Source organism: Macrotis lagotis, chromosome 2, assembly GCF_037893015.1.
Source record: "Macrotis lagotis isolate mMagLag1 chromosome 2, bilby.v1.9.chrom.fasta, whole genome shotgun sequence".
Lineage (NCBI taxonomy): Eukaryota > Metazoa > Chordata > Mammalia > Peramelemorphia > Peramelidae > Macrotis > Macrotis lagotis.
The window spans coordinates 329863014-330007192 of record NC_133659.1 but is presented as its reverse complement, the minus strand read 5'-3'; the positions used below and the strand labels follow the sequence as shown (position 1 = coordinate 330007192).

At 44.5% G+C, this 144179-nt stretch overlaps 1 protein-coding gene across 5 annotated transcripts; it reads left to right on the top strand.

The window, feature by feature from the left end:
• Positions 1 to 42709: 42709 nt before the first annotated feature.
• ELFN2 (extracellular leucine rich repeat and fibronectin type III domain containing 2) lies at positions 42710 to 116334 on the top strand. Of its 5 annotated transcripts, none has more exons than XM_074226869.1 (8): positions 42710 to 43052; positions 52489 to 52604; positions 70835 to 70919; positions 105746 to 105879; positions 109505 to 112484; positions 113345 to 113449; positions 113878 to 113960; positions 115152 to 116334. In XM_074226869.1, the coding sequence occupies exon 5, from the start codon at positions 110040 to 110042 to the stop codon at positions 112458 to 112460; it is 2421 nt and encodes an 806-aa protein (XP_074082970.1). In that variant the 5' UTR covers positions 42710 to 43052; positions 52489 to 52604; positions 70835 to 70919; positions 105746 to 105879; positions 109505 to 110039; the 3' UTR covers positions 112461 to 112484; positions 113345 to 113449; positions 113878 to 113960; positions 115152 to 116334. The 5 variants fall into 5 exon arrangements, with proteins under 5 accessions (XP_074082970.1, XP_074082968.1, XP_074082967.1 ...); XM_074226867.1 differs by lacking the exon at positions 42710 to 43052 and adding an exon at positions 48838 to 49074 and having other exon boundaries at positions 113362 to 113449; XM_074226866.1 differs by lacking the exon at positions 42710 to 43052 and adding an exon at positions 48838 to 49074.
• Positions 116335 to 144179: the final 27845 nt, after the last annotated feature.

Genomic DNA, 144179 nt, shown 5'->3' with positions numbered 1-144179 from the left:
TCATATCGTTCAGCACAGCCATCCATCTCTAGCCCCCAGCCTCCTCCTGGCCTAGGCACTCCCTGGGGAAGTGGGCTTAGCCAAGGTTTTGATCTTTCCCAGGATCAGGGAGCTGTATACAAAAAGGACTCATTAAAAACTTGCTGAATTGTCTTCTTAGTCCATTCCTCCTGGACTGTCAAGCTCTTTTCTCTAATTCTGCACCCCCCCCATTTTATTGCATTTCTCCAGGGAGGTGAGCTCCCTCTCTCCACACCCCACTTCCACGGTGTAAGCAGGAGGGAGGAATACTTGTGAGACATCAGTTTCAGACAAGATGGGGTCCATTTCTGTTGGAAGGTGCCAAAACGTCAGAAAACATCTGTGGTCCAGCTGGCATGTGGGTGTGTGGACAGTGGGGGGGGGGGCATGGATTCATTCTTCTTTAGGCTTTCAGTGAGTCAGTGGGGCATGAGATATTTCCTGTTTCTTTGGGGAGTGATCACAGGTATATAGCCTGGAGCGTTAGATGTCAGAAGGCTTGGTTCAAGACCCTGAGCAGCTCACTTCTGGTGTCTGGCCCTCAGCACCTTCATCTCCAAAATGGAAATAGAAGACTAAGGGCAGCTAGGTGGTGCACTGGATAGAACACTGACCTTGGAATCAGGAGAACAGGAGTTGAATCAGGACTCAGTTACTTGACACTAGCCTTGTGACCTTAGGCAAGTCACTTAACCCTGATTGTCTCGAATCCTGGGTCATCTCCAGTCATCTTGATTCACGTTTGGTCAATGGACTCTGATGACTCTGGAGGAGAAAGTGAGGGTGGTGATTTAGCACAGCCCCCCCCCCCAAATCCAATTCATGCACCTGTCTTGGCATCATTTCAAAAATGAAAAACAAACATCAGGAGGGAGTAGACTGAACCTCCCCTTATAGGAGTGAATTTCAGGAATTAGGTGAGGGGGGAAATCAAGTGATGGGAAGAGTGGTGTGAATGCAGCTGTGAAACCTGAACCTTGGTGGTTCCTGTGTAATTTGAGAGAGGATAATATACCTTTTTTTAGAATCAGGAAGACCTGAGTTCAAATCCAACATCTGACACTTATTACTATGTGACCCTGGACAAATTACTTAACCAATTTGCCTCAGTTTCCCTATTTGTATAATGGAGATAATAATAACCTCTATTACTTCCCAGAGTTGTCAAGAGAATATAATATAATATAATATAATATAATATAATATAATATAATATAATATAATATAATATAATATAATATAATATAATATGATATAAGAAAGATGCTTTGACAAGGCCTATAATGCTTGCTACTATTATTTCCCAGAAACACTGAGTTGTACACAGGGAGGATTGTATTTGTTGTGTTCCTGTGTGAGTATCAGCCTCTATGTATATCTATTAGTGTTTCCTGCTTTGTTATTCATATCAGAACAATATACATATAGAATGCATTGTGGGGACAAAGAGACTCAGTTTAGATCAGCGTCATTCCCCATAAGACATCATAGTCCAGTGGTCATCAGTCATTTATTAAGTACCTACTAGTGTCAGACACTATAGTAAATGCTGAAATCATTATGATGCACAGTATTATTACAGGATCAGTGCATTGAGAGGGGCAGATTGAAGTTTGATGCTTGTTCTGACTCACTAGTCCTCTTAATAGATTGAATGCTTTTCTACTCCCTCCTCTCTCCATTCTCTTCTTTTTTTTTTTTAATATAGTATATTGATGGCTTTCATCTTTAGAGCACAATCACTTTTCAAGCCCCCTTCTCACCCTCCCTCACTTCTCCACTTCCAGATTGAATCTTCTCAAGAAAAACAATGAGCCTAAAGTAACTACTCAAGAGACACAGTACACAGCAATCTGCCCTAATATCCCTCTAACCATTTGCCATAAGGATGGGGGTAGGTTTTCATATCTGTAATCTGGGTTCCTCATTACTTTTTAAAAAAAAATTCTCTTTGAAAATCTCCCTCTCTTCCCAGTGACTTCTCTAGCTCCCTAGTAACATGATCTCTTGTTACAAGGATAGCAAACCCAGCCCTTCAACGTATCTGATCATGTCATGGCCTCATTCTTTCCCTAGAGTTACCCTAATCTACAGGTTTGGTTTGTCACATCCTTAATCAGAGTTCTGAAGCCTTTCAGAAGTTTTTCCCTTTACATTGTTTAGTTATTATGCCGATGGTCCTTCCTATTACACTTACTTCACTTTGCATCAGTTCATACAAATTTTATCAAGTTATTTTTGAATCCTTTGTATTTGTTTTTACGATGGTGAATATTCCATCACATTTCTAGATCACAATTTGTTTAGCTATACTTCCAATCAGTAGAAACTTACTTTCCCTTACTGCTACAGAAAGGTATTTGATCTCCATGCCTAATAAGGGTATTGGTGACTAGTGAATAGACACATTAATTTTGTGACCCTGAGCAAGTCACTTAATTTCTTGTTAAATGGAGATAGCACTTACTTCACAGGGTTGGTATGAGGATTAAATAAGAATATTTGTAGTTCTTTTTTTTTTTTTTGCCATGCAATTGGGGTTAAGTGACTTGCCCAGGATCATATAGCTAGTGTCAGATGTCTGAGATCGAATTGGAACTTAGGTCTCCTGACTCCAGGACCAGGGCTATATCCACTGCACCACCTAGTGCCCCTTTCTTTGCAAACAGGAAAACACTCTTGTTAGGGAGTGTGGACATTTTAGTCACTCCCTCCACCCCCCAATTTCATTTTGTTTTCCAGAAGTGTTGAAACAATTCACAGCTCCACCAACAGTTTATTGATGCTCTGTCTTCCCACAGCCCTGCCAACACTTGCCATTTTTGTCTTTCATCATCTTTGCAAATCTGATGGGCTTGCACACCCTTTTTCATGCTGTTCTCTGCCAGAAATGCCTCAGGGACCCTCTGCATGAGCTGATCTTCTGCTTCTGAGACTCTGACCTTCCCCCAAAATTCCAATCTTTCCCTTCCTCCAAGAGCACTCCAATCCTACCAGCTCCAGGAAGCCTTCCTTCACTCTCCAGGGCTGAGCAATTGGTGTCCTCCTTTCTTCCCTTTGTTTCTTCTTCCTCACCTTCTTCATTCTTTCTCTCCCTCCCTCATCTCTTCCCCCCCTTATCCACTTTTCTTCTTCTGCTCCCATTACTTTCTACTTTCTCTTCTGCCATTCTTCCCTCTCCTTTTTTATCTCTTATCAATCTTTCCAGTCCCTTCTCCCCTTCTCCCTCTCTTTTTCTCATCACCCTCTCTCTTTTCATTTCACTCTTCTTTCCCTTTGTTCCTCTCTTTTTCTCTGTTATCCTCCCTCTCTCTTTCTCCCCTTCTCCCCTATCTTTTTCCCTTCTTTTTTGCTCTCTTCTCCTTTTCTCCTTTCCCACCTTCTCTCCCTCTTGCTTTCCTTTCTTTCCCTTCCCCCCCCTTTCCCTCTTTTTCTCACCTCTGAGTTCTGAGAGTTCTCACAGCCTGGACTATATATTTGTAGATTAATCACATATGTCCCTGTGGATCTTTCATTCTGTGATCATGTTAATGTTGTCCCTCCTTCCGTTCAGAGCAGGTCAGGACTCCTCTGTGACTTAGTAGTTACTCTTCCTGAGTCTGCGTCTTAATCTGTCTGTACAGTCTGGTTCTTAATAAATGCTTATCCCTTGAGCAGAACCAGAAGAACATTGTACACCCTAACAGCGACATGGGGATGATGATCAACCTTGATGGACTTGCTCATTCTATCCATGCAACAATCAGGGACAATTTTGGACTATCTGTAATGGAGAATATCATCTGTATCCAGAGAAAGAATTGTGGAGTTTGAACAAAGACCAAAGACTATTTCCTTTAATTTAAAAAAAAATCCCATTATCTTATTATGTAATTTTGCTATCTCTTATACTTTATTTTTTTTTCTTAAGGATATGATTTCTCTCTCATCACATTCAACTTAGATCAATGTATACCATGGAAACATTGCAAAGACTAACAGAATGCCTTCTGGGGGGAGTAGGGGGGGAGGGAAGCGAGATTAGGGGAAAAATTGTAAAATTCAAAATAAATAAATAAATTAAATTAAATAAATGCTCATCCTTGACTGGTACCCATGTTCACCTCCAAGCTATGATGAAGATGGTAGTGAAAATTTTCAATTACTTTTTTCAAACAAAAACCTGCCTTTTCTTCCTCCTACCTCACTCTTTCCCACCCCATTTTGAGAGAGTAAGAAAAACAAAACTTTTTGTTACAAACAGGGGATCATTTCAGAGGAGTCTGGGAAGATTGGTACAAACTTATGAAGTGACCAGATCAGGAGAACAATTTTTACAATGACAACAAAAAAATTGTAAAGACAAATAACTTTGAAAGACTTAGACTGATCAACACAATGTCCAACTACCATCCCAGAGGACTCATGTTGAAACAGGCTTCTCATCTTCTAACAGAAAACTGAAGGAATCAGGCAGAATTCATATGGAAATATAGATTTTTCTAGACTAATTCCAGAATTTGTATTTTTTAAAAATTAAAAAGAAATTTTTTTTGTAAAGCAGTGGGGTTAAGTGACTTGTGAGGTCAAATTTGAACTCAGCTCCATCCTTACCCCAGGGCTGGTGCTCTATCTACTGTACCACCTAGCTGCCCCTTGTTTTGTTTTTATTATATCTGTTGTAACAGAGGGTTTTGTCTTTTTTGCTTTCTATGCCATCCTCATGTGATGAGACAAGAAATAAGTGAAGGTTCAGTATAATATAGGAAAACTTAAAATGCCCTCCACCAATAGTTTTGGTAAGTAATAATTGATGACTGGTCGCTCTTCACAGAATCCCAGAATCTGACAGTGAGAGGGCCTTTCAGATTATCTATAGTTGAACTTGCACCTGAGGCATATTGGAACTTGGTTGAAAATTTTATGGTTAGGTAGTTAGGTGGTGCAGTGGATAGAGCACTGGCCTTGGAGTCAGGAGGACCTGAGTTCAAATCTGGCCTCAGACATTACCTAGCTGTGTGACCTTGGGCGAATCACCTGACCCCCATTGCCTTGTTAAAAAAAGACCCCAAAGATTTATGGTTTGGGTGTGCGCATGTGTCTGTGTGTGTGTGGGGGAGGGATTCTCCAGCCATTGGAATTTATAGAGTTGGATACTTTTTGGTTTTTAGAGAATGAGAGGTAGTAGGGAAGAACTGGACAAATAAAGATGAAAGATTAGGAAGAGAGGGTAGAGTAATGGAGTTGGAGTCAGAAAATTCAGATACCAACTCTGGCTTCAGATACCAGCTATGTGATACTCAGCAAGTCACTTAATTTCTTTCTGGCTCAAAGATGGGGATAGCTTATCTTCTTAGGGTTATTGTGAGGATCAAATGAGATAATATTTGTAAAATACTTTGCAAACTTAAAGTGCTATATGTTTATCATTATTATTGTTAGTTATAATACTTTGATTGAAGAGGCCATCTCCTGGATGAGATGGGATGAAGAGGAATGGGATTAAGGAGTCATCTAGAAGTTCTGGCTTTGCCTTTGTTTGTTTGAAATTTGTTTTTGTTTCTGACAGTCTTTGATTGGAGAATTGTGTGATTAGTTAGAGTCAGCTTCCTAGAGTGGGAGGTTTTCAGAACCTCAGCTCTTTCCTCCTGAAGGACTCTGAGGAGAACCAGACCGTTGGCACTGATGATGCCATCAAAATCATACTGCTACTGAAGGCAGGAAAGTTGAGGAAGAGACTCCACCGAGTCAGGTTTGGGACTGGGGCCTGTGACTGTGGGGTTGAAGAAGAGGGGGAAAGATCGGTGAGGAAGACAGCTGACTTCATTGACAGGTTGATCCTGGAAATAGCAGAGAAAACAATCAAAGTGATCTGACTCCAAGGAAATGAAGTGGGGACTTGATAGCAGTGGTTTGATGAAAGAAGGGCAGAAAATGGAGAGAAGGGGAATGGAAGAGGAAGATTTTGTGTTAGAGGGAGCTGGACTATACAGTAGAAAGAACATCAAGGTCCCTCCTCTTGGCCTCAGTCTTCTCTTGTGTAAATGAATAGGGAGGACTAAAATAATTAACTTAGAGAACAATTAACTGGTGCACCAGACCTTGATCTGAGTTCAAATTCAACCTCAGATATTTACTAGCTCTATGACTCTGGGCAAGTCCCTTAACCTCTGTCTGCCTCAGTTTCCTCATCTAATAATAACTTCTATGTCCCAGAGTTGTGAAGATCAATGAGATAATAATTATAAGGTGCTTAGCATAGTACCTAGTAGATGCTATGTAGGTTTTTTTTTCTTAGGTTTCTATGAACTCCAGCATCAGGAATCTCTGTTGTTCTGAACTCATTAAAATAGGAAGCTTTGAGCTTTCCAGAGGGGAGCCATTGTCAAAAATTAAAATACAGAGAATGCCACAGCTTGTACGCTACTCAACAGGCCAAGCAGGGTCACCTCATGCCATCCAGGAACTTTGGTGAAACCTTTGGGTATGGACCTACTGGGGGATTCCTGGCTGTGGGGGTGGGGAGGTTCCTGCCCCCAAGTTCTTTACTAGGGGCTGACTTTTGGGGTGAACATCATAGCAATGGTCGAGCATGATGAAAGGAGCGCTCAGTTGGGAATCAAAGGAGATCTGAGTCCAAATCCTAGTTTTAACATTCCGTATCTGTGTGACATCACTTCATCTCATTATGTCATGGCTTCTTCCTCTGTGAAATGGGAATAATGATATTAACCATACCTCTCCCATAGAGTTTGCTGGGAATAAAAGCATTTTGTAAACCTTAAAGTATTAGAGAAATGTGAACTGAAGCTCCCATTACTAAAATGATGGGAAATAAAATTTCATGTTACTAATTAATACTCATTTAATGATATAATTTATCAATAACCTATTATTTAATAAATTAGAATGCAAGCTTTGGTAGATTTTTTGGAGTCAAATAATGTCTTATGATCCTTTCTGAATGTAGTTAATAAGATAAGAAGAATGCTTTCCCATAATTTTACTAATAGTTATAAAGCCATAATCATATTAATTATGCTGATATTACACAATAATATTTGCAATGGTTGAAGGAGTAATAGCATAAGAGAGCCAGGGACCTTTGGAAGTGCTGAAGCAAAACCTCACAATTATTAGAATGCCGCAGGCAAGTGTGACTTCTCAGTTTCTTGTTGACATAATCACCCCTCTGTTGACACTGACTTTGGCTTATAGCCTTCATCCCAACCTGGATGCGAAGCCTGTCAAACGAAAACACTTGGTGACCTCCACAGTCCCCAGGGAAGGTGTGAGTCATAAAATAGCAAGCTGAGGGAGGGAGGGAGACAGAGAGAGAGACACACACACACACATACACAGAGACAGAGAGACAGACAGACAGACAGACGGAAAAAGACAGCCATAGGGAGAAACAAAGAGATAGAGACAGAGATAGAGATGGGGTGAGGGAGAGAGAAAGAGGGGGAGAGAGAGACAGAGAGACAGAGACAGAGACATAGAGAGACAGAGAGAGAGAGAAGGGCAGGAGTCATCTTGTTCAGGACTGCTCCTTCTATGGCTGAAGGAGGATGAGGATCAGAGCTTGACTCATGTTAGGGTACCCTGCCCTCTTCAAGGCTTCTCTCCATCCTCCTGGCTCCACAGCATGACCATACTGAGACTGGTTTGTAATTCCTTACTTTCCAGTCTCCCATAGCCCAAGCCAAGCATCTACCTCTCATTCTGTTCCTCAAACCCAAGTCATTCTGCACCTTCAGCAAGAATATTCATAAAATAGGAAAAGGATAACACTGGAACTCTGGAAGGCTGTGTACTATATTATAAAGGGGTTGCAACCTGGAGTAATTAGCCACACTAAGGAAATCTCAGCATCATTGAAGTGCTGAGTAGGTCTATGTATTTTCAGGGAGAATGATATTTGAATAAAGTACAGAGAGGAGATGAGAGAGCCATGGAGGATTCATTAAACTATCCTGGGTCTGATTGAATCAATTCACAATTATTTATTAAATGGTAGGCATCCTATTGGGATGATGAGAATACAAAGAAACAGTCACTGCTCTTAGAGTTCAGTTGGAGTAGATAATATTGACATGTATATAAATACTAACAAAATAGCTCTAGAAAAACTCTTGCAGGTCAAATCTTTCATTTTTTTTGTTTGTAATTTTTTTTGCAAGGCAATGGGGTTAAGTGACTTGCCCAAGGTCACACAACTAGGCAATTATTAAGTATCTGAGGATGGATTTGAACTCAGGTCCTCCTGACTTCAGGGCCAGGGCTCTATCCACTGTGGCTTCTAGCTGCCCCTTGTTTATAATTTTTAAAATTTTAAAATTGAGTACAAAATGAGGAAGGAAGAAATTTGCCTTGTACACAACAAATCATGAGAGGATAAAGCAATAAATCTTCATGTCAGGAAAAGCCCACGTAATAAATACTACATTTTGAAAGCTGTACAACTTTATTTTTTGCTTCCTTGTATGTTTTCTTTGGTTCTCTGCTGTGTATTTTTTACTTCATTTTCCCCCTCCCTACCCCAAGAAGGCTACAATAAAATGTGGATATTTGTGTATGTGTGTGTCTGTGTGAATGTGTGTGTATAGAGAGATTATCTATAAACATAGACATATATTCAGATATTCATTTGCACACATATATGTAAGACCTATTTCCTAATATCACCTGTTTCTCTGAAAGTGGATAGCATGTTCCTTCATAAGTCTAATTCTTCTTGTTGTTAGTAGGGTTTTTTTTTTTGGTGAGGCAATAGGTTAAGTGACTTGCCCAAGACCACACAACCAGTAACTATCAAGTATCTGAGGCCAAATTTGAACTCAGGTTCTATTGACTCCAGGGCTGGTGCTCTATACACTGTGTCACCTAGCTGCTTCCCCATGTTCTTCCAAATTAACCATCATCATTTCCTATATCACAGCAAGACTCCAGCATAATAATTACATCTTATCTGAGAGGCTGTCTAGAAAGATTCCCCCCCCCCAAAAAAAGAAATTTCTGCACTCCTTCTGTTCTTGACTATTTATTTATACTTGACTTACTTATACAAAAAATTATTTTAAAAAAATCAAAATTATTTTCACATGTTAACAAACTCTTATCTTATACTATGGTTTAAGGTCTTATTCTGTTTGAATCTACTTACTTGATGTCATTCCCCACGCCCCTCCCCTTCCACCCTGGTTTCATTGGAGTTCCTGACCTTTTGTTTTTCCAAATGAGCTTTGTTATTTTTTCTAACTTAGTGAAATAAATTTTTTAAGTAATTTAATTGGGATGACATTGAATAAATAGATTAGTTGGGTAAAATTGTCGTTTTAAAATTTTTATTAACTTTGCCTCCCCATAAACAATCAATTTAGCTCTTGGTTTATTTCTATGAAAAAATGTCTTATGTTTATGTTCATATAGTTTCTGTGTCTGATTTGGCAACTATACTCTTAGGTAATTTATTTTGTGTAGGTATTTTAAATGGTCTAAAATGATATTGAATAATATTGCTGACCATAGTACCAATTCTCTCATTTTACAGATGAAGAAACATAGGTCCAGAAAGTGCAAGTGAGGGTCTCCTGATCATACGGATAGTAAATGGATCCAGAGTTGAACCCTCATCCTTTCCCTCCAAATGTCATGGTTCTCTCCACTGGACTATGTGTCTTGGGCACTTTGGCAGAGTCACAGCGTCATTCCCAGGGGTTCTCCATTGACTGTTGCATGTCCTTTTATCCTGTGATATTCTCATTCCCTTCCCCCCATAAAACCTTCATTCATCAGTGATTCCCCACCATACACGACCTTGTGGTACAGCACTAAACCTGAAGTCATGGACTTCGTCAAGTGACATTTGAATTCTGTTTCTGTCACTTACCCCCTGTATGACTTAGACCAAATCACTTGCCCTCCCTGGACCTCAGTTTCCTCGCTCTGAGTTCTCTTCCATCTCTATGTCTATAGCCCTTTTTAAATATAAGGATGCTATTTATATTAAAAAAAATTTTGAGGCAATTGGGGTTAAGTGACTTGCCCAGGCTCACATAACTAGTAAGCATCTGAGATCACATTTAAACTCAGATTTTCCTGACTCTAGGCTCTATCCAAGAGCCCTTTATGATAACAGAAGTTTGGGGACTCTCAGCATGATATAGCTAATATTTGCATCTGTTTATTAAACAAAGGCATGCTTGGACATGGACCTGCTTTGTTGGAGGAAGCTTTCTCAGCCAGTACTTGCCTATACCAAGGAAATCACAAGCCTAGTCCCCTCCCTTAGCCTTTGTTTTTATAGCACATCATGTTCCCAGAGAGGCAGTATGAAACAATGCATAGAGAGTTAGCTGCAAAACTGAGGGAGACTTGAGTTCAAATCCTGTCTGCCAAACACAGACTGTGTGATTCTTGGCATTGCTGAAGCTTCCATTGCTCCAGACAGCTCTCTAAGACTCAATTGCAGAGGAGGGGCTGATCTGCTTTGGAAGAGGGAGTTCTTTTCATCTAGAGAATTCTCTACCAATGAGATCACAAGGCCCCATCCCTATTAATTTCCAACTCTGTGCCTTCCCCGCCCCCTACTTTGTAAGACAAATCACACATCCTTGAGCTGTTGAAGTATGTGGTCAGCACTTCTGGGTAAGCCTTCCCTTGTAATAAAATTGTAAATGAAAAAAGAAAAACACCTCAACCCAACTAACCAATCCATCGACAGGGACTAAATGTTTTCCTTTTTTAATTTTTTTTGTATTCCAAGGACCTGGGAGGATGCCTGGTATATGGTGGACACTTAATAATTGCTTGCTGATTGATTGACTTCATCTGGCAGTCTGTGCAGCATTCCTGCTTCTGCATTCAAGGAGGGCAGTCCTTTTTGGAAGTTTACTTTCTCCTGAAAGGAAGCATGTACAACACAGGCAAATTGATGCAAATGCATACAGATTTTACAGGCAGAAATACAAAGTACACGTAAAATAAAGATTTTTGGCAAGCTTGGGGCAAGGAAGCATGAACATCTAGGAGGAGGAGGAGAGGGAGGAGATGGTGAAGCTTGAGTTAACTTTTAAAGGGAGTTAGATGTTACAGGAGACCAAGATTAGGAGGGAGAACAATCTAGGAATGGGAGACAATTTGGGCAAGGGCATAGGGTTGGATACTGAGAAGAACAAATAGGTCAGCTTGGCTAAGTGCAGAGAAACTAATCAATATAGGGATGACCTCTAAGGATAGATTATTTTGGCCAGAATAACTGGTGAAGATTTGCTTTCTATCATTGTAGGATTTGTGTTCAAGGACAGGAAAACCTCGGATGGTACCTTTAGTTTTATGCAGTTGGGGAAACCAAGGACACTAGACAGGACATGGATTATGATTTCACAGCTCCTTGATGTATATACCAAGACTTCTGGGTTACAAAAATACATTGATACATTAATTACTCTCAAGAATTCTTATTGTCTAATGAATGGTACACAGCTAAGTGTAATTAAGGCATGGGTGGAAGTGAAGGGGGAACACACCTCCTGGAAGCGTATCATGATCTCCTCCAAAGTGACTATAGATTTTGTAATTAATTTTCTGTGCAGGTTTTCCCCTTTGGGCAGGCGACCTTTTCTGTTTTTGTCTTTGCTTGTCCAAGATCTAGCAAGTACCTGACATGTACAGTTTCCTCATCTGTAAATGGAGGTAATAACAGCACCTACCTCCCAAGATTGTTGTGAGGATCAAATGAGATAATTGGCAAGAGTTTAAGCACAGTGCTTGAGATACATAGTAGGTGCTCTTTAAATGTTATCATCTTGCACATGTATGACTTATATCAGATTGCTTAACATTTCAGGGGAAGGGAAAAGGGAAAGAAGGAAGGAGGAATAGAATATGAAACTCAAAACTCAAATTTTTTTTTAAAAATTCTTTTATCATGTAAATGTAGAAAAATAAAAATTATTAAAACAATATAATGTTATAATCATAATTTTCAGTAATACTAGCAGCTTCCATTAGAATGGAAATTCCTAGAGAGCAGGAATTCTTTTTTTTCCCACTTGTTTTCTCTATTTGTGTCCTTAGTTCTTAGCATAAGGCCCCTACATAGTAGGTGATTAATAAATGTTTGCTGCCCTCCTAGAGAGAAGCTTCCTTTACCACTGTAGCTTTGGCCTCTGCTCTACAACTTACAACCTTTGAGAGTGACTTGGAGCCCTGGGAAATTAAGAGTAGTCCCTTGTCCAGGGTCACACAGTCAATGTTTGTCAGAGGTGGGACTGGAACTCAGGTCTTCCCGGCTCAGAAGCTATCTCTATCCCATGCTGATTGGAACTTAGTAGGTTCTTAGTTGTTGAGGTTTGTCTTTCATTTTTGAAGAGGACCAATGATGTGGGACTTCAGTGAGGCAGACTTATGTAAAGTCATCATCCTCACTCTCTCTTCCTGAGTCATCAAGGTCCAGTGGCAGGACAAAATATCCTCAGTATGAGGATATTTTCTTTAACTCAGGACTTTTAAAAATTTCTCTTTAAAAAACATTTTTACTGATCTCTTTTGTTTTTACATCACCTTCAATTATATGTATGTGCACATGTCTATATGCATATATATGGATGGATGTATATGTGTGTATATATGGATGTACTTCTACTCCATGGATCCTCTCTCACTGGTGATGTCTCCATAATAGTCATAATATAACAATTTAAATTTCTCAAATAATTTTACCAAAATGACCTTATTTTATCATCACAACAATCCTGGAAGGTATCATCATCATCATCATCATCATCATCATCATCATCATCATCATCATTTCCATTTTCAGATGAAGAAATCAAATCATAGAGTGGTGAAGTGACTTGTTTAGGGTCATAGAGCTAGGAAATGTCTGAGGCTGAATTTGAACTCTGGGGTCTTTATCTCCAGGCCAAGTGCTCTATCCATTCTCTGTCATCTGTCTCCATTTTCACAAGTTGCTCTGCTCATTAGTGAATTCTTCCCTGGGAATTCCATTTGAGGAACATCCCCACAAACGAAGCTCACTTCATGCTGGCTGGCTCAGGTCATGATTCCCAAGAACTACTTTTCCATTTCAGACCACTCTCTTGTGGAAATTTTTTTATGTGTTGTCTTAAATGGAAGAGCTCTTAAGGACAGGACCTTTCTGTTAGAACACAAATAAATGCTTGGAACACAACATATGCTTTATAAATATTTTATCTATTTATCTTTACCTCTCCCTTCCCCTATCCATCCCTATGAACCAAACTTTTTATCAAAGAATGAATGAAAAGAATGAAAACAAAAATCAGTTCTCCAAAGTTAGCCAACCCATCAAACAAATCTATCCAAATCTATCCAATCTATTCCAAATCTATCATTCCCCACCTCAGAAAAGAAAAGGAGGCGGGGAATTTTCTTATTTCTTTTCAGCACCAAATTTGTTGATTTTACTTAAAAAAAACCCCACAGACTGCAAAATACCATATGGAGCCAGGGAGAATAGAAGAGGGGGAAAAACCCCCTAAGTACAAAGAGTGAACTTTATCACCATTGAAAAAGAGACAAAGTACAATTTGTATTTGTTTATGTTGTTCCCATCTACAGGTTCCCCCAGATCATTATCATTGATCTGTCCTTGTATCTTCTAGCTTCTTTGGGCTGATAGTAAAGTACAGATGTTAAATACCACATTAACACGTCCTCCTCTACCAAGGAAGGAGCATCTGTTAGTCTCAATTAGCCCTCTTGCATTTTCCTGGCCTTAGTGATCTCTTTGAGTTTTTCAAACAACAACCATTAAAATATTTTCTTCTTTTGCTCCCCCCCCCAATGTTATTATCTAAGTTATTTCCAGTTTCTGAGTTGTTTCATATTGAATTATCAAATCTTAGAACTGGAAGGGTCTTGAGAAGTCATGTAGGCCTAATTTTTCTCTGAAGTATGAATTCTGTCTATGATTCTGTTCTCAATAAACAATTAACCATTCTCTGCTTGAACACTTTCTGACACTACCTAACAAAAGTGTTCAACAATGTTGGATTTTGTCATTAGAAAGCTATTTCTTATAAATAAATAAGTAAAATCTGCTTCCCTGTAACTTTTAGTCATTATATTTTAATTTTATATTTTGGATTTCTGTAAGGCAAGAATAACTTATCTTTCTCATGAAAGACAATTAAACAATTGGAAGCCCTTTTCATCAGAGAATGCTCATGTATGTCCTACCCAGTCCAAGGTTGAACATCTCTAGGTCCTTCCAACTGATCTTTACTTGACCGGGTCTCCAGACCCCTTCTCATCCTAGTCCTGCTTCTCTAACCATGGTCTGGTTTGTCAGTAAGCACAATATTCTGGATGCTGTCTAGATTCACTGTAGCCTAAGATTATGTATTTGGGCTACTAGATCCCAAGGCTGACATATAGAATTTGGAGTTCATTAAGACCTTCAGATATTCTTCATAGGAATGTGGGTCTTACCCCCAATCTGAACATGTGTCATTGATTGCTTGCTCCTAAATATAGAAGTTTACATTTCTCCATATTACATTTTATTTTATTATTTAACATCCATTATTTTAGCCCATCAAGAACTTTTAGACTTCTGATTCTATCATATGGGGTATTTGATATTTTTCCTAGTTTTATGTCATTTGTGTATTTAATAAATGGACCACCCATGCCTTTATATAAGTCACTGATAGAAATATGAAACCAGAACAATATAGATCTTAGGACAATTCTCTGGAGTCCTTTTGACACAGAACAACTGATAACTACTGGAATCAATCAATCAATCAATCATTCAGTTGACAATCATTTATTAATCTCTTACGACTTATCAGGCAATGTGCTAAACACTGAGAAACTGCAAACTTCCAGAGATGTTATGAGATCTCAGAAGTTATGAAACAAAATATTCCCTGTAGTATATCAGCAGATGGTCATCTAATCAGACCTCTCATGAAAGGAACTGGCTACATTCTGAGGCATCTCATTGCACTGTTTGATACCTCTATTAGGAAGTTTTTCTAAAAACAGACCAAAATTTGTGTCTTTGCTAGTAACACCCATTTCTTCTGGTTCTGTCCTATGAGAACAAACAAAGCAACCTTAATGTCTCTTCCACACAAGGCCTTTTGAATAGCTGAAGAAAACAATCTCATTTCTCCTGAATTTTCTTTTATCTAGGTTAAACATGGATGTTCTCTTCAACTGTTCCTCTCATGGCAGGAACTCAAGGTCCTTCACTGTCTCCTCTGGACCCTCTTCAACTTACCCATGCTCTTCCTCAAATGTTGTGTCCAGACACAATTTGGCTTGTTGTTCTGACACTTTTAAGTCCTGCCTGACTCTAGGTGACCCCATTTGAACTTTTTTTTTTTTTTGGCTAAGATATTGGTGGGGTCCACCATTTCCTTCTCCAGTCCATTTTACAAATGAGGAGACTGATCAGCACTGGAGAAGAGTAAATCAGATCCAGCCTCCTTTTTCTTAAACATTGTCTCCTCCACTCTTTGGTCTTTATTGTCAACACCTTCCAAATTCAATTCACTTGTCTAGCAGAGATTTTTCCATCTTGAGCACAAGACTGACTATCAATGGTTTTGTGGGAATCTCAGGACATCCAAACACTGGGGGTTTCCCTCTTTCTTCCAAATACAATTCTAAGACCCTCTGTTCCATTCTCTTTGGGAGTCTGATACACAAGTGATCCCATATTTGAAACTGAGATGTCAGTCATGCTTCCTGAGAATCTACTCCTGAGTGAGGTTTCAAGATTAAAATATAATTGGGTAATATTTTAAAAAAAATAAATAAAATACAAAAGAACATAGATAATTTAAATATGTGGTTTCCTCAGTCAATTAGTGGTCTATGAGCATCTTTGTGGATGGTTTAGTGATCTCCATTTGTATTTGAATTTGACATCACTATTTTACCACATAACCTTTTATTAAAAAAAATTCTAAACTTAAACACTGAAGGATTCCTTTATTACCATAACTTCTTAAAGGATTCAAACATCAAGTCCTATTCTGACCATTAGACAGGGATAGATTGGACTGGGCAGCTAGGTGGCACCTTAGAGCATTGACCCTGGAGTCAGGAAGACTCATCTTTTTTAGAGTTCAAATCTAAGCTCAGATACTTACTAGCTGGGTGACCCTAAACAAGCAACTTACTCCTGTTTGCCACAGTTTCTCGTTTGTCAAATGAACTAGAGAGGGATATGTCAAGCCAGTCCAGTATCTTTGCCAAGAAAACCCCAAATAGGGTCATTAAGAATCAATAGATACAAGTGAACAACAAAAGGTTTCAATGATTCAATGAGATAGAGAACTCCCAGGTTAAGAAGTTCCCTCTAGCAGTACAAGAAGGCATCTTTGCAACTTATGGAAACTTGCATGGATCCATTAGAGGTTAAATGATTCGTTCAAAGTCACACAGCCAGAAGAACTCAGATCTTTCTGACTTTAAGGTCAGCTTTTGCTACCAGAATTCACTGCCTTTCAAATATAGCACTTGGGGCAGTTAGGTGGTGCAGTGAATAGAGCACTGACCCTGGAATCACGAATACCTGAGTTCAAATCTGACCTCAGACACTTTAATAATTACCTAACTGTGTGGCTTTGGGCAAGTCACTTAACCCCATTGCCTTGCCAAAAAACCAAAAACAACCCCCCCAAATATTAGCACGTAAGTCAATAATCATATCTGAGTAAAGTGTTATGAAAAATATTCTTTACACAGCTATGGAGGAGGCTGCAAGAGGGTTGCCTAGGGCAAAGCTCACCTGGGTGGTACAGTGGCCACATGCCATCTGTCAGCATCTTATTTTAACTAATTATTATTGCTATCTAAGTGCTCGGCCCAGTTGTTTCTAGCTGCTGGAAGATCATGAGGGCTGTCAGGGTTCTCTAAATTTTAGTGCCCTGGGATGATGTCCTGATTGCCATGCCCTAGTTATGACTCTGTTGAATCCCACAATAGTTTTTAAGAAAGTCCAACACTATTAATCACCCAACTCTACTAAATTCAATTTAGTCTACTAATTCCACAAATACTTACTTAGTAGGACCGTGATGCAGACAATTTTTGATCAAACTGGTCTAGGTTCAAATCATATTTTTTTTAAACAATTATTGTCTATATGACATTGGGTAAGTTACTGAACCCACTTATTCACCAGTTTCCTGATCTGTAATATGAAGGAGTTGAGTTGGACTTTTAAGGTTTCTTCCAGTTTTAAATCTTATGATTTTGTCACATTTGCTAAATGAAAGAAAGTCCTTGTACTCAGAATAGACATGGGAAATGGCAAGATGAGGCATCCAATCTAATTAGGGATAAAATATATACACAAATTAGAGTGCTGTATGTGAAAGATTTCTTTACATGGTGATCTTCATTTGACTCATTCAAATTAGAATGCCTTAGTCCTAGTTAAAAGCACAGAGGATATGAAGTCAGTAACTCTGGATGTTGTTCCTAGTCCCACTTTCTAGCTGCGTGACCTTGGGAATGCACTTTCCCTGTCTAGGGCACCATTTCCTCTTAAGTAAAATGAGGTGGTTTGATTAGATGGTTTTTTCATGGTCCTTTCCAGCTCTGACATTCCTTATTCTAATGTCCCTTCTAGCTCTGACATTTATAATCATAGGCCTGTCTGTTGTTGGTATGTATTGAAAGTATCTATTTGACACGATCAAACTCGGATCAATTCGTCTGCTTGGGGAATGGAGAATTGGGATCTATTTAATTCAATCAGCTAACCAACAGTATGTGTAGAGAACCTGTGTGTAGTAGAGCTAGAAATACTGGACTTGAATCAATTAAACAATTAATTATCTATTTGCGAAGTGCTAGGCATTATGCGAAGTATTAAGGATCTGCAGCTATCCTGCCCTCAAGGAACTCATAGTCTCAAGGGAGAAAACAGCATGCCAACAGCAATGTACAAATAAACTATAAATGGTATAAAGGGAATATCATTTCAGAGAAGGCACCGAAAACTGGGGGTGGGGGGTGGGGAGGAAGCAGAGAAAGTTTTGTGAAGAAGGCAAGATTGGAACTTAGTACTGAAGGAAACTAGCTAAGTTATGAAAGGAAGTAGAGAGGGAGGACAATCCTGAAATGAGACAGTCAGTGAAAAAGCATGGAGATCAAACACAGGCGTGACATCAGGGAAGAACACCAAAGTAACCGTTATCGTTGGATCTTAGAATGCATGTAAAGGTGAGAAGACTGGAAAGGGAAGAAGGCACCAGATTGTGAAGAGCTTCAGGTGCCAGATGGAGGCATTGGGAGCCTTTGGAGATTAGTGAGTAGAGGGGGAACAAGGTCAGATCTACATTTTAGAAAAAACTCTTTGGTGACTGTGTGGAACATGGATTGAAATGAAGCAAGATGGTTTGAATCAGGGAGAGCAACTAGGCGATTACTGCAATAGATCGAGTGAGAGATGATGGGGGCTTCAACTAGAGTGGCTATTGGGTGAGTGGAGAGAAGGGAACATATATGGGCCATGTTGTGAAGGAAGAGAGGCCAAGATGTGCCAATGAATTAAATACCCATTTGTGGATATTTCGCGTGGAGGTTAGGATGATTGAGGCTTCAAGCTTGAGGGACTGTGAGAATGGGACTGTCCTTCACTGTAATGAAGATATTGGGGAGAAGTGAGGTTCGGGGGAAGAGCAGAGATGGATTCTGTTTTGGACTTGTTTAGTTTGAGAAGCCTATGGGGAATTGTGTTAACGATGTCCAATAGACAACTGATGATTTGAGACTGGAGCTAAAGGGGGAACCTAGAGAGGGGTATAGAGATCTAGGAATCATCTGCATCGAGATGGTAGTTGAACCCATGGGAACTGATGAGATCACCAACTGAAATAATTGAGAGGGGAAAGAGAAGAGGACTAGGAAAGAGACTTGAAGAACATCCATGATTAGTGGATATGATCTGGATAAAGATTCAGCAGAAAAGACTGAGGAAAGGACAGAAAGGTGAGAGAAGAATCAGGAGAAAACTCATGAAAAACTGGAGAGGACATGAGATTGTGATCAGGAGTGTCAAAGGCTTCAGAGAGCTTAAGCAGTATACACATTGAGAAAAGACCATCAGATTCGGCAAGTAAAGACTCACTAGTAACTGTGGAGAGAGCGATTTTAGTTGCATCATGAGGTCAGAAGCCATATTACAAAGAGTTTAGAAAAGAGTGAACAAAGAGGAAATGGTGACATTGGTTATATTCAGCTTAAGGAGTTCAGTTGAGAATGGGGAGGAGGAGAGAGAAGATGAAAAGAGGTGAGCTGGAAAAATCAGGAGGGCACCTGTTATGGATGAGAGTTAAACACCAGCATGTTTGTTGGCAACAGCCAGGAGATAATGGGAAAAGATTGAAGCTTCTTGAGTGAAAAAGATAACCAGGGCAGTTTACTGGAGAAGACATGCAAAAAGGGGCTCAAGAGTGTTTGTAGAGGAGTTGGCTTTGGTAAGGAGGCTCACCTTTTCTTGGGAGGAATGGTTGAGGGAGATAGTGTGGAGGGAGATGTATGAGTGATGTGAGTTGAGGGGGAGAGTTGATGAATAGCCTCTATTTTTTGCATGAAGTATGAGATGAGGTCCTTGCTGAGAAAGCAGGAGGAGGAGGTGTCATTGGAGGCTTGAGAAGAGCTTGGAATGCTTGGAACAGCTGTTGGGTAGAGTGGGAGAGCTGATCTATTAGGGAATAACTGAGGTCGAACCTGGTTCTGATTCTTATTTACTTACTAAGTTATGTGATTCCTAGCACATTAATTCCAGTCTCTGAATTTCATTTCCCTCATGCTGTAGGTACTACAAGCATTATTGTACTCATTTTACAGATGAGAAAACTGAGGATAAGAAAAATCAAATGTCTAAGATCAAACAGGTAGGAAGGCAAGATTAGAACCCAGGTCTCCATAACTTCCAAACTTTTTTATGGGGAGTCAAAATTAGACCGTCAGAGATTCCTGACTAGTCAAACCTCAAACCAGGAGAAGCCCAGCTCTAAGTCTTGCCTCCTTTAAAATCTAGTCTCTTTGCACAAATTGGTTCCTAGTGCAAATTTCATGGAATTCTTTTTTGTTTTGAAGAAAGAAATCTTGAATTCCAATCCCAACTCTGTCATTTTCTATTTCTGTGACTCTGGGTAAGCCAGTTATCCACTGCGAGCTCCAGGTAGTAAAATCAGTTTAAACCAAATGATCCCCAGGGACTCTTTCATCTCTGAAGCTATGATTGGATGTAATAAAAATAGTCCTCACATTTTTGGAGGACTTTAGAGCTTCCAGAGAACTTTCTTGGAAACAGCCCTGAGAGGTAGGGAGTCTAGATGCTATTGTCTCTGATGATGTCTAGAGAGACTCTTTTCTCTTCACTTCCTTTCATTCTGATTCCACAAGGTATTTATTAAGCATTTGCTAGATACAAGATGCAAGTCTCTGTCCTCAAGGACCAAAAGATTTAGAGTGGTAAAAAAACCTTGAAGATGATTTAATACAATATCTTAATTTTTCACAATTGGGAACTGAAGCTCAGAGAGGTAATGCTTACCCAGGATCGCACGACCAGTAAATGCAGGTTTGTTTAAGTATAGAATTTAGGCCCATGCCTTTTGATTCTGTTTTCCCTGATCTTTTCACCGTACCACAATTGTCTTTCTAGAGAGAGAGACAGAAAAAAGGTTTCTGATAGCCATCTTACATATCCATGATCAAAGAGAGGTAGGGATTGGCAAAGATACATGAGGAAGTTCAGCTTCTTTGTGCCTGAGTGGGAGAACACAGAGGCCAGAGTTGAAAGGAGAGAAGGTTCTAGATTGACTTTGAAACAGATTGTTGTTACTCAGTAATATCTTTCTTTTTTCTTATTTTGGCTAATCTAATAGGTATTGTTTTAATTTGCATTTCTTTAATTAATAATTTGGAGCATTTTTTTTGCAAGGCAATGGGGTCAAGTGGCTTGCCCAAGGCCACACAGCTAGGTAATTATTAAGTGTCTGAGGCTGGATTTGAACTCAAGTACTCCTGACTCCAGGGCCAGTGCTCTATCGACTGCACCACCTAGCTGCCTCTACTCAGTAATAGCTAATTCTTTATGTCTCTATTCAGGTTTTTCTTTGCAAAGATAATGGAGTGATTTGCCATTTGCTTCTCCAGTTATTTGACAGATGAGAAATTGAGGCAAACAGGGTGAAGTGACTTGCCCAGGGTCACACAGCTACTAAGTGTCTGAAGCTGGATTTGAACTCAGGTCTGGCACTCTATCCACTTCACCACCTAGCTGCTCTCGAAACAGATTGGGAAGTAACAAACAGGTGTCGTTGTTCCCAAAGATGATCTGTCTCAACATCTGTGCTTTCCCCAAGCCAACCCCTAGGGTGTTTTTCTGAAGCTTGGCGGACAGGAGTGATGCCCATATCTGCGAACCTAGAGTACCACAGCTGAATAGCATGTTGTTTTTGGAATGTAGAAAAAAAGAGGAAGTTTTTTTTTTTAATTGGATGTGTTTGAGGTTGGGTTATAGTACCATGGCATCCTAGAAAGAGTAGACTGGGAGGTGGGAGAACTGGGTCCTTTTCTTAGTCTGGGTGATGCCACTTTCTTCTTTGGGCTTGTTTGTGTGCTGCAACTCTGCCAATTTAGTTATTGTATGTTATAAAGTTCTATGTTTGAAGGTCTTCCAATCTCTGACCTCTCTTTGACACGCTCTGTTCTACTCCTTCCCAGCTTGGGTTCTCTGGTCTTAGGGACTGACACTTCATGTTCTAACATTTTTGTTCTAATTTTTCATATCTCAAACAGCCCATGTTCTAACACCCTATGCTCTAATGTTCTAGGCTCTTAAGGCCCTTTGGTTCTGATATTCTCTGGGCTAGGGGATTTGATTAGATGACTTTAGGTCCAAGCTGCCTCTAAAGTAGAAAGGATCTTGGGGCCATGAAGTCTGCCTCAGTTTCTTCAATTATAAAATGGGGATTGTTTTGAGGAATAAATGAGATATTTGTAAACCACAGTCAATTTCCTTCTTCCTAAAGGCCCTTCCAGATCTGATAGTGTCTGTTCAGACAGTCTATGCTTGAACTGTCTAGGTTTTAAGATCCCTATTGGCATTAGCATTCTAGGATCTAACATCTCACATTCCAAAGTCCCTCCGGCGTGTCATTGTGCGTTGCGGCCCTTTCAGGGCTAGTAGCCTCTGTTTTCCTCCCTCTCTGTTCTACATCTCCGACTCTCAGCCCTCGGCCGTTGCAGTTCTGAGTCTGTGCTCGGGAGTCTCTTCCAGCACCCACTGGATGGAGGCACAGTCTCTGTTCTAAGGTCCTCTCGGCTCTGACATTCCCTGGCTCTGTGATTCTATGAATAGTTTGTCTCTCCATCTGTTGCATCTGGGAGAGACAGCTGCTGCCTCCCCAGCAGAGCGGCCTTTCCCCTTCAGGTATTCAGGTATCAGGGGAGGGGGGGGTGCGCGTGTGTGCGGGCACTTGGGGCTGTGGGGGGCTCGGGCAGGTGGGGAGGCTCTGGGGAGACAGCTGGGTCACAGGGCCCAAGAATTCTTCACATCCTCCGCCTCTGCTGGGGGGGGGGTCTCTAGATTGGGGAGGGGGAGAGAATGTCCCGGCCGAGGCGGGGGGGCTCCCAGCTGCGGCTGGCTCCGGTGGGCTACAGCCGGGGATGGGGGAGGGGTCCAGCTGTCAGGGGCTGCCGGGGAGCTGTCCAGCTGGAGAGGCGAGGGGGCGGGGAGCGGGTGGGCAGGCTCTCTGGTGGGGCGCGGAGCGGGCGCGCGCGCGTGGGCACGCTGGAGCTCGCGCGCGGGGGGTGGGCGGGGGGCGCTGCGCTACCTCGGGCCGGCCTGCGGGGCGCTAAGTTCCCCGCCAGCTGTTGCATGCACCGGCCCCGGGAGCCGGAGCCGGAGCCTGGGCCCTCCCGGGTCCCCCGCGGGCTGGGGAGACCACCCCCACCCCCAGGTGAGCCGGCGTAGGGGAGGAGAGCCGGGGCTGGCCGCGGGGGGCAGGGGTGGACGGTGCCCCGGGCCCCATCGGGAGGGCGCCGATTCCGTGCCCGCCTGGCCCCTGGGACCGGGCCTCCCTCCGGGCTCTGCGGCTGCGGCGGGAGCCCTGCTCCCCCCTTCCCCCCTTCCAGAGCCGGGGGGATCGGGGGGGTCCCTGGAGGAGGGGGGGGCAGGTGCCAGCCGTGTGGGTGGGCGCCTCCTGCCGCTGGGCCCGGGCTCGCACACCCGGGGAGAGGGGTTGGGGGGGGGCTCCGAGAGAAGGGAGAAGGGCCGCCCGCCTGGCCGCCAGGCAGACGGACAGACACCCCGAGAACCTGCAGCCGCTGCCAGCCAGACGGCCAGACTGCCGGCCCCGCGCCGGTCAGCACCGCGGCCAGCACCCGGCCCAGCGCCGCCGAGCTCCGGGAGGAGGAGGAGGAGGAGGAGGAAGAGGAAGAGGAGGGGAGGAGGAGGAGGGGAGGAGGAGGAAGGAGAGGAGGAGGAGGGAGGAGAGGTGGCGGCGGGGTGGTGTCTGCACGCGCTCTCACACACACATGCACATTCACTGGTTCACACACACACACACTAGCGCACACTCACGCCTCACACCAACGTACACACTCACAGACCCAGACCCAAAGACTGGCAAGCACAGTCTCCTCTCCTCTCTCTCTCCCCTCTCCTCCCTCTCCTCTCTCTCCTCTCTCTCTCTCTCCTCTCTCTCTCTCTCTCCTCTCTCTCTCTCTCTCTCTCTCTCTCTCTCTCTCTCTCTCTCTCTCTCTCTCTCTCCTCTCTCCTCTCCTCTCTCTCTCCTCTCTCCCCTCTCTCTCTCACCCTCGGAGGCGGGCAGCCAGCAGCCCTCTCCCCTCCCCCCTTTCCTCTGCCGGAATTCCATCCGGATCAGCAGGTAAGTGGATCCCTCCAGATTCCAGATCGCCTCTGGGATGCTGGCTCTAACAGCAGCCCAAATTGGGCAGAGATAGGGAGCCCCTGAGAGACTGTGACTGAAGCTGAAGGTTCTTATTCTAGGACCCTCACCCGTGTGTGTGTGTGTGTGTGTGTGTGTGCCTGTGCCTGTGTGTCGGGAGGGAGTTGGAAGAGCGAGCTAGCAAAGGGGGAGTCAGTAGCATGGGGGACCTGCTTCTCCTTAGCATTGGGAGTCTGGAAATTCCCAAGGGGTAAAGAACCTGCCTTGGATTATGGACGGATGAGAACAAACTGGGAATAGCCGAGATGAATGGTTTTTATGAATTTATACATTTCTGGGGCTGAGGGCAAGAAAGCAGCAGTATGCGATTGTCCAGGGGATATTACCCCACGCCCCCAAACAAGCTGCCTTCCTGTCTCTTCCACTAACTCCCAGATCTTCGCAAACTTTGGGGGATCCTGAGAATTGGGGGGGTGCCTGAGAGGAGGAAAGGAGGTTCAGATAACCATTCTTCCCAGAGGAGGGAAACAAGTATGGAAAGAGGGAAGATGATGCTCTTGAAGATATACCCAAAAGCCCTTTGGGACCCTCAGGGGAACTTGAGTGGAGGTGGGATCAAGATAGGGGAAGGGGATGGGGGACTCGAGGGGTTGGCCATATTGGGGGTGGGGCCTGGCGTTGGAGGAGGGTACCAGACTGGGGATTTGCAATACTCCCCTCTTATGTGGGAAGTCAGGGGCCAAAGAGATGATCCATGGGCTGCCGCAGCCAGAAGGGACCCTAGATTCTTCCTTGTCTTCCAGTGGGGTTGGGGGTGGCCATGTGGTATGCGCATGCCTGGGCCCATGGGCCCTGTTGGAGGTGTCTCTCTGTTGGGGGGGTATTCTTTCTCTGTGGGCAGGGTGCATGCCTGCCGTGTGTTTGCCAGGCATGTGGGCCGGCTCCTCCAAGAGAGGGTGAAGGGCCCTGTTTTGTGCTATGGAGCCTGTGGTTGTGTGTGTGTGGGGGGGGGAGGGGGCGAATACCTTGGAATGTGTTATGTTCTGGGTCCGAGGAGCAGGTGAGAGTAGCTCTGGGCAGGAGAGGGGAGCCACCCCAGGGTGTGGGACTGAACAGGCTGCTCTGCAGTAAAGGCTCTCCCTGCCATCTTTCCTCTCACCCTTTCCTCTTCTTTCTGCCAGCAGACACAGCCCTCTCTGCACTTGCCTGCTCCCTCTCCTGTCTTATCCCTCACATCGCTTACCCTCTCCCCTTCTATTCCTTTTTCCTTTTCTCCTCTCCCTCCCCTTTTACCTTTCTTTACTTTCTCTTTCCTCTTCTCCTGTTTTACTTCCTCTCTTTTTAATCTCTTCCCCTTTCCTAACCTGCTTTCTTCTCCTTTCCCCACTCCCTTTTCCTCTCCCATCTCTTTGCCCTCCCTTTCCTTCACCTCCTTCTTTCTTCCTGTCTTCCCTCTCTCCTTCTCTTACCTTACCTCTTCTTCTACTTCCTCTTTTTTCTCTTCTTTCCCCTCTTTCTCCTTGTCTCCTTTCTTTCCAAGCCATCCTCCTCCTCCTTCATCATTCTCCCTCTCCTATCTTTTCCAATATCTTCCCCTCCTATTCTCTTCCCCTCCTCTTCTCTGCTCCCCTCATCCCCTCCCTCTTTTTTCTCTTTTTGTCTCTTTCCTACTCCTTTGCTTGTCTCTCCTCCTCTTCTCTCTTCCCTCCTATGCCACCTCCCTTTCTTTTCCCCTCTTTCCTGTTCCTTCTCTTCCTTTACTCTCTTCTCTTATCCTCTTTCTAGTTCTCTCTGCTCTCCATTCTCTCTGTCCTCTCATCTGCTCCCCCCCAATTTTCTCCAGACTGCTATCCCATAAAGAGCCAGTCTCCAGCTCCCTGCCCCCCATCTCTCTTCCAATCACTGGGATCTGTGAATCTCCAAAGAGCCATAGGTATCAGACATGTGTGGGCCAACCATAGCTGATGGAGGGAAGGTGGGCGGGTGTGGCTGTCTGTCTCTATAACATGTTCATGTTTTAGTAAGCTTAGTTCCCCTTATCAGGGGTTTCTGTTTTTTTTTTTTTTTTTGCCCACAGGGGTGTGTATGTGTATGATTGTATATTTCTGTGCTCCTAAATGTGGGTATGAGGGGACAGGGTTGGAGGGGTGTCTGTGTTGTACATAGGAAGCTTTTCTTGTTTGTGAATGCCATGGGTCAGGCTGGCACTGGTGTGCAGACTCGTGCTCACAGAACCTGGATCATTTCTGCATCTTGCCACCCTGGAGGAAAGTCCTCATGTCAGAGACTCAGCTATCAGGAAAGTATCAGCATCCAGCCCAATCTCTTTATTGGACAGTTTAGGAAACTGAGATCTTAAAAGCAGAGGTGATTTGCCTAAGATCGTATAGATGGGCAAGGAGAGTTGAGACACCCAACCAAGTCTCCTGGCTCTAAATCCTGTCCTTTCTCAGTATAACCATACATCTCCTAGCTAAGCATACATGACACACCTCCTCTTGTGTGCACACGTTTGTTTACGTTACTTGAATGTGACTGTGCTGTTTGTATGTGAGGAGGCCTGCCTCGGCTCTCCTGTGTCTCAACAGTGTCAAGGATTCGTACGTTATGGGTGGGGAGGCTGGTGACTGATTCTGGGTTCACTGAATGAGAGCTGCATGTCATCTCTGAAGCTATCTAGTCCTTCATTTTGCAAATGAGAAAACTGAGGCCAACAAAATGAAGTGACTTACCCAAGGTCATACAGATAATAAAGATCTTAGCCAGAATTTGAACGCAGAAGCTTTCACTTTAAATCCAGCACCCCCTTACGGTGAACTGCCCCCTGACTGCTGTTGGTTTTTGTCTTCCAATTCTTTGCTTCAAGGGATTGGACTAGGGCAGAAGAGCAGAGAAGGAGCAGGAGGGTGCTGGCCGTCTCCCCAACCTCCATAGTTCAAACAAGGGGCAAGAGGGAACCATAGTTCTGGTACATGAGAAGAAAGTAAGCCCTCTGCTGCCCCCTCCTCCCAAGCCCATCCCCCCACTGGAATAGAGCAGACCATCTTTTCTTTCTTCATTCACCCATTCATTCATAAATACATACATTCATTCATTCAAGAAGTATTTTTCAAAGGTCTTACCATGTGCCAGATGAGAAAGACAAGACAAGAATTTTTGGTAGCTAGACAAATGGATTTGAGTCAGGAAATTTGGGTTCAAATTCCCCAGCTGTTAACACAGGCTGTGTGATCCCAAGAAAGTCATTTAATCTCTAGTACCTTAGCCAGATTCCTAAGACTCTAAGTTTCAGAATAGCTACTTGCATATATGGATAGAGGGAGATTTCTTGTCAATGGTTCCTTAAACCAATGAAGTCCTAGCTCTGAACTCCTTTCCCCACAAAAAAGATGCCAGACCTCAAACTGATATTGGAATCTGTGGGACATCCTTGAGCTAGACTAAATCCTGGACAGAATGCATCTATGCAAAGATAAATCTTATTTAACCCATGATTTTTTGTGGTTGAGACCATAGCTAGCTGTGGAGGTGAGGGCGACAATTTCACTTTCATACTCCATATGGGTCCTCTGTGTATGACTTCTCTAGTGGCCACTCGAGAGATGGAGTGTAGGGGCTATTAGCATCTGGCTCTCAGAATTGCCACAACTCAGGACTGGAAAGGGACTTCAGCCTCCATATCATCCAGAGAATCTCCACTGCCTCTCACTTGATGGTGTCCATTTAGCTTCTGCTTAAGGATCCCTCAGTTAGGGGAACCTGTGCCAAGGCAGCCTATTTTGCTTTGGGCCAGCTTTCATTGTCAGAATGTTTTTTTTCCTTATGCCAATCAGAATGATGCCTCTTTGTAATTCCTTCTCTATTCTTCCACCCTTATATCAGTCCCAGATCTACCTTTTGGGACTTTTCACAGGATATCTTGAGCTCCTCCTTTGCCCTGTTGGGTTTTCCCAGTGATTACCCAGGTAAAGATGTTTGTTTGCTCTCTCCCTACCTCTCCACTCCTTTCCCCTAGACAGACCAGGTCAAGGAAGTTGACACAGGCATCTCCCACCCTTTGGTCCCTGAGCCTGATGACCTACCTGAGGCAGAAACTCCCTTGAGATTAGACACAGGGTTCCATCCATACATGGGGGCTTGGAAGTAGATAGGACCTAGATTTCCTGACCCCAGATTATCAGAGATTGTGGGAATAGAGCTGGACTCGACTCTTTAGATCTCAGGAACTGTTTAAGAGAAGGTTCTCATTCTGCTCTGTGGGAGGAGATGAGGATTGTGGAGAGAAATAACTCTATGTGGGTGGGTCTGCTTAGGAGGTTGAGGTTTCTTCCTTTTACCTTTTCTTTGAATCTTCTGTTGGATCCTGGAAGTTTGTTTGAACTGGAAGGTACCGAAAGCTCCCTTATTTTATTGAGTGAGTTGCTTGGCGTTTCACAGGAACGAATGGAAGGGGTGAAATTCAAACCCATGTCTTCCTGAACTCTAATCAGCATTGTTTCTACTGAACCTCTTTGGTCCACAAGGGGGAACTACAGGTCCCTCCTGAGGTACCAGACACGTCGTCAAAGACCTAGGTCTGGAGTATAGGAATCATTACATCATCTCATCTGCTTCTTTTTTCCTCATACAATATCTCCCATCCTATACCTTCTAGTTTGAGGCGATATGGAGTACAATGGAGAGAATGCTGCCCTTGAAGTCAGAAAACCCTGAGTTCAAATCTGACACTATTACGAGTTCTGGACCACGAGGAAGACCTTGATAAGCTTCTCAGTCTTGGCTTCCTCCTCTGTAAATTGAACCTGAGAACCTCTAAGGCAGAATGCATTCCAAATCAGATTAAAATGTAATTGGGAAATGTTTAACAAGATAAATGAAAATAAAATGCAACATAGATAATGTTGATCAGTGGTATTCTAAGTCAATATGAAGTCTAAAGGAATCTGGTTCTATTTGAGTTGGACAGCTGCTCTAACATCCTTTCAATTTCACACAGATCATCCTGTGGTCCTCTGCATTTGAACTTGTCCCCCATGCTGGGAAGGTTGTTCCTTCCTATTTCTGCCTCTAAGACTTCCTTCAAGACTCAGTCCATGCACCTCACCTTCTATGGGTGGCCTTTCCTCAAATACTCATGCCGTCCTCTTTGAGATGACCTTGTATCTACTCTGTATGTATCTTGTAGTTATTTTTCTAATGTTGTCTTTCCTTTTCTTTGAAGACTGAGGTTGGCTGTCACTCTTTTTTCCCTATGTATTTCTAGCACTTAACATGTGGTGATTGATTAAGAAATGTTTGTTGGTTGACTAACTGAGCCTCAAAATAGTTGAGAATCTGCCTGGGCAAGGATTATCAATCCCATTGTTTAGACAAGGAGATTGAGGGTTACAAAGGCATTGTCCAGAGCTGTATGATTGGTAAAAGGAAGAGTCTGGACTGGAACTCACATCTTCTCCTTTGAGGGTTTTTCTGCTATGTTGTGTAGGGGGAGAAGTGTGGTGGTGGGGGAGGGGGTAAGAGAAGTCTCCTCTCTGACTTCTAGTGACACTTTCTAGAGAAAGGAAGGAAGACAGGAAGGAAGGAAGGAAGGAAGGAAGGAAGGAAGGAAGGAAGGAAGGAAGGAAGACAGGAAGGAAGGAAGAAAGGAAGGAAGGAAGGAATGAAGGAAGGAAGGAAGGAAGACAGGAAGGAAAAAAAGCAAGGAAAGATAGATAACATGTTCAAAGTCAGCAGGGGCCAAGACCTAGCATTAATGGAGGAGACCTTGTCCTTGAGGGTCTGGCTCAGTCACCTTTACTCTGAAGCCCAAGAACTGAGTCCGGGTGGTGGTGGTAGGGGCAGTAAAGATGCTCTGGTGCAGCAGAACAGTGGAGGAGGCAGTGTGGTATGTTGTAAAGAGCTCTGTCTCTTGAATTCCAGAGGACCCTGGTTCAAATTCCATACTGCCAACCTAGATAAATCACCTAACCCATTTAAGCTTGGGTTCTCTATCTGTAAAATGGAGTTAAGAATTGCTACCCATCTCATTTACATATTCACTCTGTTCATTCACTAATTTATTATTCTCCCCAAAACTCTTCCCGAGCACTTACTATCAATCAGTCTATCAGTAAACATTTACTAATGTGCTATACTTACTTCGTGACTAGCATAGATAGGGTTAGCTGCTGGGCAAATCTGGAGATGAAAAGAAGGGTTCCTGTCCTCTTGGGAGTTTATATTCGAGTAGGGAGACTGATGTTAATATAAAGTTTCACAGGAGGGAGAATAAAGTTAGGGCCTTAAGAAAGGGATAGATAGAAAAGCAAAGGAACTCTGAAAATGGAAAGGTGACTTGCTATTGGGGGGATGATCAAAGAAAAAGTGTCAACCTTGCTGGGCCTTGAAGGATGAGGAGAATGTCTTTGAAAAAAGATGCATTTGAGTCTTCAAAGCAAAACAAAACAAAACAATGATTTTGCGTTACACAAAATAAAACCATTAAGTCAAGTTGACTCACTAAGTGAATGTATCTGATCACATGAACAACATTCTGCAAATAGGTGCTATTTAACAGATCGAGATGAGAGCAGGGCATTCTATGTGGAGGAGACAGTGTGAGCAAAGGTACAGAGATGGGGAAATGACAACTGGTCCAGTTTGTTTAAAATGTAAGGGTTGTGAAAGGGAGAAGCATAAGAAAGTGGGATGATATTAGGTTGTGTGTACTAGGCTCAGGAATTTTTATTTGATCTCATATTTTATTTGATCTCATTTTATTTTATCTCATATCCCACAAGCATCAGGAAGTAATAGAAGGTCTTTGATCAGAGGAGTTGCACATCCTCCAATGTACATGTAGAAGATTACTCAAGATGGATTAGGAAGGGAGTGAGGGAGAGGTAGGAGTTGGGGTAACTATATGGGAGACTACTTGGTCTTATGGGTTAGGGCATGGGGATTAAAAGATGGGCCAGGAGGGACAGAAGAGAGATTTGGGGGGGAAATAGGATCCTGGGAAGGAAAGAGAACTGGCCAAGTCTTCCTTGGGTCCTCTTTCCTCTTCTGCATCATCTGTTCTACATACCTTGGACTGGCTGGCCCTTTCAGGTAGTGGGGGGGGCTTCCTTTTTCCATCTCCCTGGCACTGCCACCAGCCCATGACCCCCTTTGGTCATTGAGATGAAACTTGGGTCTAAAAAGACTTTCCTGAGATAGTGTGCACTGGCTTCTGATCCAGGAAGTCCTGATTTCCACAAAGTGGCTATGTTACCTAAGACAAACCATATAATCTATCAATGTTCCAGAGAATCCTCTATGATGCCAAATTTCAGAGAAGGCACTGAGCAACATTGGTTGAAGGAGATTCCCTCGACCAGGGCAAATTCATGTCCAGTCTCAAGCCCTTCCCAGAGCTTAACGGAGGCAAGTAACATCAGAATCCACATAGATAACCCGGCCAGATCCTCACAACCCTCATTCGTGTTTTTTTCCTTGTTGAAGAAGACCATGACCTAGGGAGGTGATGCCACAAAACGCATGTGAATTGGGTTTGAGTGAGGGGGTGCTATGCTAAGTCACCAGCCTCACTTTCTCCTCCAGAGCCATCTGGGTCCAGTGGGCAGATATGAATCAGGACCCTGGGTCCTGACAGTGGACTTAGTTTGTGCCAGTCATAAGAGCCGACACTGCATTGACTCTGTGGGCTAGACAACACTTTTCAGACACCCCACCCTATGAATTGAATTGAATTGAAATGATGTAGCCTTAAACTTAAATTGGCAAGACTGAGGTTTGATTTGGAGCACATATATACAAGGTCCCGAGCTTAACACAGGGATAAACAAGATGACAACTCCTGCCCTCAGGGGGTTTCCAATCTAGTAGGAGAAGGATGGAAAAACACTGGCTTTGGAAGCACGAGCTGCATCTAAAACCTGACCCTGCTACCTATTAACGGGGTGAGTTGGGAGGAATCCCTTAACCAACGTAGGTTTTTATTTCCTCACCTATAAAATAAAGGAACTATTTTAGATGACCTTTGAGGTCCCTCCCAGTTCTGTTATTTGCAATTCTAAGTTCCCTTCCAGCTTCGACATTCCATGTTCTTGAGATTCTTCCAGTTCTGACATTTGTAATTCCAAGTTCCCTTTCAGATCTAATGTTTCATGTTCCTGAGATCCCTCCTGGCTTTGGCATTCTATTTTCTAAGTTCTGTCCTAGTTCTGATGTTCCGTGCTCTAGGTTCCCTTCCAATCTGACATCCCACATTCTAAAGCAGGGTTTTTCACCTTTGTGCATGTGTGCCATGGGTCCCTTTGACAGTCTGGTAAAACCTAATACATGTATGCTTTTTTGTTTATATTAATAATGGAAGGAAATGCTAAATTCTAAAGACTAGTGAAAATAAAGATGTAATTTTTCCCATTTAAGTTCATGTACCCCCTGAAAACCTGGGATGTGTGTGTGTGTGTGTGTGTGTGTTTATCTCAGTTTAAAACCTTCTCTTCTAAAAGTCTCTTCAGGCTCTAAGATTTCCCTAGTACTAATCTCCCTCCAACCCCTATTAAGTAATGCCAAAAATATTTATCAGTAAAAACACCCATTAAGTGACAGACATTGGGCTGATCTTTGCCTCAGAAATATAGATGATTGGGTCCTTCTGGGCTGGCCTTGGTTTTAGTCTTATTATTGGCTAGATGGTGCAGTGGATAGAGCACTGGCTTGGGAGTCAAGAGGACAAGAGTTTGAATCCAGCCTCAGACACTTGACTCTTACTATGTGACCTGGGGCAAGTCACTTCACCCTGATCGCCTCGCATCCAGGGCCATCTCCAGTCTTCCTGATTCCTATCTGGCCACTGGACACAGATGGCTCTGGAGGAGAAAGTGAAGCTCGTGACTTAGCACAGCACCCCACTCAAATCCATTTCATGTGCTTGTCATGGCACAACCTGATGTTGTAGTCTTCTTTGAAAATGAAGTACAAACATTATGTATTATTTTAATATTATTATTATTATTATTATTATTATTATTATTATTATCATCGGGTGGTGGGGAGAACAGGAACTGTCCACTCTGAGCCTCTCCCTCTCTTGAGTTCCCTTTACGTTAAGCTGTGTGACTCAGGTTCCTTCTCTGTAAAATGAAGGGACTGTGTTTGGTGTTCTAAATCCGTACTCCTCTGATCTTATGATCCATCCTTCCTTCCTCGAAGAGGATGGAGGAAAGCTGCAGTAGGGCCCAAGGGCATGGGTTTCAGGCCTTCCAGAACCTCCAAGAGGGAAGTTCTCTCTTAGCCTCAGTTTCCTTCTCTGTAAAACAGCAGGTTGCAATGAGCCCTTCCTACACAAGCAGCCTGTGCTTCTCCGAAGGGTGGTTGAGCAGTGGGGGAGGCAGGACAGAGAGCTATATTTCCCTGGCACCCGCAGAGGTGTGAGGCGACATCCTAGGGCTGCCAGAGACATGAGCTCTTGTTGCCATATGCCACCTGCCCTCCTCCTTCACTGCATGTTGAGGCTTAGTGAGGGTTTAGGGACATATTTTCTCTCTATCACGTCCCCACCCTTGAGAGGTCAGATTCTTTTATTCTCTTCCTGCTTTTTTTTCTGTTCCTTAATGTCTCATGGAGTAGGACCAGATAAGTGATGGTCTTCCTATTTAACATGCTTAGAGAGACGATGGAACTTGCTTCAGATGACAAAGGTAGCAAGCAGTACCCAGGTCAGCCCCAACTTTCACTTTCAACCTGTGTGACCTTGGGAGATTCACTTAACCTCTCTGGGCATCAGTTTCCTTATCTGTAAAATGGTTGTGGGGGCTGGACCCGATGACTTCTAGGATCACTTCTAGTTCTAAATCTGGACTCTGTGATGCCCCATGTCCGGGACTTTGACCTCCTGTCCCTTGAAGGGCGGGGGGGTTCCTGTTCTCTTACCACCAATGGCTTCCCAGGCATCCTCTCTCTAACCATTATCCCATGGCCAAGACTGGTGAGGGTGGGTCTGAAGCTGGGAATCCATGCTTGGGACCTGATTCTCCTTGATAGGTGGGGGCCCCTTTAGGAACTGTATTAATAGTCCATAAGGTTAACTTAATCTGCAGCTCTCCCACTGTCTCTGCCTGAATTCCCGATTAAATTAACATTCTCCATGGCTCAATTAGCCCCAGAGCAGAGGTGGAGTTATTAATGGGGATATTATCCAGGGCAGCAGAAGTAGTTCCCTCCTCCTTCCCCACGCATGCGCCAAGGAGCAGCTTCCCACTTAACCTGAAGGCCTTGGAGATTGTGGCCTCTCACCCCACTTCTGTAGAATGGGAGGGGAAGCTAAGATAGAGCAGGACAGTGTTTGGAGGGAACACAAGGGTCCCTCCTGCCCTGAGACTGCAGGTTGGACCAAATGGCCCTGGAAGGAGAGAGTGTTTCTGATGTTGAGATTACTGGGGTAAATTGGAGTCTTGGGGGAAGCATCTCTTAGATGCTATCTTGTGTTTTATGTGATAACCAGTTTGTATCTTACTCTCATGCTAGATTGCAAGCTTCATGAAGACAGGGACCATGCCTTACCTCAGCTTTGAGCCCAGTGCTTCACATGTGGTGAACTGAATAGAATTGCTTTCCATCCATCTTGTAAGGTTTAGTTAGCTCCGTTATCTCCTTTTCCCAGAAACTTTCTGGGATCCTTGTTAGTTATTAATGACTTCCCTTTCTCTGACTCAAGAAAGCACTTTTGGGGGATTAATTATCCATTGCTACCCCCTCTCCTTTCCCTTTTGGGTTTTGGGAAACTTCCAGTGTGGAAATTTTCTCCACTCTTTCAGAACAGCCAGAAAATTGCCAATTTATGAGCTTAGAGTTGTGCCTTGACCACTGGGAGTGAAATGATGTGCCCAGGGTCACAAAGGTGGTAGGTGTCCAAAGTGGGCTTCTTGACTTCCAGCCTGGCCTTCTCTGAACTCTGCCAGCCAGCTCCTCTACTGAGTATGAGAGAGAGATCTAGAAATTCATTGCTACTGGGGACTCCTGGAGGGAAAACACTTGGAACCATTGGAAAGCAGCACCTTGAAGAATCCTTAGCAAACAGTAGGCGCCAAATAAATGTTTGGTGATTAGTGGATTGCATGGTTGATTGCATAATATTATTTATACAATTGTCTGTGTTGGTAGACTGTGTTGGTGGACCTGAGGAGAGGGTCTCTCTTAAGTGTGGAAACCTACTCCCTGGACTGACATAATCCTTTATATACAAGGGACGTGTGTGTGTGTGTGTGTGTGTGTGTGTGTGTGTGTGTGTGTGTACACATAAGGAAATGGAAGAGCGTGTTTATGAGGGAATGTGTGGATAGGAATGGAGACTGTCTGTGAGGGTTATCATAGGAGGAAATTCTGGGAAAGTCAGGAAGAGAAATTTGAACTTGGATAGGATACCATTGAAGACTTCTGAAACAGGTGTGCCAAAATATTGTTTAAGAACAATGATTCTGGTCCCTTGGATGAAGGATGAACTAGGAAAAAAGAGAAAGGAGATTAGAATAAATGAATAAGAAATCATGTGTACCAGACACTGTGTTAAGCCCTGGAGATAAAAATATAAAAGTAAGAGAGGACCTATCTTCCAGGAGTTTTCATTTGAATGAGAGAGGCAATTTATATAGGGAGTGGTGGTCTGGGGAGGGGGTTTTGGTCTGGTAAGTCATAGGGATGGAGCAATGGCTCAGTCCTGGCAGTTCTCTTTTCCCTTTATACTAGCTCACCTTTTCCCATGGGATCTATGAACATCTCCATGAAATTAAATCCCAAATCTATAGAACCAATTCCAGTCTCTCTCCTGAGCTCCAGTCCCATGTCACCACCTGCCTATTGGACATCTCAAAATGAATGTCTTCAACTCATTGTCCAAAGGGGAACTCATTGCCTTTCCCCAAACCCTTTCTTCTTTTCCATGACAGCTGATGGTGCCGCTGTTTTCCCAGCAAGCCTGCAGTGATCTCAACTTCTTCTCACTCCTCATATATAACCAGTTGCTAACATTGGTCATTTCCATTCCTGTAGAATCTCTATTGTGTCCCTTTCTCTCACTTCACTCAGCCACCACCTTAGTGCAAGCCTCTGTCACCTGTCAGCTGGATAATTAGAAACAATAGACTTTTACTGGTTTCTGCCTCAAGTCTCTCCTTATTCCTACCTGTTCTCCTTTCAGCTGCCAAAGGAATTTCTCACATCCTGCCCCATCTCCAACACAATAAAGACTAGTAGTTCATTATTATCTCTATAATAAAATATCAAGTCTTTGGTTTGACATTTAAAGCTTCTCTACCTGACCCATTTCTCTCTTCATTTCTACACTCCACTCCCTTCCATGTAATCTCTAATCTAGTTACAATGGTTTCCTCACTATTTCCTCAAATAGGGCACTCTCTTTACCATCTTCAAGACTTGGCATCAGTTGTTCCCTATACCCGTTCATGTTCCCTGCCACCTTTGACTCTTAGAAGAGCTGACTTCCTTCAAGACTCCTTTCTCCCTCCTCTACCCAGCCAGTCAAGGTCTCCCACTGCATCCAGGGCCACCTCCAGTCATCCTGATGTTTATCTTGCCACTGGACCCAGATGACTCTGAAAGAGAAGACGAGGCTGGTGACTTAGCACAGCCCCCATTCACTCAAATCGGATTTACTTGTATATGATGGCATTACTTTCCTGATGTCATGGTTTTCTTCAGGAACAAAGGACGAACAATATGCCAACCAACTCAAACTTTATCTTCTGCATGAAGCTCGTCCTCTCCCTCCTCCCCCAGCCCCATACCTTCCCTCTGAGATCACTTTTTAACCTACTCCATATCTTCTACATGTGGCAGAAGACTTTTTTCTTTTTTGACAAGTTATCTTCCTCAAGAGAATGCAAGCAGTTGGAGGGCAGGGATGGCCTTTTCTTGTGTCCCCAGACCTTGGATGGATCGCAGTGTGTAGTATACTCCAGATCCCTCTGGATAGTAAACTATAAGCCTTAGGTGATGCAAAGGACTCACCAGGCACTGTGTGCCTCAAACTGAGAGAATTAAGTCGTCCTTGCATGTGGGGTGTTTGAGTGTATGCCCAGATCTGCCCGTGTTTGTGGATATGTTTATAAACAAGTACAGAAATGGCCACATCTGCTCAGCAGGTCTGAAATACTTTGGGGTAGGGGAACCCTGAAGAATATGCTACACTTTTAAAGCTTGTCCAGGGAGGGAAGGCTTGTGCATTCATGAAGAAGCCAGAAGAAGCTAAAGTCATCAGGTGTGTTCCAAGCGGGGCAAGTCAGGTCTGGGAAGGCTTGGTGGAGGAGGTGGGATTGAAGTTAGGCCTTGAAGGCCAAGAAGGCTGGCAGATAGGCAGAGGAGAGTTGTTAAGGCTTCCGGCAAGTGACCTTGAAAAGATGGTAACCAACTTGGTTAAGCAGTTGGGCTAGAACAGAGACTTCCTGGTGGGGATCAGGAGAACAGCAGGCTGGAGCAATCTTTGGTTGTCTGGCTGGGGGAGGGCACCAGCTGAATGCTCTCTCTTCCCCCATACTGAATTCTTCCAAGGTGTGAGGTTGTTCCAGTCTCAGTTCATCTGTCTGTCCTTCTCTGGCCCTTTCTGCCTCCCTGGCTCTCTGCCTCTCCATATGTCCATTCCTCCTTGGTGCCTGTCTTAGTGTCTGGGGTGGTGGTTGTATATGTGAGTTTTTTTTCTGCCTTCCAATCTTTATGTCCACCTTCCCTCTTATTCTTCCTCTCTCTCCTTTTTTCTTTTCCTTCAATCTCCTATGCCCCAAACATCCTCATCTGTCTTTCTTCACTTTATCTTCCTTTAGCATCCTTCCATCTCTTCTCTCTTGTCCTTTCTCTTTCTCCTTCCTCTCTTCTCTTTCTTCTCCCACTCTCCTTATCCTCCTATCTCCACCCCCTCTTTCCCCTTCTCTTCTTTCTTTTATTTTCTTTCATCTTCCTCTTTCCCCTTTTATCCTCCTCTTTACTGCCTTCATTCTCCTCTTCCCTTGTCTTCCCCCCATGCCTCTCCTCTCTTTTTCTCATCCTCCTTTATCTCCTATTCTTCTTAATCTCATTTCTGTCTTCTCGTCTTTTCTCTTCCTCCACCTTCAGCTTCATTTCCTCCTCTCTCCTGTCTCTTGTCTCCATTTTCTTCCCCATTGACACTCTCCTCTTCTCCCTCTCCTTCCCTTCTCTTTCTTTCATTATTAATGAATCCTCTGTAATGTAAAAAAGATGTTTCATAGAACTCTGAGTGAGGAGAAATTTACCCAGTCTTTCAGCAAAAATAAAACAAACCACAACAATACTATGGGGCAGTGGGAGTAGGTGGGGGTATAGGTGGGGAGTCCAGTTATGAAGCCACAGGACCATACGTGGATGTCTGTATGTTTGTGAACTTCTGAGGGTGCTATGTGCTGGTCATAGGTAAGAATTTGTCCACCCAGATCATGTCAATAGATCTGTTTACATTTGAACCTATGACTTGAGAACTAGCCTTTACCCCATTCTTTATCACAGAATGCTATAGTTAGAAGGGATCTTTCTGTGTCCTCTGATCCAGTGCCTTCATGTGGCATTAGAGACTAGGGTATAGAAAAGGGAGTGACTTGACTAAGGTCACACAACCTTGACAGTCAAGAACAAAATGGGTTGTGGGGTATTACATTCATTAATTACCCAAGTCTCTCATGTATCCATTCCTATACTTGGCTCTGTTGAGGTAACAAAGAAGGCCTGCTTTAGTGGTAGATCTCCAGGGGCTCCCTGTCGAGCATATGTATAGAGATAGAGATAGAGATATAGAAATATATAAATAGATAGATAGACATAGATAGATATAGATATCTAAATATGTGTGTGTATGTGTGTGTATGTGTGTGTGTATACGTGTGTGTGTATGAACAGTGGGTTGATGGGAGAAATGGACAATTTCAATTCAAGAGTTCCAGGCCCATTAGAATGTGAGTTAGGCATTGTTTCATTTTTTTGTGTGCTTGCATCTCCAAGGTCCCACACAGTATTTGAAACACAGTAGGTTTTTAATCTGGGATAGAGGAAGAGAATCAGGGACAGCTTCTGGGAGAAAGTGACCTTTTAAATGGGTCTTTTGAAAGTCTAAGACTTCATATAGATGAGAACCAGCACAACTTGGCAAGGTGAAAAGGGGTGAGAATTGATTCAGGAAGGTAAAGGTCCTGGGTTAAGTTATATGGAGGCTGCATGTGGGAGGAAGGGCAGTAAATGGGGATCTCTGTGTCCATACCAGGATCATACAGGGATGCACCCAGATGGGAGAAGACATGTGGGAGGGAAGGTATAGTAGAGGGTTGGCATTCATTCATTCATTCATTCATTCATTCATTCATCTATTTAATAAACCCAAATGAGTTGCTCACTTTGTGCAGAGGTATACTTCACTTAAAAAGATGCAAGGGCTAACAAAGTAACCCCATGTCTCCTATGCTAACACCCACTTGTATGATGCCACTAGGTCTACAAAACTCTGGGCTGGACAGCATGCCCTAATATCCCTAGTCTAAAGAATAGAGGATAAGAAAGGGGGAGTATCTGCCCTTTGTTCACACAGTTTATGTAGACAAGATGAGACTTGAACCCAGATTTGCTGATTCTTTTCATTACCTTGGGCTGTTTGCAGCTGTGGCCTTATGTGTGTGAGCATACATGTGTGTGTATGTTTGTGAACATGGTATGTGGATACATGTGAGTATTCGGATATGACTTCTGAGTTAACATGTACATGAGGATTACAAGGCCATAGATTTAGAACTAGAAGACACTTTTTGAGGCTATTGAGAGTGATCCTTCATTTTTTCTGAAGAGAAAATTGAGGCACAGAGAGAGGAAAAGGTTGCCCCAGGTCATCCAGCTGGTTGGTGTTGGAAGCCAGTGTTCCTCCTCCTCTTTCCTCCAACCTCCTCAGGTTCATGTTTAGAGGTACCCACAGAGCTGAATGAGGCCACGAGTCTGTTGGCCCTGGTTGGGGGGGGAGGGGTGGGGATCAGCTCGGGAACAACAAGTCAGTTCTTTCAGAAGGCTTTCATGCACTGAGGGCGCCACAGGAATGCTCCATTACTGTTATTACTGTAATCATCATGTTCTCTCAAACAAAGACCCCCACCCACAGGCCCAGCACCATTCCCGCCCCAGCCCTGCACCCAGCCCCTGAGTCACTCACTTCCAGACCAGTGCTCAGGGCCTGGGGGCCCACCTCCCTCCTACATGGGAGGCACATGCCTGGATCATGGCAAGAGCCTCTCCACACATGCCTTCCTCCAGTCTCTGCCATGTCTTCTCCTGGCCTGAATGAGCCTTCCTTTGCCCCTTTGATTCCCACATTTCCCTAGTTCTTTGGATTCCATGAATTGATATTCCTTCCATTCCCCAGGAATTTATTGGCAACCCTTCTTTCTTGCTCTCCCAAACTCATCTTCTCTGACTCCTGTGTCACTGTCAGTGTAGGGGGAATTCAGCCTGGCAGCTTCCTTTGGTCCCTTACTCCCTGCATCCCCCCCTTTCCTCATCTACCCCAAAGGCTGCTTTCAGCCAATGTCATGGCCTTCTGGGACAGTGAGGGCTATTCCCTGATTTCCAGGCTCCTTTGCAAGTAAATGGAGATGCAAAGCATCTCCCTGTCTCCTGGCCCATAAGGGAGAAGGGAAGTGGTAGTGGAAATCAGGATCAGGGCGTTGGTTGGTATGTTCCCCTGTTGTGTGTGTGTGTGTGTGTGTGTGAGAGAGAGAGAGAGAGAGAGAGAGAGAGAGAGAGAGAGGTTGGAGGGCAGAGTGGGGTGGGGAGGATGTATTTGGGGTCAGACTTGGACTTGTGCGTTACCAAGGGTGTGTGTGTGTGTGTGTGTGTGTGTGTGTGTGCACCTGTATGAAGGTATGCAACCTGCTGAAGTATGTATGGAGTATATGTGTGTAAACATACACGTGCATGTTAAATGGGGTGTATGTGTATCTAGGATCATGTGTCTGGGGGTTGGTGCTTGAATAGAAATGTGTTTTGATTATGTGTATTAGACTGTGACAATGTGGTGAGGTATGTGAGAGAGTGGAATGTGGTGAGTCTGTCCTGACTTGGGCCTGTCTGTGTATCTGGATTTAGGTCTGTGTGGGGGTTGTTGGTTTGTGTGGATGTAGTGTGTGTGTGTGTCTGTATGTGTCATGTGTAAATTGATGTGTGTTGATGTGTGTCATGTGTGTTGGTATTTGTCATGGTATGTGTTGTGTGGTGCTGTATGTCGGCACGTGTATGTTGTGTTTTGGGGTGTGTGTGGTGTGTGGTGGTGCTCTGAGGCACACTCCTCTCCAGTCATGGTGTTGGTCAGTAGGCTAGTGTGTAGGCGTGCTGTGTCTCCAGGCTCCCAAGCTCTCTTCTCCATTGGGGAGCTCACTCACTGTGAGGGAGGAGGAAAAGGGGATGTTGAGGTTCTGCCAGAGTGTTGCTGGGGGGTGGGGTGCACATGCTTGTGAATGATGGAGAAGGATCTGAGGTGGGACAGCTTGTGCCCGGATCCCTTGGAGTTGGGGGGATGGTAGAGCGCGAAGCTTTGTGGGCTCCATCTGGGACTCTGATGGAGCCTAGGGACTAGGCTGGCATCTGGGGGGGTGGCAGAGAGGAAAGGGGTGTGTATGTATTTGTGTTTGAGAGACGCACATGCAGAGAGAGCATGTATGTATATATGTTTGTATTTGTATTTATTTGTATATATCTGTGTTCCTATCTTTCTTCCTCTCTGCCCACAGTTGGGCATTCCCTGGGGCTCTGTTGCTTCTATCCTCCTCAGCAATGAGATGTTAGTTTGGCTTTCTGGCACCAGGGCATTATGCCAGCTTAGACTGGAATTGTGTCTTGGCCTTGGTGCTGGGGAGAAGAGGGGAAGGTTGTTTATGCTTCTTTTATTCTGGAGATAAATTTCCCAAGGTCCATCCATCTCTTTCTCCTCCATTCGGTCTCTTGGTAAATGTGGGCATCTCCAAAGGGTACTCCCAGGGACTTAGCTGGCCTGAGGCTAGGCTTTGCTTCCTTCCCCTGCTCTACCAGCCGAGGCCCAGTTTTCTCTCTGCTTCTCATTCCCCTTCCCCCTCCCTTTCTGTCACTCTGGCCTCTTCTCTTCCTCAACTCTCTCTGCCCCCTTCTCTCTCCCCATATCACTCTCCCTTTCTTTCCTTCCATTTCTCTCTCCTCTTCCCTAACCCCCATCTTCCCCCCATCTCTGCCTCTCTTCCTTTCTATTTTTCCTAATCTCTACATTTCTTTGGACTTCCCTTCATCTCTCTTTTCTGTTTCTTTCTTCTATCTCTTCCCTTTTCTCTCTTGCTCTCCTTTCCTTTCCATCTCTTTCTTTCCCTCTTTCCCATCTCTCTCCTTTTATCTTCATCTCTTTCTCTTCTTTGCTCTTTCAGTCTTTCTCCCATGTCTGCCTCTTTTCCCTTTCACCTCTCTCCTTTCCCTTCTCTCTCCCTCTCCCTCCATCTCTTTCCCTGTCTTTCTCCTCCCCCTACTCTTCCTTCCCTCTACTGTTTTATCTTTTCCTCCTTTCATCTCTCCTGATTTGTCCTTCCCCCTCCCCTCCAATCCTCTTGTCTCTTCACTCTCTCCCTCCCTCCATCTCTCCATCTCCTCCCCCCTTGCCAGCCCCCCCCCCCCAACATGGATATTCATTTGTGGTATATTCCGTTGCCATTGGAAACCTAAGAAAGAAGTGAGTGTACCCTTCAAGACTCCGGCATCTCCCTCCTCCCTCCCTTTTCCTCTCCCTCTCCCCCACCTCCCCCACCCCTTCTCTCACAGAAGGAGAAGACTTGGGTGAGGGAGCCCTTGGCTCTCTGTTGGAACAAGGCCGGGACATTGGCCGGGGACGCTGCTGCCGCCTAGCCGTGGAGGCCCCAAGCAGAGACGAGAAATTCCTTCCTTCCTTCCTTCCTTCCTTCCTTCCTTCCTTCCTTCCTTCCTTCCTTCCTTCCTTCCTTCCTTCCTTCCTTCCTTCCTTCCTTCCTTCCTTCCTTCCTTCTTTCCCTCCATCCTTTCCTCCCTTGCAGGCTGTCCTGCTCACTCTGAAATCGGGGCTCCCTGTGCCTGGGGGTAAGGAGCTTGGGGGAGGGAGTTGCCTTTCTTGAGAGGTTTGTGGGTGACTCTGTGAGTGTGTGCATCTGTTTGTCTTTGGTGTCTCTGCATGTGTTGTATCCATGTGCCTCTGAGTGTTTGTGTGTGGGTTGTCTTCTCATGTGTACAGGTATGTGTCTGTTGTGCCTATGCGTGGCCATGTCATGTGTGTGCACTTGTCTTTGGTGACTATGGTTTTGTCCATGTGCCTCTGTATGTGTGAGTGTCTGTTCATGTATATAGGTATGTGGCTGTCTGAATGTATGTGCACATCTATTTTTTCTGTCTGTGTCCAGTTTGCATATCTTCATGGGCATCTTTACCCCTAGGACTGTGTAGGTCTGTGTCTTTGTATATCTGTGTGGGTGAGTACAGGAATAGGGGGCTAGCTCACCCATATCTCAGACCCCTGCTTGCCAGGAGAAATCTGTCGCCAAGACAAAACCTTATTCCCCAGCCTCCCCTGGGTGCTGGTCTTGAGCCCGGGGTCAGAAAGGCTCCCTCCACTCCCATCTGTAGTTTGCTCTGCATGAGAGTTGGGGATGCATGAAATCGTCTCTCAGGTCTTGGATAATGAAAGGGGAATCCCACACTCCTTCCTTCTGGCCATGAGGGTGAGGAGAGGCCAGCCCCATCCCCTTGCTTCTTCAGTCTTCCCTGGGGCCTGCCACAGAGTGCTTCTGGGTAATATCTGGGTCAAGCTGGGAGAGGAGATGATGAAAGAAGCTAGAGCAGCCAGGGTGAGGAAAGTCTGTGTTTACAACTGGTGGGGAGCTGGGTCTTAGGGCTCTGGAGCAGGGGGAGGAGGAGAAGCCGGGTGGGCCCCTCCAGTCACCATACTGATAGGCACTTCCCTCTCATCTGAATTCCTTGGGGGATTCCCTTCTTCCCCTCCCCAGGAAGAACTGGAGCAATGTGGATGGAGCAAGCTCACTGGGGAAGACCCTGGATGGGAGATGGTTAAGATCTCCTCCCCTCACCCCGACTCCAAGCAGGGAAGTTTAGACACTTCCAGGGAGATGCTTTCTCTCATTATAGAGTTGTTGCTGGTCTCCACGTGGCGAGATGAGGTCTCGCTGGTGGTTCCCATGGGGAAGGAGATGTCATTCTTGAGGAGGGGTTTCAGACCAGCAGAGAGATACTGTGTTGGCAGCTACTTACGTGGTAGAGAGTAGTCTTCCGGTACAATGTTTGTGGTCGTTGGCAGACAGGAATGTGGTCTCTGTGGTGGTGTTTACCATGCAGAGGGAGATGACTGTCCTTAGTGGTGTTGGTGGCTACCGGAAGGAAAGAGATTCTGTTCCTAGCAGAATATGTGTGGTCAAGATGGGGCTAGAGTGTGGGAGCTGCTGCTTTCCCTTCTTCATTCCTAATACTGCTTGTCCTGGGGGGTCCAGTCCCCCTCACTCTTCATTCCACTTCTTTCTAGAAACACTATCTTCCCCATTTCTAACAAACCAGCTCCCCACCCCCTCCAGTATAACCTCTCTATTGGGGAAATTCTCCCTACACCAGATTTGTAGAATCTTAGATTTAGGCTAGGAGAGTCCATAGAGGTCACTGAGTCCCACCTTCTCATTTTAGAGATGAGAAAACAGACTCAGAACAAAAGTTTAAGTAAAAACAAGTTTTCCCTCATTTCCTATTTCTATTGGGTGACCTTCTCCTCAAGGACCTGGGGAGGGAGGGAGATACCACCTTAACAAACACCTGCCTCTGCCCATTCTTCATTAAAACCAGACCAGTCTCCTCACTGCCACCCCTCCCTCTATCTCTGCCCATTACACCCCCATCTCTTCCTCCCCCAGTATTAACAATAATTTCTTGCTTTTGAATTGTTCTCTAAGGTTTGCGAAGCCCTTTACAAACTGCATTTCAAAAGTCTCTTGAGCATGTCTCTGAGGTGGGTGTGTTATTCCATTTCATAGCTGAGAAAACTGAGACCCAGAGAAATTGAGTCACACAACTAAGTGTAAACAGTAAGAAGAGAATTGATTTTTTTTTTGTTACTTAACAGTTGTTACCTCCCTCCATCTGGACCTCAGTTTCCCATCAACTCTCCCTCCCTTCTTTTGTAAAACATAATGGATGGGGGTGGCTAGGTGGTGCAGTGGATAGAGCACTGGCCCTGGAGTCAGGAGGACCTGAGTTCAAATCCGGTCTTAGACACTTCATAATGATCTAAGCTGTGTGGCCTTGGGCAAGTCACTTAACCCCATTGCCTTGCAAAAACCTAAAAAACCCCATAATGGATGATAACTTCTGAAGTACAAAGTTTACCCAATTATCATCCCTCTGCCTATCAGCCAACACTTATAATTGTCCCTTTGTGTCTCATTCTTTCGGGTCTGCTAGCAGAATTTAAGTTCTTTGAGGGTGGGGGAGGGGCTGTTTTCCTGTGGACTCCATCTCCCTAATGCCTCACACAGTATTCTATATACAGTAGGCACTTAATAAGTGCTTGTTGGGTGATTATGAGATTAGGGAGTAGGTTATAAATAAACTTGATTTTTTTCTGGTATCTAGCATAGGGTTCTGAAGTAAATCAACCAACCAGTGAAGAAGCATTGATTAGGCACCTTCTCTGGGCCACATGGACCACAAAGACAAACACAGAAGTTCTTGCTCTCGGGGAGTTTTCCTTTCCGAGGCACCTCATCCACAGAGGCAGCTTGCAACCCATCTATCTGTTCCTGCTTATCCTGGGCAGCTTGTAGCAATCCAGCAGCAAGCATTTATTAAGCACCTACTACATACACAAAACCACATTTTTTATTAAGCACCTACTATGTATTGGTCACTAGACTAGAAGCTGAGGAGGGAAAGACAAAAATGAATGGTCTTTGCCCTCAAGAAATTTCTATTGTATCTCACCGATTCTGGGTGATGGCCCAAGCTGGGCAGAGATTATGGTTCCCATTTGACAGGTTGGAAAACTGAGGTTCATTGATGCTATAGTAAATTGCTTTGGGGATAGTTTTACCAGGTTTTTGAGGGTGGAGTTGGTTGACTAAAATGACCTCTGAAGTCTTTTCTCATGACAAAATTCTATGATTCTGTAACTTGGCCCAGGTCATGTGGCCAGTGAAGTGCCAAGCTGGGACTGGAACCCAGACCTCAATTCTTTGCCTGAGATTTGTTCCACTATATGGCACTAGACCTTGCTTATCTTGTTATGTGGATGGTGCTGGCATCCTCTTATGAGATACAAGTAGTTCTTAGGATAAGGTTTTGACTTGGAAGGCAGAGAACCTGGGTTTCAATCCTGCACCTGGGTGAGTCGTCTCCCTTCTGTTTCCCCATCTGCAAAATGAAAGGGTTGATGAGAAGGTCTATAGATTTCTTCCAAAGCTAGATCCAAGATCCTCTAAGATTCTGTGACCTTATGACTTCATTCTCTGGGTCTCAGTTTCCTCATCTGAAAAATGAGAGGATGGGTTGATGGTTTCTAAGATCCCACTGGAATGTAAAACTATAGTTCTGGGTAGCCTGGGTCTTTACCTTCCCTTGTCTTCCCCATGGGGCTGGGCTCTTCCAAAGGGATTCAGCAGATACTTAAACTGAAGGAGTGGTATTGGATTGTATCTGAGGGCTGGCTTTTGGAGGAAAAGTCTTCTCCCCCTCCTTGGGCAACTATTTTAATGTAGTTTAAGAATGAGTAGGTCAGCATAGTGGAAGGGTCTTTCCATTTGGAGTTTGAAGATCTGGGTCTGCCAATCACTAACTGTGTGATTTCAGTCAAGCCACTGCCTTTCTCCGTGTCTCAGTTTACCTGTCTGTGAAATGACCAAAAGAAGTTGTTGAACAAGATGCTCTCTCAGGTCCTTTCCAACCCTGACATTTTCTGAAATTTTGATGATGGGAATATTTCATGAGCACCTACAGCAGGTGCAGAGTCAAGTAGAGAGAACTGTGTTCAGTTGTTTCAGCCATGGCTAACTCTCTGTAATCCCATTTGGGGTTTTCTTGATAAGAATTGGAGTGCTTTGCTATTTCCTTCTTTAGCCATTTGACAAATGAAGAAACTGAAGCAAACAGGGTGAAAGGACTTACCCAGGGCGTCACACAGCTAGTAAGTGTCTGAATCTGGATTTGAACTCAGGTCTTCCTGAATCCAGGTCTGGCATTGTATCCATTGTGCACACCTCTATTTTTACTCTTCAGGGGCTTCTTGCTTAACATGCAAAAGTGGAGAACCAATGCAAAGAGACTTTTGGAAACATCAAAATTCCACAATTGGGGAAGGAGAGGACTGGAGACAGTGTGGTGGACAGGTTATTGTTGGTGGTCTTCCTGGAGGAGGTGGGCCTTAATCAAAAAGCCTATGAAGAAGAGGATGAAGACCCCTTTCCCTAGAATGGGAAAGCAACAGTGGGAGGTCACCCCACTGAGAGAATGGTGCAAATCTTTTGGATCTCATCCCTTTGACTTTCAACTCTTCTCTCTTGGGGTCCCAGGTGCTGGAGATGAAAAGGGAGAGTCAGGATCAATGTGCAAAATAGGGAGAGGAAGGAAAGAGATCGAACAGAAGGGAAGAGGAAGTGGTGGGGAGAACCAGGCAAACAGCAGGAATTTATTAATAGTTTACTCTGTCAGACCCTGGATATACAGTAACTGGGTGATCCAGTCCCTAGAGGAGCTTACATTCAAATAGGGGAGACAATGCAGTTCCTTAGAAATATTACATAGTGTAGAGAAAATGATTACAAAATGATTATGGGAGGGAGAGCCCGGCCTGCGGGGGGTGGGTGAGTGAACCAGGAGGGGGCTCATGCAGAAAGTGAATTAAATGGAACCAGATTCCTAGAGGCAGAGGGATGGAGGGAGGAGGGTATTTTTTAGTCATGGAAAAGACTGGAGATAGAATGATGTGTGTCCCTCCAGGTCCATAGGGATGAATCCCCGAGGCAGAGTGAGTGTATGGGGCCCAGAAATGTAAGAAGGGACCGGCCAGATTGTGATGGGCTAGAAATGCCAATCAGGTGAATGGATAGTTGATCCTCAAGGCAGTAGGAAGCTGTTGGAGTGTGCTGAGGGAGGGAAGGTGAGTTAAAAGAAAATGGAAGGAAGAAAGGAGAAGTAAGAGATAAAGAAGAAGAGTGAGGAAAGGAAGTGATTGGAAATATGTGTAGAGCAAAGGGGGAAGGATAATAAAGAGAAATAGAGAAAAGAGGGCAGAAGAAGAAGAGAGAGTATTAAAAAGTTTTGGAAATGAAAGATCAAGGAGGAGAGGAGGAGGTTGAGTGGGGCCTGCTCTGAGGCATAGTAAGCTGAAAGCCTTCTAGTTCCCCTCTCCCCCCCTACTTCTATAGCCCCCAGGGCTGAGGATTTGGCAGTACCACTCCCTCTTGGCCATGCCTCATCTTGTTTGGGTACTAGCCTCCCCTAGCTCTGGCAAGGGGAGGGGGCAGAGGGTACCTCCATGAACTTTAGCCAAGGGGGAAGTGCCAATGCCTGGGTTGGGGAGGGGTGCTGGGGGCCATGAGGAATAGATCTTGTGTTGTGTTTGGGACCAAGGAAAGTGCTCATTCAACACCCTGTTTGTTTGTTGATGAAAAAAGGGGGTCTGTGGTTGCTAACAGAGCACGGATTCATGGGACTGGGGGTGGAGTGGACGTCTGGCTACAGGGCACAACCACAGGACTGATGGGACTTGGGAGCTAAGGAAAGCCTGGTACAGACCAGGCTTGGAGATCTTCCAGGAGTCATCCATCCCTACTGAGCTAGTGGGTGGAGTGGGGTGTGTGTGTGTGTGTGTGTGTGTGTGTGTGTGTGTGTGCGTGTGTGTGTGTAGAAAGAACTTCAAAAGCGGAGGTTAGCTCTGATGTCTGTTTGTAGTAGGAGGGATCATAGCTCTAAAGTACCATGAATTTCAAGTTTTACAGAAGAAGAAACTGAGGCCCAGGGAAGTGAAGATTCATAGGCTTAGAGCTGGAAGAGACTTCTGAAGTCATCCAGTCCACCCTTCATTTTACAGATGAGGAAACTGAGGCCCAGGAAGGTGAAATGGACATCTATTTGTCAGTCTCTCACAACCATGAGTCTATCTATAGACTAAGTTTTGGGTGGGAAAGAGAACAATGGGGAACCTGTCCAGGGAGAAAGGCTGGGATGGTGTAGGGTAAACTCTTGTGGCCCTAGGGTGAGGTCGGGAAAGGAGCCAGAGGGAGAATTTGAATAGTTTAGACAGTGGGCTTAATCTCAGTGGGCTTCCTGGTATAGCTGAGCCCCAACCTATGATTTGAATGAGGGGAATCTTGGCTCTTTACCTTGGCATGGAAGGAGGATGGGAGTGGGCCTAATCACAACCCTACCTTCATAGATCATCCAGGCTGATGGTGGGAAGATGGGTATCTTCCTAGTCTTTTGGGGGAGAAGAGGTTGGGGTTAGGAGACTGGCTTACTCAGGAGGGAGACAAGGACCTCATGCTCTGCTCAATGAGAGCAGATTAGAGGAGCCCAGTGTCCCTTCTAGAAGTCACTTCCACTTATTAAATATTTATTAAACACTGTATATGGAGCATTTGGGGGAGATGTTTAGTTTAGTTAATTATTCCTGCCCTCATTGTGTGTTTTTAAAAATAAAACTATTTTTCCACAAATACATGGTAAAATAATTTTTATTATGCATTTATTAAGTGGCAAGCACCGTCCTAGGTCTAAGCCCTACAAAGACAAGGAATGAAACAATGCTTGCTCTCAAGAAGCTTCCATTCCATTGCTTTCCATCTGGGGTGGGGGCAGGGAATGGCACACCACTAAAGAATATACACAATGTTATGGGGGAAAGTACAATGGGAGGTCAGGGAAAGGGTTAAATGGGATCAGGGATGACTTTCTCCAGGATATGACCTTAGAGAATTAGACTTGAAAAGATGGCTCCGGAGAGGCTGCGTGCTACACTTGAGATCCAAATAGTGGACATTTCCCAGCCTGCTTTTCTTGTTTGTCGTTCAGTCATGTCTGAGTCGTCTTGATCCCATCTGGGGTATTATTCTTGGTGGAAATCCCAGTGTGGTTTGCTATTTTCTTCTCCAGCTCACTTTATAGCCGAGGAAACCGAGTCAAAGTAAAGTGACTTGCTCAGGGTCACACATAGCAAGTATCTTAAGGTCAGATTTATACTGCACCACCTAGCTGTCTCTATGGCTAGCCTGAGCTATCCCATGGGGGAGGGAGTCTCTTCAAGCTGTTCCAAAGATTCCAAGGATAGTTTCTATTCCTTTAAAGAATGCTTAGAGGGGCAGCCAGGTGGTGCAGTGGATAGAACTGCAATCCTGGAGTGCTCTATCCACCAGCCCTGGAGTCAGGAGAATCTGAGTTCCAATGCTACCTCAGACACTTAATGATTGCTTGGCTGTGTGACCTTGGGCAAGTCACTTAACCTCATTGCCTTAAATTTAAAAAGATGGGTAAGAGTTCAATAAGCAGAGATAGGATTGGGGTGAGCAAGGAGGGCATTGTTGGCAAGGGGAATGGGTGAACTGGGGTAGGAAACCTAGTGTAGGTACAACAAATCTTATTGAGCTGGAACTGAGAGAAAGACAATAAGGGTGAAAAGGGAGAGAACCTGAATATGACTGGTCAAGGGGACTATAACTTTTGAATGTATTGCCTGGGAAGTCAGGGATTTAGCTGCTTGTAGGCAGGAGGGAACCATTGTAGGCTTCTGAGTGGAGGAAAAGAGCAGCCTGGCCAGGTCTAGTTGATGACAAAGAAACCCATAGCCCTGGCAGTGGCAGGGGGGTGTACACAGCTACTGCTTAAGTGTTGGGGAAGGGTGGCAGTAGGCATTGAGTGGAGGGTCATCCTCCTGCCTTGTGATTGACAAAGATCAGACCTGATTGAGCAGAAGGAAGGCTGCTCCATTTATAAAGAACAGGCAGAATCCAAATGGACCTCCAAAACTACTGAGGTTCAGTTTATCCCCCCTTTGCCCCTCTTAAGAGTGTTTAGAGAAATAATGAGTAAATGTGCAGAGCACCAAGGCACCAAATAGTAGAGAAGGTGGTCGGCACTGGCATAAGCTTTTGAATTTGTCAACCTTGTGCTGAGTGATCACTTTAGGGTAGGAGGGAGTTGGGTGATTGGATGGATGGGTATATCATTGTTTTTGAATTGCCTATGCTTTAGGTATCATCTTGTACGGGCGCTCTCTTTAGTCCTGTAGGCATGGCTTTTTTGGAAACTTAGGACAGGTATATGGCCCATTTCCTTCTTAATCATGCCAACTTTCATCATAGATGACCAGAGAGGGAATATCTGTTCTGTTCTATCCATCTGAAGGGACCATATGGATTGAGAATCAGGAATACCTGAAGTTTAATCCCAACCTCAAAGAAATCTTTACAATTCAGCAGCTAGTCACTTGATTTCCCTGGTCTCAATTTCCTCATTTATAGAAAGGGAGAGGGGGACTAAATGACCTCAGATCTTAACAGTTCTAGACATATGAGCCAGCAATTCCATAAGTAATATCCTTCCTACCCAAGGTCAAGTGATATAATTTCTCAGGTTTAGTTTCTTCCTTTGTCCAATGAAGGGGTTAAACTAGATGGCTTCTAAGGTCCCTTCCGGTCTGAAATATGTGCCTGCCACATAATAAATGTCTATTAAAAATTATTATAACATAATTGTGGAAAAGTTTTATTTTTTAAAAATGCACAACTTCTCTTTCCACACCTTTCCATTTTCTTCTCTTCACTCCATTTATCTTCTCTTCTCTTCTATCTCCTTTTGTCTCATCTTTTTAATCCCCAAGACTGGGAAGTGGACCTTTCTTCGGGTCTTCTTTTAACCCCTCTCCATGCTCCTCTCTGCATCCTCTCCACATCCTCTCACCTCTCCACTCCATTTTTTCTCCTCTCCTCACCACTCCTCAATCTGCTCCTCTTCTCTTCACATCTTTTATTCTCTCCTTTTATCATCTCTTATGGCTTTTCCCTCTCCATCCCCACTCCCCTTATGGTTTCTAAGGGGATGATAGGAAGCCAGTAGTAGTGAAGAGAACACTGGACTTGGGTTGGGAAGACCGGGGTTAGAATTCTGTGTGACTTTAGGCAAATCCCTTAACTCCAGAGAGACTGGGGGTGGAATGGGATTTGGCCTCCATAGAGGTCCCTGCCAGCCTTCCCTCTAAACTCCTATATCCAAACCCTAGCTCTGCCTCTATGACCTCAGGATCCTTTCCAACATCCTTATATGTAGAATGAGGAGACTGGATTAGATAACCCCGAAGGCATTTCTCCTAAAATCCTCTGATTACATTAAGCTGCTTTGACCCTTGCTTCTCCTAACATGCCTCCCCAGTTCCCCATCAGATCTGGACCTGGGTTAGAGCCACCTACCCAGGTTTGGGGGGGGGTGTCTCAAAGCCCTAGGGGAAGTAACTGATGTCCTTTCATTTCCCTGCCAGGGCCAAGGAGAAAGAACAGAATCAAGACTTGGTGCATCTCTGGAGGAGGCAGTGGTCACCAGTGACAGCTCAGGGGCATTAACATTCTGAGGATCTCCTTGACCAGATGTGAGCAGGTACTGGAGCCAGATGGCTACCTGGGGAATAGGGCTTCTGATGACAAGTTCAGGAATGAGAAGGGGCTTCAGCTTAGTCCTTTGGAGACCATGCTTCCAGTGGGACTGAGATGTCAGGGACCTCTAGGAAATGCTATCAGTGACTTAGTGGCAGTGTCTGTTCCATCTTTTTCTCCCTTATAGATATCAATCTAGGATGACAATTCTTGATCATTCTCTCCACTGTTCACTGTGGCTGTTGCGGGATAGTATACTTTGAATCAATGATGTAGATCTTAGTAGCTAGAGTATCCTAGAGATAAGAGACTCAGTTGCTTTAGGCCTGGGGGAGTCTCTTGTTGGGAGGGCGCAATATGTCAGAAACAGGAGAAATCTAAGCCAGGACTGGAAAAGATCTTAGAAAAATAAAAGTTGGTGGTTGTGTGTGAGTGTGTGTGTGTGTGTGTGTGTGTGTGTGTACTTAGAACATGGAATAACAGATCTTGGGAGAGGGCACTGTTAGAACAATACAATGTCAGAGTTGGGAGGGGCCTTATGGGACATGAATAATTTTTTTTTTATAGATGGAGAAACAGACTGAGCTGGGTCTTTGGGAAGGTGGCAGTTAGAACTTAGGGCATGGGGTGGTGATTTGGGTTTGGCCAGGAGATGGTAGCTGCTCAGAAAGGTTGTTTCTATAGCTGCCCCCCCAGGAAGCCCAGAAATACTGGATGTTGAAGGCATATCATCTCTCCACAAATATGGTAAACTAGATTGGCCAAGTATGTGCTAGGAGTCATGAGTCTGCAGTGGCCTCACGAAGCTGAAGGGACATTCTCTCCGAAAGCAGAGCTGCTCCTTTCCTTCCTCTGCCAATCTCTCAGGTCTCCCGATTGCTTAACCCTGGGACACCTAGAGCACCTCTTCTCTACTGAAATGTAGCCTTAGGGATGCCAGCCCATTCTGCAGAAACACTGTTGGGGCTGGGGGACTGGGAGTCTTAAGGAAGAGAAGACAGGTAAAGAGGCCCTTCTAGAACTGGAAGGAATGACATTTTAAGAGCCCATTTATTTGGCAGCTTGGATGTCTGAATACAGGAGGAAACTAAGGTCCAGATTTGCTTAAGGTGCACCATACTTAGATGGTTCTCTGATGGTCTTTTTCACCTGTAAAGCCCTTTACTAATAATGTATGTATAATATGTGTAATAAATAAGGCGTTTATTGCCTGGTGCCAATGGAGCACCATTTAGAGAAATCCCAGTTCAGTCTGTAGTCTTCATGGAGGTGCTGCTGTCCTTAAGAGCTGAGCCTTGAAGGTTGGTCTGGGTAGAAGACTTAGGGGAAGACTTGGATTCACCTGAGAAGTTGATGGCTTTCTCCCCAGAAGAAACTCTTCTCTTTCCACATCCTCTCCACACCTCTCCATTTTCTTCTTTTCACTCCATTTATCTTCTCTTCTCTTTTATCTCCTTTTGTCTCTTATCTTTTTAATCCCCAAGACTGGGGACTGGATCTTTTTCAGATCTTTTGACTCTCTAGGCTGCTCTTCTCCACATCCTCTCCTCACCTCTCCACTCAATTTTTTCTCCTCTGCTCACCACTCCTCAATCTGCTCCTTTCCACTCCATGTCTTTTATTCTCTCCTTTTCTCATCTCTTTTGGCTTTTCTCTATCTCTTATCTCTTATGGCTTTTCCCTTCAACTCTGTTGTCTCTCATAGCTTTGCTTTTCCTTATCTCTTGTGGCTTTTCTCAACTTTCCATGGCTTTCTCTGGGTTTTTATCTCTCCTAATCTTGACTTTCATGGCTTTCTCTCATCTCCTATCTTGTGGCTTTTCTCTCTTGTTTTTTATCTCTCTTCATCTCTAAACTTTTATCTCTTATCTCTTATAGCTTTTATCTTTTTTATTGCATGGCTTTACTCTTCTCTTTCCTCTCCATCTCCTCTTATGGCTTTTATCTCTTCTCATCTCTTATAAAAGAGATAAGCTTTTATCTATGCTCTATTATGGCTTTGTCTCCTTTTTATCTTATGGCTTTATCTCTTATGGCTTTTTTTTATCTCTTATGGCTTTTATCTCTCTTCATGTCTTATCTGTCTCATGGCTTTCATCTTTTCTCATATCTCTCTTTTGTATCTCCCTTCTGTCCTCTTCTGTCCTCTTCTGTCCTCTTCTGTCCTTTTCTGTCCTCTTCTGTCCTCTTCTGTCCTCTTCTGTCCTCTTCTGTCCTCTTCTGTCCTCTTCTGTCCCCTTCTGTCCTCTTCTGTCCCCTTCTGTCCCCTTCTGTCCTCTTCTGTCCCCTTCTGTCCTCTTCTGTCCCCTTCTGTCCTCTTCTGTCCTCTTCTGTCCTCTTCTGTCCCCTTCTGTCCTCTTCTGTCCCCTTCTGTCCTCTGTCCTCTTCTGTCCCCTTCCTCTCTCCCCTCTCCTCTTCTCCTCACCTCTGTCTATCTCTCACCTCTGTCTGTCTCTCACCTCTGTCTGTCTCTCACCTCTGTCTGTCTGCCACCTCTGTCTGTCTCCCACCTCTGTCTGTCTCCCACCTCTGTCTGTCTCTCACCTCTGTCTGTCTCTCACCTCTGTCTGTCTCTCACCTCTGTCTGTCTCTCACCTCTGTCTGTCTCTCACCTCTGTCTGTCTCTCACCTCTGTCTGTCTGCCACCTCTGTCTGTCTCCCACCTCTGTCTGTCTCCCACCTCTGTCTGTCTCCCACCTCTGTCTGTCTCACCTCTGTCTGTCTCCCACCTCTGTCTGTCTCTCACCTCTGTCTGTCTCCCACCTCTGTCTGTCTCCCACCTCTGTCTGTCTCTCACCTCTGTCTGTCTCTCACCTCTGTCTGTCTCCCACCTCTGTCTGTCTCCCACCTCTGTCTGTCTCACCTCTGTCTGTCTCCCACCTCTGTCTGTCTCCCACCTCTGTCTGTCTCTCACCTCTGTCTGTCTCTCACCTCTGTCTGTCTCCCACCTCTGTCTGTCTCTCACCTCTGTCTGTCTCTCACCTCTGTCTGTCTCTCACCTCTGTCTGTCTCCCACCTCTGTCTGTCCCACCTCTGTCTGTCTCACCTCTGTCTGTCTCTCTCCTCTGTCTGTCTATCTCTCCCCCAACTTTTACCTCTCAGTTCCTGCCATGAGCAGAGGTCACAGGATTGGTGTGCCAATCGTTCATCCCTGTGTTCTTTATACACCTTAGGGTCTTGCTGTTTCCATTTTGATGTCCCTGGTTGCCCCTATGATCCTGCCATTATTTGCTAAGCAGAGAAGATGAGGTCACAATGATTGTGGTTGTGCTATGTATACACACTTCCTTATGCAACTGGATGAATGTCAAGCTATATTTTTGATAACGTGTTTATATGTAATGTATGACTTTGATTTCTGTAAGAGTATATGTATTTTTCTGTGTTCATGTGAGTGTGGTGAGTGTGGGCCTTAATGCTAGTGTGGACTTTTCATATGAGTCTGTGATGGTGTGTCTGTGTCTGTGTGTGTATGTGTGTGTGTGGGGGGGGTGATCTCTCTGAGAATGTGGTTTATTTTCCTTATATGAGTGTTTTGTGGCACCTCTGGGCATTTCTGAGCATTTGTGTTTGGGCCGTGGATGTGCTCAAGCCCTCTGCCACTTGAGTATAGATAGTTGAGCTGGCACTGGGGCTGAAGGCTGGGTGGGGGATGCCCCCTCTGCTTTCTGGGGCTGCTCCCCTGAGGGGTGGGGGACCAACACTCCAGCAATGCTGGACTTCAGGTTTTGGGGACCTGGGGGACAGGAGAGTCCCAGGGATCAGGAAAGAATATGGTGTTTTAGTGATTCCAGATTTTTAGCCAGAATGTTAAATTATGTGTGTGGGGGGTTAAGGTTGTAGGATGTGCACATGAACAATGACTTAGAGTCAGAGAGGACTTCAGAGGTCATGTGGCCCAACTTCTTCCTTTTTACAGCTGAAGAAACTGAGGTCCAGAGAAGCTTAGTAATTTCCTCAAATTCATAGTTTAGATATTGCAGAGTCAGACTTTGAACTGGGTTCTCAGTCTCCAAATCAAGTGCTCTTTCCAGCATCAGGGTTCCAGGCTTGGGCATTCTAGAAACCCATCAGGCTCTAAGAAGTCCCTTCATCTAGATGTCTCAGAGACTTGCTATAGAGAGGATTGGAGACTGGGGGCTAAGGACAAAATGAACGTCAAAGCCATGGTCTCAGTGGTAACCAGGCTAAGGATTCACACATCTCATCCATGTGTGATTCTTCTTGGCTTTGATCTTGGGGGCCAAAGCCCTTGGCACTATTGGATTCCTCCTCATCACTGGCAGCAGTAGCCTCTCCATCTCTCTCTCTGTCTCCGTCTTTGTCTCCCTCCTTTTCTCTCTTCCCCTTTCCTTCCTCTCTCTCTCTCTCTCTCTCTCTCTCTCTCTCTCTCTCTCTTTCCTTTCTTGCTCTCTCTCTTTCCCCCTTTTCTTCCCTCCTCTCTCTTTCCTTCTGTCTCTCTCTTCCCTTTCTCATCTTACCTCCCTCCCCTGTCTTGTCTCTTTCCCTTCTCTCCTCTTTCTATCTCCCCCCTCCCATCTATTTGTCTATCTGGCTCACTCCCTCCTCTCTCTCCCCACCCCTTTCCTTCTCTCTCCCTCCCCCACTTTTTTTTCTCTGCTGTGTCATCTCCAGTCTAACGCATCCTTGGGGATTCCCTTTCTCCTGGGCTCTTGAGTCTCCAGTAAGGGGCATGTTCAGGAGCTCTCTCTGCTTGGAGCCATGGAACTCAGCCTCACGTGACTGGGCCTGGGATCCCCCACTGTCTGGGCTGATTCATGTTGCCCAGTGAAAGCAGGACTGGGAAGCCAAGGTCACAGAATCATGTGATCACAGGGCTTGAGGCTGGAAGGGCCCTTAGAGGAGAAAGCCCAGATTCTGAGCCAGAGGATCTGGGTTCAAATCCTCCCCCTTTCCTCTGTCTAGAATGAGTGACTTCCTTTCAGTATGAAAGTGGAGGATGATGACTGGAATCCTGCTTTCTAGGCTCTAAATCAATTTTCCTCAGAATAGCTTTCATTTTCATAGAGATTTTAATCTCATCTGATCCTCATAACACAATCAGGTGAATGTTTTTGTTTCCCTCATTCTACAGATGGGGAAACTGAGACTGAAAAGGTTATGTCTTGCCTAGGGTCATATAACTATTAATTGTACTAGGCAGCATTCAAACCCATAATTTCCTGACTTGGAATCCAGTTCACTATCCACTAAGCTGACCTTCTCCTTTCTTGTTTAGTAAATTTTCCTTTATGATGATTTAGGAAGAAACTGGGCTCCAGAGGGATGGGGATTTAGCAGTGTCAGTCAGCTAGACCTTAAGTGGCAGGAACAGTCTTTACCCTCAGTTTAAAAGGATCTTAGAGACAATCTAATCTAATCCCCTTATTTTACTGGGGAAACTCAGGCCCAGAGAGTAACTTAAATGAGATCCAGGCAATAATCATCAGATTCAGGATTTGAATTCAGCTCCTTAAACTCTAGAGTCAGTGCTCTTTCCCACATATCACACACCTCCTTTGGTGTTCTTATCACAGCCCAACATCAGAGATTTAGTGGCTAGACCACCTAAAGTCTTGACTTATCCCCCACATCTTTGTCTTTCTTACGTGAGTTCTGAATGGGAAGACTCAGGGCCCAGGGAATTGGATTGTAAACTAGTGCAAACCCTTTTTGTATGACTGTGGGTAAGTCATTTCCCCTCCTCTGAGACATAGTTTCCACAACTTTACAATGAGGTTGTTGATGCTCATCCTGCCTCCTTTAGAGGTTTGTGACCAGGAAGCTCTTTACAAGTCCTAAGACATCTGGGAGATGGAGTGGGTCTCTGGGATTTCTGGACACCCACCCCTTTTAGTCCAGTATCTTCCTTCTACGGGTTAGTGAGCAGCCGGAGTCTCACCACAGCTGGATACCAGGTCAAGCTGAGTACCTGATGACAATGGGCAGTGCCCATAGATTCTCCTGCCCTCATCACAAATTCTTAGCTCTGATGATTTTTATCTGGGAGCCTCTATCATGTCACTGCTCTGAACTTTGGCTTCTTTGTAAGATGGGGACAAGGAGACTTAAAACTGCATTCCTTATGGGGGTTTTGGCAGAGAAGCATTTTGGAAAACATCAATGTCTGCAGTCAGTAGGTCCTTTCTCTAGAAGTGGGTGAGACCTCCTTTATTTTAACTGAGAGGAAACCAAAGCCCCAGGAGTTGGTCACTTGCCTAAGTTCACATGAGTGATGGGCATCATAAGTCAGATCTGAATTTTTGACTACTCTCTATAGGACCTGAGCTTGGACCCCTACTACTGACGTGACCATGGCTAGTCACTTCCCTTAGGTCACAGTATGAAAATATCTGTAAGATGAGTGAGGTTGTTCATAATTCAGTTTCAAACTTTAATAGAAACAAATTCCTTCTGGTTGACTTAGAAAACCACAAATTTGTATCATCTTTGTTATATTTTGTTATTAAACATTTCCCAATTACATTTTAATTGGATTCACTTTAGAGGGTCCCCAGGCCCTGAGTTTGATACCTCAAAGCCCTGTCTAGCTATAAATCTCATGTTCCAGTAGTTGCCAAGGGTCATATAACTATTAATTGTATGAAGCAAGATTCAACCTTAAACCCTGAACTAAGTCTGAGGTCACCTGAATCAGTTGGGACCCAGACTGGTAGGTTGGGAGGAATGCTTTTTTGTGATTAAGCATCTCTGGTCCTGAGCCAGGATGGATTTACTTCATGGGGATTAGGAGTGGAGAGGTCTGATTGGCCTGTGGGAAAATCCTGGGACCCCTGGGTGTCCTCTAATCCAAGCCTGGCTGAGAATCTTTGAGACTGCTGGTACCTGGGCACTCAATGCCACAGAGGGTTAGGGGGCATCTTTGGACTTGGGTATACACACAACTCATAGGATTTAAGAGTTTAAAAGACTTCAGAGACCACCTATTTCAACCTCCTCATTTTTATAGATGAGAAAACTAAGCCTTAAGAAATTCTAGGAACTGAGGGTGAGAGTTCTAGAGTGGAAGGGACCTCAGTGACCATCAAGTTCACCTTTTTTACAGGTGGGGAAATTGAGGCCCAGGGAAGGAAGTGATTTGCCCAAGGTCATGCAAAGAATAAGGAACAGGAAGGATTTGAACCCAGACCTCTCACTCTAAAGCTATATGTGTACAAAATTGCAGACATACAATCATTGCTATAAATGAGGGCTCAAAAGTGTCATTCACTGATATTTGTGTATTAGGATAGTCAGGGAAGTGTGCACACACAGTCAAAGACTAAGGTATAGACATAGCTAGAAAATATACGGGCAGCTAAGGTAGGTGCAGTGGATAGAGCACCGAAACTAGAGTCAGGAGGATCTGAGTTCAAATATGACTTCAGACACTTAATAATTACCTTGCTGAGTGACCTTGGGCAAGTCACTTAACCTTACTGCCCTGAAAAAAACAAAAAAGAAAGAAACAAGAAACAAGAAACAAGAAAGAGAGAGAGAGAGAGAGAGAGAGAGAGAGAGAGAGAGAGAGAGAGAGAGAGAAAGGAAGGAAGGAAGGAAGGAAGGAAGGAAGGAAGGAAGAAAGAAAGAAAGAAAGAAAGAAAGAAAGAAAGAAAGAAAGAAAGAAAGAAAGAAAGAAAGAAAGAAAGAAAGAAAGAAAATACAAATGTCCATGTATACAAGCACTGGTATAAGTGCATGCAAAGTTCCTCAAAGGTTTGTTCTCAGTGAGATGCAGGTATAAACCCACACGTGTAATACAGGTATTTTAAGCATCTAGGTATAGAAACATGGCCACATATCCATGTGCAGGTGCATCTTTGCAGCCCAAAGGAGCTGAATTTGAATATTGCTGCCCATAGTTAAAGGGTCATAGCTCTAGGCCTGAACTTAGACCCCAAGGGGCTCACTAGTTCCAAACTGTGGTCACACAAAAGGGGAAACTGAATCACAGGTAATGTGATTTACCACCCAATAGGTAATGAATGACAGCATTCTAACTTTCAGCCCATGCCTCTAAGATACGTATTCCTTCAAACTTTTGAAAATTAAACATGTTTCTCAATTAGTAAATATTTAGCTTTTTTTTTCCTCCTTTCTCTATGATGGGTATTCTTTCAGTCTTTTGAAAATTAAACATGTTTCTTAATTAGCAAATATTTAACATTTATTTTTTCTCCTTTCTATCTTCCCCCTCCCAGGAGGCAGACTTCTAAACAAATAATTATAGTCAGCCAAACCAACAAAAATTCCCACATTGGCTATGTCCAACTATGTGGACCACATTGTGAATCTGGAGTAGCTCATTTCTCTGTTGGGATGTAGGAATCATACTTCTTCGTGAGTGCTTTGGAGAGAGGACTGTTATGACTGTGATCAAAGTTCTGAAGACTTTGCAAGTTGTTTCTTTTACAATACTGTTATTGTAGAACTGGTTCTCCTGGCTCTGTTCATTTCCTTCTGCATCAGTTCAAATGACTCTTCCCAGGTTTCTCTGATGCCTTTCATCTTTTTTGGAAGCAGAATCCTCTTCCATCATATTCCTACGCTGACATTTGAGCAGCAATTTTTTTACTGGACCCATTAGGTAAATCATCCCCTTCTCTGTTTACTTAGCTATAAAATAGGGATAATTTTATCTGTTATATGAAAAACAGGCAAACTTCAGTTAGCTCTGCATAGAGACTATGTATATACAACAGAGTCTCTTAAATCCCACTCCTTGTGACTCACTTTGCCTTTCTCTCTCTTCTTTTGGGGCTCTTGTCCAGCTCCCCTAATCCTGCTGGACTCTTATCAGAGAAATCTGAATTCTAATCCCATTTCAGATCCCATCTCAGATTTACTTTTGTAATACCAGGAATGTTCCAACTTTTATGGACCTTAGTCTACTCATCTGCAAGACAAAAGAGTTGAACTTGACCTCAAAGGTTTCTCCTAACTCAAACTCTGACCCTCTCCTGAAGTCTGTCCTTTTCTCTCTCCCAGTGGTTGTCATTGTTTCTTTCTGTCCAGTTGCCCTCATCTGTCTCTCAGGTTCCAGGACTCTTGAGTTTTTCTGCCTCCCCAACAGAAGGTTCTCTTACTGCCTGTGATCTCTCTCTCTTTTTTTTTTTAGATTTTTCAAGGCAATGGGGTTAAGTGGCTTGCCCAAGGCCACACAGCTAGGTAATTGTTAAGTGTCTGAGGCTGGATTTGAACTCAGGTATTCCTGACTCCAAGGCCAGTGCTCTATCCACTGCACCACCTAGCCGCCCCTTTGTCTATGATCTCTTTAGCTACTCTTTAGCTGTCTCTTTTCCATCTCCCTCTCTTCTCAGCTCTTGGAGTCTGTTAGTTGATCACAAGCATGACATGTCCTCCAACACATTCAAGTTTACCATGCTCTTTCTGGACACCTGTTTCAGGAATTAATTGGTACAAGAATTGTTATGATCCCCATTTTGCAGATGAGGGAACAAAGGTGACACGGCCATAGTTATACAGCTAGTTAGTATCAGAAGCTGGACTGCAACTCAAATCTCGCTAGGTAATTATTAAGTGTCTGAGGTCAAATCTGAACTCAGGTCCTCCTGACTCTGGAACTGGTGCTCTATTCACTGTGCCATCTAGCTGCCCCTCTTTCTCATTTGTTCTTTTTAGGTTTTGCAAGGCAATGGGGTTAGGTGGCTTGCCCAAGGCCACACAGCTAGGTAATTATTATGTGTCTGAGGTCTCATTTGAACTCAGGTCCTTTTGACTCCAGGGCCAGTGCTCTATCCACTGCACCACCTAGCCTCCCCTTCTTTCTCATTTTTAAAAAAATATTTTAATTTTTTTATCCCAGCAATATCAGAGAAATTAATTTTTTCCCTTCAGCTGCTATTGCTAGCTGTATTTCCCTCCCTCCTATTCCCCCACTTCCATTTATTCTATTCTTTCCTTTCACCCAGTTCTTCCTCAAAAGTGTGTTGTATCTGACTCCCCTCTTGTATGCTCTTCCCTCACTTCTATCACCTACAGCCCCCCTCCCTTCCCCCTGTCCCTTTTCTCCCATTCTTTCCCCATTTTCCTCTAGGGTAAGATAGATTTCCATGCCCAATTGTCCTCCCTCTCTCCTATTAAAGAAGAGATAGAGAGGGCTGATGGGTGAGCACTAGCATTTGGAGTGATTTGCTCAGGATTCCACAGATACAGGGACAGGGTCAGCGTTTAAACCTATGGCCCTCCAGAACCAGCTTCCACTGTATGGCCAAGATCCAATCACCAAAACCCGTGTGCAGTTGATTGGAATTTGATCCCAGGTCCAAGGAGGAAAATGCTTAACCCTAAGGAGTCAATCTCTAATGGTGAAGTTTCAGGTAGTATAAGAGAGAAGGATGAATAACTCTGGTTCTTAGGAGGTTGCAAATGAATAAGGGAGATGAGACAGTGATTTATATTTTGTACAGTATGACAGTGGGGATGAAGGGAGATGTCAGTGGGAGAGAGGGGCTTCAGAAATTCCTTAGGTCTCACCTTGTTCACTGACTCTTCCTCTGGTTGGGACCTAGCCTGGAAAGGGGTCATTTTTCTGGTATCTACTCCCCTTCCCTTCTCTCCAGGAAGCCCAGGAGTGAGGCAATTAGGCAGAGGAGGGTTGATTAGATTAGAAATTAAGTGTTTATGTTTCCTCTCTCCCCCTTTCCCTAAATGAACAGATGGGGAATCAGGAAGGGAAGCGGCAAGAATCTGATGTCCCCAGGGCCAGGCAGGGGAATGAAGCTCACCTCTACTGCTCATTGAACCTCCCAGGGCAGATTGGTTTGACCCCAGCCCAGAGGATGATTAGGTGGGCAGGGGGAGGGAGGAGGGTATTGGGGTCAGAGAGGTCTGTTCTCTGTTCTCCAGGGCATCTCCCTCTGGGACATTAGGGGAGGTAGTCTATAGTCTCCTGGGCTGGGAGGCGGCAGGACTGGCTTCCAGGTCTGTCTCAAGCATTCTGTGAGGCCTGGCACAAAGCACATCCTCACTGTGGACCTCAGTATTCTCATCCAGAAAATGAGGAGCTTGATTGGATGGCCTCTGGGGTCCCTGCTAAGTCTGGAATTTGCTTGTCTAGCCTTCTCTGTTCAAGGTCCCTCTCACCTTGGAGATTCGATGTTTTAAGGTCTCAGACATTTCTTGTTCTTCCCACCCTTGACCCTTCCCAGCTCTGCCCTTCTAGGGTCCCTCCCAACTCGGTCATTTCCCGGTCTGACCACCCGCCCCACCTCCATCTCTCGTTTTTGATATTACTTTCTCCTCCAAGTTCTCAGTTCCAAGTGTCATCCTTTCCCCACTCCCCCAGGGCTGAGATACCTTGTTGTTTCCTTCCAGCTCTGACATTGTAAGCTTCTTTCCATAGCCTTTTAACATGGCCACGGAAAACAGGATGTTTCCTTTCCCCTTTGGCAGAGCCCCTGTTTTCCCTCTCTTCTCCAGCCTCATTCCCTAGGCTATTCCCCCCCTTTCCTCCAGGAGCACAAGCCAAATTATAGACAGAATTGGAGAATTGGGAGAGGGAAAAGAGGGAAGGGCTCTAGCCACTGCCACACCCTTCTCTTCTCCCTCACTGGGACAGAAAAAAAACCCAGTCTTTGTCCTGATTTCCTGCCTTTTTGTCCTGCTGAAGGAATGGCTCCTTTGTGCTCCTTCTTCCCCCTTAGAAACTTCTGTACCTAAGTGGTGATTATTTATTTCTATGTTCAGTGAATAAGCCTTTGCTGGTTGGTTTCTTCAATCCCCTGCCATCTCCTTCCCTCCAGTCTCCTCCATCTCAGCCTTTATCATCCCCTTCCCTTCCAGTCCCTTCCATTCACCCAACACTGAGAAAGTTCCAGGGTTCCAAAGTCCCCGTCCTCCACTGGGAGGAAGCTGAGAGCAGTGTGAGGGTGGGGAAGTAGGGAAGGCTTCAGGGAGGATGACACACCTGTTCTGAGCATCGATGGGTCCCCAAGATTCAGCAAGGCAGAGCTGAGCAGGAAGGACCTCTAGACGTGTTAAATAGAGGGAGATGGGGCCCAGTTTGGACAGGCTGTGGATTTTATGGCATCCTAGGCATCATCCCCCCAAGGTGAGAGTAAGTGGTGGACAGGATTTGAACTCGGGTCCTCCAACTCCCAAACCAGTGTTCTTTACCTTCACCAAGCAGGGGTCAGCTCATGAAGGGGAGCTGAGCATCCATTGGTGTGCCTCTCTTTTCTCCCCTCAACCTGAATGCTATTTTTACCCTCTTCTGAGCTCCCTGAGCACCTGGAGAGTCCATTCTAATTGTAAGCTGCAGATGGATGAGTTCTAGCCTCTCCTCTGCCCTCCCGTAGGCCTGAGGCCCTGCTTTTCCCTGCTACCTTTGCCTGGTCTCCCAACTCCACTGCTCTGCCCAGCCCTCTGCCAGGCCCAGGTTTCTCTTCCAGCCTCTTCTACTTTGCCCTTTGTTCTATTCTGAACAAATTCTCCAGCCCTGAACTTTGGGTGAACTGCTCATTCTCATTTCCAGCATGAGGTGAAGTCTGTCTCCCTCCTGGGGAACTGGAGCAGAAGGGGGAGGAGAGGATCCCAGAAATTAGAAAATTAAAATAAAGACAGCTTGCTTTCCACTCACCTCTGGGTTCCTCCAAACTCCTGGGTTCAGTGTGAGGTGTGACGACTGTACTATATAAGAATGGCATGGCGGAGGATCCTAGGTTAGACTCATCGATGGAGACCTGGGAAGGACTTCAGAGGCTTCATATTAAAGAGGCCCAATCATGGGGAAGGATTTGCCTAAGGTCAGGTATCAGAACCAGATTGTCTAATTATCAGAACCAGAGTTTGACTGACCCAATCCAACTGACTCAAAATCCTGTCCCTTCTACCATGTTGCCTCCTTATATTTTATTTTTGGTAAGGAAATGGGGTTAAGTGACTTGCCCAAGGTCACACAGCTAAGTGATTATTAAGTGTCTGAGGTCAGATATAAACTCAGGTATTCCTGATTCCAGGGCAGGTACTCTATCCACTGTGCCACCTAGTCACCCCTCTCCTTGTATTGTTAATAGAGGATAGTTGCCCTTGATGATTTAAATTCTTGCCACATGAGGAGTCCCAAGAGGGCAAAGCATCTAGGACCCACAGGAACTAACCTTTGGTGGTCACATCTCTAGACGATCTTTGATCTTTCTCACTCAGATGACTAGCTCATCATGTCTCCTCCATCTCGTCCTTGAGAAATCCATCATTTGAACCCAAGTGCCAGTCTTCATTTACATTTATCTTTATTAAGTTTAATTCTATTAGACTTGGTTCAGTGTCCAGAGCCTTCTGATCCTATTTCCCCCATCCGGGGCATTATTTTCCTGTGCAGTCTTGTGTTATTTGCAACCTCTAACATTTCTCAGTGGTGATTCCTGAAGCTGCCCCAGAGTGGAAACGGGCCGTCTTGATGAGGAAGGTCTATAAGCAGAAAGTGGAGACCAACTGACAAAGAAGTGATTCATTTTAATTCAATTCTACATTTATTAAACCATCAGAGTCTGGAAGGGCATGAGGGTCAAGTGGAGGATGTGAGTGAAGAGAATGTCAGAGCTCGGAGAATCTGGAGAGGCAGGAGTGGATCCCCAAAGATCCTTTGCAGATTTAGACCACTTAATCCAATCCCCTCTTATTAAAAATAAGGACACAGGTCAACAAAAAGGTAATGAAGTCCCCAAGGCCAGGCAGACTTGAATTAAGCCAAATCCCCCCCACCCTGCCCAATTCACACATCTTATAAGTCCCAGAGGTAGGATTGGGGGTGTCCCCAGTTGAGTAGTCTTGCTATTGTTGGATGTCCAGAAAGGGGAGAGGGTGGGGTCTCCCTTATCACTACAGCTGGTCCCTCCAGGTAAGGGCTTCGGAGGAATAGCCTGGACAAAAGGAGGTCAGCTTCTTGCTAGGGCGGTGACAGTGGGAGAACATAGAATCATGAAGACTACAGGCTCCAGCTGAATAATAGATCAAAGTGAGGCCAGGAGGTGGGAGAAGGGAGGACCGGGAAGGAGCATCCTGTGGGAGCTGGCGACCACACCAGGCTGGAGTGTAGAGTCTGTGGACCAGACTTTAAGGGAAGGGCTTCCTAAGGTTCTCTCAGAGTTGGGGGAGTAGGTGGATAGCTGCCTTCCTTAGTGAACCAGAGAAGCTGAGGGAAGGTCCCTCTGGAACAGGGGAAGATGCTGACTGAGACTAGGAAACAAAAATAGATATCTCTGGGAATCAGTGAAAAAAATGATCTGAGTGGTGAAGAGAAAAGACTCAAAACTGAGCAGAGGCATTGATTACCCAAGCAAAAGTGGGCAATGTCTAGCGTCCTGCATGTGGGCCACCTGAAGGACCTGGGTTCAGATGTTGATTCTGCTACTGAAAGCCTGTTTACCCTTTCCCTGGGCCTCGGTTTCCTCATTAAAAAAACCCTTTTCTCAGTTTCCTCATTTGCACAATGAGGAGGTTGTTTAAGAAGACCTCTAAGGACCCTTCAGATTCAGATTTAAAAGCCTGAATGACTCTTGTATCATACTCAGCACCTCAACTAATAAGTCCTAAATAAATGCCTATTAAATTCTTTCATTTCTCCCTCCCTCCTTCCCTTCTCTCCCCTTTCTTCCCCTGCACTCATCTCCTCTCTCCTTTCCTCCTTTCTCCTTCATTTTCTTTCCTTCCTCCCCTACTCCCTTCTTGCCTTCCTTCCCTCCTTGCTTCCGTGCTTCCTTCCTCCTCTCCCTCCCTTCTTCCCTTACTCCCTATCTCAATGGCCCTCTGTCAGTCGAACATTAAATGTATTTTGATCCCATTTACTCTGAAGGTGAGGTTCTGAAGTTTAGGGGATGAAGAACTAGAAGAAACCTTGGTCCACTCCAACCTTCTTGTTTCAGAGATGAGACCCAGAGAATGGATATGACTTATCCAAAGTCTCACAGGAAATCTAGACTTGTGTCACTGAAGTCCAGGGCTATTTCTGCTGTGTAGCATTCTCCACAGGGACCCACTGTTTATCTCTAGGTGGGGGGTAAAGACTTTCCTGCAGTCTTGAAGATTCTCAGATTATAAGGTTAGGTGATTATAGGCTTTATAAGGGGAGCCCCAGGATTGACCTGTGGGTGCTGACTGGAGGGCAGTGCTTTGCTTCTTCCTGTGGGGCCCTGTTTGCTGTGTCTACTCAGGTGTATCCATATGCATATGCCTGAACTAGACCACTTCCAGTCCTCCCCCTTCCCTTCCAAACAAACAGGTGAGAACCCACACCTCTCCTCTTAGTGTTAATGTGAAGTCAGTATTCATGTAGCCCTAGCAACAGAGAGCTGGCCAACACCAGAAACAGCTTTTCCTTGCCGCCTTCCTTTCTCCCTGCCTTCCCTGCTGCCAACATGGTCTCGTGGGCAAAGGGCTGGCCTGGGAGTAGGCAGACTTGGGTTCTTGGATCTCCGGCTGCTACTTCCTGTCTCTGAATCATCCTGGCCAAGTCCCTTTCCCTTCTCCAAGTCTCATTTTCCCGGAGTATCCAAGAAAGACATTGGAATAGATGGACAGCATGGTACCTGGGCAGAAGCTCTGGAGTCATAGGGTCTGGGGCCGGATACCTAAAGACTCCATTTGAAATGAGTACAGCACCTTTGGGGAAGAACTCAACTAGGTCAGCCACTGTCCTGGACCATGGAGAGACAAAAAGAAAAAAAGAAAACCTGCTCCTGCCCTCAAAAAGCTTACATAATCCTGGGGAATAAGTCAATACCAAAAATACATCCCAAGGAAGTCATCAGTAATTTCAGATACTTGAGGGGGCACATAGCACCTGAGGGGTCAGGGAAAGGGGTGGTGCTTGAATTGAGCCTGGAAGGGAGGAAGGACAGAATCAAGAATCAGTGAAGCACTCACTATGTGAAATGCTTTACAAATATTATATGACTTGATAATCACGACTGAGAGAGGATGTTGTTGTCATCCCTATTTAATAAATGGGGAAACCAAGGCAGATGAAATTAAGTGACTTGCCCAGAGTCACCCAACAAAAATGTGTCCGAGGCAAGAACTGAACTCAGGTCTTCCTGACTTTAGGCTCAACAAACTTTTATCACCTCTTATATGGGAAGAGAAAAACCAAAATGACAGCATCAGTGTGGACCAGGGGAAGGAAGCTGAATTTGGAGGTACAAGACTTAATCTTGAGTTTCATCTCTGCTACTCCCTGGCTAGAGGATGGAGGGTAAGGCATTTCATTTCTCTGGACCTCAAGTTCCAAGGGATTTCTTAGGTCTCTTCCAGCTCAAAATCTGTGAAACAGTCCCTACCTTCAAGGAGCCTACCCTCAAGTGAGATCCAGATAGAGACTGGGCTGGACAAAGATGGTGGTGATGGTATTGGTCCCCCAGGGAGCGTGAGAAGGAAAGTGACTTGTCCTGGGTCACACAGATTCTGGTTTAAATCACATTAATCCTTCCATACCATTGGGAGAGAAAGACAGAGAAGAAAAACAAACAGAGGAAGCTCAGAGGATTCAAAAGCTCTGGATGACAGGTTTTTCTCCATTGGGCCTTCTAGAGAATCTTAGAGAAGGCTGAAGAGAAAAACAAAAACAAACATTCCACTCCTTCCCTGTGACCCATGGCCCAGGGGATCTTGCTCCAAGGAGACTCTGGCTCTGAGCTCCCATGGTCCTGGATTCACCTGGGGCAGGGGAGATCAGGTTTCTCTCTCTCTCTCTCTCTCTCTGATCTGTCACTCCCATCATGAGAATTTTGAAACGTGTGTGATTCAGTCTCTTCCCCAATATGACAAGACAGGACTGTTGGATGACCTCCCTAAATCTGTTTCCTCATCTGTAAAATGGGCCTTAGAGGTTGGTCAAGATAACCTTGCAAGCCCTTCCCAGCCCTTCCCTAGATCCAGGATCCCATGCATCTTCTCATGAGGGCAGTGACTGGATCTTCTCTTCCACCAACTCAGAGCACAGGTACTATCTAGGCAGTAAGGACTTAATGAATGTATGTGGAATAAATGAATGAATGGATGGAAGCTAAAGAAAGCTAGGATCTGTTGAGCATTTTGAGGTCTGCCAAATGCTTTTGTATGCTAGCTTATTTGATTGTCACACAAACCCTATGGAGTTTGTGCTGATCATCTCCATTTTACAGATGAAGAAACTGAGGCTGAGAATGCAGCCAGAGTCCCCTAGCTGTTGTGTCTAAGACAGGATTTGACTTGGGTCTTTGTGTCTCCAAATCTGAGTTTTTTTGGGGTCCCTTTGCTGGTGGGGGGGTCTACTTTGGACATTGGGGAGGTGAAGGTTTTCTTGGGCACCAACTCCCCAGAAATACCAGGAATCAGTAAAAATAACTGCTGAGCAGGATCGGAAGGTGCTAATTAATATCAGCACAGGGAGAAGAGGCTTTTTTCTCTTCTCTTTTTTCTTTCTTTCTTTTTTTTTTTTAACAGAAAGGTTTCACAGTAACTGCACACCAACAGGGAAGGAAAGAAACCCTTTAATGTATGCAAATGAATGGCATAAATTGGGGCTTACTTAACTTCACAAATGTTAACAAGCTCATAAAAATAAGTTATTCTTTCTTGGATATTTAATGTTCTTTGTTTGTTTAGTTTTTTTCCTTTTTTGAGAAAAAGAGATGTGGACTTCAGTGTTTCCCCGAAAAATGGGTTTTCTCTCTAGGAAGTCTAAGATTTAAGAATGTAGAGTTGGGAGGTGTTTTAGAACAGGAAATGGCAGAGCTGGGAGGGACATTAGAACATGGGAATGGCAGAGCTGGGAAGGGTCTTAGAATAAAGGTCAGAGCTGGGAAGGGTCTTAGAACAATGAAGGTCAGAGCTGGGAAGGATATTAGAACATGGGAATGTCAGAGGTGGGAAGGGTTTTAGAATAGGGATTGGCAGGGCAGGAAGATGTCTGAGATGATCTCTCCTAAGAATTTTAAGCCCATGATGTCTGTCACCACTTCCCTCTCCATCCCAAGTATTATCATTCCATTCTTTTTTTGAACAAATATGTCACCAGATTAAACCTGTGAGGAGCAAAGATTTCAACTTCAGAGGTTCACTTAAATGAGCACTCTAAGCTTAAAATAAATATGAAATTTGCCATCACTCCGCTCATTTATGTGATGGGGAAATTGAGGTCTAGAAAAAGGAAGGGATCTGAGAAAAAAGGTTACATGGCTAGTAAATATCAGAGGCCCAATTTGAACGGAGTTGCTCTTCTGCTCTGCTCCCTAGGCAGGGAAGACCATTCACCTTCCTCACTGTCTGTCCGGGACGCTGCTTCTTCCTTCCTATTTCCTTTGGGACGCCTCCCTTCTTGGTAAGTAACAATAACCCCCTGCTTTTGCAGGCCACACTTCCTGCTGACAAAACCCTGCCCCAAGATCTGAAATCGAATTTTGCCTGGGACACTTACTAGCAAGCATTCTGGGCAAGTGACTTAAACTCTCTCAGTCTCCCAGTCCTGATCTGTAAATTGGGAGATAATAGCAGCACCGCCCTGGGATCCCTTCCAGCTCTGATATTTAATTCATGAGATTGTTGTTAGGATCAATCAGTCAATTAATCTACAAACATTTATTAAATGTAGTTTCTATACCAGCCACTGGGGATATCAAGGGGGAAAAGATCCAAAGTATTACAGCCTTCGAGGAGCTTCACATGAAATTTGATGTATGGTACTATAAAACCTGAGTTCAAATCCAGCCTCAGACACTTAAAAATTGTGTGACCTTGGGCAAGTCAGGTAACCCCATTGCCTTGCAAAAAAAACCCCAAGTAAGTCAACTTTAGTTATCATCTGAGAGCTCCAGTGCATGGAGGATCATCCTTGGACTCAGGAAGCATAAAAGGTTTCTGGAAATCTCAGCTTATATGGGAATTTGGGAAGAAAGGCAGCCCTACTAATGGGGAAGAGGAAGGCATCAATCACATCAATCACAACTCAGAGAGATGGATGCTACCCTCAAGTGCAAACCAATAACTCATTAAATCAAAGGATCATAGAGGTCATGGAATCCAACTCCCTCATTTTACAGATGAGGAAACTGAGGTGCAGGAGAGGAAGTCACTTGCCCAAGGTCACACAGCAAGAATGGAACCCAGGGGGGGCGGCTAGGTGGCGTAGTGGATAAAGCACCGGCCTTGGAGTCAGGAGGACCTGGGTTCAAATCCGATCTCAGACACTTCATAATGACCTAGCTGTGTGGCCTTGGGCAAGCCACTTAACCCCATTTGCCTTGCAAAAACCTAAAAAAAAAAAAAAGTGGAACCCAGGCTCTCTGATGTCAGAACCAGGGCTCTTTCCCCTGCACCATGTTGCCTCTAACCTCAGCTTCCTAACATAGGTCCTGGTATTAGAAAGTTGCTAATAAATGTTTGATATTATTATTATCATTAAAAGTTTAGTGTTGCTTCTTTGACTTAATCTTTCACAGATCTTCCTATGTGCTCATAAACTAAGATATTTATAAAACCAATAGCTCGGTGCCTGCCTGAGTGATATATAAATGCTAGTAATAATAATAATCATGAAATGCTTGCTGATAAATTAGTACTTGACCCACTTATCCTCTCAATCAGCAAACATTAAGCCTCCCTAAAGCTCTAGAAACTGGGAATACCCCCAAAGCCCAACCTGAAACCAGTGCCTGTCCACAGGGAAAGATCCTGTAGCACAGCACACTGCTAATGAGTTTTTCTGATTCTCCCTTCAGGTGGCATCCAGCTCCCTGAGTTGAACTTGATGCCCCCCTCTTCTCCTGCTAGCAGGGCTGCCTTTCTTCCCAAACTGCCCCCTCCAGTTGCCTGGCCAATGCCCTACCTTGGCTTTCTCTGACCAGCCATTCATGTAGATAGTGCAGGTCTAGATCAAAAGAAAAACAAATGTTATTAAGAACAGCTAATGAGGGGTGGCTAGGTGGTGCAGTGGATAGAGCCCCTGCCCTGGAGTCAGGAGGACCTGAGTTCAAATCCGATCTCAGACACTAAATAATGACCTAGCTGTGTGGCCTTGGGTAAGCCACTTAACCCCATTGCCTTGCAAAAACTAAAAAAAAAAAAAAAAATTAAAAAGAAAAAGAATAACTAATGAATTATAAAGTGCGTAAGGGCAGGAGCTGTACTTCCAATAAATTATGTATTCCTCCCAGCTCATTAGAGACCTTCTACAAATACTTTTTTGAATGAATGAATGAATGAATGAATATTGAAAATGGTTTCAATGCTGATGTCTCACTTACCTTCCAGGGTAATTTTGAGCTTTTACCAACTGCAAGGTGAAACTTGTGATCATGACAGAGCTTGGAGTTCAGGCCCAAAGGGCAGCAGGGAGGGTGGACTTCACCCTCTCTTTGATTTGGGAAGGGGGGAGATTGAGCAGGACTGCCCAGTCAGTCTAGTCTCCTGACTCCTGAACTTTGTCCTTTTTTCCATGGTCCCTTATTTCTCCCTGAGAACCCAGCCTTGCCAATGTACTAATAGACCTTCTTGGCCTGAGTTCCATGGGCAGGGTGAGTAAGTGGCCAATTAGGCCAGGCAGCTGGAGAGAAACTGGCCCTCAGTTGCTGGGGCTCAGTTTGTTCCTGGATAGGATAGAAAAACTGAAAATGAGACTGGTTGCAGCCAGGGACCTCCCCGGGGTCTGGCAGATGCGCCAAGCCTGGGGTGGACATTTCTATCTGTGGCAGTTTCTGATAATCTGTCTGATAGACCTGCCAGAAAGGTTTGTTCCACTACATCTGGTAAAGTTAGGAAGGCAGAGAGGATGTGGGTTTGAACTTGGTCTCTGGTCCTTCCCACCTCTTTGAACTTGAACTAGCCACTTCTACTCCCTAGTCCTCAGTTTTCTTCCCTGTAAAATAAGGAATTTGGGATGGATGGTGGCCAAGATCCCCCCCTCCCCCCTTCTCTAACTATTGCCTCTGAAACTTGCTGTTTCTGTGTCCTTGGACTAGTCACTTCTACTCCCTGGTCCTCGCTTTCCTTCTCTATAAAATAAGGAAGTTGGAATAGATAGTGGTCAAGGTCCTCCCTTCTCTAACTAGAGCCTCTGAAACTTACTATTTGTGTGAACTTGGATTAGTCACTTCCACTGCTTTTCCCTCAATTTCCTTCTCTATAAAATGAAGAGTATAAACTAGATGGCCTTTGAAGTGACTTTTGACTTCAAGTCCTATGGACTCCATGTGTCCCCTTGTCTGCCTTGCCACTGGGGCCAGGGTGGAGAGAAGGCAGACTGGAGGCTCTCTTGGATTTACTTGTTTTTGAGGTAAGGCACAGGAGCCTTGGGTAATGGTCCTCATGGTGGCGGTTCTGTCCATAGCAGTCTGAATCACCAGGTTGGTCAACATCCTCAGAGGGAATACAAGTTCATAGAACCAGAGGCTTGTTCTTCCTCCTTCTGGAATCCAATAAAAAACTGCAAAGGATGGGGCAGCTAGGTGGCACAGTGGATAGAGCACTGGCCCTGGAGTCAGGAGTACCTGAGTTCAAATCCAGCTTCAGACACTTAATAATCACCTAGCTGTGTGGCCTTGGGCGAGTCACTTAACCCCATTGCCTTGCAAAAAACTAAAATAAAAATTGCAAAGTTTTCTGGGTAAGGTCATCCATTCAGCCTGTTAATAGCAAGCCCCTTGCTTCCCCAACTGCTAGTCCCACTCTGCCCCATCCTGATGTCCTTGCCTGTAATGACTTTGGATGAATTTGTATTAGTCATGTTCTGATATATCTGTACATATATGTTTGGATGTATGTACTTGGTATCTCCACCACTGATGATTTCCTCCTTTAGGAGAAAAATTTTTTGTGGTATCTTTTGTTTTTTGTATCTTTCATCTTTTGTTCTTGTATCTCAGCCCCTGCATAGTGTTAGAGATAAAGTAGATGCTTAATAAATTATCTGCTGATTGATAGAGCAAGGCCAAATTTGTGTTAGGGGTTGGGGCTAAGGAGACCCCACCCCAAACAAGTCATCTCACTATCTTTACAGTCTATGGAAAAGTCATCAGTTAAATAAATTTTTGAACAGAAAAGAGCTATGTGGTCTTGTCTAGTATAGAGAGTACTGAATTTGGTGGCAGAACATCTGGGTTGGAATCCTGGTCTACCTTGGCTTTCAGCGGCAGCCAGACTGGGCATCTGGAGATGTTGGGGTGGCACCTTGGCAAAGGAGAGGGGAGTGGGAAGAGCCTTGAACAAAGCTTAGAGATCATTGGATTTTGCTGAGGAGTAGAATGGGAGTAATTTTCTGAAGCTCCTTATTCCCTCCCAATGAATGACCATCTTCTTCAGGTCCATCCTTCCTGGCCCCAACCTCTGGCTTCATTTCTTGCTCCTCCTCCTCAGGTCATCCATATACACAAACATGCCAGCAGGTTTGTAAAGAAATGACTTGGGTGGGAAGGAGCCTTATGCCCTGGGCCCCAGAACCCAAGCTGTGCTCATCTGGTATCATGGGGAGGTATGACTGGACCCAGGTGTGGCAACTAGGTGGTGCAGTGGATAGAGCACCAGCCCTGGAGGCAGGAGGACTTGAGTTTGAATCTGATCACAGATATTTGATAACACTTTAATTGCACAGATATTTTATAACACTTACTAGCTGTGTGACCTTGGGAAAATCATTTAACCATGATGATCTTGATCCAGGACCTTCTCCAGTCATCCTGATTCATATTTGACCATTGATCCCAGATAGCTCTGGAGGAGAAAGTGAGGCTGGTGACTTAGTCTTCCCTCAAATTCATTTCATGAGTTTGTCATGGCATCACCTCCCCTGATGTCATGGTCTTCTTTGAGAATGAAGGACAAGGGGCAGCTAGTAGGTAGAGCACTGGCCCTAGAGTCAGGAGGACCTGAGTTCAAATCTGGCCTCAGACACTCAATAAATACTTAGCTGTGTGACCTTGGGCAAGTCACTTAACCCCATTGTCTTAAAAGGAAAAACAAAGAATGAAGGGCAAACATTGACAAACCCCAGAACACTGGTCCTTATCCAAGCTATGAAGGAAGTACTCAATAAATACTGAATGGATGAATAAGTAAGGAATGGCTGAAAAGCAATGTCATTCAGAGTGTTGGTGTATGAACTTGGACCAGTCACTTTCTTTGGGCTTTAATTTCATTTTTCAAGTAAGAAAATGTATCCTGGGAAGGAGAGGAGAGGTCCTGAAAGAAATAATCCCACACAGGAAGGATGCGAATCCTCCCATAGGGACTGATATTTACATGGGAAATAAGAGAGTTTACCCATTACCTTTGCCCCATCCCAAGTGTGGGCCTATTAGATTGTAAGGGATATGGAGAAGTGTTATCTTTTCCCAAACCTGCCTGGATTCAGGATGGGATGTCTGTGTGTGATTAATTCCATTCCTTTCTAGGACTGCAATTCCAAGATTCTAAATATTTTAAGATTTTTGTGTATTCTAAGATTCTAGCATCTGAAGACTGTTGAATCCAAAGATTCTACGTATTTTAAGATTTTATGTATTCTAAGATTCTAGCATTCGACGCTCTGCGGATTCTATGACACGAAATCCTAAATTTGCCTTCTAAGATTCTAGAATTGTTTCCGACTCCTAAGATTTCTGTATTCTAAATTTCTAGGAATGTAAGATTCTGAGACTCAAGGAATCTGGGACTTGATGTATTCGGAGATTCAGAGATTCGGAGACTCTTCAGATTCTTTCTGTTCTAAGATCCTAGTGTTCTAAGACTGTAACAAATCCAAAGACTCTGATTCTAAGAGGCAGTGCCTCCAATTCTGGGACTTAAAGATGCTCCTTTGCTATTCTGAGTACCCATGGTCCCGTGTTTCTTGGATCTCAAGATACTATGATACTATGTTTGTCTGATTTCCTGGGCTCCCAGAGGGCTCCAGCTGGACACCGAGTGCCAGGATAAAAAGCTCCCTATTATCTAGGTGTTCTGGAATCTCCCTTGTTGCTGGAGGCTGGAGGCTTCCTCCCCTGGTGTCTATGTAAATGAGTGTGTTTGTCAGTGTTCATTTGTAATGCTTGGGCCATCTGGGCCGGAAACCAAGCAGTGTGTGAAAGACAAGTTTGAACCCAGGTGTCTGGGGCTGGGGGCTGGTGAATAGGAGAACAGGAACAGAAGATGGAGAAAGCAAGGGAGAGAAGGTAAAAAGAATGGCTAGCAGGAAGGGAGGGCCAGGAGGTTAGGAGGGATGGGATTGGCAAGAAGACTGGCTTAAGGGAGAGAACTCTGGACTTGAAGTCCCCAACTTGCCCACTTAGGTAAATTACATCATCTCTCTGAGCCTCAGTTTCTCAGTCTGTCAAATGGAGACATTAATACTGTATTATCTGCTTCCTGAGGTGGTTGTGAAAAGCAAATGAGGAAAGACAAGAGAAGAGCTTCAAAGTGTCATGGTTTTTTTCTTAGAAGCCAGGGAACCCAGAGCCCAGAGCCAGCCTGGGGATGGAAGATGATAAAGGAACAATCAAACCTAAATATCTAGACCAAGGATTTGCACAAGGAGAAGAGAGACTAGATTGTTGATGGAGACCTGGAAGGGACTCCAAAGGTCATGGAGTCCTCATATTACAGAGGAGGAGATTGAGGCTCACAGCAATTATGAGCATTATGGGATCATGGCAAAACAGAGGCAGGCATTGAGTCCCAGAGAGACAGAAGTGGCAATGATTGTCTAACAAACAAAATTTACCATTTAGGTATTTCTTGGACTTTGGGTTCAGCCAATGCTCAGTACTTCAGGACTCTGAGGCATATATCCATACTGTCCTCCAGGAGCTTATACTCTAAATGACAGAGTTGGAACTAGGGCAGGATAACCAGACCTTTGCTCCAAGGACTGGAAATCTAAGGGGTACTAGTTGTGCTTGTTTGGTCAGCAGGTAAAAAACAACTGAGTTTAGCATCTTGTGAAAAGAAGTTAACGTCAGCAGCTATGAGATAGCGTTCTGCCTTCACCCATGGGGGCCTGGAGTGTGGAGGTCAGACACATCTCTGCCATTAACCCCATCCTCCTCGACTCAATTTGTCTTGTTTGGAATGCATTTTGCCAGGTGGCAACTGGAAAACAGTTATAGTTCTGTCAAGTGACAGAAGGCAGAAATGATGGATGGCCAGGATGATGACAAGGTGCTGTGAAGGAACTGGCAGTGTTCTAATAAGCTGAAGAAGAAAAGATTTAGGGGAGACATCTCCAAGTAACCAAGGGGCTGTCACATGGAACAGAGATTAGATGCCTTTTTCTTGGCTCCATTGATTTAGGACTTGAAGGGATTATAAGATCAAAGATTTAGTGCTGGAAGGGACCTTAGTGCATCTCAAGTCCAGACCTCTCATTTTACAAATGAGGAAATGATGGAATTGGAAGTGACTTGATCAAGGTCACTCGGGGCGTGAGGAATTGAGGTAAGACTTGAGCCTGGGGCTTCCTGACTCTAATCTAGTCTGACTAGTCCCCTAGTCCCTAGACTATTCTGCTCTTTAACCTGAGGCATTACCTAGTTCACCATCTACACACTTCCCTCACCCCCAAACTAGACCCTAGAGAAATCAAATGATTTGCCTAATTATTATATAGGAAGTAAACTATAAACTTGAGATTTAGAAGAGAAAACTGATGCAGAGAGGTGAAGTGACTTTCCCAAGGTAACATGTTTCTTATCTTAGATTTGAATTTAGATTCTTGGACCTCAAAAATGTGTTGCTTTTTCCATAGCACCATGAGGAAGTTCAAGGATTCAGTACAGTGATGGCAAGAACTGCCCAAACATTTGGAGCCACATTGCCCCAGTCTGCCTCACGAGGGAGTGAGTCTTTGGATAGTGTTCAAGGAGATGCTGAGTGATTCTCAGTTAAGAATGCTATGGAGAAGATCCTTGAACAAGGGGAATTTGGGGCTAGGTTACCTCTGAGGTTCTTTCCTGCTCTTATAGTCAATGAATGAATGTGATTAAGTCATAAATTGTGTGATCCTGGAAGTCCCACCATGATTTTGAGTAGAGATTGGGGCAGCTAGGTGCCATAAGAGCACCACCCTAGTCAGGAAAACCTGAGTTCAAATTCAGCCTCAGACACTAGAAACTTACTAGCTTTGTGACCTTGGGCATGTCACTTAACCCTGATTGCTTTACATCCTGATTCATATCTGACTACTGGACCCAGTTGTCTCTGGAAAAGAAAGTGAGGCTGGTGATTTAGCACACCACCCCTCACTCCAATCCAATTCATTTGCTTGTCATGGCATTGTCTCTCTGATATCTTGTTCTTCAGGGAGGAAGGATAAGCATCGTCATCAGAGATTGGGAGTCAAATGGGCCTTGAGGGCTGTGAATGATTTGGATGAGTGGAGTAGAAGAGGGGAGACACTTTTGGTCTGGGTGAACAATATAGCAATCGACAAGCATTTATTTAGGGCTCATGAGTGCATGATCCTGGGGCTGGAGGTCTACATACAAAATTAAGACCATTCCTGCCCCTAAGAAATTTATGTTCCCCTGGGAAAAACAAAGGCATGGGGGTAGCAATCAGCAAAGGTGGCTGGTCTGTGTAACAGTGAAGGGAGCAGTGTTACACAAGTAGAAATGGTTGGTAGCAGTGGGGTCATTGGAGTGGGGGCGTAAAGATGGAGTCAGTGATGGTCAGAGGCTCTGAAGAGTAAGATTTCAGCTTGCCTGGGGAGGGAAATTGGAAGCTGTTAAAGGTCTTTGGACAGGGGAGTCGCCTGATGAAGGAGTCTAGTATTGTGGGGAGGAGGAATAAAGTTGGTATTGATAATAGGTGATGCAGTGGCTAGAACACTGGCCTTAGATTCAGGAGGATGTGAGTTCAAATCCAGCTCAGACACTAACTGTGACCTTGGGCAAGTCACTTCACCCTGCTTGCCTCACATCCAGGATCATCTCCAGTCATCCTCATTCCTATCTGGCCACTGGACCCAGATGCTCTGGAGGAGATAGTGAGGCTGGTGAGATTTAGGACAGCCCCCCTCACTTAAATCCAATTTATGTGATTGTCGTGACATCACCTCCCTGATGTCATGGTCTTCTTTGAAAATGAAGGAGAAACATTATTAATACAATTTATGGGTATCAGTTTTGTAGCCAGAGGTCCTGGATTCAGATTTCAGTTTTACTTCTTCCTAGCTGTATGATTTAAGTCAATGTTCACCTTCCCCTTTTTTAACCTTTCTAGACTTGTTTATTCATGTATAAAATGAAGAGGTTGGATGACATGACATCTAAGGTGCATAAGCTTTGATGGTCTATGTTCCAAAGTTTCTTCCATCTCTGACATCATATTCCAAAGTCTCTCTCATCTCTAACATTTTGGGTTCTAAGGTCCTTCTAAGACAACTTTGACATCCTATGATCTTGTGACTTCTGGGGTTCCATCCAACTCTGGAAGCCTGTGATTCATTTGGCACACCTGGCCAAAGTGTGACTCTGCTGATGATTCACTCCTCAAGAGGGAGGTTAGAGTTGTTGGCTAAAGTCTACAGCCTAGGAGGCTTCCTTCCTTTGCTTTTCCAGTTCATCTCCAAAGACCCTGAGTAGTGGTAGTGGGAGAGGTGGCAGAGTCAGTCACTGTCAATGACTTGTCTCCAGAGCCAGCTGCAGACTGGAGAGCTCATGCTATAGTGAAAAGAGGGCAGAAGCTCTGGGGGAATTGAAACTTGGCTCTGCCTTGTAACACTCATAACTTTTGATAAATCCTGTTCTTTCTGTGGTCCTCAGTTTCCTTATCTATGCAATGAGGTAATTGGACTTGGCCCTAGGATATTAGATTTAGAACCAGAAGGTGACCTATAGGTCTTCCAGAGATGAAACCTACTGACTCACCCAGGGTCATACAGCTAGTAAGTGTCTAAGGAAGGATTTGGGTCTTTTTTGTAAAATGAACTCCAACGTCACTGGACTGTTCACCATTATCAATGGTCTTATGTCCTCAAACACTGATAAGGAGACATGGTATTTTTCTGGGAGCTGAGGAGGGAAGGGCCTTGACTGAGATCAGGAAGGAAGGAAGAAGACATGGGCACACCACTATGTGCAGGGTTACAGATTACAAAAACAGAGACAGTTCCTACCCTCAAGGAGCTTGCATTCTATAAAGGGAAGAAGGGGCAGCTAGGTAGAACTACGGTCAATAGAGTCTTGGAGTCCATGAGGATCTGAGTTCAAATCTGACCTTAGACACTTGAGATTTACTAGTGTGTGACCTTGGGCAAGTCACATAACTTTGATTGTCTAAAAAAATACCCCCTAAACTAAAAGGGGAAGATGACACATATATGATAACTGAAAAGTAGGGCATGAAGATAAAGGGACCTAGCATGAGAACATGGTTTTAAAGTCTAGGGGAAGTTCAGAGCAGGGAGAAGAGAAGAATAATGACAGGCCTTCCTTAAAATGGAAGTTGGACTTTTTGGATGGATATTCCACAATGGGTAGGCCAGTGATGGACTAGGAAGTACCAGCATGGAAGGAAGACTCAGAATGAACTAGCAATAGAGGGGACATGGATTTGAAATCTTAGCAATACAGGAGCAGGGCGTTGTAAGAGAAGGAATAAAGACGGGCAGGAAGGACTCCTGTGGCTCCCCAGAAATATTCCGAATAGAGGGATCTCATTAAGGCTTGCCTACTAGGTCAGACCAAGCTGGATTCTACGTCTCCTCTGGGTCCTTGTAATTGCGGATCTGAATCTAGTGCATAGCAAGCAGCCCTCTTGGTGACCAACATGACCAGCCTCAGAATAGGTTGCTATTATTGACTTGCCGAGCAAGAAACAGACTAGTAACAGTGACTCACTGGGGTGTGAGACTTTCCAGTGAACAAAGTCCTTTCCTCACAACAATGCCGCAAAGGAACTATGAAAAGACTAGAAAGAGAGGGAAGGGATTTAGGGGACCACAATTGTTAAATGGGAGAACTTAGCCCTGAGACCCAGGTTCCTTGACTCCCTGCTCACCTTGAAAAATATGGTATTAGAATTTTAGAAATTCAACAAAAATATATTAAACACCTAGTTTTGTGCTTGATTCCTGGGTGGGGGAAGATAGATAATGATCCCTGCCCTCAGAGAGCTTACAGGATCCAACAGCTGAGATTATAGTAATAATAGTTAGCATTTATAATAAAGCTAACTCTCATTTTGTCCTTACAGCAATCATGGGCACTATTGTTCTTTTTATCTTACAGTTGAGAAAATGGAAGTGGACAGAGGTTAAGTGACACAGTGTCTGATATGGGATTTGAATTTAGGTTTTCCTGATTTCAGGTCCTTTCCTCTATTTACTCACCACCTGATTGTACCTTGTATCACATAGTGAGTTAGTGGCAGATCTAGAATCCAAGCTTATCTGTTTGCTCTTAAAAAAAGCAAACAATTGGGGTGGGGGTGGGGGGCTAGGTGGCACAGTGGATAGAGCACCGGCCCTAGAGTCAGGAGTATCTGAGTTCAAATCTGGCCTCAGACATTTAATAATTACCTAGTTGTGTGGCCTTGGGTAAGCCACTTAACCCCATTGCCTTGCAAAAACTAAAAACAAAAAAACAAACAAACAAAAACCAATCTTACATTGTCATTTTTTAATAGCCCCTTCTTCAGGGTCTCTAGGTGGCACTAGGATAAAGCACCAGTCCTGGAGTTAAGAGGACCTGAGTTCAAATTCAGTCTCAGCTCAAACTCCCTTGTCACTGTTTAAATTTCCTAGCTGTCTGACTTTGGGCAAGTCACTTAACCTCATTGCCTTAAATAAATAAAAAAAAATTAAAGTCTCCTTCATTTAAAAAATCTCCCTCCCTCTTCCCCACCCAGTGATCCAACCCTTGTAAAAGAGATTTAGTAAAATTGGGGGGGGGGGGAGGCAGAGAGGAAGCAGTTCAGTAAAACCAATCAATACATAAACAAAGTCTGATAGTAGGTATGACATTTCACACTCATAGTGTGAGGGGAGGAAAATGTACTTTCTCAATTCTTTGTCACCATAATTCCATCCAAAGCATTCAGTTTTGTCTTATAGTCCTTTCCATTTATACTGTGTTAGTCATTAAATAGATTATTTTCTTGGTTCTCCTTACTTCTGTTTGCATCAGTTCATACAAGTCTTCTCATACTTCTCTGAATTCTTCTGGTTCCATTACATTCATGTATCACATCTTGTTTAGTCATTCCTAATTTTATGGACATTTCCCTTGTTTCCAGTTCTTTGTTACAACAAAGGGACTACTATGAAGATTTTGGGGATTAGCCTTTTCATTCCATCTTTGACATATGACACATGACATAAACCTAACAGTGAAATCTCCAGGTCCCAGGATACTTTAGTCTTATTCTGAATTGCTTTCCTGAATAGTTGGTCTGTTCCTATTCTCAAAGATATTCTTGACTGACTTTAGTCCTAGATCTCTCTTCCCTCCAGAAACTTCTCACTGGCAACTACCAACCCCACCCTTGTCTACATAAATGTCCTAATCCCATCTCCAAATAGTGAGGGGAAGATGAACTAATTCTCATTAAGGCAGCATTATGAGGGGTATGGCTTTTAGGATCAGAGGGGTGACAGTCCTGCTGTCCTCTGCCCAGGGTAGACTATTTTTGGAGGATTGTGTTCATTTTAGGTGACATTTTCAGGAAGGACATTGGCCACCTAGAAATTATCCAGGGTAAGGTGACCAAGTGAAGGAAATGAATCACTTTCCCACAGGATGATCTGTTAAAGGAACTTGGATTGTTTATCCTGGAAAAGAGAAGACTTCGTATGGAGGAGTAGATGTAAAATAATATCTCCAGATCGGGAAGGGACTTTAGAGACCATCTAGAGCAACCTCCTCATTGGTTGTTTTCCAGTCATTTTCAGTTATGTCCAACTCTTTGTAATCCCATTTGGGGGTTTTTTTGGCAAAGATCCTATTGTGGTTTGCCATTTCCTATCTGATTCAGGTTCCACATGAGAAAACTGAGGTACCACAGTGATAGTTCTGAAATTTGAACCCAAAACCTTCCTGTGACTTTAGGACTGATACTCCTTCTGCTAGATATCATTTGCTTCATGATAGTTATCTTTCCTAATCGGAAGGGCCGATATGGAATCAGCAAGCATTTTTCAGGTGTCTATGATGTACCAAGCCCTGTGCCAGATGCAAAGACAAAAATGAAATATTCTTTGACCTCAAGGAGCTTATATTCTATCAGAGAAGAAGACAATAAGTATAAATGAAATAAATGCAAAAAACCATTTTCTTTATGTTTGTGTACATGTGTTTCTAGCATCTGGAAAGATCAGGAAAGATCTCATGTATAAGGTAGCTCTTGACCTCAGCCTTGAAGGAGAGCATGGAGGTGAGGCAAGACTACGTTTCCAGCATGGAGAAATAGGCTTCTGTGAATGGGCTTGATCAGATGATTGAATGGGATGAGATCTTCACCAAATCTCAAATGCCGAGATTCTGGAGATATCCCATGCAAAGCCACAGGGATGGGAGATGGGATATCACATAACAGGAACAACAAGAGGGTGAGGGTCACTTAGATTTGTTCTCATTGGTCCCAGGGAGGGAGAAGAAAAGAGAGACTGAGAAATTTGAGAATAGATCTCTATGGGACAGCTAGGTGATGCAGTGGATAGAGCACCAACCCTGGAGTCAGGAGGACCTGAGTTCAAATCCACCTCAGACACTTGATAATTACCTAGCTGTGTGGCTTTGGGCAAGTCACTTAACCCCACTGCCTTTTAAAAAAGAGAGAGAATTGATCTCTCAAAGAGAGACATCTACAAATTTCAAATGGTATGTTGGAAAGTAGTAAGCTATCCCCATTCAGGAGGTCTTCAAAAAAGGTCAGGTGACCACTTAGTTGGGATGTAGATTGTAGTTGAGTTCCGCATTGAACAAAATGACCTAAAAAGCCCCTTCTGACGCTGAGATCTGGTGACTCACTGCTGCCTAGGGGCCAGCCTGGAGAGTGAGAATGAAATTGAGAGTGGTAGTTAAGGCAGAACCACGATGATGGTGGTAGTTGTTAGGGCACTGAGAAATGATAGTATTGTTGATATTAATAATAATTATAAACTCACTCAGACAGAATGTGGGCAGAGGTGGCCCAGGTGCATATTTGGGAATTGGGGGAAGGCCAAGCTGGAAGTAAACTTGTGGGAGACAGAGTGGGGTGATAGCAAAAACCTTGGCGAGGGAGTTAGGAAGCTTTTGGGGGTCCTGGCTGTATCTTTGCCTCCCTGTGTGACCTTGTACTTCTTCTATCTCAGGTTTGGGCTTCAGTTTTCTTAGAGAAGGGTAGGACTAGATGATTCATAACAATAAAATAATAGTGTTTGCTACTGACAATTACGAATGCTTTAAAGATTTGTATATTCTCATTTGACTCTCAACAGTCCTGTGAGGCAGCTGCTATTATCCCCATTTGACATATGAGAAAACCCAGAGAGCATGAAATGACTTGTCCAGAGTCAGAGAAAGACATTTGTAGATTTTTTCCAAACCCTCCCTAGAACTGTTTCCCTCATTCTTTTGGACATTTACAGTATGTTGGCCGGGAGGGTCTTTGACCTTCCTGTGGGAACATCTTCCTTGTCCCTTCTCCCATCCTACCACCTTCAGTAGTGTCAAAGATAATCTACTCAATGGCTATTGCCATCTGCAGTTCAGAAATGCAGTCTCCTAGGCTGCTGCTGGGAGTCTCCACTCCCTTTCAGTCTGACCTTGCAACTCTTTGTTATTCCTTAATTCATCTTACCAAGCCATGTTTACCAGCTGCCGGCTGGGAAAACAGGCCTGTCCGCAGCAATATTTACCCACCATCTGCAAAACTTTACTTCCAAAGGGGCCTGTCTTCTGAAAGCCCATACATGTAAAGATGGTTCTTTTTCTCCTTTCTCCTTCTGCCTGCTCACACCAGGTTCATTCTTTCTCCTTTACTGCCCCAGGCCCTACCCTGGGATCTGTCCAGAGTGTGGGTGCTGAAGGCTCATCACCTGAAAGAATTTTCATATTTATTTTAACATGACAAGAAGGCTGAAAAACATTGCTCTGGTGTGGCTTATCAAAACTGTTTCTCCTCCTGCTGCTCACAGATCCCTTGACTATGTCACCATAGATGGGTAACGGGGGAGGGATGGCCTTGTCTCTATTCTGAACTACTGTGGTCCTCATGCTGTGTCATGCATTGGGTGATGATCACATAAACTCTAGCCATATTATTCTCTCTCTCAGCCTCTGTGTCTGTCTCTATCTGTCTTTTTCTCTGTCTCCCTCAACATTTTAAAATAATGGGCATTTCTTTAATGCCTTAAGTTTCACAAAGAAAACACTTCCTCCCTCATCCCCCTACCCCCCCCCAACCTTGTAGACAGAGTTTGCTGTCAACATAGTGTAGGGAGAAGAGCAGTGGTTTGGGGGATCAAAAGAATTTGAATTTGAACCTCAGCTCTGTTGTGTGTCCTTTGGCAAGTTACTTCCTGGGGGGGGGGGGGTTGGAGAGCACATTTAACAGTATCCTGGAGCTAAAAGGGACCTCACAAGGTAAGTTAGTTCAATCTCATCATTTTACAAAAGAGGAAATGGAGACCCAAAGAGGTTAAGAACCTTGCCCAAGATAACACAGGTGGTAAGCTTCAGGGGCAAGATTCCTACCCAGATCCTTGGATTCTAGAAGCAATATGCTTTCTGCTCCATTTCACCATTTCCTATCTGTGAAATGATAGGGTTGGGTCAAATCAATTCTAAGGTCCTTTCCAGCTCAGAAGCTCAGGATCCAGTTTACTATAGAGGAATCTGATGCCCCAAGAAGGCCCGTGACTCTTCCTAGATCATGCAGTTAGTACATTTCTTGTCCAGAACACTCCCTGGGATCTTTCGGTGAGCTTCTCTTTCACTCAGGCATGTTATCTTTGAGGAGAGTCTGGTAGTGGGGGCCCTGAAGACAAGGACAGCTTTCTCCTCCCTCTTGCAGCACCTAGGATGGGGCTGGAGCTATGGTCAAGGGAAGAACCACTCTCTTAGTTTTCCCAAGATATTCATCGAATCATAGAATATTAAAATGGGAGTAGCCCTAGTCCAGTTCCCTCAGATGAGGAAACTGAAGTCCAGTGAAATTAATGGAAAGAACAGTAGTTTGGAGTCAGAAACCCAGGGTTCAGACCACCTCTCTGCCTCTGATCTACCAACCCTGTGACCAAAGACAAGTCACTTGCCTCTCCAAACCTCATATCTTAATCTGTAAAATGGGCATTCATAAGATCTAGAATTGGAAGGAACCTTAGTCAACCTTTAATTCAATCTTCTCTTTGTACTTTGGAGAGGTAACTAAGGCTAGATTGAGTCGCTTTCTTCATCTGGAAAATGCCTGTAGGATCTATCTCCAGGGTTATTGTGAGATTGAAAAAATAGATCATGAATATAAAGGGTTGGGCAATTTAGAAAGTTAGGCAAGGGGCAGCTAGGTGGCACAGTGGAGAGAGCACTGGCCCTGGAATCAGGAGTATCTGAGTTCAAATCCAGCTTCAGACACAATAATTACCTAGCTGTGTGACCTTGGGCAAATCACTTAACCCCATTTGCCTTGCAAAACCAAAAATAAATAAATAAATAACAAACAAATAAATAAATAGAAAGTTAGGCAGCTAAGTGACACAGTGATTGGAGTGCCAGACCTGGAATCAGCAAGACCTGGGTTCAATTCTGGCCTCGGACACTTAAGAGATATGTGATCCTGGACAAGATACTTAATGCTGCTTGCCTTCGTTTCCTTATCCGTCAAATGAACTGGAGGGCATGGTAAACTGCTCTAGCATCTTTCCAAAGAAAACCTCAGATAGTCAGACGCTAATGACTAAATAACAGCAAAAACCCCTTTAAAGTCCTATATAAAGAAATCATAGATTGAGTTCTGAAAAAACACTCAAAGTGCATCTAGTCAAACTCTGTCTTTTCACATAAGAGGAACTGAGGACCAGAGATCTTTATTTATCTTGATTTAGAGATCTGTCCAAAATCATTCAGGTAAATAGTAGATATGAATTTGAACTCAGGTCTTGGGCTCTTTCCACTTTACACAATGGCCTTGGGCAAGTCCCAGGAGTGTGGACAAAGATGACTTGAGTGCATATTAAAAGATGTCTAATAGTAATTTCTCTGTGCCTTGGTTTCCCAATATGTAAAATAGAAATAACACCTATAGAACTCATCTCCCTAGGGCATTGTGAGGCTCAAATGAGAAGTAAATAATTGTAAAAAGCAAAAATTACTATAGACATTCATTTTTCTGTAGTCATATATTGGAAAATCTTTAATTAAAACCTTCATTTATTGATATTCTGCTTCAGATCTCCCATCTCTGTACCTCTAATGCCCTCTCTTCCTCCCTGAATCCCTGATTTCCTTCAAAGTTCAGCTCAAAAAACCACTTTCTATATGAAGGCTTTGTTTACTCAACTACTCCTTCCTTCCCTCCTCCCATTGCATGCACTGTTTGCTCCTAACAGAATAAGAACTCTTTGAGGGCAGACACCTTCCTTTTTGTCTCTGTGTCTCCAGTGCCTAGCATTTTGGCCACTTAGCAAATTCTTAGGGACAATGATTGTCTGATTTTAGAAAGCCAACCTCCTGTTTCCCAGGCTAGCTCCTCTTCACTGCCACCTTCTCCCTTCCACATTTTCTTTCCTCCCTGTCTCCTCACCCCCCTTCTCTGAAAAACTTCCCTGTGCCTCCATCTGCTTTGCATCCATTGAGGTCAAGGTATGTAGCCAGCAAAAAACCAAAAAGGGTCTGTGGCAGGGAACGTTCTGGAGGCAGAGAATGACCACATATTATTAGTCTTGGGGAACTGGGCATCAGGGGAAAGGATTGCTGTGGCCTGAGACCTCGAAGAGATCTCTGAGCAAGACTTGAGAATCAATGAAACAACAGGAGGAGAGGCATTGATGAAGTTGGAGCAGGGACCCCCACTCAAGGAGAAAGGAATGAATGGGTGGATTGGCTAGGAAGGGAAGGAGGAGATCACTGGGAGCAATTGCTGCAGGTTTCATTGTCTATGCTACTAAACTCAGAAATAGGAAGCCTATGGGAGGGGGTACAGTGAGTGGGGTACTGCATGCTGTAATCAGAATCCAATAGGGGTATTTAAGACTCAGGGCTGGGAATAATGAAGATAGAGCAGGGGGTTGGCCAGCTTGGAGACAGAATCAATAGTTGTTTTTTATGGAGCTACTATTAAGTAGAACGTGGTATTTGAAGGAATCGATAAGGATGGATTCTGCTGAAAGAGACTCAAGGAGAAGGAAGGGATCTCAATGGAGCTGAGTGAGGGCCAGACCCCCAGGTCCTCTGTTAACTGAATGAGCTTAAGCTTGCAGAGAGCTTGGTGGTACAGCAGAGAGCTCTGGGCAGGACTGGAAACTGGCTCCCTTCCTTTCCTTGATGTATGATCTTGGCCAAATCACTTTTTCCCTTATCTCGATTTAGAGAAAAAGATTTGGACTCAAGGACTCCAAAATTTGATGGTTTAGAGATAAGGTTTCTATTTGCTAATGAAGTGCTGGATAATGTTATTGTTTTGGGGGATGATGATATTTTTCCTTCCTTCTTGAAGAAGATCAAGACATCAGGGAAGTGATGCCATAGCATGCAAGTAAATTGGATTTAAGTGAGGGGGGCCTGTCCTAAGTTACCAGTCTTACTTTTGCCTGCAGAATCCCTTGGGGCCAATGGTCAGAGATGCATCAGGACAACTAGAGATGACCTTGGATGTGAGGCAATCAGGGTTAAGTGACTTGCCCAAGGTCACACAGCTAGGAATCGGCAAGTATCTGAGGTCAGATTTGAATTCAGGTCCTCCTGACTTCAGGGTTGGTGCTCTATCCACTGCACCATCTAGCTACTAGATTTGGTGTCGGATATATCCCCCAAAAGGCAAAAATATGATCACTCATGGAGTTCACACTAGATGGGTAGGACACGTCTGTGTGTATGTGTGTTTTTGTGTTCACACACACTTAACAAATATATACAGTTTAGGAAAGTGGATGGCTTGCTTGAAGAGAGAGCTGATACTTGGGCATGTCACTGACCTTTGAAAAAGTCCCAGGAAACCCTAAGATTTCAAGTTTTGTCATTGATTTGTTGATTTATTCCTGGTTGTTTGACCCTGGACAAATCATAACTTTCCTGTTTCATTCTTTAACTGCAAAATGGGTGCCAGGAGCGTAATGAATTGCACCTATTCCCCAGAATTGTTTTGAGACTCCAGAGAGAGAATGCTTTGTAAACATTAAAGTATTTATTATTGGCCATATGCAAGTCACTCAACCCCTCTGGGTCTCAGTGTCCCTAACTGTCAGCTGGAGTTAATAACACTTGTCCTTCCTCCCTTGGGGGGCTATTGTAAGGGTCAAACTAAATAATATATGTAAAGTGCCTGGAAAGTCTGGGATGAGGGTTTGTTGCTATTATATTTGAGTGTTAGAGACAAATCTATTCATTTGCTTCTCTCCAATAAATCAATACTTCAAGGAGCTCTAGTTTCATCAACCCAGGCACTACCTCTGCTGATGTACATCACACCTCAGCAGCTGCTCTTTGACAGCTATTATGGTCCCTCTGATGAGGAGCCTCTGGGAATAGAATGAGGAGAAAAGAGAAAGTTTCCTGGGTCTGTTCAAAGATTTTCCATCTTGGGAGAAGCTTTCAAATGCCATGAATGAGCTATGCCCTTGCCCCCTTCTCCTCACTCCCTTCCCCTCCCTTCCAGCCTCATTGAAGTCCTCATCACCTCTTGCCTAGACTATTATAATAGGCTTCTGCTTGGTCTCCCTGCCTCCCTCTATTACCCTCAAAACTAGCTTCCCAGTGCAGAAATCTGAGCAGACCACTCCCCTGCTGAAGGACCATCTAGGCTTCCCTTTGGCCTTGAGGATAAAATGTAACCTCTCAATCTGGCATCTAAAGTCCCTTATATCCTGGTCCAGAGTCGATGACAGATAATTGCTTGGTGAATTGGCTGGAAGTATAAATGAGTTAGAAGTCCGGGTTTATGGTCCCAGCTCTGCGGAAATGGAGGATGACCTCAGTACAAGATGTTAGTTAACATATAATAGCACATTTCCATATTGCTTTAAGGTTTACAAAGAGAGATGGAGAGGGAAAGAATTATGGCCCCTAGCCTGGCTCTCCCTGAAGACAGGGCTTCATATTATTGGGTCTTTACTGAGGCCTGACTCCCAAACCAAGGGAGAACTTGGCTAGTCCCACCTCTTTCACCTACTGGCTGAGTGACTTTGTCAAATGACCGGGCTTCTTGGTTCTTTGGGTTCTTGTCTATGACTCAGTTGCAAAGAAGGTCTTCTCTCCCATTAGTTGAGGGACTTTCCACATCTGGGAGTGAAATGATGATAAAACCTAGAATGATGAAATCACAGTTGCTATCTCCCTTTCACCCCCATTTGACAGATGATTTTACAGTCTATATTTCAGAAGTTAAATCACTTGCCCATGGTAATTCAGTCAGAACATCTAAGGGACATCTGAGGTGGTCACCTAATTCCTCCCACTCATTTTTCAGATCAATGAAACTGGGGCCTGGAGAAGTGATGACTTGTCTATTGTCACAGAGTGACAGCTGTCATTTTAACCCTGTTCCTTTTCCTACGTCTAGTCCAACTTCCTCATTTTACATATGAACAAACTGAGGTCCAGGGAAGTTTACACATATAGTATGACCCCCAAGGACCTCTGACCTAAACCCAGGTCTCTTTCCAAATCCCTAGTTTGTCATATAGAGATTGTAGGGTTAGGTGGTTGAACTCAACAATCCTGACAAGAGAGGGAAGATGATCAAGGTTCTTCTGGGTCTGGTGAGATCTCTGCCCCCAGCATCCTCAAGGAGCAAAGCATAGTGGCTACCTCTGTGACCATCAGTCTGTGTCCAATATGGGGAAGTCACATGGCCATTGAGGATGGGGTATAGCCAGAGGGTCTGTATCTACTGCCCCCCCCCCTCTGAGTGAAGGAGAGATGTGCTCATCAGTCAGGGGAGTTCAATAATGAATGAAGTCCAAGTGTCGAGAACACAGGCAGAAGCCCTGGTGTAATAACAGGGCCTGTATTAATAAAGCAGATAATGAATATGCAGGTGTGTCTAAATGATTAATGAGACTTCTGATGGCCGTGGGGAGGGGCACATGAGTCACTGATTATGGAAATGTGAATCCTGCATCCATCAAGGAAAGGGGGAGAAATCAAGGAGCAGGTGGCTATGAATGAAGTGGCAGAGACAGAGGGCTGAATAAGGCAGGAGGGTCTGACCCTGAGGCCTGTCCCAGGCAGGAGGGGAAATGGGCAGAGGCTCAGAGAGGCATCATGAGATGACAAAGGAGACACCCAATTACTCCTGGGCCATCCCTGCTCTCACATCCTCTGTTCTAAGGCCTCTCTCAGCTGACTTTCCCTGTTCTGAGGGCCCTCCCACCCGATAATTTGTGTTCTAAGGCCCCTCCTGCTCTAACATCCTCTGTTCTAAGGGCCCTCCCAGTTCTGACATTCCCTGTTCTAAGAATCTTCCCAGCCCTGGAATTCTCCAGCATCCACCCCCTCATCCTTCACATCCCTGTCTTGTGAGGGACCAGCCTGGAGTTCTCACCTTTCTCACTCCCAGGAAACACTCTGAGGAGGGAGACTTTAGGAAGAAAGGGAAAGGGGAAGAAAAAAAATCACCCAACAACCCATATGCATAACAAGGCTGAAGAAAAAGAGAAATATTCTAGAGATGAAAAGAAATTACCATACGCCAGAATCTTGTTATTCAACCTAATTTTCAAAGGACCACAGCTGTCGCACTGAGATAATCTGTTAATTATAACAGTCATTGTGTTTTAGTGAAGGGAGAGAAACCCAGGCACTTGAACATTTGGGGAGAAGGCTGAAGGGGGTGGGAGATTTTGAGAGAAAAGGGGTGGAGATGGTGTCAAATGAGGGTATGTGAAGATTGACTGCCCCCCTCCACCTGGGTCTTTAGTAAGACAACTCTTAGTGAGTGCTTCTCTGGTGGTCATGGATAGGTAGTGAGTTCTCCATCACTAAAGGTATCCAAGTCAAGGCTGTATCAGTATCATGGATATTGTAGATTCAGGCAGCAGCTGAATCTAAATGATTTCTGAGTCCCCTTCTAAATTTTGGATTATATGATAAGATTACAATAGCTCTCCTTTCCTTTAAAATGATTTTAATTAAAGTTTTATTGGTACCTCTTATTTGAACATCACAGTAATTTCTGGATATTCATGGCTTGCCTTCAACCCCAGTGATATTAATCTTCATAATAAAGAAAAGTTCTTCAATTAAAGCAGCTTATACAACAACCACATGGGACAGTGTACCCAATAATCTGTACCCATGGACCCTAGCTCTTCTCTAATGGTTAAAGCTGACCAGACCCTTCCCCACCTGCTGAAGCTACTTTGAGGAAACACAAGCATTACTGGTTCTATTTCACAGGTCAAGACACAGAGTTCCTTTTTAGTGACTCTAAAGGGCAGGGACTGTGAGAATAAATAGAAGCCAGCCCTGTCTTCTGGGAGATCACAGTTTGTTTGGGGAGATGGTGTATGTGCCTGCCCAGTAGTCTGCATGGTGGGCTCATTGAAGGCTGCAAGCTGGTAGAGTTCAGAGGGTCTCTTCTCTTTCCCCAAGGGGAGCTGGGAATATTTTAGCTGAAGGGCTCAGCTGGGCTCAGTCACAGAGGAACTAACTGTATCCCTGGGCAAGAGTCATTAGCAAGTCCTTCCATGGATGTGATTTAATATATGTTTGAATTATAGAGTCATTATTATAAACCTGGGGGTCTCAGAGACCTTTTAGTCCAACTCCTTCATTTTTTTGAGGGTTTTTGCAAGGCAAATGGGATTAAATGGCTTGCCCAAGGCCACACAGCTAGGTCATTATTAAGTGTCTGAGACTGGATTTGAACTCAGGTACTTCTGACTCCAGGGCCGGTGCTCTATCCACTGTGCCACCTAGCCACCCCTCCCTTCATTTTACAGATAGGGAAACTGAGGTCCAGAAATCAGAAGTGGCTTGTCTAGGATCATTCAACTTAGGGGTCTGAGGCAGGATTTGAATTGAGGACTTCTGGATTCCAAGTCCTATACTCCATCCATACTGACTCCTAGCTATCCAAGTTGGTTGGGAAGGAAAATTGCCCATTCCACATACTGTTTGACTTACCTTGAATCATTCCATTGGTCAGCACACATTTATTAATCTTTCACTAAGCCATAGGAAACTAAGAAGGGTTCATAATCCCTATCCTCAAGAAGCTTGTATTCTATAGGGGAAAGAAATGACATGGACATAAGAAGGTACCAACTAAATTAGTAGTCTCAGAAGAGAAAGGAATCCCAGTCTTTCCTGGGAAGCGAGGGGGGGGGGCTATTCTGAACAGAGCACTGGGGGCAGAAACCTCAGCAGCTCTTGATTGATCTTGGACATGTCTTCTCCCTTCCCTAGGTCCCAAAGGATTGGATTTTATGATCTTTAAGGTCATTTTCATATATAAATTCCATGAAGTCCTCCAGGTATCCTCCTCTTATTTCCTGGGTGGCAAGGAACATGGGGGGGGGGCAGGGAATTGAGCACCAGGACTTGTTTCAGGAAGACCTGGATTCAAATCCAGTCTCAGACATTTATTAGCTCTGTGATTCTGGGCAAGTCACTTCACTTCTGTTTGCCTCAGTTTCCTCATCTGTAGAATGAGGAAAACAAAAGCAACTACCTCCCAGAGTTATTGTGAAGGCCAAATGAGAGAATCTTTGTGAAGTGGTTAGCACAGTAATACCTACATAGTAGATTTTATATGTTATCATCATCATCATCATTATCATCATCATCATCATCATCCAACACTACAATATTTCCTTTTTCTGAATTTGACCCCCCGGGACCTTTGGTGTGTTCTCCTGCTATCTTCCCCTCTTTTTTTTCCTCATCCAAATCATCTCTTTTTAGGGCCTGCCCTGGATTTTTTACCCTCCTCCAAAAACCTCAATAATACTTATAATAATGGATAGTTATTATGATCATAATAATAGCACATTTAGAGATTACTTTATGATTATGAAGTAGTTTATAAACCTTATTATCTCATTTGATGCTTTCACCGCTAGGGTAGGTAGACAGGTAGGGCCAGTATTGGATTCAATTTAATTTAGCAAATGTTTATTAAATGACAATTCATTTCAGTCCAAAGGAAACCCATGTTTTAAGGGCATAACATGGAGAGGCAATATGGAATAATGGATAATGTCCCAGCTCTAAGGCAATGATCCTAAACCAAATCACTTTTACATTATTGGCCTCAGTTTCCTCATCTGTTAAATGACCCCTATGGTGGTCCTTCTTCATCTCTATATCAATACTTTGATACAACCTCTAACATTTACTAACTGTGTGACTTGGTTACCTCACTTTCCTCATTCATAACATAAGAAAGTTGAACTAGGTGACCTATAGGGTCCCTTCTGGCTCTGGCTCTATGATTCCATGATTGTTATTTATTATCTTTTCAGTCCTTGGTAAATCCCTTGACTTGTATGAACCTTTATTTCTTCATTTGTAAAATGGGTATAATGGTAGTCCCTGTCTCAAAAAGTTGTTGAGGTTCAAATGAAATGCATGCATGTAGAGTGCTTTCCAAACCTTAAAGATAAATGAATGGATAAATAGATAACCAGTAATTAATAATATTATATATACACAAATATATACACAAATATATAGATAGATAGATAGATAGATAGATAGATAGATAGATAGATAGATAATATGTAACTAATAACGTGATAGGTATTAGTTCTGCTGGTGGTGAGCCAGAGAAAAGTTAAATTGTTCCTGCTCTTGAAGGGTTAACATTCTCTTGGGTGGAGAGTATGGATTGTACACACAGAGAGGTAATAGAAGGTAATTTTAGGAGGGAGACAGCCCTGTAAACTTGGGATCAGGGGAGGCTTCCCAGAGGGGGACCTGCTCTTAGCAGGAAGTAATCCAAAAATTGACTGGGAAGGGGTGGTGCATTTCACTCCTGGGGGATGGATCTGGGCAGGCGTGCAAAGATAAAAAGATGGATGGTCCAATTTAGAGAATGTGACTGTGGGATTGTGGAAGTATTCTCCCTAGAATTGGAACTGGAAGGGATACCATAGAGGTTCTCTAGTCTGGACACACTCACTTTTGCAGATGAAGAAATCAAGTCTCAGAGAGATAAAAGTCATTTGCCATGAATCAAATGAGATGATATTTGTAAGCCACTTAACACAATGTGTGAATCATAGCAGTTGTTTATTTTGCCCCTCCCCTCCCAAGGTTAACCCAGGAGTGAGACTCACATGTAAGATTTGAGCCTGGGTTCTTTGCACTGGAATTATTCTTTCCATTGAACCAAACCGTCTTTTCCAAGGGAGGGAAAATGGTATGAAATGGCTTGAAAGATAGGTGAGAACCAGATTGTGCAGGGGTGTCAGATGCCAAACCCGTTATATTTCTTGAGCCAGGGGAGTGACACAATGGGACTTGTGCTTTAGGAAGATTATTTTGTCAGTTCTGTGAAGAGGGAAGAAACTGGAATCAAGAAGAAATAGGAAACCACTGAAGGGGATCGTGGAGAGTCTCTTGAGTGCGTGACTTGGGAGCTGAGAGACAGGAGATGCTAAGAAAACAGGCTTGACAAGAAGATGACAACTGAATGGATGAGAGGAGGCTTGAAAAAGTCCATAGTGATTTTGAGATCATGAGGATTAGGAGCAACCGTCACCTCAGAAACAGTCCTGAGCTTGTCCAATCCTCCCTAAACTGTAGTATCTGAGATGAATGTGATTCTCCTGTTGGGGTCTGAGCAAGAAAGAAGTCAGAAGGACTCACATCTACTCTGGTCCCTCCATCTTGGCTTGTGTTACATCATTCCTTTTGATGGACATGAGGTCTGACTAAGAGTGTGGAGGCAGGACTCTATCATCTATCCCAGATGGGGTATTCTGTCCAACTCTGGGACACTCCAATTTGGGGAGGATGTAGGAAAGCTGTGGAATGTCCAGAGAAGAGGGCAACTGCGAGAGTCTTGGGAGAATGCAAGATGAAGCTTCATTGAGGGAACTACTGATGCTCAGCCCTTAAGAGAGAAATCCCTTCTGGAATTATTATCTTCAAGTATCAGAAGGGCTGTTAGGAGAATGAAGGATTAGACTTGTCCTGCTTGGCCCCGAGAAGGAGAATGAAGAGCAGAAATTGGGGGGGGGGGAATTGCAAAGAGACAGATTTTGGTTTAATGAAAGAAATGAGAATGGGCTGGCTTAAGAGGTAGGTGGCTTCCTGCTTCTTGGAGGTCTATAGCAGTAAGAAAAGTATATTTGAAAAGATTCTGGATTTGTAATCATAAGATCTGGGTCTAAATTTTCTTGTTACCTGGGTGACCTTGGGCAAGTCACCTCACTGACCTCAACTTCCAATGAGAGGGCTAGCCCTGAGGATCATTGATGATCCTCTCAGGAGATGTTAAATGTTATAAAGGAAATTCCATTTTTGACATGCTTTATTGATTTCTTTTGTTTTTATATCAATCATTTTTGGATATGACTAATTCTTCCATCTTCCTCCCACCACCAACTGATCTAGAATTGAATTCTCTTTTGTAACAAAGAAAACAACCAAATAGAATGACAATGTATAAAGTATTCTGCTACACTAGTTCACCACCCTTCTGCTGATAGGAAGGAGATATATTTCCATTATTTATTCTTTGGAACTACTGCTTCAGGTACTCATCATTGAGCTTCCTCCTAATGGATCTTTTTTTTGCTTATGGTTTAGTAGTCATTGTATATATCCTTCTGGCTCTGCTTATTTCAGTCTGCCTCAGTTTTCATATTCTGGAGAATACTTGACAAAGACCAAGTATACATAATGACTTTGGAGGTCCCTTCCAGAGTGGAGATTCTGGGACATCCTGCCGTGGCCCATTGTGCCAGAACAGGAGCACAAAGAGGCACTGGTAGGTGGAAACCTTTACCTATTTAGGAGGGGGAGATTTCCTATCCACAAAATTCCATCTCCATGATTTTGTAGAGAATCTCTCCCATTCTTGAATGACGATGATGATGGTGATGGTGATGATAATGTGATGATGATGGTGGTGGCTGTTGAGATAGGAGCTGGCATAGGAGATAGCTGTAGCAAAGGGGAAAATACACAGAATCATGGACTTGTGCCAATTTATCCCATCTATGTGTTTCCTACCACATCTCCCAGCACTATGTGCTGGGCACATAGTGCCGACCTTGGGCAAGCATTGATGTTCTCTGAGTCAAATCAGCATTCACCGGATACCTACTGTGTACCAAATAGGGTAGAATTGTACAATGACAACCCACAAATAGTGATTTACAGAGTACTTTCCTCACTTCCCCTAATCCAGTTAAAGATTTCCAATCAAACAGGTTCTTCTTCCTCATTTCTTAGTCTTGTCTATCTGCTTCCACAGTATTTCTCTTTCTCAGTTCTTCCTCTTCCTTTCCTTCACCACATCCATCCGGGACTATTCTAAGAGTCTCCTTTTTTGTCTCTCTACCTCCAATCTTTTTCCTCCCCAATCCAGCCTCAACTTAGTCACCAAAGTGATATTCCTGAAGCCTAGAGCTAAACATTTCAAGTCTCTAATTCAATAAACTCTTGTGTCTCCCATCACCTCTAACAAATTCAAACCTCTCTGTCATTTAAAAACCTTCATAAACTGGCATTGGAATGTCCACATAGACCCATCTCTGTCCATAGGGCCATCAGCATCTTAAGTGTCCATTATTCCCATTCATACATTCTATGGTCCAGTCACATTGACTTTGCTGGTGTTTGTAATCCACAAAATTCTATCTCTATGATTTTTTCTTTTTTGCAAGGCAATGGGGTTAAGTGGCTTGCCCAAGGCCACACAGGTAGGTAATTATGACGTGTCTGAGGTTGGATTTGAACCCAGGTACTCCTGACTCCAGGGCCTTTGCTCTATCCACTGCGCCACCTAGCTGCTGCTATTTACATGATTTTGTAGAGAATCTCTCCCATTCTTGAAATGGCCTCCTCCCTACTTGTCCATTTTAGATTTTCAGTTATCATAAAAACTCCTCCCAGATAGCCCAGCCTACATATTCCCTGACCATTCTCCTGCCTTGCCTCCTTCCATGTTACTTTGCATTTATTTTGTCTATGTTTTCTACATATCCTGTGTGTTTGTCTCACTATAAAGGCAGAATTTTCTCCCTCATTATGTCTTTGTATCTCTGACACATTGACTATACACAGTATTTTATAAATATATGTTTGCAGATTGATGAGACTGAGACCCTGGGAAGGGAAGGGGGAAGCCTGGCCAGGGTCACCTAGGGTCAGCCAGGCACCCAGTGTCAGTATCTAGACTAAAACCCTGGTCATCTGACTAAGCCAGCAGCTATTTGCAGTCCAGGAGGCATCAGACTCCGTCGTTCACTGGACTGTTTTGAGGATCAAATGAGATAATGGCTGTAAAGTGTTTTGTAACAGTCAAACCCTATATAAATGTCAGCTATTCTTATTATTCAGCTGGGGCCCTTTCAAATATGTATTAGAATTTATTCTCAGACATCATTTGCTCCATGGAAAGCATTTTTAAATGGTCTCAGCTCCTGGGAAGCCAACTGCCAATTGGGAAAGTGTGTATGTGTGGGTATTGGAGTTGGGGAGCATAGAGGCACAGGATGGATTGGTTAGCAGGCTCATCTGATGTCACATCTGTGCAACATGGCTCAACTCATTTGATCACAGGATCAGGGATTTAGAAGGAAACATGGAGGGCATTAGATCCAATCTTCTCATTTTACAAATGTGGAAGCTAAAGACCAGACAGGTTCAGACATAGTCTATGATGAACTGGGACTGGAACCCAAGACTTCTGACTCTAGAGTCTGTTCTATATCCACTGCACTCTATTTCCTCAGGGAATTATTCTACAAATTGGGGGTGATTTGGAGTGGGGAAGGGAATAAGTATTTGATGAAAATGATGATAATGGTGGTAGAGATGATGTAATGACAGTGGGTGATGCTGATGCTGATGATTGATGATGATGATGATGGTGATGATAGTGGTGGCTATTGTGATGGTAGTGATGATGATGATGATGATGATGATGATGTGATAATGATGGTGGTTATTGTGATGGTGGTCATGATGGTGATGCTGATGATTGATGATGATGATGATGATAGTGAGGGTGATGGTGATGATGATGATTAATGATGATGATGGTGGTGGTTATTATTATGGTGATGATGATGGTGGTGGTAGCTATTGTTATGGCGGTGATGATGGTGGTGATGAAGATGATATTGAGAAAATAAACACCTAACCCTAAGGTTAGGCATTATGCTAAGCAATTTACATTATCTCTTTTGATCACTTGGTAGAGTACTGATTCTGAAGTCTGAGAAAAGTGTTTGAATTTCAACTCTACCACTTAACTATCTCTGTGACTTTGAGAAACTCAATTATCATGAGCCTCAGTTTCCTCATCTACAAAATAAAGGGATGACCTTCAATGATCTCTGGATTTAAAGCTATGATTTTAGGATTCTTTCTCTGATGAAGAGGGAGACTGAGGCTCCCAAAAGATAAATGACTAGTCCAAGGTCATATAGGGAGACTAGCTAACCCTAGTACCCAGGTTCCCAGCTCTTTGCATCCTGGACTATTCTGGATACTGATCTGGTTTCATCTCATGAATGAGCCTGGTGAAGAGAGTTAGGGTTCTCTGGAAGAACCCTAGTCTCCTGCCTACTGTGTATGTGTCTCTATTCCTTCTCTCCCCACCCCTTTCCCCACTTCTCTTCCTCTCTCATCTCCAACCCCTCCTCCCCCAGGACTCTGGCTGGAACACAGTGCTTACAAATCCTCCTTAATCCTGAATAATGATATTAACCCAGACCATAACAATGGCACATCTGAAAAGCAAGGGGTGGGGGGGGGTGGATTCCAACAGCCCAGCAGGCCAGGAGAAGACTCCTGTGCCAGGGCTTATCAGCCTCTGCAAATAAGATTTCCCCAGCTCAGCCTGGCGCTGGTGATTCACACACCCCTGCTTCCCGGAGGTGCTGCCAGATGGGGGCCTTTTTCTCCTCCTCCCACCAGGAGCAAATGCTTGTAGATTCTCACCTTCTGTTTAGTTTCCTTGCCTGGTGACCCTGGGCTTGCCTCCTCTACTTCCTTTTTTTTTTTTTAATGTTATGAGCCTTCCCATTCAACTAAGTAAAACTAACTTCCCTTTTAGCTAAGTGAAAACAAGCCAACACAGTGGCCATGTCTGACAATATATGCCTCATTATGCATCTTTTACCCACTACTCTTGGGAGGGAGAGAAATGTTGCTCTATTAGTCAATACACTTCTTGGAAAGCAGTAAATTTCAATGGAAAGAGAATTGCATTTTACACTCAGGGGACCTGGGTTTGAATCTTGGCTCTGTCATTACCTCTGTGAACTTGGACAAATGCCCCAGCCTCAATTTCCTCACTTGTAAAGAATCATATGTAATATTCTGCACCAAAAGCCTTTCCATCTCCCCCACTTCTCTATCAAAAAGAGTAAGATACTTTCGTCTATTCTCTGGAACCCAAAATTGGGCACTTCCCATCTGGTTCCTCATTGCCTACTCACTTCTCAGTCCCTTTCAGTTTAACCTTTGACTCAGCATCCCCAAGGCCACTGACTCTCTTGACTGCTAATTCCAATGATCTATTCTTCCTTCTTGATTTCTCTGTAGTATTTGAGATTGGTGAAGATCCCCTTCTTTTGAACATCTCCATCTCCTTGGTTTTTTTTTTTTTTAATGACATTGTTGGTTCTCCTACTGGACTGTTTGCTTTTTCTCAGGATCCTTTGTGGGGTCTCTAGCTACCTTACACCTCCTACTGATGTCTGGACTTGAGAAGCTCTTCTTATTAGACTATGAGCTCCTTTGGAATGAGAAATATCAGAACTGGGGAGGGGTCTTAGAACAGAGAATGTCAAAACTGGAAGGAGCTTTTAGAATTAGGGGATGTCAGAGTTGGGAAGGACCTTTGGTGATTGTCTATCCAACCCATTCATTTTAAAGATGATAAAACTGAGACCCAGACCTGCCCCAGGCAGGTTACAAAGATAAGTAAAAACAAAGCTGGGGTTTGAACCTACACCTATTGGAGCTGGAGCCAGGAAGACTTGGATTCAAATCTCATTGCAGTTACTTGGTAGTGCATAACCCTCAACAAGTCATCTGATCCCCCCAGACTCTCAGTTTTCTCATCTATAACATTAGGGTGGTGGCAGGGGTATTGAGTTAGATGGTTTCTAAGTTACAATGTCTCCACAACTATGATTTTTCCATTTAGCAGATGAGGAAAATGGGCTCCAGATAATTTAAGCATTTGCTACAGGCTACAGAGCATGTTATCATTGGGCTTAGAGGTAAAACTTAATTTCTGGTTTCTCTTGACTAGGGGTTTTTGTTCCACCCCCCCCACCCCCCAGCTCCTTAGACACACATCTTGACACCCTCTCCCTGTCATTGCCAACCAAGGTGTCAAACCTCCCTAAAGGTCTTATATTAGACTATGAGCCCCTTGTGGCTACAGGGATTGTCTTTTTGTGGCCCTAGTACTTAACACAGTGTCTGGTACAGCAGGGGCTTAATAACTTGTTGATTAATTGGAAAGAGCATGGGCCTGGGAACAAGAGAACTGGTCACAAATTGGCACAAGTAAATATGGAGTCTGACAGAAAACCTAAATTAAAATCCAGACTTAATGACTTAGCAGCTATTTGGCACTGGGCAAGTCCTTTCCTGTCTCTGAGCCTCAGTTTCCTAGAATGGATGGTGTTTAAATCTTCTATCTCTCTATCTAGGATTCTTAAGGAACAGGCCAGGTCTGTGTCTCCCCATGCCTGATAGAGAGATAGAGCTAAGCAAGAGCATCAGCAGAGATGTGAGAGGGCAGGAGAGTTTCTGCCCCCCAGCCTGGTATCTGTTTTCTTGAGCCATCCAGAAGTGCTCCCATAGGAATGCCTGCATGACTTGGTAAAGGGGCAGCTCTTAGCTCCATTTAGACTGTGGGAGAATAAATCTCTGATTCCGAAGAGCCTTAGTCTCTCTCACCCACTGGGACAGACATGGGCTGCATCTTAATGAGGTAGCTGCTGAAGCTCCGGCCACTCTGTTCAAACCTCCTTCCTTCCTGCTTCCTTTCATTACTGAAATCTTCTTAGTAACTATTGGTTGGGTGACTGACTGAAAAATAAAAATAAAAATAAAAATAATAATATTAATAATAATAATAATAAATGTGTGGTTAGAAAAGACCCTTGAGACCCTTTTGGCTAGTTCTTTGCCTACCCAAGTCTCACCATTTTTCAGAATGTAAAACAAGCCAAACTTACCCAAATATTAAGTAATTGAGGTAGGGTTTGAACCCAAGTCTACTGACTCCAAATCAAAATCCTTCCCCCCATTCTAAGGCAGGAAGAGGACCCCTGGAGGGTCTTTCCTTTGGCCCTAGCCCCAAGGGCTGTTCTTTGTCTCCCCTCCTGTCCAGGTCTCTCTTCCTTTCTTTCCAAGCAGCTCACCTAGGTGAGCCTCTTCGAGGCAGAGCTAGGCAGATGGCCAGCTGCTGCTGTCAGCAGAAGCTCGGCCATCTCTTCCCCTCTCCTTGGCTGGTTCTCCTTGCGTCAGCTGGTGACGGCAGCTCCAGGGACAAGGGACGCTGACGCATCCCTACCTACTTGGAGTGGGGAGGCCTCCTGGCTCCTTTTGCCTGACTCTGACTCATGAGTGGCCCTGGGCTTTGGAGACCCTGAGAAGAGAGAGGGTGACACAGGGTCACCTTGAGGACTTAGGTGTAGGAAACACAAGTCATCTTAAAGGCAATGTTCCCTCTGTGTTTTCCATTCTTGCCTAAGACAGGATTTGAACTCAGGACCCAGGATCATAGATTTGGAACTAGAAGGGACCTAAGAAGTCTTTTAGTCCAGTGCTCTCATTTTACAGGTGAGGAAACTAAGACCCATAAAGAAAAATTGACTTGCCTAAGATCACACAGTTAGTTAGCCAGCATCAGTACACAAAACTTCAAACCCCAATTCACTAGGAGCACATCTCAGTCCCCCCCACCATGCAGATTCTTTCACATATAAACATACACATAAGCAGATCAGGAAAACACGCCCTCTTTAGCAAATTGCAAACTCATGTAAATCCACAAAACGCACCTGCCTGCAAACCTGTCTTCCCCTTAACATTCCCTGATGGAAGGGGGAGGAATGAACATTTGGAGGTAGGCAATGGAGCATTGTCCAGTCTTACTGGGACAAGATAGAAAGTACCTGGACTAATGACCAGACTCTCCTGCAATATCTGGGAGAAGCCTGGGGGCTTCTTTGAGTGGATTTCCCTCCCACTTTCCCCCATTGTCCTTCAAAATTCCTTTTTCAGGGTTGGGGTGGGGTGGGGTGTGTCTGTTGCAATTTGTTCATACAAATAGTCAGGTCCTAGGACCAGAGATTTAGAGCTGAATGAGATGTGAGAGGCTATTGACTCAACCCTCCATTGTACAGATGAGGAAACAGGCAGGCAGAGAGAATTTGCCCAAAATCATCTAGCTCACAGATATCTCAGGCAGGATTTGAACTCAAGTCTTCCCACCCCTCTACTTAGCCCTCTATCCACATTGTACCACTTTACTACTGGTAGACTGTCAAGTCTTCAAGCCAAAGCTAGACCAACACTTGTTGGAAATGGAAGGGGGAATTTACGCACTTTAAGTTTGAGTAAGTAAGCGTAAGATATTATTGAAGCTAGGTCCCCTCCAGACCCCCTTTTTATAGATTGGAAAACAGGTCAAGGGAGAGGGGGTTGTGGAAGGTCACATATATAGTAATATATATTTGGAAGCATCCTCTGATTCCAAAGTATTTCCACTGCTTTCCATCTGTTGTTCCTCCCAACTTTGAGAATATAAGGATTATTATTCCCTATTTTACAGATAAGAACTGAGGCTGGGGGGGGGGATATGTAAGTGGGGGGGGGGTTGGCAATCCAGGTAGTTAAGTAGCAAGGTCTTTTCTCAAGCCTAGATATAGGGTCTTCCCTTTCTACCATTGGTCAGGGTGTTGCTATTCCTTCTCCATTCTGACCTGGGTCTGGAGAGTGGGGGACCACCAGCTTTGGCCTGGGTTGTGGAGGAGATGGAAACCCTGGTTATGTTCTCTTAGAGCCCAGAGCCCAACTTCTCACCCCTTAAGTCTTCTTCCTTCTCCTTCCCCCAGGGTGATTGAATGTGTCTATCTCTGACAAAGGTCTATGTCTTTCATTCACCTACCCTGGTCATGCAAATCCCAGATCTGTTCTCTTCTCTTCCTGCATCAAGCTGCTGTGTACCAGATCTTCCATCTCTCTCTCTCTCTCTCTCTCTCTCTCTCTCTCTCTCTCTCTCTCTCTCTCTCTCTCTCTCTCTCCTTGCCTCCCTTCGCTCTCACTTCCTTCTGTTTCTGCCCTTTGGGGCTACAGTACTGAAAATTGGTTTTGCTTTTAACTATGAAGGAGGTTTTTTTCTTTTTGATTTAAAAAAAAATTAAGCAATTTCTCTTCCTGGACTTTCCCCAAGGAATTGTGAAGGAGGAGCTCTCTAGAAAGAGGCCTGCAGAATCCTATACTGAATTTTAGTTTCTGAGGTTTCAGTTGGTCTCCAGGTCTGAGAGCATCAGATCATTTCCAGAGAACATCATTCCTACCCTGCCCCCGGGTAGTAAATGGTTCTACTTACTAGCTTATTAGTTAATACTTATAAACTGTATTCTGTGTTGAGTCACTTCCTTTCTCTAGGCCTCAGTTTCTTTATCTGAGAAAAGGGCAGACTGAGATGAATAAATTGCTAATGACCTTTCTGCATCCTAGAATCTGTGATGGATGACAATATTCCTGGGATCCAAACCTGGAGAAGGCATCCTTCAAAGAATCAATGGGGGGCTGGATTCTTTCTTAATGGGACTGAGAATTGTAAGGGACCATAGGGCTCATCTCATTTCACCTCCTATTTTTACAGGTGGTGACTTGTGAACAGTTACACAGTACTGTGGCAGAGCTCTGACTGCAGGTGTGGGTCACAGACCCAGGGCTGGAGGGAACCTCAGAGGCCATCTGACCCAACTCCTTCATTTTACAGATGAAGAAACTGAGGTTTGGAGAAGTTAAGTGGTCTATCTGAGATCCCATGAATCACTAACTTCAGAGGCAGGATTTCCCTCATATCTTCTTCTAGAGGCAATCCCATTGTGCCCATCTCCCCTTCCCCCTGCCTCTAGAGCCCTAATGTAAAGTTCTTTCAATAAATTCCTGAAACAATCTTTTCAGGTTAAGTCAGAGCTAAAATGATCCCATTTGCCAGAAGTAACATCTGGAGATATCCAGAGGGGAAGAGACATCCTAGAATCCCAATGGACTGAGCCTTGAGAAGCTTCTAGTCCAAACCCTTCCTGAAGCTATAGAATCCCAATTAACATCCAGTTTCTCCTTGGATAACTTCAGTCATGGGAAACTCACTACTTCAGAGGTAATTCACCTCTTTCTTGACCTCTTTTATCATCAGGACCAGAACCTGGCTCTGTCATGATGGGTCATTAGTGGTTTCACTAAACCATGTAGCACTGGAAAATAGAGAGGAGGGGATTCAGCATCTCTTTTTTTTCTTGATTCAAGATTTCTTTTTTTTTTCCTTCATTCTCTTTGACTTTATGATGTGGGGGGGGGGGGTCATAGACAGGAAGCACTGTGGTACCATGTGAAGATTTTTTGAGTCAGAATGGAGCAAAAACCAGCTCCTGCCCCCAAGGTTCTTACACTCTAGTGGGAGAGAGAATATATTTATAAATATGTCCTTAGAAGATATACCCAGAGTAGGTGGAAGGAAAGGCATTGGGAGACCAGGAAAGTTAGTACTTGAACTGAATGGTAAAGAAAGCCAGGGATTCTTGATAGGCACAAGTGAGAAGGGAGAACATTTCAAGAAACCAGGACAAATGATGTCTGGTAGGTCAGGACTGTTGAACTGACCAGGGTAAGGAGGGGAGTCATGTATTAAAAGACCAGAAAGAGAGTAAGGGCACAGTCTGTGAAGCACATTAAATGCCAAATTAAGTATATTTGGTCCAGGAAGAATAGTGAACCACTGCAGTTTATTGAATAGGGGAGTTCATGGTCAGATCTGTGTTTTGAGGGTGGCTAGGTGGCTCAGTGGATAGAGCACTGGCCCTGGAGTCAGGAGGACCTGAGTTCAAATTTGGCCTCAGATACTTAATAATGACCTAGCTGTGTGGCCTTGGGCAAGCCACTTAACCCCATTTGCCTTGCAAAAATCCTAAATAAAAAATCTGTGTTTTAGGAAAATTTGGCAAATTAAGTTAAGGAAAGACTGAAGTGGGGAAGGACTGGATGCTGGAAAAGATATTGCAATAGTTCAGGTGAAAGGTCATAAGGGTCTGAACTTGGATAGTGACCATGTGCGTGAAGAGAGAGGATATATGCTATATAGATATATATGTCATATGGACACCTAGGTGGTACAGTGGTTAGTGTGCCATATCTGGAGTCAGATGTCAGTCCAAGTTTACATCCAGCCTCAGACACTTACTAGTTGTGGGACACTGAGTATATCACTTAAATCTGTTTGCTTCAGTTTCCTCATCTATCAGATGATCTGGAGAAGAACATGGAAAACCACTCTAGGATCTTTTGCCAAGAAAGCCCCAAATGTCAAGGAGAATAGAATACAAATGAAAAATGACTGAACAAACATATATGTTATAAAGGGAAGATGAAGAAAAAGAAATTTCAAGATCTGGCAACTGATTTGATATGTGGGGTGACTTAGAGTGAGGAATTAAGGATGATATGCAGGTTGTAAGCCTGGGTAACTAGAGGAATGGTGATGCATGTGATGGTAATAGGAAAATTTAGAGGAGGGGTTGGTTTGGGAGGAAAGGGAATGACTTCCATTTTGACTGGCTTGTGTTTGAGATGCCTATAGGTCTTCCACATAGAAATATCCAGTAATCAGTTTATGATTCAAGACAGGAGAGACTATGGCTAGATAAATAGATCTGGGAATTATTTCCATAAAAATAATGAACCCATGATAACCGATGACATCATCAAATGAGAGTGTACGTATAGAGGAACAAGGACCCAGGACAAAGTCATCTCTCAATGCTTAGGACTTTCAAGACAAAAAAACAGCATTTCTGGGTCTTCACTTTCTGTGTGAAAAGAGAAAGCCCAGAAGAGAGATTTGGAAGATATTCAAAGTTAGTGGTTGTGACATAGATCAAAATTCAGCCAAGGAGACCGGGGGTGGGGTGGGGGGATGTCACAGAAATGGGAGGAGAAACAAAAGAAAACAGAAAGAAGAGAGTATAAAGGAGATCAAATTAGTTAACCCACATGAACCTTAGTTTCCTAATCTATAAAATGAAAAGCCTGAAAATCAATTGCCTCTAAGCTCCCTTCTAATTCTCAGTTGGGGCTCCTATAATCCCCTGTGGGGCTTCAACCTTCCTTTCTACCTTTGTCTGCTACTGCTCAGGGCCAGACTCTTTCTTTGGTGTGATTGTGCACCTCCTGGACCCAGGCAGAGCTCATGCTACTCCATTCTGCCCCCTTCCCAACCACATGCTCAGGACTGGGTGGCCCTATTCCCCCTCCCCCCACCAGAGCTGAGACAAGGGAATTATTTTTGGAACAAGAGCAGTTACACAACAAATGAATTATTTATCGTTTGGCATGGAGAGGAGATAGCGTTTTGTTCTTAGGGCCTCTCATCTGTTTTTCTCGAATGCTGTATGTTCTTGTAGGCCAATCCCTGCATACCTGTGGATATAGACCACCTGTACAAGCTTAGACAAATCACTAAGATGCTCTGGGTCTCGGTCCCCTCATTTGTAAAGTGAGGGGAGGTTGAACTAAATGAAGTCCCTCCCTGCTGTAGGCCTGGAAGCCTTTGGTCTTCTGCCTGCCTGCCTTTGTTTACACATGCCCCCGAGAATTACTCATTGCACATACAGGTAGGAATATAGTTACCAGGAGCTGAATATGTCTTTGGTGAGGGGGTGGGCCTGACTGTTGTGAACATTTAGAGACATAGGATCTAGACTTAAATCCTAGCTTCTGACCTGGGTGGCCTTAGGCAAAACACTTAACCATCCTGGACTTCATTGTCTCCATCTATAAAAGAAGGGAGTCGACTACATTATACTGTGGGGAAAGAGTCAGAGGATCTGGGTTCCAATTCCACCGCTGCCCCTTTGAAATTGTGTGATCTTGGACAAACCACTTCCCGGGGTAAACCTCAGTTTCCTCATTTGTAAAATGAAGGGGTCAGATGAGGTGGTTTCTATAGTCCCTTTCTGCTCTGAATGTTTGACTCTACTCCTGGCTTGTTTTCTTATGATCCTGTGGGTTCTGCTGAGATTTCTGAATTTCTCTTCTGCACTGATCTAGGCTTCCCCCACCCCACCCCCAGCATAGTTAATCCCCCCCCATCAACCCAGCATCCTTCTCCTTCCACGCCTTCCCCTCCTACAGTCTCCTCTTCCACCCACCAGGCTGTCCTTTTATGTAAGAGGGATCCAGAGTCCTTGTTAAAGCAGGAAAGCCCCCTTTGGGGACTGGTGGGGGACCTGCCTTGAAGGCGAGTCGCCATTGGTCCCCTTTCCCCAGGGCTTGTTCCTCTACTCCCCTGCCTCAGCCAGAGGTGTGCTTCTGGTGGTTCCACATGGATCCATCTCTGTCTCCTCTGCTTCCCTTCCAGGCTCTGGGTGACAGATGGATCTCCAGCTCCGTGGGGCTCTCACCATGCTTCTGTCTAGCTGACTGTCTGCATCATTCCTCTCTGCTTGGGCTCTGAATCTCCTCTGAGGGGCCTAGAGCTGAACCAGGAGGAAGAGGAGGAAGAAGACGACTTACTTCTGGCTGCCCAGGACCCTGCTCTTCCTGGGCGGCAATTAAGGAAAGGGGGCAGAGCTGGGGGTGCTGGCTGAGGGACTGTGGGCCACACCACTCCTCAGAGCTGCAGGAAGAGCCAGCTGCCCCCCAGACGTCTGCGCAGCCAGGGCTCCTTTCTGCCGGGATCCCCGAAACTGGACAGCGGGCAAAGTGGACCAGAGCACGGGAGCCTCATCCGGCACCCCAGCACTGGGGGCACATTCCTCAACATGCTGGTGGCCCCTGCGAGAACTGGGTTGATGGGCCCTTAAAGCCTTTCCGGCTCCCTGCTGTCCCCGAGCCCTGCCTTGCCCGTGGCCTGCCTGGATCCAACCCTCCTGCCCAGTGGGCCTCCCCCTGCCATGCTGCGCCTGGGCCTGTGGGCAGCGGCCCTGCTCTGCGCCTGCCGGCCAGACCTAGCCCGGGCCGACTGCTGGCTCATCGAGGGGGACAAGGGTTACGTGTGGCTGGCCATCTGCAGCCAGAACCAGCCTCCCTATGAGACCATCCCTCAGCACATCAACAGCACGGTGCACGACCTCCGCCTGAACGAGAACAAGCTCAAGGTGGTCCTCTACTCCTCTCTCAACCGCTTCGGCAATCTGACGGACCTCAACCTGACCAAGAACGAGATCTCTTACATCGAGGACGGAGCCTTCCTGGGTCAGGCCAATCTCCAGGTGCTGCAACTGGGCTACAACAAGCTGAGCAATCTAACCGAGGGCATGCTCCGCGGGATGAGCCGCCTCCAGTTCCTCTTCGTCCAGCACAACCTCATCGAGGTGGTGACCCCCACGGCCTTCTCCGAGTGCCCGGCCCTCATCAGCATCGACCTGTCCTCCAACCGCCTCAGCCGCCTGGAGAGCACCACCTTCGTCGGGCTGAGCAGCCTCATGGTCTGCGAGCTGGCCGGCAACCCCTTCAACTGCGACTGCGGGCTCTACGGCTTCCTCAACTGGCTGGTGGTCTTCAACAACGTCACCAAGAACTACGACCGGCTGCAGTGCGAGTCCCCGAGGGAGTTCGCCGGCTACCCACTGCTGGTGCCTCGCCCTCACCACAGCCGCAACGCCATCACGGTCTTCCAGTCCATGTGCCGCGACGGCACCTTGCCGTCCAGGCCGGTCAGCCACCCTACCCCCTATACCACCGACTCCCAGAAGGATCCCGATGAGAATTCGGGCTTCAACCCGGTGGACTTCCTCTCGGTGGAGCCCCCCGCCTCCTCCACCACAGACTCTTCCATCAGCCCCACCATCAAACTCCACTACGTCACCTTCACCTCAGCCACCCTGGTGGTGACCATCCCCTCGCCCTTCAGCAAGCTCTACGTCCTGGTCCAATATAACAACAGCTACGTCTCCGACGTCATGACCCTCAAGAACAAAAAGGAGATCGTGACCCTCAATAAGCTCAAGGTCCACACCGATTACACTTTCTGCGTGGCTTCCATCCGCAATTCTCGCCGTTTCAATCACACCTGTCTGACCTTTGCCACCCGGGAGCCCATCCAGGGGGACGTGCCCCCCAGCACGTCCACCACCACGCACTACATCATGACCATCCTCGGCTGCCTTTTCGGCATGGTGATCGTCCTGGGGGCCGTCTACTACTGCCTGCGCAAGAGGCGGATGCAGGAGGAAAAGCAGAAGTCCATCAGTGTGAAGAAGACCATCCTGGAGATGCGCTACGGTTCAGATGTGGACACCAGCTCCATCGTCCACTCCGCCCAGAAGCTGGGGGAGCCACCCGTCCTCCCCGTCTCCCGCATGTCCTCCATCCCCTCCATGATCGGGGAGAAGCTCCCTCAGCCCAAGGGTCTGGAGGCCGGCATAGACACCCCCAAGGTGGCCACCAAGGGGAACTACATGGAGGTCCGGACGGGGGGCGGTGGTGGCGGGGGCGGGGATGGCCTGACCCGAGGCGAGGATGACCTGCCAGACCTGGATAACGGCCAGGGCTCGGCAGCAGAGATCTCCACCATCGCCAAGGAGGTGGATAAGGTCAACCAGATTATCAACAACTGCATCGACGCCCTCAAACTGGACACGGCCTCCTTCCTGGGAGGCAGCGGAGCCGACCCAGACCTGGCTTTCGAGTGCCAGTCCATCCCGACCAGCTCCACGGCGGGCCTGGAGCGGCCCACCTTCCTCTCGCCTCCCTACAAAGAAAGCTCTCACCACCCCCTGCAGCGTCAACTGAGCGCCGACGCGGCGGTGGCCCGGAAGACCTGCAGCGTCTCCTCTAGCGGTTCCATCAAGAGTGCCAAGGTCTTCAGCCTGGACGTCCCTGACCACCCAGCGCCCCCGGGGCTGGGCAAGGGTGACTCCAAGTACATCGAGAAGGGCAGCCCACTCAACAGCCCCCTGGACCGTCTTCCCTTGGTGTCTCCCGGCGCCATCCATCACCTGGAGGTGAAGCCCTCCTACCACTGCAGCGAGCACCGCCACTCCTTCCCAGCCTTGTACTACGAGGAGAGCGCAGACACCTTGAGCCAGAGGGTGTCCTTCCTCAAGCCCCTCTCCCGCTCCAAGCGGGACTCCACGTACTCTCAACTCTCCCCCAGACATTACTTCTCGGGCTACTCCTCCAGCCCCGAGTATTCGTCCGAGAGCACCCACAAGATCTGGGAGCGCTTCCGGCCCTACAAGAAGCATCACCGGGAGGAGGTGTACATGGCTGCCGGCCACGCCCTGCGCAAGAAGGTCCAGTTCGCCAAGGACGAGGACCTGCACGACATTCTGGATTACTGGAAGGGGGTCTCAGCTCAGCAGAAGCTGTGACCCTCTCCTTCCTCCCCGCCCCCGGTGAGGTGGGGGTGGAGAGAGGGACCAGGCTGGGGAGGGGGCAGGCTAGGGAGGGACACCGAGGCTGGGGGGAGGGGCCGGGAGGCCTAGGGGGTGGGCTAGGGGGTAGGAGGAGGCCGAGGAACGGACACACACACACACACACGCAAACACACCCACACGCACGCACCCAATGCACACACCAGACCACCACCCGACTGTGAAAAAACAAAAACTAAAACTAAAACCTGACGTAAATGGACAGAAAACCACAATTTTTAAAGTTTACAAACGGATACCGTAACCAGTTCTCTACTGTGCTGCCCAGGGGCGGGGAGACCCATTCCTCCTAGAAGTTTCTCCCAAGGATGGAGAGGTTCAGGGTTGGAGGGGAGAAAGGAAATTCAGGAAGCTGCCCTATGTATGGGGTGGGGAGGAGGGGGAGGTCCTGGGAGAGCTCCAAAGGGGAGACAAAGAAGTCTGGGGCAAACGGGAACCCAGCCTTTGAACCTTCTTTGTAGTCCTTGCCTTTGGAGGCTGAGGTTTGGGAGGTCATGAGAGAGGGGACCACTTGGGTCTCAAGAGGAGAGAAGGGTCAGTTTCACCTCCCTCCTCCCCAAAGGACTTTGGGGGTACAGGACTTGCATTGGAAGTAGCTTCTCTTTGATCTCCCAGACGGGAACTCTCCATTTCCTAGGATCCTTCTGGTTCGAGGCCTCTTCCCCAAAGCCCTGTTGCTTTGGTTCATTTGCTTTCTGGGAGGCTCTCCTGAAAGGGGCATCCCTGCTAGCACCCTCTCCAAGCCCCAATTTCAGGGCCAGTATCTAAGGAGGGGATAATGACCCCAACGGTCAGGGGCCCTCCCTTTCCCCATCCTCCAGAGCCCTATTCATTTCAGTGAAGCCAGCAGGGATGGCTTTCATTCCTTGGGAGCATGTGGGAACGTGGAGTGACGACCCTGTCAGAAAATTCTAAGTGTCTTCCAGGTAATGATCAGGGAGTGAGGTGTGGGGTGGGGAGGGAATGATCCTGGAACTGAAGGAATAGGGGAATATAGAGAGCAGGGTGGTGGGAGTGAATGAGGGGCTCCCAGTGTATCTCAGGTGCATCCGCCCTCCCCCCCCAGGTTTGGGGAGATGGGGGTGGCCCCTCCTTCCCCCCACCCCACTGTGCCAGCCTCCTGAATGCTTCTGTGCCTCCTCCCCAACCTGGCTTCCTGCCCTTATCCCCACCCTGAGAGAGGATGCTATAGAGATGTGGGTGTATGTTATGTGTGAGTGTGTGAATGAGTGGCCAACTGCTGGAGAACCGCAAGGATGGGGAGCTGTGTGGATGTCCCACCCTCTTTGTCACCTCCCCATTTGCCTCCAGACCCCACTCTGCCTCCCCTTCCCCCTCTTCCATTCTTCAAAAGGGATGTGCAATGCCAAGGACCTGGGACAGAAGGAAGCAAGTCAAAGACCCAGTATCTGATCCTGGCCTCTGAATGGAAAAGAGGTTTTTCTTTATTTTTTTCTCCTTTATCTACCCTTACCCCCCCCCTCCTATCCTTCTTAAATCTAAGCTACATTCATTGCTTTTACCCTGTAAGAGTGGGGTGGGGGGAACCAGGTTTCCATGGAAACTGCAAGTCTCTTTCTCTCTCTTCCCCCCCCCCCTTTTTCCTCTCCCCACCAATGGACACCCAGACAAAGCACAAACAGCTCCCGGGGTGTGAGTGGGGGAAACAAACAGTTTCTGTGACTAGCCCCCATCTCCTGGACTCTATCCCCACTCTTCTGGCCAGCTGTGGTCACCATGACAACCCCTTTCCAGGCAGCAGGAAAAAAAAAAAGAGCCATAGGCCCTGGGGAGTAGGTGGGGGGATGTGGTTAGGAAAGCCGCTTGTAGGAGTTACAGGAGAAGGCAGAGTGAGGGCAGGTGGAGTACTGAGGCTGAACAGGAGGAAGAAAAAGACAGCAAGGAGGGACTCTAGCCAGTCTCTCAAGAGTCTTTCTGAGGGACTTCCCAGGAGAACTCTGGCAAAGCCTATGGCTCTTAGCTCTTTGGAGTTTGGGGTCATCTGCTTCCTACCTGCTGCCTGGACAGATCTCTTGGGTGTGTAATGGGCAGGGGTGGGGGCTGTAAGATGGGAAGTTTTGACTGTATGGAATTAACGCTTCCCATTTTGTCTCAGGACCAGAGATAATAAGATTCATCCCTCCCTTCTCCCTCCCCCAGCCTTGGTCCAAGACCACTAGGATCTCTTGGCCATTAGGCCACTTTCGGCACTGAACTTATGATCTTAGGATCCCTTGGTCTCCTTTCCGGTCATACAGCTAGATCCTTAAGATCAAGAGGAAGCTGAGGGAGCTGAGGGAGCTGAGGGGATGTGGGCCCATGGATAGTTAATATCCCAGAAAGCCAAGGGTTCAGGAAGCTGCTGGGACCCCAGAGAGGGGCCGCTACTCTTGGGTTCACATGCCTCCCTGTTGGAGGCTGGGGAAGGCCCATGAAGTCACTGTCCCCCCCTCCCCCCCAATTCTGGAGGACAGACTTTCTTGGTGGGAATGACTTGCACAGAAAGGACTTTCAGAGTGGGAGATGGGAAAAGAAAAGGAAATAGGTGGGGTAGGGTGGAGAGGGAGAAAATGACCTGCCCTCTCCTCCCACCCAACCCACTCCCTCTCCTTTCCACTCCCTCCCCAGGCCTGTTTTGAGAACCCAAGAAAACTGAGTCGGGGAGAAGCCACTGATGTCAGAAACAGAATTCCTGTTCTATTTGTGCATGACGCTCTTTACTGTATTTTTCTGAGCAAACATCTGTTGTGAATGTGCCCGTTTGTCGAGATTCCCCCCTGCTTCCTCTCCTCTCCCCTCTCCTCCCCGACCGCCCCCTGCCTCCCTCCTCAGATGCCCTCCATTGTGAATTAATGAGCAACTTTTAAAACCCGGGAAGGAACTGTCTCTGCAGAGGACCCAAATCTGGTGCTGCCGCTGGGCCAGCCCACCCTTTCCTTCATTCCCCCGTCACTTCTGCGGTGATGGCAGCAGGGGTGCCCACAAGTGGCCCCTGCTCTCCTCTCCTCTCAGTTTCCAGCGGCGCTGGAGCTGTCCGGGCAGAAGTGCTGAGCACTGTGCTGCGTGTGGATTACCAGTGCCCAGGAGCTCCTAGGCAGGCGCCATTCTTGGGGTGGTCGCAGCTTGACTCAAGACACCAGGTGGCTTTGATTCCTCCAACATTGATTAAGCCTCCTAAGTGCCAGGCACTGTGATAGGATCCCAGTGGTTCAGGACCAAAAGGGGTCTTAAAGAACATCTGGGGAAATCTTAGTTTATAGGGAAAGGAAACTGAGGTTCACTGAGGAAAAGGGACTTACTCTGGAATCACAAATGTAAAGCTGTGCTGGGATTTGAACTCTGGTCTTCTGGATCCCCTTAATCTAGGTATTTTAGGGGTTCACCATGGCAATGCCTGTTCAATGGGAGCAGTGTGACTTGGGGGGGATGGCAGCATACCCCTTCTGGTTGGTAAACTCAATTTCACCCTAGTGAATATATATATATATATATATATATGTATATATATATATATATGCATATATTAAATAGAATGCCTCTGAGACCTGTTGACAGTAGTCTTTGGGTAAGCTGACAATTTCTTGAAAGAATAGTTGGATAGAGTAAGTTTGGAGAAGACCTAAGTTTAAATTCTGTCTCAGCTACTTAACTTCCTGGGTGACCAGGGGTTGGTTGCTACCCTCTGACCTCAGTTTCCCAGGCTCTCACAATGGGAGGAATGTTGTATTTGGAGTGGGGGGGAGGATCTGAGTATAAATCCTGGCTCTGCCATTTATTGCTGATATGACAATAGGGAAATTGCTTAACATTTCTGGGTCTTGGTTTTCTTTTTTTAGAAGGAAGAAATTGGACTAGCTGGCCTTAGGGGTCTCTTCTAGCTGTGAGCCTACATAAACTGTACAATGAAAGGGTCTGATTTGATATTTCAGGCCCATTCCAGCTCAATATGCCCCTTTCTAAGATCAGCTTCTCCACTGAGATGATAGATGGGAAAGAGTCCGAACTGGTTCTCCCCCTCAGAAAGAGCTCCGAGTCCCCTACCGTTCTTGGGTTCCCAGGAACCATGGAGTGGGTGGGGCTCAGACTGTGGGACCTGCACTGCAGTCCCTTCCTGCTCCCATCAGTGTGTGTCCCGGCCAGTCCGGGATAATTCCTCCTGAGGCAGGGAGTGAAATATTCATGAATGACAAATGGAAATTTATGTCAAGGAATCTTGGCTGGGGCCCCGCCAGCCCCTGTGTTTGCAATGCTAATCAGCTCGGGAGCCTTCTTCCCAGCTGGAACTACAGTCCAGCCCAGTGCTGGAGGAGGAGGAAGCTTAGAAGCCTGGGAGAGAATCCTGGATCTGGATCAGGATCAGGATTCACAGCTGGAAATCACCTAATCCTAACCTCCTGCTTTCGAGGTGCGGAAATCTAAGGCCCAGAGAGGTTAAATGGCTTGTCCAAGGTCATACAACTAGTCAGTGGCAGGGCTGAGATTTTACTCAGGGCTCTTTCCTTTGACTAGCTGATATTTGGCTACTTCCAGCCTTATATCTCTAGTTTTACAAAAGGATTTCCAATTTCTGATTTTCTTGGAAAAGGAAGGAGAGAGCAAATTTGATTTGGGGCTATGGAGAGAAGTGGCAGGACAACGAGGGAGGGAGTGGGAGGTGGGGGAAGGGAGACCAATCATCAGGAGTCTGCCCTTTGTCCAAACAAATTCATTCTCCTGACTGATTAGTCAGCTGTGTTTGAAGAAGGCTCTGCTAGGGCCTTCTCTGGATTGTTTGGATTCTGAGAGGCCGAGACCAATATTCATATACATATGTTTGTGTATATGTGTATATATACACATCAGTTCAGGTGTGAGATTAACTAGGGAAACAGAATGACAGAGTTGAAAGACCCCGACTTCAGATACCGAGAACCTTTGATGATTACTCCCTGGGTGACAATGGGCACATAACTTAATATCCCTGGAATTCAGGCTCTTTTTCATGACAAGGAGATTTGAACAATATGGCTTCAAAGGTCTCTAACTTCTAGATCGAGTACGATCTAGCCTTGCTGGGAGAGGCCAAGAGTAGAGGCCATATGGTTCTAGAGAGAGCATTCAGTCCGGAGTCAGAGATCCTGGCTTGGAATTCTGTCTCCTGCTTACTACCTGTATGACCTTAGCAAGTCATTTTCCTTCTTTCTGTAAGAGCCTTTCTAGTCTGAAATCTTCTGATACCCCCCTTGATTTACCCCTGGCTGGGGAGGGACTTGTCTTTGCTTAGAGATGTCCTGTGAAAGACACTCCCCGTTCCCTGCCCCTCTCTGTGTCTTCTCCTCACCCCTCAGCTTCCTCCTCTCTGGGTCTTAGTCTTCCCCTCTGTAAAAGAAGGGCCTAGAACATCTCTGAAGTCCCTTCCAGCTCTAATTGCCCATGAGCCTCCTGACTATTGGCTCTCCCAGTGCCTTATCTAGGCTGCATGGGTGGGGCTGTCTGTAGGATCGGGGAGCCCCTAGCTCTTGAGAGGTGGAGTGATGAGGCTTCATGGCAAACGTTTGGAGTCTACCCCTTTTGAATTAATGTGCATAGCACTAGACTTAGAAAGGGTCTGAGTATGAGCTTTCTTGGGGTCTCAATGGAACCCAGCTACTTTCTTTATCCTAGGGCTGGGGTTTCCTCTAGCATGTCTCTTGGAGGGGGTAGCTTCTCTGGAAAGGGAAAAAAGGAAACCTAAGGTCTGAGGAAAAATCATTATCCAAAACTCAAGAGTTTTAGGGCTAGGAGGGACCTTAGAAATCATCCAGTGCTCTCATTTTAATAGCTGAAGAGCCTGGGGCCTGGGAGAGAAGAAGGGATTCTGCCCTTCCTAGTCTCAACTCTGACTCTTGATTCCCTTCCTCCTCTCAGCTGTCTCCCTTCCTGAAGCCATCAGCCAAGACTCCTTCCCAGTGTCTCTTGCCTTGGCTCTCCTCTCCCAACTCTGACCCCTTCCTCTAGCCCCTAGACAATGCTTCCACTCCCCCTCTTGCCACAGGAGGGGATGATTTCTACACCATCAACCCTCTCCCACCCCCTATACACATAGACACACAACTGTACATCCCAGTCTCATTTAGCCCACATCCATGTCTTTTCCCCCAAGATCCAGGCTTCAGCCCAGCTTCTTAGCCTGATCCCTGGTGGGAGGGATGGAGATGGGAGGCATTGGGTAGAATGGGAAGAGGGCTGGCCGCCTCTTCCTTTACCTCTCCCCCCCAACAAGCACAGGGTTGGGACAGAGGAGAGGAGTCATAATGCAAGGCCAGGGTAGTAGTCCTGCCTACTTCCATCCCTAGAATGTAGATGCCCGGGGGTGAGGGCCAAGGAGGCAGTGACCTGGATAGATGCCCCAGTTTGGGTCCTCTGGGGTTGGTGGTCCCCCCTCCCCAGTGACGATTCTGTGACTCCTGGTCATGTATGGACCTTCCCTCTCCTTTGGGGGACAATTGTTTTCTTTCTTCTGGGTTTGTCCATTTGTTGATTTATTTTCTCTCACCCCACCTTTTTTTTTTTCTTTTTCCTATTTTAAACTGAATGGCACGAAATCGTTTTCCTCAAATCCAAGATTCCTGTATGGAGAAAATCAATTTCTATATTTGCAATAAATTTCTTATTTAAAAACAAACCTGAATGGCCTCTAGTCTCTTAATGTGCCCTCTCCTGTTGGTTTTCCTGTTCTTTCCCCCATCCATCTCACTCCTCCTCCTCAGGCCTCCTTAGTCCTTCCTGGTCCTTTCCATCTTTCCCTTCCTTTGAGAGGTTTCTTCCTGGAATGTCTGAAGTGGGGCCTACAGGGTTGCTTGGTGTCTGGGGGAAAAAAGTCAGATAATAGAGTAGATGTTGGGAGTGGGGAGGAGAGAAGGGGTGGGGCTAGAAAGATTGAGATAAGAATGGGATGGAGAGGAGAATGAGGAAGAAGTGGGCCTTCATTGGAGGTAAATAAGAAGGCTGCTTTGGGGATGGAGGAGAGTGGCATCTCTCTGTGTAGCCCTTAAGGTTTTTGCCTCAAACACACTGAGGCCTGGTCTAGGGGAAGGGGGCAACCTTGATTTAGAAAACCTCAAGTCACTATATTCAGGGCCATGGCCAGTCATCTTGCCACTTCTGGAGAAGAGAGTGATGTGGATGACTCTCTGCAGCTCTGCCCCACTTCAGTTCCCTCCTGATGTCATCGGTCCTCTTCTGGAAGGAAACTAGACTGTAGACTGGCAGAAGGGGGATGGCATGCCCCGAAGAAGAGGACGTCCCAAACAAACAAATGCTTGGAGATGGTTCTAAAGGAGAATGGAAGGTTCATAGAGAGGAAAGAGTGGTTACTCTGGGGGCAGGAGAAACCTGGGTTTGAATCCAGAACCTGTCACTTGCTAATTGCATAACCTGCAGCAAAGAGGTAAAGGGGGGGGGGGGGATAAGAAAAATAGCCAGAATCTGGTCTAGCTAGTACTAGCTGGGTTTCAGACCTGCCCCTTACAAGGCCCTCAAGGACATTTTATACTCAAAATTGCAGAGCTAGTGCTGAACTGTTGTGGTTGGAGTAGTTTCCTCATTGAAAATTTCACTTATCAAATCGTAGGTCTAGTAAAAAAGTGCATAAGTATGTGTGTGGAGGAGGGAGGAGTAGGGGTAGAGGTGGCAGGGGATAGTCTCTAGTATTTCCTGAATGAAATCTATAATCACTCATTGTTTGGCCTAACTATCCACCAGCTCTTAATCCCATCACTGGCTCCATTCCCATCTCTCTCTCTCTCTCTCTCTCTCTCTCTCTCTCTCTCTCACACACACACACACACACACACACACACACACACTGAGCAAGGGCAGTCTAGTGCCCATTCATTCCAAATGGGGATTGTACAGGAAAGACAGTTAAGGATTCATCAGAGAAATGGGTGATTGCAAAAGGAGATGGACTGGGTCTTGTGGTGAGGGGAAACTATGGTAAACTGTCCATTCCATGAACAATGGCAAGGACTCTCAGTACAACGTGGGGGTCCTTTCTGGTCAACTTATGGGAGGAATATGAGCAGAGAAACATGGATCAGGGTGGATAGAGATGGGCTGCAATTTGGATCACTGGAGGCAGTACCCATATTGATGAAATCCCCTTGAGTCTTTAAATACCTCCCTCACAGAACTGTTGTGAAGATCACAAGAGACCAAATGGATAAAGAGTTCTTTATAAAGCTCAATATTGAGTTGTCATTGGTAATTAGGGGGCACAGTAGATAGAATATCAGACCTGGGGTTAGGAAAGCTTCGTCTCCTTTAGAGACCACCTACTCCATTTACCCATATGGATATGGATGACAGGAGATGGCCTTGGATGCAAGGCAATCAGGGTTAAATGACTTGCACAAAGTCACACAAAACAAATCTGGCCTCAGACACTTAGTTGCTGTGTGATCCTGGCCACCCTGTTTGCCTCAGTGTCATCTGTCAAGTGAGTGGGAGAAGGAAATGGCACAGCACTTCAGTATCTTTGCCAAGAAATCCCAAATAGTATCATGGAGACGCAGACGTGATTGAAAATGATTGAACAGAAATATGTGCCAGATACTGTTGGGGATCGAATGAATATAAAGACAGTCCCTGCCCCTAAGGGGCTTACAATCTAAAGGGAAGACATCAGACAGAAGGTGGCATGAAAGGGATATGTAGTGCAAGGGCATCTTTTTCCATAGAGTTGAAATCAGCAGGGGCAAAGTGGAATGGGCTGAGTCTAGTTACCCAGACCCTCTGGTACTCCGGTCAGGGCTCTCCCCACTCTCCTATAGGTCACACTGAGTTTGGGGCTGCCTCTTGCTGAGTCCCCCTCAGACATCCTCCTCTGGGATCCCTGCCCCCTCCATCTGAGTGGATATCCCAGACCCTGCCTGAGAAATCCCCTGGAGTCCCTCTGTTCCCTTAGTCTGGGCATGAATCCCAGTGCTTTCAGATTCTCATAGAATCCCAGGGATAGTTAAAGCTGGAAGGGACCTTGGAGACCACCTACTCCAGCCCCCTCATTTTGCAGAGGAGGAAAATGAGACCCAAATCAGGGCTGCGTCATACCCAAGGCCATACTGTGGCAGAGTCAGGGCAGAGATTTAGACCCAGGGCTCTTTAATTTCAGAGTTCTTTCTGCTCTATTAGGCTTGTCCTCAGCCAAGTTTTACTCAAATTCAAATTATACAAATTCAAATTCAACAAACATCCATTATCTCTGAATTTCTTACCGCAAACAAGAAAACAGAGAAGCTATTTGGAAAGAGTCAGCTGGGTGGAATTCTGATAGTCTCTGAAACTGTCCAATGGAACTGAGTAAGCACCTACTGTATGCAGAGTTCCAAGTTCTGGAGCTGTTGGCAATGGGGGAGAAATAAGGTTTGCACAAGAGAAGACCCTTATCCTAATGAAACTCCAAGTCCAGTATGGAGACAGAACATAAACAAAGATAATTGTAATATACAATTTTAACATTTTTATTGGCTTATACCAAAAAACAAAGTGCTACTTGAGATTTGAGGAGGGAGATTTGGAAACATTATGGGGAAGAAGTCACTTGAGTTAGACTCTAATACATGGGCAAGAATTCAGTCCAGAGGATTTGAGAAGAGAGATTATTCCAGTTACCTTAACAAAGATAACCACACTGAGAAATAAAAGTAAAATTTATAAAATGTGACTTAGGGGAAGGCATTCAATCAGAGTGAAGAGATCTAAATGGCAAACAAAGAAATTTTCATTCTATACTGGAGGAAGTAGGGAGTCACCAGAGTTTCTGGAGCAGGGGAGTGATAGGGTCAACACTGGACTTTGAGAATATCAATTTGGCAGTTGTGTGAAGGAAGAATCAGAGGAGCAAGACTAGAAGCATCAAGCCAGATCAATCCATAAGCACAGTATTTTATCACCTTCTCTATGCCAGACACAATCCAGGGCCATCTCCCAAAATCCTGATTCATATCTGGCTCAGATGACTTCAAAAGAGAAAGTGAGGCTGGTGACTTTACACAGACCTCCCTCATTTAAATCAAATTCACTTGACTGTCTTGATATCATCTGCTTGATGACATGGTTCTCTTCCAGAATAAAGGACAAACATCATCAGTCAGACACTATGATGATGATAATGTTTGTCATTCATATCAAAGAAGACCATGACATCAGGGAGATGATACCATGATGTGCAAGTGCATTGGATTGGGGTGAGGGAGGGCTGTGTGCTAAATTACCAGTCTCACTTTCTCCTCCAGAGTTATCTGGGTCCAATGGTCAGATATGGATCAGGATGATAGGAGATGGCTTTGGATGCAAGGCAATCAGGCTTAAATGACTTGCACAAGATCACACAGCTAGTAAGTGTCTAGTGTCTGAAGTCACATTTGAACTCAGGTCCTGACTCCAGGGCTGCTGCTCTATCCACTGTACTACCCTTAGCACTGAAAACTGAGAACAGAAAACTTTCACTACCCTCAGAAAGTCTACATTTTATTGCCAAGGTAAATGGATCTGAACTCACTTGGGAGTGGAGAGAGGGAGTCTTAGTATCACAGATTTAGAGCTTTGAGTTCAACTCCAACCCCCTTATTTTGCCAGCAAGGAAACTGAGGAACCAAGAGTTAACAGTAATTTAGCCAAGTTCACATAGCTAGTGTTTGAGGTGGGATTAAGATCCAGTCTTTCTAACTCCAGGAGACGTAAGGCAAAACTGATTGCTGAACCAAGGTTCTGGAGAGGATGAGTAGGGCAAGTAGAGGTAAGCCTCAGTGAGTAGTAGAGGTAAGTCTTCTCCTGTGACCAAGAGGAGGAGGACAGAGAGGACGATGATTCAGGGGAAATTTGAGAAATGGAGAAAGGACCCTGGAGAAGCCGACATCCGCATTCTTCTGTTTTCTTGGTGCACTAGGACCTGAAGCCATCTGTTGCCAGAATGGGACCTGGGGGAAGGAGGAGAGGAGGAAGATTTTGCCATGGAGTGAAATCAATAAATGGAAAGTGGCAGGCTGCTGAGCAGCCCAGCCAGAGACCTGGGGAGCAGAAGCACAGGAATAAGAGTGGGGGATTAGAAGAAAGTGCTCTGCTCTTTCCCTCCCCAGGACTATGGCTTTCATCCTCTCAACTCCCACACCCAAGGCAAGATGAAGGATGATGAGCTCCATGGCTTCAGCCCTGTTCCTTTTTATTTTATTTTTTTTCATGCAGCTTCTCTAGATCTGGAGAAACTTCTGGGAAACTTTTCAGAGAGAGCCCTGGATGCCCAGAGGCAACTGGTCCCTAGTCATGAGTCCCATTTTAAAAACATACTTTAAAAATATACTGAAAGCAAGTTTCATCCTGTTTTCGTGTTCCTGGCCCTCAACACACTGCCTAACATATAGTTAAGAGACTGACTAAATTAATTTAATAAATTAAAGTTAATCATTTTGTTAACTAATTAATAAATGCTTATTGAACAAAAAAGTGCTGTACAGTGGAAACAGGGTTGGACCTGGATGCAGTAGTGACTTGTCTTCTGATCTTGCTTCTTTGTTTATTTTTTAGGGGTTTTTTTTTTTGGCAAGGCAATAGGGTTAAGTGACTTGCCCAAGGCCACACAGCTAGGCAATTATTAAGTGTCTGAGGCCAGATTTGAACTCAAGGACACCTGACTCCACGGCCGGTGCTCTATCCAAGGTGCCACCTAGCCACCCCTTGATCTTGTTTCTGAAACCAACTATCTGACCATTAGCAAGTCATTTTTCTTCCCAAGTCTCAATTTCCTCCTCTGTAAAATGGATACAAGAATGGCCCCTATCTCATTGAGTTGGTGTATTAGATGAGATAATAAGCATAAGGCATTCTGCAAATTGTAAAATGCCATAAAAATGTTAGTTGTTGTGGCAGTCTGCACTCTGTTGGTCTAAAAGCCCTGTGCCAAAATCTGGCAACAGTAGGTGCTAGATAAATGATTCAATCATTACAAACAGATCAATAGGTTTTTATTAAGTGCCAGTGAGGCTCCTGGCACTATCTCTGATGGGCCAGGGACAAAGACAAAACCAAAGGTGGCCTTGCCTTCAAGACCTTTACTTACCTTTCCTTAGAGGAGAAGCTCATATGTGAATGTAACTGTAAGACAAATACAAAGCAGGTGTGAAATAACCTTGTAAGGGAAGGGACAGTGAGATAGAATTAATTACAGCTGATATTAATAGTAAATATTCTTCAGTATTAAATTGTTGGTAGTATATAGTAATAACAAACATTTATAGATTGTCTTAAGATTTCCAAAGAACTTAATAAATATTGCCTCTTACTCTCATGAGAGCCCTGCTATTCTGGTTTGATAGATGAGACAACTAAGGCGCAGAGAGGTTAAATGACTTACCTAGAGCTACTAGGAAGTGTCAGAGATTGGATTTAAACTTGGATCTGTCTTACTCCAGGCCCAGAACTCTATCCCCTGAACCACCTTGCTTCTCTATTATTAGTATTTGAGTATTACAGATGCCTTGGGGTCAGGTTTTAATTCTGCTTCTGAAATATATTGTGTGACTTTGGAGAAGTCATTTATTCTCAAGAAACTACCTGTGACTATAAATTGTTGAGCAGCTGCTGACCTCCATTGGTTTAGACAGTTTTTTAACTGGAGCTCCCTACAGCAATGGAATCATAGGCGAAGACAAAAAAATATAGATACAAAACAAATTCTACAATCATCACTTGGTGAGATTCTTTCTCCAGTCTCATGATAGAAGTGGGGTGAAGCAAGAATGATTTTCTCCATTTTATAGACAAAGATAAAAAAGGTACTGAAAGATAAAAATGGTACCAAGGACTTCCAGTCTTTTCTTTCCCATACCAGTGCTCATTCACTAAGTCTTAAGCTGAGCTTACTAAGAGACTGCTGGGGGTCAACCCAGTTCTTGGCTCTGAGTCAGATACTTCTTCCCCATGACCCTGTCTCAGAGTGGTGGTGGTGGTGGTGGTAGTGGTGGTGGGGAGTGGAGTCACAGAAGAGGAGACTGAAGAAGTTTGCTTAGAGTTCTCTTGTCCTGGGCATTGTGGGGGGCGGTGCTGCTGGCAGGAGGAGAGTTGTTGTGGTCTATGGCAATGAACCACAACTCTGGGACCCTGGATGTGAGTTCAATGCTGACTCTGCCTCTGCCTCCATGACCCTGGGAAAGTCACCTCACTAAAACTCTTTGGGTCTATTTCCTTCTATTAAAAAAAGGGAATTGGACTTGATGAACTTTAAGGGTTGCTCTTCACACTGATATTCTATGTTCTAAGAGCCCTCCCTCAGCCCTCCCTGACATTCCTTGTTCTAACGCCCTTTTAAATTTCATCTTTCTCTGTTCTAAGCCCCTTCCCAGCTCTGACAATCCATATCCTAAGACCCTTCCCCATATCTAACATTCCCTTTTCTAAGCCCCCTCCTAGTTTGACATTCTGTGTTCTAAGGCCCTTCCCAGCTCTGGCATTCTTTTCTTATGTTCTTCCTAGTTCTGAATCCCATTTTTTTGAGGTTTTCTATATTTCTCTATCCTGTGCTTATCAGAAAAGCTGTTGCTTATGGGTTAAACCCTATCCCAGACTGGGAAAGAGTGCATTAGGAATTCATAGCAGTGCCTGCCACCCAATTTTCCAGCTGAACGGTCCATCCTGCTCTCCACACTCCGATCTGGCCAGAGCTGGGTCTAATTGATATCAGAAGAATGGCAGCAATGAGGGGGACAGAAACTGACCTATTCTGGGGCCAGTGTTGGAGGAAGCTGGTTGGTGGAGGGGATGCAGATGAGTGATTCCTTGTGTCTGGTGTTCCAGAAACATATGGGAGCCCTGAGGGAGTGGAGAGCTAGGAGAGGGGAAGGGGCCAACTGGGGCAGCCCCACCAGCATAATAATAATAGGTCATATTTCTATAGAGTTACAAAACCCTTTCACAGCTGTGGTCTCTTGAATCTTTTAGGAGGGAGGAGAAAAATTAAAACTGCAGAACTGAAGAGGGGAAAGAAACATCTATAAGCATAGATTTATAACAAGAAATGACCTCTGGGGAAATTAGATCTCTCATTTTATGGATGTGGCAACTGAAACTAGAAAGAGAAAGTGGTTTATTTTTTCTGGGTCCTCTGAATCCAGAGTCTCTTGAAAGACCACTTAAGACCATAGAAATGATCTAATCTCCCTCTCCCATCCTCTTTCTTTTTTTAAACCAAACTTTAGGTAGTGAGGCAGTGTGGTAGTATAATAAGAAACTTGGACTTGGGTCCAGGAAGACTTAACATTAAATCTGGCTGAGTGACCTCAGGCAAGTGATGTTACCCCTTTAAGATTCAATTAATTCCTTCATAATATTGAAATATCTTTAACATAGACCTAAAGTTTTTTTGAATTTATTTAGAATTTTAATTTTTCTCACATGAAAAAACAATTTTAACATTTGTTTGAAAATCTGAGTTCCCTCTTTTTCCTCCCCCCCACTCACCACCCCCATTGAGAAGGTAATGTAAATGCAAAACATTTCTATAATAGTCATGTTGAAAGAAAACAGCAAAGGAAAAGAAATCCTCAAAAAAAATGAAGGATATTTTATTCTCTATTCAGACATTATGAGTTCTTTCTTTGGAGATAGATAGTATTTTTCATCATAAGTCTATCAGAGTTGTCTTGGATCACTGATCATTCGTAGCTGATCATTTGACAATATTACTATTGTATACAGCATATTTCCCTTTGTATCAGTTCATGTGAGTCTTTCAGGATTTTTCCAAGAGCATTCTGCTCATCATTTCTTACTGTACAGTAGTATTCTATCATATTCACATACCACAACTTGTTCAGTCATTCCCCAACTGATAGGCATCCCTTCAGTTTCCAATTCTTTGACACCAGAAAAGAGCCACTATAAATATTTTAGTATATATATATATATATATATATATATATATATATGTCCTTTTTCATTTTTAAAAAATCTCTTTTGGTATACAGAACTAGTAGTGATGTTGCTAGGTCAAAGGGTATGATTTTTATAGAGCTTTGGACATAGTTTCAAATTGTTCTACAGAATGTTGAATCAGTTCAGAACTCCACCAACAGTGCCTTTATATCTCATTTTTTCCCACATCTCCTCTAACATTTGCTATTTTCCTTTTCTGAACTATTAGTTAATCTAATATGTATGAGATAGTTCCTCAAAATTGTTTTAATTTGCATTTTCCCATCCATAGTAAGTTAAAGCTTTTTTATATGGTTATTAGATAGCTTTGATTACTTCCTTCATCTGAAAACAATTATCCTTTGATCATTTATCAATTAGGGAATGGCTCTCATTTTTATAAAATTGACTCAGTTTTTTATGTTTGAGAAGAAAATGAGCAATGAAGCAATTGCTTCAATTTTTTCACAGTATTGCTAATTGTATTTCCCCTCTATCCTATTTCCACTCCATCACTATTTATTCTATACTCCTTTCTTTCATCCTATTCCTTCTCAAAAGTGTTTTGACTCTGACTACCCTCTCCCCAAATCTTCCCTCCCTTCTCTCACCCTTCAGCCTTCTCTTATCCCCTTCCTTGTATGTTATTCCATCTTTGAGTCAATTTTGATGAGAATAAGATTCACTCACTCCCCTCCCATTTCCTCTTCCCCTCCACTGTAAAAGCTTTTTCTTGCCTCTTTAATGTGAGATAATTCACCGCTTTCTACCTCTCCCTTTTTCTTTCCCAGTTCTTAATTTTATTTTTTTAAGATATCATCCCTTCATATTTTACTCACACTTGTGCTCTCTTTCTCTATATACTCCTAAACTGCCCTTATACTGAGAAAGTTCTTATGAGTCACCATTAGGAATGTAAACCATGTAGGAATGTAAACAGTTAAATCTAATTAATTCCTTCATGATTTCCACTTCTTCTTTACCTTTTTGTACTTCTTTTGAGTCCTGTATTTGAAAGTCAAATTTTCTATTCAGTTCTGCTTTTTTCATCTAGGATGCTTGAAAGCCCTCTATGAATGCCCATTCCCCCCCCAGTTATACTGAGCTTTGCTAAATAGATGATTTGTGATTGTAATCTTAGCTTCTTTAGTCTCCAGAATATCATCTTCTAGACCCCTCAAATCTTTAATATAGAGGCTGGTAAATCTTGTGTTATACTGATTTGGAAGTTTTCATTTTGGAGTCTCAGGATCAGTGAATTCTGGTTCCAGATTATCAGGGAACTTTTCCATGATAATTTCTTTTTCTTTTCTTTTTCAAGGCAATGGGGTTAAGTGACTTGCCCAAGGTCACAGGGCTAGGTAATAAGTGTCTGGGGCTGAATTTGAATTCAAGTCCTCTGAGTTCAGGGCTGATACTCTATTCACTGCCCCTCCATGATAATTTCTTGAAAGATGATGTTCTTGACTTTCAGGTAGTCTAATACTTTATAGATTATTTATGCTAGATCTATTTTTCCTTTTCATTTGCTTTCCTAATGAGATATTTGACATTGTCTTCTATTTTTCATTCTTTTGTTTTTATTTATTTATTTTTTTGATTTCTCAGAAAGTGCTTAGTTTCCATTTGCTCAATTCTAATTTTTAAGGAATAATTATGGTCAATTCTATTTTTTTTAAGTTTTTTTTTTTTTTTTTTGCAAGGCAAATGGGGTTAAGAAGTGTCTGAGACCGGATTTGAACCCAGGTACTCCTGACTCCAAGGCCGTTGCTTTATCTACTATGCCACTTAGCTGCCCCGCAATTCTATTTTTTAAGGCATTTTTTTCCTTCAGTGAATTTTTGTGCCTCTTCTTCCATTTGATCAATTATACTTTATATGGCATTCTCCTCCTTGTAGCTCTTTTACCATTTGACCTAGTCTATTTTTTAAAAAATATTTTATTTATTTTGAGTTCTACAATTTTTTCCCTAATCTTACCTCCTTTCCTTCACCTCCCACAGAAGACAATTTGCCAGTCTCTACATTGTTTCCCTGGTATACATTGATCCAAATTGAGTGTGATGAGAGAGAAATCACATCCTTAAGGAAGAAACATAAAGTATAAAAGCAAGATCAGACAATAAGATACCAGTTTTTTCCCCTAAATTAAAGGGAATCGTCCTTGGTCTTTGTTCAAACTCCACAGTTCTTTCTCTGGATACAGACATGGGATTCTCCATCGTAGTCAGTACCAAATTGACCTAGTCTATTTTTAAGTTGTTATTTTCTTCAGTATTTTTTGTCTCCTTTACCAAATTTACTTGTTTTTCATGATTTTCTCTCATGCTTCTTCCCATTTTTTTCCTCTGCCTCTCTTACTTGATTTTCAAAATAATTTTTGAGCTCTTTCAATGGCCTGAGACCAATTCATATGTTTTCTTGGAGACTTTGAATGTAGGAACTTTGCCTTTTTTTACCTTCTTCTGACTATGTGTTATGATCTTCCTTGTTACTATAATAACTTTCTATGATCAAAATTTTTTCTTCTGCTTGCTTATTTTTTTAGTCCATTTATTAATTTTTAACTCTTTGTTAAAGGAGGGTTCTACTTCCAGGGTGGAGGACTCAGTGTCCCAAGCTTCAAGGATTTTGTACAGCTATTTTCAGAGATACTTCTAGGAACCTCTAAGTTTTTGGATTTTTTTCAAAGTGGTATGATTTAAGGAGAGGTGTATGTCTGTGAGCAACCACAAGCATTCTTTTTCTGTCCTAAAAATGTGAGGAGGGTCCCTCTTCCACTGTGACCCACAAACTCTGGTTCACAAATTCCTTCTTGCCACCCAAGATTGCAACCCAGTGCTACTAAAGAGATCATGATAGTCTCCTTCTGATCAGTTTTTGACCTTACCATCTATGGGTGAAAATTCAAGATGCAGCTACTTCCAATTCTTATTCAGGTTCCCCAGGCCTGCTCCCACTTTCTTGGAGGCTAGATGTCTATACTGTGCTCCACTCTCATCCAGATGCAACAGACCTTTCCTGATGACCTTTTAAGTTATTTTGGCAGGAAAATTATTACACCCTCTCATTTTATGAATTTGCTGTTCTAAGGAATTGTTTTATGGCTATTATTTAAAGGTGTTTGGGATTGAGGGAAGGAGGTTTAGTTACGCCTTTTCTCTAACATCTTCCTCTATGAGCTATTGAGAAAAAAGAACTTTGTAAATCTTTAGATACTAAATAAAAGCCTATTGTTCTTGGCCAACCTGATAATGAGTATCTCTGAAATGGTTGTGAATTCCAGGCCTTGGGATGAATCAACAATTATATGGGAACAAACACTGATCCAGTACAGGCAAACAATTGACCATATCTTTGGGGTAGCTACACTGAACTGGGAGTCAGTCATAAAGCCTAGATTCTAGTCCTCATTCTTCTAGAATCTAAGGGCATGACTTCAGGGAAATCATTTCTCTGCTTGGGTCTGGTGTTTGTTTCATTTTTGAAAGAACTGCTTCTCTAAATTCTGACATTCCATGGTCTTCCTAGTTTTGACATTTCCTGCCCTGAAGTGTCTTAAGCTCTGAATCTCTATTTCATTCTATCAGTGTTCATACCACCAATTTTTATCTATACTATTTGCCAAATTTTGCAATCACACAATACATTCTCTGTCCACAAGGAGTTTACAATCTAGTTAGGTCACATTGTTCAACAGTTGATGTGACAGACAACAAAGGGTATGAGAAGGAGAAAGACAAGTGTTATTTAGGAGATCAGGGATAGTTTTCTGGAAGGAGTGGCAGGAGGAGCTGGTACCTGAGGAGAGAGGGTTTTTAATAGTCAGTCTTTGGGAATTCCTAAGGTGGATGAGGGAAGATTGATTTTTGGGAGTGCCTGGAGGCATAATCAGCAGCCATCTCCTCCTTTCCCCACCCCCCCACCATTTAACACTCAAGGAAAGTGAGCCCCAGAAGATGAAATGATTTACCCAGGATCATTAGTGGCAGAGTCACAAGATCCTCTGTTTATGTAGCTAGCTCTCTTTCTACTAAATTTTGTAGCTTCCCTTCCTTGGGGTGGACTCCCCTTTCTCCATAAAAAAGGGTCATGAAGGATGACTGAAGAAGCTTGGCTTTAGCCTTTGGTCCCTGGGCCCCTGGCCCCAGCCTCCTGCCTCTGAGACTTGGCTATCTCTCCATGGTTCCCTCTATGAAGTGTTATTGAGTGGAGATAATTGGTATTTTTGACACTATCTGTTGCAAGGGAATCGGCTACCACTGGGAGGTGATTGAAGCAATCAGGGCTAATTACAGGATTAGGGGGCTCTGTTGCCACACAGCCTCAGTGAGGATAATACCCCCTTTCCAGATCTCCACAGGAGAGAAGGTGCTCTAGCTGAGAGAAAGAGGCCCCACTGGCTGCTCTGGTTCTCTCCTGTGGCTAGGGAGATGGGCAATGGCCTGAGGTTAGGGTGGGCCAGGCCTAGAGGAGAGGCCCTCCTTCCCCCCTTTTGGGAGGATGAGGTCTTTGGAGAAATTGGGTTGGAGGGCTGGGAGGTAGAAAGTATGGGCAGGTTCTCTAGTTGTTTCCTGCCCCCTCCCCTAACAATTTGTTGTTCAGTCATATTCAGTTGTGTCTGACTCTTTGTGACCCCATTTGGGTTTTCTTGGCAAAGATACTGGAGTGGTTTTCCATTTCCTTCTCCAATTCATTTTATAGAAAAGAAAATGAAGGCAAACAGGGTTAAGTGACTTGTCCAAGGTCATACAGCTAAATTTGAAGCAAAATTTGAACAAATGAAAATGAGTCTTCCTGATTTCAAACCCAGTGCTCTCTATCTATTGTGGCATGTTGCTTCCCTCACACAGGAGTAATGAATATTTATCTAGATGTAATTATATGAGACTTCAAGTGTGCTAAGTACTTCACCAAACTTGATTCCTGAATCTCACAACAACCCTGTGCCTTGGGATTGTTATTCTCCTTTTACCGAATCTAAGATATAGAAGTGACTTCAGAGGTTATCTAGTCCAAACTCATTTTACAGATGAAAAAATGAGACTCAGGGAAGTTAAGTGACTTGCTCCATGTCATGCAGGTAGATGGTGGCAAAAGCAGGTCTTTGGATGATCTGCCGAAAAGTCAACCTGGTTATCTAAGCTTCACAGAATGAGATGTAGGTTAGAGTTGGGAAAGGAAGGAATAGGAAGCCTTTATCATTTAATTCATGTCTTTAATGTGATTCCTACTTCCAAAACTAGATAGTAAACCCCTCAAGGGTGGAGATTATGTCTTTTACAGAGGCCGTCCCAAGACAAAAAAAAGCTGGGGATGCTCATCTTAGTTGTTTGACTGGTCAGTTCCCCCTCTCTGGATCCTAGAATCTTCCTCCATGGTGGAGATGATAATCCCTGACCTATCCATCTCACAGGGTTGTTCATAAAATGTAGGGATGTGGAAAGCCTTGGATTGGGTAGGAGGCAGGAGTCTTGAGTTCAAGTCATGAAATCATACATTCAGAGCTTAGAGCCTTCTTTCTAAATCCCTTTAATTTTACAGATGAAGAAACTGACACTCACTGGTGAAGTGACTTGCCGAAGGCTATATGGTTAGAATCAGAATTTGAACCCAGATGTGTGGTTTCAAATATCATGCTCTTTCCATTTGTACCAAGCTCTTCTCATAAATAATAGTGCGACCTGGGATGTCACTCTGTAATTCCAGTAGATCCTGGATAAGTCTTTGTGGGATGAATCTTTGGGCCACCCACCCATTGCCTAGTCAGTGATCAGTATTTATTGACTGGTTGGAGGAGGGTGTGTGTGTGTGTGTGTGTGTGTGTGTGTGTGTGTGATATAAAAGGGGAAGGAGTCGGGGATGGGATTGTGAACTGAGAAGGGAAGATGACAGGGCGAGCAATCTTGAAAAAAATCTAGTCTGTCCACCCCAAAGGAGTGTTGGACAGAAATAGGCCAAGAGCTGTCCCCAGTCCTAGCCAATGGAGCTTTTGCTAAACTGGGACAGTCCTGGCATATCTGGGACATGAGGTCATATAGTCCCCAGTGGCCAAGTAATGTATGAAGACCAGGCTCACCAGTGATAGAGATCAACTTGTGCTCCTTAGAATGGAGATTTTTTTTTTGGGGGGGGGGGGGGGAAGGATAGGGTGAGATTCTCCCTAAAGGTTGTCACCACCAGATACTGCTCTCATTACTGAGTAGATTTGTCTTTCTGATTCTTATGTCTTTTTTCTTTCTTCCTCTGTGTTTGGAGATGGAGTTGGGGGAAAGGGAGAGGGTACCTCGGAGAGGGGAGAAATTAATGTTTTAGTTCAAAGAGCATTTATCTTAAAGTCAGAAATTCAAAGGTCTGTTCTTATGTTCACTAGTTGTCACTCTCTTTTTTACACTGTAAAATGTACACGATAATCTCTGCTATTTAAAGGGTACGGTGAATTGAGTGTCAGACTTGGAGGCAACAAGACCTAGTCTTAAATCCTGCCTCAGAGGCTTATTAGCTATGTGACCTTTGGTAAATAGCTAAGCTTCTGTCAGTCTCAGTTTTCTCATCTGCAAAGTGGGAAGAATAACAGCACCTACTTCCCAGCACTATTGTGAGGATCAAATAAGGTATACCCCAAACTGTAGCTTCTATTTAAATGTTATTATGGTTATTATGATTACACTATCTGCCTTGCACAGATGTCCTGTGCTATTGCCTATAAATAAATTATCACTATTTTTTCTACTCCCTCCACTGTTTTGCTAGAGAAGTCAACAGGACCAAACCAGACAATTATGGGAGAAGGGGTTAGGGAGTCAAACATACCTCCATGGCTAAGGAAGAAAAAAGATTGAAAATGTCCTTCCAGTCAGGATCAGGTGACTTGGCAGTGTCAGCAATCACAAGGCTTCCTGGCTTAGTGAAAAGAACATGGGACTTAAAACCCAGTAGCCTGGATTGGAATCCAGTTGGAATTCAGCTAGCTGGGTGATTTCTGGAGAATAACTTCATGACGATGGACCTCACTTAGCTCATCTGTAAATCGAAAGGCTTGCGCTGAGTAGGTTCTATGGTACTTACCTTCTCTAGAGTCTAGAATTTATCTTATGATCCTGTTGGACATCTCTCCTGGTTCCATTCAATATGTGTTATTTGAGTTCCCTTCATGCACAAGATGCCACAGCAGCTTACATGAGGGTAGACATAGATAAATAAGACATGGCCATACCTTTCTCTTGTGGCGTTTACACTCTAACTGGGGAAATGACATGAATGCTCAGAACAGCCACTAGGGCAGAGCAACTGGGACTCTGTTCCATTGTTCTGAATTTAGAGAATATTGAATTTATAGGGTGCTAATGTCAGCTATAATCCTTTAGCAGGATAAAAACAACAGAGATTAGAACCTAGTTAGCAAGAACAATTAGTTCAATTAGAAAGCTACCAGATGGCAGGCTAGGGTAAGCTCCTTGCCCTGCCCTGCTGTCCCTGCCCCTAGGGTTTTCTGTCTCCTTCCTCTGCCCAAACTAAAGGCATGCTTCATGTCATTTTCCCTACATTCAAAAATTCCTAGTTACAACTCTGTGGACACAGATAATTATAATTCAAGACAGAAGGCATTAGGAGAGAAATTCATAGTGCTATGGGGTTTAAGGAGGAGAGGTATTTATAGTTGTAGGGAATTATGGAATGATTCATGGAGAGGGATGGCATTTACCTTAGGCCTTGAATGATGGGTAGATTTCCATAGAAAGAGATGATGAGAATGGGGGAAAATAATCTAGGCGTAGAAAAACAAAAGATCAAAAGGATGGAGGTGGTAAAGTTCAGGATGTACTCTGTGGGGAAGTAGGAAGAGTCCTCTTTTTGAATCAGAAAACTAGTATTGAATACTAGATTTGGCATGGTTTCGGGCAAACTGCTTCTCTCCTCAAGGTCTTGTTTTTTTCCCATTTTAAAATAAGGGAGTTGAGCCAGATGATCTCCAAGATTTTTTTCAGCTCCATATCTTTGGATTCCCATGCCATCACATATGAGTAGGCCAAATAGGCTGAAGTGTAAGGTGCAGTGAGGTGCTATACTGGTGGAAGGAAGGAATATATCTGTTTTAGCTACTCACTTCTCCAAAACCTTTGCTCAATTTATCCTCTGGGGATGACAAGACTCTGACAAGAAGCAGCAGCAGAAGCAGTCTAGATTGGGGGAACTGAAAACTCTGAATTCCTGTATGACTTAAAAAATAGGGTATCTTTACTTTTGGTCTGCAGAGAATTGCCTTTCCTATTCCCCACCATTTCCACTCCCTTCAAATTTTTAGCTCTAATAATGATAATATATAAGAACATGCACTGTCAGAGATAAGAAGGGACTTAGGACATAAACTGTCAGAGTTGAGAGGGATCTTAGAATATGGAATGTCAAGGCAGGAGCAGCTTTATTCAGATTGGGTGAGATTATTCTCATATTCTGTATAGGGGCCATTGTCTCCATGATGATAAGGACAAAGGTTCTGAACCACCGGAGTCTAGACTTTGGTTGGTCTGCCTACTCTCCAGAAGGCCTGGGACCATAAGTCTGTTGGGGTTTCATTAATCTCATCATGTGATAGAAACATACAGAGCAAACCAATCTGGTACCAAAATCGGAAGAGAAGGCTTTACCTCCTTCCACTTGACTTGATTCTTCTCACTTTAGCTCTCAACCTGATCAATGGACTTTTTCATTCTATTCTATGAATAGTCTCGTTGATTTATATTTGGGGCAATCCCTTATGTTAGGCGAGTAAATATGATAACATTCTTCACAAACAGCCCTGTGAAATATAGAGTATGAAAGGATTATTATTATTACTAATTTTACAGGTGAGGAACTTAAGATTTAGCTAGATTAAGTGACTTGTTCATAGTCATACAGTCAGTAAGTGTTAGAGGTTGAATTCCAAGTCAAGTCTCCTGGGCTTAATTTGATGTTCTTTCAGATGCATCATAATGTCTGAAAACTTGTCATTTCAGAGACAGTCCATCATCACTTCTTGGTCATCATTCCCCATGATCTCCCCCCTGAAAGTTCTTATATGTCTAATGGGGGAGATAGGCCATGGTTAAACTAGGTTGCGGATAGCGAGCTCAGCATAAAACAAACAGAAAAAGATGGTGGGCATCGGAGACTACCTCATATGGGGACTCACTTGGAGACATTTAGCTTACTTGAGGGAATTAGACTTTTTTTTCAATCTCAGAGTGAGACAGGAGCAATGAATGGGATGTGCAAAGTTGCAGATTTAGACTGGCTATGAGGGAAAATTTCCTAAGAATTAGAGCATATCCAAAAGTGAAATGGGTCATCTTAGGGGGTAACACATTCACTCTCATGGTGAGGTCTTCAAAGAGTTAAGAGGTTATCATTGGTCCATGATACCATAGAGGGGATTCCTGTTTTTAATATAGATTGGCTTTGATGACTTCTGAGATTTCTTCAAGCTCTGAAATTCTAAGTATAGAATCACCGCACCCAAACTAAATTTGGACAATGTATTGTCCCCTGGACCAGATAATTCCAATTTCAAGTTACTATACTGCTTCGTGTTCACTTGAAACCATAGTTTACATGCCTAAGACAATATGTTTACTTGTCTGGTTAGCTACAGGGCATAATTAATTCAAAGGCAAAGCATTTATTTAATGCAATGGCATAGAAATAAATGTAGTAATGAAATATTTCAACTATAAATCTGGGGCACACTATCCCATAAACACCATTAGTTGACAATGGCCAGGGTACACCGATGGAAGGTTGCACACATAAGGAGCACATCTGGCCAAGGCAGCTAGGTGGTGCAGTGGATAGAACAGCAGAGTTGAAATGAAACTGTTGTTATTGTGAATTGTTTCAGCATGTCTTACTCTTCATGAGTCTGTTTATGATTTTCTTGGGAAAGATACTGTGCTGGTTAGTCACTTCTTTCTTCAGCTCATTTTATAAATGTGGAAACTGAGGTAAACAGCTAGTAAGTCTCTGAGGCTGGATTTGAACTTCTAAAGATGAGTCTTCCTGATGCCAAGCCCCGTCTCTTTCCTCTGCATCACCTAGAGTCAGAAAGATCTCATTTCAAATCCAACCTCAAATATTTACTCGCTGTATGGTCCTTGGTAAATCATGTAAGCTGTCTTTCTCAATTTCCTGAACTGTAAAATGAAGATAATGATAGCATTTACCTTCTTAGGGTATGAGAAAATATTTATAAAGGACTGAAAACCTGAGATATAATTGATGTTCAATGAAATCTTCCCTTTCTCCTAAGGCACACAACAGAAGGGACAACTCATTTTTTGGGGTCCTCATGACTGCTTGTCTTGAGACCTGGAGAAATAGACTCTGTCTTGGTTCTTTTAGTTTAAATCCCCAAGTCTTAGCTCTTTAGAAAAGACAGAAGATCTAGTATAACTGGTCATTGGTAAAACCTTTCCTATCTCCGATGTGGAGTCAATTTTTCTAAGATTTGGATGGTTGAACTGAGAATTTCCTCTCTAGGAAGAGATGATTCACTTCAGACACCCAGATCTTTGGAACACAGCTGCTTAAGCAAATCAGAGCCCTTAGGCTTGTGTACTGGAAAATTAGTTTAAAATCCTATTTCCTGATTACCATGGGTAGCTGTTCTGTCATCCTTTGACTTAAGGTCAGAAAGTCCTGAATTTCCCTACTTAACTTCTGGTTACCATATTTCTTCCAGTCAGTGTCTATTCACTGTCTACCTTGACAAAACTATAATTAAAAATGCATTTGCCTAGGGCAGGGTCATCTGTGGTACAGAGGGTAATCCCATGGAGCCATGGAATGGAGGCAGAGGGATTTGGACAGAAGAGGGAAGTTTTTTAAAAGGGCAACAATGATTGAGATTTCCTGATAAAGGGGTTTTCAGAGAGATTCTCCCCATCCAAGTGAAGTGTAAGAAGGTCCATCCTCCAGGAGAGAGACATTCTGCTGATAGGACCCTGTGGTATGGGATAGGCCTTGGGAGCAGCCTTTATCTTTGAGATCACAACAATCTCTGATCTCTGTAAGGATGACACAATGGAGAGGCATTGAAGGTCTGAGTAGGAGGGTGCCCTAATCAGGAAGGTACATGAAAAATATCATTCTATTGAGATTAGCTCAACCTAAAAGAAGGCCAATAAAACTTTAATTTCTATAGAGCTTTGTGACTCACAAAATCTCTTGCTCACAAAGACTCTAGCTTTGAGGGAAGCAGAATGGGGGTAGTGAGTAGAGTACAGGACTTGATGTTAAAAAGACAGACGGAACCAAATTCTGCCTCCACATTTACTAGGTGAGTGACCCTGGGCAAGTCACTTAAGTCTTCTTTGATGCCATTCCTTGAGGGTTTGGCCTCTAAGATCCGTTCTAGGTCTAGATTTATGAAACTGTGAGAAAGTCAAAGGGTTGTTTTCCTCATTTTACAAGAATTTCAGTTGAGACGATGAATAAACAATGTCATCAGGAAAATGTATATTTGAAAAGGATGAGAGTGGTTAGGGTTATATAGGAGGAAAATTACACATAGGCTGGCCTCAACATGGGGACCCCCCACATTTCTTTCTCTTCCCTGGTGGTTTGGAGACTCTCTCTCTCTCTCTCTCTCTCTCTCTCTCTCTCTCTCTCCCTCTCCCTCTCCCTCTCCCTCTCCCTCTCCCTCTCCCTCTCCCTCTCCCTCTCCCTTTCCTCTGTTTCTGTCTGTCTCCCTCTCATTCCTCTTCTCCCCCCTTACCTTCTCTTTTCTGTTCTCTTTTTTTCTCTGTCTTCCTATCTCTCTCTCTCTTTATCTCTCTCTTCTCTCTGTCTTCCTCTCCCTTTCCTTCTGCCTCTATTTCTGTCTCTATTTCTCTCTCTCTCTCTCTCTCTCTCAATATAAAGGAAGAGAAGAGGGCGGTGGGTCTCTGAGGGATAAACTTGATTTCTGGGGTACCCGAGTGATTAAGTCTCCAAACTTTCCTCTAATACTCATTTCTTCAAAATGAAAAAGCCAGATCTCAGCTCAGAGCAGCTCAGGAATCGATTTCTTCCAAAATGAAGTTTCTGAGCAGCTATTCTAAAGAGAAATAAAAGGAAGAAGTGGGAGGGGGCAGGGAGGAACCTTAGAGTGAGGGTACAATAAGAGAGCAGCACGGGCCCAGCCAGGAGGGAGGGTGGAAGCAGCAGCAGCAAAGGAGAAAGCAGTCAGGAGGGAAGGGAAGCAGGCAGGCTCAGACAAAAGGAAGGGTTGCCCGCTCGAGCTCCTCTTCTGGTTTGGGAAAACCTTAAGCACACTTAACCTTGGCTGTCCCACCTTGCCTTTCCCATCCCCAAGACTCACATACTCCAACCCCCAAGAAGACCCTTTAGAATTTGGCTACTTGGGACTCCTGGACATGTGGCCATGAACCAGTGATCAAAAGAATCCTGGCTGAGATACCAAGGAAGACTAATCTAGGTCCTGCTACTAATGTACCTGGGGAGCTAAGGGGAAGGTTTGTGATGCAGTAGAAAGCATTCTGGACTTGGGTATAGCATACTTACCTGGATTCAGATCCCAGCCTTGTCACCTACTGCCTGTGTAACTGGAAAAGTCACCTCTCCTCTCTGGTCTCAGTTTCCTCACCTGCAAAATGAAGTTAAACCAGGTAACTTCTGGGTCCCATCCAGTCTTAGCTCTATGATCCTATGTTGTCTTTGGATCTGTAAAATGGGCATGACAAGAGCTGATGGCCTCTGTGCAGACGTGTGGGAGAGGAAGGAGACAGTGGTTTAAAAAAATCAAACCACAGACTGTCAGAATTGAGAGGAGACCTTCGAATCTAAACTGTAAGACTTGGGAGTGGGGATTCTTAGAACATGGAATGTCAGAGCTGTGACTGGAGGAGATCTTAGAACCTAGACACATCTAGTCAGAACTAGGAGAGAAAGATCATTTAGTCCAGGAATTCTTAACCTTTTTTGTTTCCTGGACCTCCTTGGACAGCCACCTGGTGAAGTTTGTGGTCAAGTCCCTTTTCTGAATCATGGTTTTGTTTTTTTTTTTAGGACTTTTCAAGGCAAATGGGGTTAAGTGGCTTGCCCAAGGCCACAGGGCTAGGTCATTATTAAGTGTCTGAGAATGGATTTGAACCCAGGTCCTCCTGACTCCAGGGCCGGTGCTTTATCCACTACACCATCTAGCTGCCCCCTGAGTCATGTTTTTAAATACATAAAATAAAACACATGGGATTACAAAGGAAATCAATTATAGTGAAATACAATTATTAAAATATTAAACAACAAACAAGTCCATGGACCTCAGGTTCAGAAGCCCAACTCTAGGTCAATCTCTGAATTGTTCCAGAGTAGGTTCCAGAATAGATTAGTAACAGGGGAAAAGACTAGATTCTGAGCATTCCCCTCCTTTCCCACCCTGATGCTGGAAATTTTGAGGAATGGAGGACAGAGCATTTTACCCCTTTCTCATTCCCCTAGAATTTTCTCTCTTGCTATGGGGTGGGGGTGGGGGTGGGGGGGTTATCTTCATAGTGAAGGTTGTTAACACAGAAGATGACAGCTCTGTGTAGGGGACTGTGGAGCACTGAGAATGTGTGGGTGTCTATCAGTGTGTATGTGTCAGAGAACATGAACATACACCTGTGTGTGTGTGTGTGTGTGTGTGTGTGTGTGTATGTGTGTATGTGTGTGTGTGTGTGTGTGTGTGTGTGTGTGTGTGTGCCTGTGGATGAGGAAGAGATTGTGTGTCACAGTAGAAAGAGACCTGGATTTGGAGTCAAGCAACTGGGTTTGAGTCTTTGCTGTTGACCTTGGGTAAGTCATGGTTTCCTTTTCTGTAAAATGGGGGGAGGGGGCTGAGCTAGATACCCTTTGAAGGCTTCCAGTTTTAAATTTTCAGGTCCTATGGGTGTGTTTGAACATGTTTGAGTGGTAATCTCTATTAGAATGTGTTAGTATGAGTGAATGTGCACGTGTGTGTGAGTGTGATTGTATATAATTGTGTGTGTTTGTGCATGTGTGTGTAGAGGAAATAATAGTTGCAGGGGCCAGCTTTGGAGGGTTGTATCAGTGTCTCAAAGGACAGAGTGGGGTTGACACAGCTGTGCCTGCTCTGCCAAGCCCCCTCCCTACTGGCCCAGAGGGGCTGCCTTGGCAGAGTGGGCCCCAACTTTGCTTTGCTATGTGCTGCTCTGCAGGGGTGGAGACAAATGGAAGGGAGCCTGGAGAAGAACAACAGATTGATTAGGGGACTGGGGGCTGGAGTGATTGATGGGCCAAGATGAGAAGAGCCCAATCTGCCAAGCCCTACTGCTGGCTCATTCCCAGGCAGCACTGAAGGCCTTTGATCATCTTCAGTTTCCTGGCAGACCTACTGCCAGCAGCTGTATGGGAGCTGGGAGGGAGAAGTTGGGTTGTGTGTGTGGGAGAGGTTCGGAGACAGGTGGCCAAGCAGAGGAGGAGAAAGTCAGACAGGTGAAGTAGGAGGGGGGGAATGGGAAGTAGAGAGGGTTAGGACAGAGGGATGGCAGATAGGTGAGAAGAGAGGGGGCTGAGTGGTACATTCATTCAGAGGGAGAAGCTAGAAGGACATGAGTTCAGATCCTTCCATAGACACTCGCTGTGTGATCCTGAACAAGGAATTTCATACGTCTCAGCCTCAGTTTCTGTAAAATGAGAAGGATGAATGCAATGATCTTTAAGGTCTCTAGGTTCTATGACCCCAGGGAGATTTGATGGAGGAAGCAGGAGACGGAGTAGCATAGAAAGGTAGGGGGTGGGGTGAATCTAAAGATAGAGAAGTTGGAAGGGAGTAGAGACGAGACCAGTAGGACTAGGGCCAGGCGGTGGCGGTGGGGACGTTACACTAAAATCTGCATATGGCGGTAAGGAAGGCTGTTGAGGCAGGGGCATCTTCACATGAGCCTGGCCTCAACCTCTCTCATTGACCTGGATCAACTGACCTCACCTGAGAGAGTAAAACTAGATCCTTGCCATCTCTGTTCAACCCCTTCTTTTTCCTCTCTCCCATGTTCACTCTCCCGCCTTCCCTTCTCTCTTCCTTTCTGATGGCCTTCCTCATCCTCTGCTTCCTTCCCTTTCCTCTTAGGAATAATCATAACTGGTATTTATATAATGTTTTAATGATTCTAAAACACATTACAAACATAACCACACTCAATTTCTCCTTCTCCCCTTCCCCTTTTCTTTATTCTCTTTTCCCTTTTCCCTTCTTCTTTTCCTTGCTCTCTCATTCTTTCTCTTTTTCTCTTGTTCTTTCTTCACTTTGCCTTCTTCCCTTCTATTCTGCTTTCCCCTCCTCTCCCCTTTCCCTCCTCCTTTTCCTCTTCCTCCTCCTTCTCCCCCTCCTCTTCCCCTTTCTTCTCATTTCCTCTCTACTCTAACCCCTTTCCTCTGCCTTGCTGAGCAGATTTCTGATTAAAGGTTCCCTTGCCTTTCCCTGGCCAGACAACAAACACCATCTCAGATAATCACCAGTGAAAAATCTTTTCTGAAGCTCTGTGCCTTTGGCCCTGGGAGAGAAATTCAGAAGAATCTCTTCCTGCTACCGCCCAGGAACTGGCAATCTCTGAAGAAAGGCTCAAGACTGGGGACTAATGCTGCTTCTTTTTCAGGGACTACTTGGCTCATCCTCCTCCAGCTCACTTCCCTCTTCCTTCCTGAGGACCTATTGGTGCCCCAGTTAGGAGCCAGGAAAGGTGAGACCCAATCCTTGGCCTTGGGGATCTTCCACTTTTGCTCTCAGAGACTAGTTTCTAGATCTCTGAGATCATCAAGCCCAGGGGTACACTTTGTGTCATGGACTTTTTGGGTAGTCTGAGGAAACCTGTAGATTCCTCTTCAGAACCATATTTTTAAATGCATAAAATAAAAAGAAACTAAAGATTATTGAAAAATTTCTTTTCCATATTTATGATCCTTTGAAATTTATACAAGGACCCCTTTGGGGTTTAGAATCCTTTGCTCCAATCACACTTAGTGAGGAAAACACCCTCATCCTGGAGAATTTGTCTATTCCTGGACACCATATTTTAGAAATGACTTGAACAAACTGAGTGGGGAAGGATTAATGGAGGACCAAGATGGAAAGGGAAGCATTTCTATGCAATGAGCAGTTAAAACAATGTGATAGGGGCGGCTAGGTGGTGCAGTGGATAGAGCACCGGCCCTGGAGTCAGGAAGACCTGAGTTCAAATTCGACCTCAGACACTTAATAATGACCTAGCTGTGTGGCCTTGGGCAAGCCACTTAACCCCATTTGCCTTGCAAAAGCCCTTAAAAAAAACCCAATGTGATGCTTAGACTAGCCAAGAGAAGATAATAATGATAAGGACAGTGGGGATGGAGAGGAAGGATTCATCAATTTGTTCAAGCATCTGAAGGCCTGCCACTCAGACTGCAGACCTCCATTACACTTCCCCGTTCCAAAGCATTCTTCCATCCATCCATTCATGTGTAGGTCCATCTATCCTTCAGCTAATCTATTCATCCTCATATCTGCCCATCCAATTCATTTATCTACCCAGTACTGTGGGGTGTGGGCAAAAGTTACAGAGATCAGGAAAACACTCTCCTTGTTCTTCCAAGGAAACTTCTGCTCAGGCCCAGAACCTCAGAGTTAGCCGGGGGTCTTCAGATGGCCTAGCACAAAGCATACAGGAATAGGAATTTTTACTTTGATATCTCTGACAAGTGGTCATCTGGTCTTTCTTATAT

Coding starts and splice junctions, on each gene's coding strand:
- ELFN2 (XM_074226869.1), top strand. CDS start 110,040: ATGCTGCGCCTGGGCCTGTGGGCAGCGGCCCTGCTCTGCGCCTGCCGG.